At 44.0% G+C, this 127,169-nt stretch overlaps 2 protein-coding genes across 4 annotated transcripts; both read left to right on the top strand.

Annotated features, from left to right (window-relative positions):
- The first annotated feature begins 12,655 nt into the window (after window positions 1-12,655).
- On the top strand, window positions 12,656-91,117 carry CORO1C (coronin 1C). Of its 3 annotated transcripts, none has more exons than XM_083145848.1 (11): window positions 13,891-14,092; window positions 59,452-59,651; window positions 77,188-77,310; window positions 78,703-78,832; window positions 81,900-82,081; window positions 82,795-82,914; window positions 83,531-83,635; window positions 85,256-85,401; window positions 88,489-88,546; window positions 89,621-89,866; window positions 90,308-91,117. In XM_083145848.1, exons 2-11 carry the CDS (start codon window positions 59,457-59,459, stop codon window positions 90,443-90,445), a joined length of 1,443 nt encoding a protein of 480 aa, XP_083001974.1. In that variant the 5' UTR covers window positions 13,891-14,092; window positions 59,452-59,456; the 3' UTR covers window positions 90,446-91,117. The 3 variants fall into 3 exon arrangements, with proteins under 3 accessions (XP_083001992.1, XP_083001974.1, XP_083001983.1); XM_083145857.1 differs by lacking the exon at window positions 13,891-14,092 and adding an exon at window positions 40,327-40,594; XM_083145866.1 differs by lacking the exons at window positions 59,452-59,651; window positions 77,188-77,310; window positions 78,703-78,832; ... (5 more) ...; window positions 89,621-89,866; window positions 90,308-91,117 and adding an exon at window positions 37,213-37,369 and having other exon boundaries at window positions 12,656-14,092.
- A 14,935-nt stretch (window positions 91,118-106,052) lies between these two features.
- Window positions 106,053-117,138, top strand: SELPLG (selectin P ligand). The gene is made up of 2 exons (XM_083158385.1): window positions 106,053-106,159; window positions 114,315-117,138. The coding sequence occupies exon 2, from the start codon at window positions 114,320-114,322 to the stop codon at window positions 115,385-115,387; it is 1,068 nt and encodes a 355-aa protein (XP_083014511.1). The 5' UTR covers window positions 106,053-106,159; window positions 114,315-114,319; the 3' UTR covers window positions 115,388-117,138.
- The last annotated feature ends 10,031 nt before the right edge of the window (window positions 117,139-127,169 follow it).

The raw sequence follows: 127,169 nt of genomic DNA, 5'->3' as shown, positions 1-127,169 counted from the left end.
TTTAGCATGTGCTCTACGATTCATACACATGCACAGTCATTTGGTAATTGAATGGATTAGAAATTCACATAGCAGCGATCAACTCTGAATCAGGCCCAGTGTGCACTTGTGGCAGCAGTGAGGTGACTGCAGTCTGACCTTTCATAAATAAATCCCATATCACACCAACTGTCATTTTGCTGTCAGTTTAGATATAAGGCGGTATCCAATTAGGAGGGAAAAAAACATCCATCAAGAAAACATATTTTTTCGATACTTTTGTTTTTGTTACTGGCAATAATATTGTCTCCACCCCAAAAAAACTATTTCCGGTCTTGAAATGACATCATCTCCATACGCCGGGAAATCCGCCAGTCTGGACCCTCCGCAACGTCATCGATGCACTGGGGGCAAACTCAGCACTCAGGAATGCTTTTGGGCTGCTCCCAGCCTCTGTGCACCCACAGCCTCCATCCATGTGGTGAATGGATGCTGCACACAGGAATCCATTCACCTCCTCCCTGGCTCCGCTGCTGTCTTCTTAGTACAGAAGACAGCAGCGGAGGCTGTCTGCGCCCACTGCCCAACCTCCAGACTGACCGCAGGATGCTGCGGACGGAAGGTATGGGTTTCCTTATTGGTGGAAACGGGTCCCGGGTTACCATTTACACTGCCCCACCACCCACTTTTCAGTTACCCCCTTTTACACCATGCTGACCCAGGTTCACAAGGCAAAAACTGGGGTTTTTGCCTTGTTGTAAAAGGGGTATAAGCAACACAATTATACTCCATCTTTAGTAGAGTGGTAGCGGCAAGCCTGTTGTTGGCTTTAGGGAATGTTTAGGAAAGTTCACTAACAGAACACATTTGTTTTTATTCTTGCACTGTTGTAAGTTAATAATGTATGTTTAGTACTGCATATGTCAGTGATGGCAAACCTTGACACTCCAGCTGTTGTTGAACTACACATCCCTGCATGCCCTGCATCAGTTTTAGCATGGCCAAATAAAACTGTAGCAGGGCATGCTGGGATGTGTAGTTCAACAATAGCTGGCGTGTCAAGGTTAGCCATCACTGGTATATATTAACTATCTAGAGACACACGCATCCCTTGGATTGTGTGGGGATCTGGACTTTGGGTAATCATAGACAATCGGTCAACACATGACAAGGTCGGCATGAGTTATTAACAATTTTTTAACTTATTCATACTTTACCATTCACGTGGACTATGACTGGGAACCGTAAAGTGCGCCGGGCACAGCTGTACACTAATTGGGGGTCCACGTGTGCAAATGAACAAAGTGAAAAACTCATGTTCGCCTTTTCATGGGCCGACCTTTTTGCTTTTAATGATCTTGTGCATGTGGACCCTGTGATCAACACCCTGTCTCTGGGTATGTCTGTGTAATTATTACATACTGTAAATTATAGTGCAGACTTGTACATTAATGTATGTTTAAATTACTACCTGTAACTCTACTTGCTTATCCGACGTACAGAATGTTGGGACTGACGATATGTGTGTCCTGAAGTCCACTTAGCACAGGCAATGGAAAGACTTAAGTAAGCTGACCATTTAAGGAAAGGGATTTATGCTTCTGAATCTTGCAGTTAACATGCTCCTTATTTTAATGCGAAGGGTGTTTGAGCTACTTTACAGAGCTTCAAAACCAATATTTAGCTGATCCAAAAAGGCTGTAAGAAAGACTCATGCCACACATACTACAGATATTCATTGAAATGTTTAGGGATGATGTCTCCACATTGGACCGTACATGAATGTATCGGACATAATCTTGGGGTCTATTTAGTAAGCACATTTTGACTTAAATCATGCAAAACATTAATTTCCACATGATTTAAATATCCCAGCTACTGTATGTAGCAAAGGGTTACCAGAGAATACTGCAAGCATGTTTTACATGAATGTCTGGCTCTTGCATCATCGCATTGTAGAAACATTAAGAAAATCCTTAAAGACTTTCCTTATACTTTTTAACGCCATCTCTGAATGACTTTATATGAGGAAATCCTGATCTGCTGAAAAACTGAAGGGATAGATGGAGTGTATGTTATTCAATAAAATATTGTGAATATCTGGTGTTGTTCACTCTAATATGTGTAGAACATATTTACCCTCCTACATTTTGACTGTCTGTAAATACCCTGTTTTGTTGTATCACTGTCTGCTATTGTAAAGCGCAACGGAATATGCTGCGCTATACAAGAAACTGTTAATAAATAAAAATAAAATATTTCATATGGTGCACCACATTATGGTCCTCATTCAGACCTGATTGAGGACAAATGTGTTGTCAAAATGGGCAAAGCCATGTTCACTATGGGTGAAGCAGATGTAACAAGTGCAGAGAGAGTTAAGGTCCATACACACTAGGCGATTATGCCCAGCATGTAAGGACAGCGATGATGACTGCTGTCATCAGTGGGGGGGAAAGCCGCTCAGTGCATACACACTGAGCGGCTTTCCCTTTACATAGAGTAGTACTATGCAAAGCTGTCCATCTGCTGGTAATACCAGCAGATGAGCGACTTTCCTGCAGAAGATGCAGGAGCGCGCATCACCGCTCATCGCCGGGCCATACCCACTGGGTGGCTTTGAGCAGAATTCGGTATGGAATCCCATCGGGATTTTGAACGCCGAGATTCCGACCGCCGAAATCCCGACAAGGGGGGGACGTGGAGCACCCCCCTTGCGGGCTCGCTATGCTCGGCACGCTAATTTATTCTCCCTCTATGGGTGTCGTGGACACCGACAGAGGGAGAAAGTTTCGGGATTTTGGCGGTTGGGATTCCAGCATCGGGATTCTGAACGCTGGCAAATTGACTGCATCCCTTTGAGCAGAAACTAACTGTTTTGAGTATCTTTTGGCTCGAAGTCGCCCAGTGTGTATGGACCTTTAGATTTGGGTGAGCTATTTTGTTTCTGTGCAGGATAAAAACTGCCATTTATGTTTCCACTGTTATTTAGATTTAAATAAAAATATAAATTTAAACACCCCACCTGAAGTGCACATGGTTTTGCCCATTTTGAGAACACATTTTTCTTGCAAAATTGCCCCTATGCCATTTGTTTTTTCGGTACTGGTGTATTATCTGGGCGCTCGATTTTTTTCATTGCATGCCACTACTTAAGGCATGCAATGCGATGCAATTTTTCATTTTTAATTGTATAGTCACCCATGGGTGATTTCATACCCCCACTATCCAACTATGCATGGAGTTGATTTTATATAGTGTGGCGAGCCCGATGCGTGGCGAGGGGACGCGGATGACTTTACATGTATTCTGCGTCCCCTCGCGGGGCTTGCTGCGCTCGCCACACTATATAAAATCAACTCCATGTGTAGTTGGATAGTGGGGGTAAAAAAATCACCCATGGGTGACTATACAATTAAAAATCTGGTCTTTACAATGAAAAATCACATTGCATCGCATTGCATGCCTTAAGTAGTGCGATGCAATACAATGAAAAAATTGGGGTGCCCAGATATTACACAAGTACCATTTTTCTTTGATGCCTTGACCATATTATTATCCAGTAGTAGCACACCCCAATCCAATAGTTTATCAAATTGGCACAGGAACAAAATAAGGAGGTTCTCTGTTTTTTTTTCCAATATGTGTTTTATTGAAAACTTTGCACATTAAACACAATGCGTTCAATACAGACTGAAACATTTTTAGGCATCACAGTAAGGGTTGTATTAGTTCGGTTGTACAAATCATTGGGTTGAAAGTTTCAGCTAAAACTCTAGCCATATAAATACAAACATGTCCAATGGTATCTGTAATCCCAAAAATTTAACGTAGCCAAAAGGAGAATGCAATTGGGAGCTTGAACAAGGAAGGAGGGACAGTCAGCATATGCTACATGTATGTTTCCGTCCAGCGGTTGGCTTGTCGGCCGGATGTGTGCAAGGTAGCATACATTGTCTGTTAGCTATACTCCAAATAATCGTGTGTCAAAATGCAACAAAATTAGGGCTTATATCTAACCGTTTTTTCTTATTTTCATTTTAAACTAGTAACAATAACCATCTACTACTACTAAAAACCTATTGCCTACCCGTTTCCAGAAGCCGTCGATCCATCCACAGAGTATCCATCTAGTCAAGGTTAGGTGAAGGTATAGGGAAATTCAGGGTGATCAGTCAAGAGGAATAGGGTTGTGGTTAGCAAGGAGTTGGTGAGAGTACCATGTAGTGTGTTGAAAACAGTTATGTATTGCTGTTTTAGTGTGGGGGGGAAGAGTTTGTATGTATTTTTCCCAGCATTGGAAAAGGGAGGGTGTTAGTTTTTCTTTATGTAAAGTCGTTTCTAGCCAGTCCATAGTAAACAGAAATAAGAGTCTAGTGGTTGCCATGTGTACAGTGGGTGCGGAATCATGTATCCATTGTTGTAGTACAGCCTTCCTGCCCACTGCGGAAAGGATAACTACAAGTTGTTTGCTATATTTTGGGATCTGGGGTTGGTCGGTTAGGCATCCAAAGAGTGCCCAGAAGATAGTGCAGCTAAAAGATATGTTCAGGGTTGTGGCGCTGTATTGACATAGGTCATTACAAAATTTCTGTATGTGGTGGCAGTCCCAGAAGCAGTGTAGAATATCTGCATTTTCCGTAGAGCATTTGGGGCATTTTGTCCCTTCTGCAATACCCATCAAGTGTCTTTTTTTAGGTGAGAGGTATGCTCTATGAAGCATTTTGTATGCCATTTCTTGGTAAGAACTTGCTGGGATAAGTTTTAAGTTAATGCTGAAGGTTTTCATGAGGGTCTCGGGAGAAAGAGAGGGGATTTGGGTTGTCCATTTGGTTATCTCTGGTAGTTCCGTCTCTGGGTCGAGTTCAGTACGTATCCGTGAGTTATATTACAGAGGTGGAATAGGATGTGGTGCTGTGTAAAGAGTCTAGAGGATTTGTAAAGTCTTGGTTCCGCAGCACGGACAAGACAGATCGCAGATAATGGGATGCCTGAAAGTATGCAAATTTGTGTTGGGGTTGTAGGTTATATTTCTATGAGGCCTCCCCGAATGTCAGTGGCTTGTTAGAAGTATTTAGCAAGTCTCGTAGGGTCCTAATGCCCGCGGGTCTCCACTCTGCGAAAGGTGTCACAGCCAGTCCTTTTTGGAAATCTAAGTTGCCTACTAGGGGGAGGAATAATGTATGGCGGTGTTGGAGTTTTAATGTTTTCCTAGACGTCTGCCAAGCCCGCACAGTTGTCGTTAGCAATAGATTGTCTTGCGTTTGGGAGTGTAAGGTAGAGGGTTTGGCGTGTAGTAGGTAGGTGAGGGAAAGAGGAGTACATAGTTGCGACTCTAGCGTAACGTCCGTGTATATGTTGGATGTCGTGATCCAGTCTATCGCGAAGCGCAGAAGGCAGGCCAAATTGTATTGTTTGATATTGGGTAGGTTAGTTCCACCCCTATTAACTGTTTGTGTCATTTTCTTGTAGCTAATTCTCGGCCGTTTTTTGTTCCAGATGAAATGGGAGATGGCTGCGTTTAGTGTTGTGAGGTCCGATTTGGTTATCAGAAGGGGGGTCATTTGTAGGACATAGAGGAGTTTGGGGAAGCTAGCCATCTTGACCAGATTACAACGACCCAACAAGTTCAATGGCAATTCTTGCCAGAGGTTAAGTTCAGTTTGTATTTTGCGTATGATAGGGGTGATATTATGGGAATATAGGTCCCGGGTATGCGGTGTGAGGGCTATGCCTAGAAAGGTGATGTGATTTGTAGCCCATTTGAAGGAAAAGGGGGTGGTCTGGCAGAACCTTGCTCGCCCGAACATGGCTAGTGCTTCCGATTTTTCAAAGTTGATCGAGAAGCCAGCAAAGATTGAGAACCTGTTAATGGCTGAGACTAGCTGGGGAACGTCTCGGTTTGGATTAGACATAAAAATCAGTAAATCATCTGCAAAAGCTATAATTCGTAGCTCTCTGTTGCCTATAGTTATCCCAGAGTAGCCTCACAGCTGTGTGATGTATCTAATGAACGGGTCTAGTGCTAGGTTAAAAAGTAGTGGGGATAGGGGGCATCCTTGACGTGTTCCTCTCTTCAGACAGAAGGGTGAGGATAGCATGTTGTTAACCAACACTTGTGCTGTGGGGCTGTTGTAAAGGGCAGAGATGAGCTTGCAAAAAGTTTCCCCAAAGCCTTGATGCCGGAGTACTCTAGTTAGGTGGGGCCATGCAATTTTGTCAAAGGCTTTTTCGGCGTCTAGATTGATTAAGATGTTAATTTGCATCTGTTGGGAATAAGTATGTGTAATCGCAGCTATGGCTGCGCGGATTCCTTGTACTGACTGCCTGCCTTTAAGAAATCCTAGCTGAGCTGGTGAGATCAGGCGAGCCAGGGGATCTTGTAGTCTATTGGCCATAAGTTTAGTCAGAATTTTAAGGTCTTGGTTCAGGAGTGATATTGGGCGATAGGGGTCTTTTCCTGGTTTAGCTATCACTATGATTCTTGCTTCATTGAACCTAATTGGGGCGGCTCCAGAGGATAGGATGTGATTGTATAATTTAGTCAATGTGGGGGCTATTTCACTATTGAGCATTTTGTAAAATTCTGGGCCAAAGCCTTCTGGGCCAGGGCTCTTGCCATTGGGTAATGATTTAATAGTTGCCTTAATTTCTGCTTCAGTGATGGGACTATCCAGAAGATCTCTTTCCTCCGGTGTTAGTGTTGGTAGATTGGCTTCATTTAAGAAAGAGGATCCCTCCGCTTCGTTGTCTGGGTCAGCTGTATATAAGGTTTTGTAGTAATGCATAAATTCTTCACATATATCAGTAGGGTTGGTAATAATTCTATCTGAGCTATTGATGGCGCTAACCCAGGTCTTGGGCTGTGAGCCTTTGGCGAGGTTCGCCAACAGTCTACCAGATTTGTTACCCCAGCGGTGATATTTGTTTCTTTGATAATTGTGTTGGGTTTGAGCCTGCTCCGTGAGATAGGTGTCATAGATTTTTTTTTGCAGTGAGGTAAGCCTCTCTGTGGGTGGGGTCATCGTGTAGTTTGTAGGCCCTATAGGCTGATGTGAGCTCGGAGCTTAGACTATGGAGTTGGGCTGAGAATTTTTTTGCGTTTGGAGTGAATATATGACATTATGTGTCCTCTAAGGACCGCTTTCGAGGCCCCCCAGAACAACGAAGGGTCATCTTCGTGCACTGCGTTATCTGTTGCATAATTGCGCCAGTGCTGTTTTAAATGTAGAAGGAAGTCTTCGGAGTGTATGAGATAGGCAGGGAATCCCCAGTTCTTCGAGAATTGTTGTGGCATCGTGAGGTGAAGGGTTAAGGATATGGGTGCGTGATCAGAGATAATGATATCTTTGATAGAAGTGTGGGTGACCTTGGGGAGCATATGCTGGGAGGTAAATATGTAGTCTATTCGTGAGTGAGTTGAGTGCGGGTGTGAAAAGAAGGAATATTCTCTATGTAGTGGGTGGTGTATTCTCCAGGGGTCTACAAGATTTAGTTGGGAGCAGAAGGGGAGAAGAGTGTTGCTGTCTGTGCCAGTGGCATGTGAGCTTACCTTGGATCTGTCTATGGATGGATCGACGACTGAGTTGAAGTCTCCTTCCAGGATCAGATTCTTGTTTTCCCAGGATAGGATCTTCTGTAGAAGTGCTGCATAGAAAATTTTGTTAGAAGTGTTCGGGGCATATATGTTAACCAGGAGGTTCTCTGTTAATAACTGATACCTGTGCGATTGATAAACCTGTCTGTACACAGATGGATCTTTTGTCAATTAGCTCTTGCAGTGTGTGTGTGTGTGTGTGTGTGTGTGAGAATTCATACAGCTCTACCATCCACGCTCTTCTGTGGCAGAAACTCCAGCTGGGAATACACTGTGCATAGACCATCTTTAAGACAACCTACAGGTACAGTGTGATGAAGGGGAGACTATTGGATGCATTCCTCATAACAGATGGTTATGCAGTGTGATTTAATGGAGACGCACCAGTAGATCATGGAAGCAGTCATGAAGATTCCATTTACACCAGACATCATCTGCTGCATTAGAATATAGCTGTACGGAATTGTGCATAGCCACTTCCCTGTGGCTGACAAATATTGTACAACTCTTAAGCCCTGTACACACACACACATACACAATAAAGTAGATAACCACACGGAAACCCCCAACCCATAAAAGGGAGAAAGTAGAAGACCAAAAGGTAAAATAATACCTCCTTCCTTGTTCACCCTAGGGGAAAAAATATGTTGCCGGTCAAAGATACGTTAAATATATGTTGAAGGAAACCCAACAGGGAAAAATGGAATATGTATGTTATATGTAAATGCAGAATATGCATGTTTGTATTATGTTATGTGATTATAATGTGAAAACAAAAATAAAAAGTAAAAAAAAAAAAAAAAATCCTTCACACACAATGACGACCCGGCTTTTTGTGCTGAGTATTCGTGCTGACTGGGGATTTGACTATGTTTATAATAGGCAATGCCCCGCGATCTGGGAAAGCCAGTACAAGCACTAGCTTACCCAACCGGCTATACTGGCGTGCGGGACTGCGCATCAGCATCGCTGCAGGTCATACACACAGAGCGATCCCTACTCCTTTTCTAAGCGATCTAATCAGATCACTAAGAAAATGGGGCTAAAATCGCCCCGTGTGTACGCCCTTTTAATCAGGCCCTTCATGGAAAATGAAAATGCCACTAGTTCTTTTTACCTTATTAAAAATAAAAGATTCACTGAAATCAAAAGTAACATTGGGAAACTGCTGCTATAATATTGTCAATTCAGTCATAAAATGGTATATTATTTGAGATATTGGTACTTGTTTCCTAGCACGGCCACACCGATTTGCATCGGGGTGGTTGTGTCGGAAAAATTGCGTCGGTCGCATCGCATGCGACGCGACCGACACGATCGACCCGATTTTTACATTGAATCAAATGTGAATAGGGTCCCTGGGACCCTATTTTACATTGGATTTAATGTAAAATATTCCCCAGACCCCCAATTTTACCCCCTCAACACCGCCACCCCACGATTGACGCCAACCCGAAGCGTGGCGAGCGGCGGCGGTGCGCGTCCTCCGACCTTTTCATACCCCTACTATCCACGTCGGCGTGGAGTTGAGAATATAAAGTGTGGCGAGCGAGGGGACGCGTATAACTTCACAGGTATGCGGGGCTCGGTGGCGCGCTGCGCTCGCCACACTTTATATTCTCATCTACCGTGCTGCAGACACAGCCCACCGCACACTGTCTGTGAACATTCACGGTGGCAAACCACCTAATTTACAGCCCACCAGCCACTGGGTGAGAGAGGCGGCGTCATCACCTTCCCATCATCACTACAATCCTTACTTAGTAGGTGTGGGTGCAGATGCGTGCAAGGGGTATACAGAAGTGTGGGCCCCTGGGTAAAGCAATGCACTGGGGCCCTTACCCATTCCCCCCTACTAGGGGTGGGGGGTGCTATTAGCAGCAGCTTTGATGTCCCACGGGTGGCAGGGGGTGCTCTATCTTCCATTCACCATGTAGGACCTGGAGCAGTAACTTCTGCTAATTACTCCTTTACTGCACAGGTGGTGGGAGGGTGAACACTAACGTGTGGAAGGTGGCACTGAGCTGAATGAAGGGTGCCTTGTAAATGACATCCAGGGAGGTAGGGGGTGATTTATACGCAGGGGAGGGTTGGATAAGGGAGTGGGCTTAATATTCGTCATTTTCCAGGGGAAGGGCAGCTTGTTTGACTGCAGATATCGCCATTATCTGGAAATAGATTTCTTAGCCCTCAATAGTATAAAAACCTAGAGTCCCAACTTTCAGGTATCCCTGGAAAAAGGAGACCCTCAGCTATCAGCATAGTGATTCCACTGGCCTAGGGGGGGCGACCGCCCCGTTCGCCCCCCCCCCCCCCCCTTAAATCTGCCACTGGGTCGAGGTGCGGTGTGAAAGCACCAAACCTTATAACCCAAGTCAACTAACCTGGCTATTTGACTCAGGATGTAAGAAGGGTTAAACCTGGGTCACCCTGTGTATAAAGGCCAACCTGGGTTTAATATGAAAGTGCTGCTCCTGGGATGGAGATCCCGGGTCTGACTCTTCAATGCGATGTGAAAGCGGTATCAGTATACAGTACAATATTTTGCAGGGAAGCTTGGAGAATGTGCTTCAAACTGCATAAAGTGAACAGAAAGATAAAGTTTATCTGTGCTATTAACTGGTGTTTACATAAGATATAATAAACAAGTGCTGAACTGTGCGGGAATGAGTAAATGAAAACATAATTATTTATTTAGCAACATGTTGTTATTTGCAACAAAAGCAATAATTCATCCAGGTTATATGCTTAGATTGCTAAGGTTAATTCTGTTGCTCATTAATTGCCCATAGCTAAAGGTGTCTTATAAACAGCTCTATACTCCAAACAGGACACACCCCTATTGTAAAATTGTGATCTCTTTGGTATATAACCCATTCATTGGTATTCGATCTTGGTACATACAGCAAAATCTAATTTTATTGCTGTACTACTTCATTTGCAAAGAAAAGTAAATCTAAAAAGCTCAACGATGAGGGTGGTGTACAGTGGAAGACACATTCGACATAACCAAATGGCCCCATCCAGAAGGAACAAATTGCTCTCTCTCTGGACTTCCCTCTTAATATATGATTGGCGTCACCTGAATTTAACTATTTTGTTTATAATAAAGGAATTTTACTAAGAGAAAAGTCCAAGTATAGAGGATTCTGTCCCTCCTGGATGGGTCATTTTGGGAGCTATGAATTGTATATATTAAATTTAAACCACTGGAGTATAATAGTTTAATGATGTCTGGTACTGGTTATAGCTCCAGACTCTGGTGTGGTCAGGATAACACCAGAGACTGGTGCCCATGCAACATTTTTCATTTTATTTAATAAACCCTACTTTATTTTACCCATCTCTTCCGCTATCCTCTAAATTCTTTTCACACCAACACGACTCACAATTTCAACACAAACAGGACAGTGCTTTCCCACCCGAAACTTTTAGTATTACAGCCAACAAGGGACTGGGATACCCTTAAGGGACAAGCAGCACCTGTGACTAGCTTAGATTAACATACAGGCTGAGCGCAGTTGTGAAATTCTCGCCATAACTGGTTATAGCTCCACCAAACTGACAGAAAACTATTTTATAAAGTTATCTAGTAGTCGAACAAACACAATTTACCTTTAAAGTACACAAGAAAAATAAACTCTACTGTATCGTCTATCTTGCCACATGCAAGACTTGCATCAACCGCTGTACAACTTACACAAAAGACAGGAATCAGATGGGCTAGTGATGTCTTTGCACGCTGATTGGGGGAGGGGGGCTCACAGAGGGGAGCATGGCGTATAGAATGCCCTGCATCTCCCCCCTTAATCTGTCTATGGGCATCTCTGTGACTGGCAGTGGCTTCCTGTTGGAAGCCCCATCTGTCAGTCACAGACACGCAAGGCAGTCCCTTCAGTTGGTGCAGTCCAGAGAAGCCGGGTGTTTGTGCATATACACTCAAGCTGCTGCTTGTGCGCATGCGTTGGTACCAATGCTGCTATTGCCATTGCCCAGTTGCTGGGACCTGACACGTGGGACTCTCCTCTCTGGTACGGGTAGTGGCAGTCACCCTGTCCAATTCCCTATAAAGAAATTCATCCCATTGTTTCCCTAGTTTTCTTTTCTTAAGAGGACTATCCAATTTGATCACCTGTAAAATAAAATACAGGTTCATTGAAACCTGTGTGTATTCGACAGTCGCCACATGGTTTTCAAGCTAAAACGGGGCTGCGACTGGTAAAAACACACGTTTCCCTGAACTGGGTTTTTTTGCAGTTTATTGGGGTTAAATGGATAACCACCTGCAAAGCAATTACTAGGTTAGGTCAACGATCACATCGTATAGCACCCTAAAGCTGGTACACATCTATACAATTGTCTAGCAGTTCTTTGGACCTTGGACGACCGGCCATTGAATTGTATAGGTGTGTACGCTATCCCGGCTCAATCGATATCACTCTGCCTCAGTCGGTCAAATCTTATGAGCAGTTTAATATTCAACCAACCGAAGGGACCCATATATCGGAATAAAAGTGCAGTGTGTACGCACGTTTGATCGATACGCTGACCGCTCTTGCAATAATACTTACAATCATTTTCTTGCAATCATTTTGACGGAAGGAGATCGAACATCGCAAGTAAAATTGTATAGGTGTGTACACACATATCGGCTATAGTTTGGGGACGTTCAACCAGGAGTAGGATCGATAGAACACGAAGCTGAAAACTAGAGTGAAAACTCATTCCTTTGGTCTAACTGCTGTCACTAGAACATGTTTGACAAAAGATCTGGATCGTGCAGTCTTTGCTACATCCTTTGTTTACATCTGAAATATTTGAATGGTTTGTAATTCGATGGAGCAGAGTGTCTAATAAGGTGAGGCTGTTCAACCTCTGCTATATTTGTTGGAAACCTAAAGCTCTTCATTACTGATTAATGTTTTCATCAGAGTCTCTTGTGCTACTTTCTTATCTTGTGCTATATACTGACTTATTTTCTTCAGTGTCTTCAAAGAAGTTTGAAGAATGAAATACGATTAAAACAAAGATTTGTTAGAAAGAAATAACATGTAACATCCTGGGAGAACATCTAAGCAGGCTACTTCTTTTGCTTGGTTACCCAGTCCAGGCATGAATAAGTAACAAGGAGTACAGAGTAACGTCTTGATGGAAAAGAACAGATAGGAGTTCCCTGTAACTGGAGAAGAGAGAAGAGCGGTATACTGGTGCAGTGGGGAGGTGGTACTCTCTGTATACAGAGTATGAGTCCGATGCACCCATCCTCCGCTGAGAAGGTGAGCATGCAAATGCAGGAGGTGGAGATTGCCAAAGGTATCCGTGTGCCAGCAGCCAGGAGGGGCATCACAGAGGTACCGGGTGCCCATTCCCTTCTACCTGAGCACTCACACCCAGGAATTAAGCCTGGGGGGCACCCTGAACTTGATGAACATTTCCCTTGCCATCTAATAGCCTCCGGCAATTCAGCAAGCTTGTGTTGTGCAGAGGGTGCAGACGAGGGCAAGGGTGGTGGCACTAGTGCTGTGCAGTGTGACCCTCTCGCTGCTGAGACTGGGGTGGCTATGTCCAGCAAGGAGTGCATCCAAAGACGAAAATGGAAAGAGGAAGACAGGAACTGGGATGTGCTGGATGGTGGGGGTCCCCCGGGTGAGCAGGTGACCGGGCAGGAGAGTGGGCCGATGGATGTGAGGCTGGGGAAGAAGGCAATGACCCCGCACAGGTACACCAACCTGCTTCTCTATAAGATGAAGGAAGATGAGTCCAGAGTGTGGAGTGCTGGCTACGAGCTCCCCAGGTGCATGCAGCACCCTCACCCTACTCACCTGAGTGCCGGCGGGGCAGAGCACGGGGACACTGCGCTGTGCAGGAGAGCAGACAGCGAGAGCCTCATCTCCTACCTGCAGGGCAGCATCCGGAGGCTGACCCGCTCCGTCTCTGAGACCGGCGAGGGCAGCAGGCGAGTCACCAGGCTGTCCGTGCAGAGAGAGCTGGCAAAGTCGCTCAGCACTGACCACTTGCTCATAGACACCGGGAAGGAAACGCAGAGAAACGCCCGCCTGCCCGCACCGCTGTGCCCCCGGCAGTGGCACAGCACCGACAGCCCCCGGGCGCCCCCTAAGCGCATCTACCAGCTGGACAGGGACAGCGTGCGCACCATCCTCAGCCAGGGCGCAGGCGGCTGGGCACCGGAGTACAGCAGTCGTGACGAGGACAGGGCTGGGGGCGCTGGAGAGGAGGCACCAGTATGGGCCACTGTAATAACAGCATCTGACAATGCAAAGCCCCCGCAAGACACACCTCCCTGCCACAGCCGCTATGCAGAGGGCGACACAGGGGGCTTCCCAGACAGCCCGGACCTCCAGGCAGGTTACTCTTCTTCCCGGGGGAATAGCTGCAGGTCCAGGCAGGGAGACTCGGAGGAAGAGGACACCTTCCTGTCAGTGGCAGATGCCAGGCGAGCCTTTGAGATTGCAAGCTCTTCTAGACGCACAGCCGCAGCCTGCCCGCCTAGGACGGGTAAGTGCTTTCCACATCCCACAAACCTAGTGCTTCCCAAACTTTTTTGCATTCTTTTATGATACCATAGACGAGCACTCCTAGGCCAAAAGTTTCTAACTGAGAATTTTAGAAACAAAATATTATCATATATAATATATATCATCTTAGCTTTAATTTGGCGGTGGACATTTTATGATTTGCTGCCATAAGCAATGGCTTTGCCTGGTAAATTGACCATAAATAATTTTAATATGTCCTGGATCAGAATTCAAGGCACCCATGCAAGTGTTCTGAGGCACCCAAAGGTGCCTTGGCACACACTTTGGGAATCAGTGCTGATTAGCTTAACATGCTGCTGCTGATCTCTTCCCTTGGTTATGATGCTTAGTGGCTCTGCCCCAGTCCCTGCATGCAGCAATGAGAAGCAGGGTCTACATTTCCCATATGTATATTAATATAGCAGGCTGGTGCCAGATATGAGATTCCAATCCTACGGTGAATATACCAACTAAGCCTTGATTTAGGGCTTTTAGGAAACAATACATATTCTATTACCCTACATTACAGGGAGAAGTAGCATGCACGGAATGTGCCTGTAGTCTCACACAGTTTAATAGTAATACCTCTCACTGTAATGCTATGGAGCCTACCATTATAACAGCACTGAAGAGTACTATGGTGGCTCTGTAAGGGATTACAATAATGCATTCATTGTCTAGAATAAACTGAAGTCTGCTAACCTATAAGTAAGAATACCTAGCAAAAATAGTAATAATAGTTTATTTTTAATAATTATGTAAGATATTGTATATACATTTATGTTTAACTGCATTTAAGCAGTATAGCTAGAAGGAAGTATATTAGTGACCATATAAAGGCAAAAAGTATAAACCATGGTACAGCTGAAGATGGCTGACTCTACCTTACATTTCAGGACTATTTGTTATTTCTCATGTCTTCCCTTTGTGTTTTGGGTTGGGTATCGGACAGTGTGGCTATATACTATTGTTCTATTTACAGTGATTCCTAAAATGCAAGTTTTCTATAGCTTTCCATCACACATACTGTGTTATTTTTATTCCTGTTCTTTGGATATATGAACAACTTATTGTAGGGATGGAAAGGTCATTTCTAGCCATTGGAGATTTTGGAAAGGGGCCTGGCAATGCTAATCCTGTCTCACTAGCAGTGTAGAGGCCTTTACGGAACATTTTGCAGAGGGTCTCGGGAAAGTGGGACAAAGTACACATCCTGCATCCCCTCTAGTACCACCTCTTCACCCACCCTACGGGGCCCATTTATTAAGGACTGCGAACTGGGTGGAATATTAGCGCCCAGAGTCGCATTGTAATATGTGATCCTATCACGGGGATGTATTATACTGCACACGCAGGGACAGAAAGGAGGCCGTACCTACCATGGGCTCGGCCGGGTTCCTGGGGTCTGCACATGCACCGTCAGCACTGACCCCCACTGACCGAACTGCCCAGTGGCAGTGCGGTCTGTAGGCCATTGGCTACATTGGGCTACCACCATCTCAGAATGGCAGTAGCTCAGGGATGCAATGCACTGCTGCCTGAGTTTTATACATCAGGCAGCTCTGCATCCCCCATAGTGACCTATAGGGGATGTGGCTGGCGGCGGTGCAGGAGGGTTGCAGCAGCAGTCGGAGTTTCCTTCTGCGGTCTCCTGATACATTCAGGTGATACTTAATATTTGCAGGTAACCTTTTTCAGGGATTTAGCAGCAAATATTAAATTATAAATGGGCCCTTATATCATTTATCAGGGCCTTATTATGCGGCTGACCATATACATTTTGTATTTATCCAGTCTTTCCCGGTGTGCATTTGTGTGAATTTATTGTGAATCCTGCATTTTCATTATACTTACAGTGGATCCAGTTTTTACAATATACTTTGTTTGGATACAGATTTTACCCACACCCAGGGACTGACTGAAACTATAGAGCAATCCTAGCATGCGTGTAGCAGCTCCTGCTCACATGGGTGTGGTATAACCCCCCGACAGTCGGGATTTAGACAGTTATTAGTCCGACATCGGAATCCGGACTGCGGGGACTCAGACAGCGGGGGAGTGCAACAAAGCACCTTGCGAACTCGCTGCACTTGCCACGCTGCAGGCACAGTGGTTTGCTATGCTTGCCACCTATTTTATTCTTTCTCTATGGGGGTCGTGGACCCCCACGAGGGAGAATAGCCGCTGCCCGTGTGTCAGGCTTTTAGCAGTCGGGATTCTGATATTGGGGTAATGACTGTCGGAATTCCAACTGCCGGTGAGTCCTCCCGCTCACATTCAATACAGAATTGAATCTAGCATTTACACATTTAGTTGACACCGCAAATGATGCAATGTCATCAACGTTCACCCTTGAACTGACTGGAACTCCCTGAAACATGATATAGAGCCTGATTCAGAGTTAATAGCAAATGCAAAATCTTTCTCAAATGGTCAAAACCATGCTGGTGGGGCAGATGTAACATGTGCAGACAGAGTCCAGGCCCATTCACACTGGGTGACTTTCATGTGCAAGCCGCTCAGTTTTTGTGTACAGGGCAGTGATGAGCAGTGAGCGCTGCTGCGTGCTCCCGCATCATCGCTGCCGGCCACCGCTCATCTGCTGGCATTACCAGCAGATGAGCGGCTTTGAAGATGTATTTGCATAGCACTGCGCTATGCAAAGCCGCCTGCCCCCCGCTGATGGCGCCTGGCAGAGGGAATGCCACTCAGTGTGTATGCACTGAGCGGCTTTCCCCCCAGCGATGACCGCGGTCATCGCTGTCCATACACGCTGGGCATAATCGCCCAGTGTATGGACTTTTAGATTTGGCTGAGTTAGTTTATTTCTGTGCAGGGTAAATACTGGCTGCTTTATTGACTGCAATCTAGATTTCAGTTTGAACATAACCCACCCAAACCTAACTCTCTCTCTGCACATGTTACATCTGCCCCACCTGCAGTGCGTATTCACTAGACAATGTGCACAAAAATATCGTTAATTATATCATTATCGTGCATATTGTTGAAAAGTAAAGATTTATGATATTGCCATGGGAGGAATTAAGTGCAAGGGGTTGACCACTTTTGCTCAATTTAAGCAGTTACTCATATTGTAATATCCATATTACACTGCCCACAAGTCCTGGGTTATTGCAGGATGAAGCCTGGTCACCCCTCAGTGTAAAAGGGTCAACCTTAGTGAGAGCACCAGCAATCCAACTTGCGTAGTGAGCATGGATGTGTAACCCTGGTCATCCAACCCAGTACACTCTATGGATAGGTGGAGATGATGTTATCTACAAGCACTATCAGAGCGAATCCCCAGCAATAACCTGGGTCCAGCCTGGTCCAATGGGGTTCAAGCAGCTGTGACATGGATTGAAATCTGTGTTTGCACTGTAAAAGGAGCATAACAGGAACCCAGGATGCAGAACTTCTATTCAAATACAGTAGCTAAGCTTATTTCCTTGCAGTAATGTTGGAGTATATACCTTTAATAGCAAGCTGTCCATATGTATTCAGTAGTGCTCTACCAAAAACTTTCTAATGGATTAGAATAGGTCATGTATTGCTGTAATAACTTAACAATATGTAATCACAGTTTAGGTAACAATCAGGATTGGAGTGTGGGTGCTCTTCTCTATTTGTTACCTATACTGGGGCAGGTCAGTGCCGTCTTTCCCATTGGGCACAATGGGCAGTTGCCCAGGGTGCCTAGGACCTAGGGGCCCAGCCCAATGGGAAAGACGGTGGCTGGGGTCCGGGGATCCGATCACCCTCGCTGATTGGCTGAAAGTGCTCTATCTCAGCCAATGAAAAGCTGGAGAGTCATTTGACACATTATTTTAAAGATATAATAGCCGCCACTGCCCGCCCGCTGCGGCATTGGACAGTGGACACTGATGATCTGGTCACCGCCGCCAGCTCCAGCACTGATCTGATTACGGCTGCGGCCGCACTGCTTCCTCCCCAGCCGGCCACTCATTTGAGAGATGCCGCCGCCTGCCCCCACTGCTCCTCACCGCACTGCAGCTCCCCATTATTGTTTTTCTATGTGATAAATCGCATGCGATTTATCACATGGAAAAAATGACAAGTCCTAAATTGTATCAAGTCCTAAATTGTATGTGAGCCTCCCGGGGAGCTGCCGGGCGGCTCAGAGGAGAATTGGGTCCGACTTGTCCTTAGGACAAGTCGGCCTAATGTATGGGGGCCTTAAGTGTCTATGGACTGGATAATATCAGTTTAAACAGAGAAAAACTTAACAGTTAGGGCCCCCATACATTAGGCCGACTTGTCCTTAGGACAAGTCGGACCCAATTCTCCTGTGAGCCGCCCGGGAGCTCCCCGGGAGGCTCACATACAATTTGGCACTTGATGAGCCAAATTTGACATGTGATAAATCGCTTGCGATTTATCACATGTCGGGGAGCAGGGGGCGGGTGGTGATCCTCATGTCGGGGAGCAGTGGGGCGGGCAGCGGGTCCCTGAGCGCTTAGCTGGCGGCGCCAGTGAGTGCTGACCTGGCCGGGTGGTGTGATCACAGATATCAGCAGCGCCGGGACGTGCAGTGGCGGGTATTAGATTTTTAAAATACCTGTCAAATGACTGGCCGTTCTCTGATTGGCTGAGCTCTCAGCGCTGCTGATATCTGTGATCATACCGCCCGGCCAGGTCAGCACTCGCCGGCGCCGCCAGCTAAGCGCTCAGGGACCCGCTGCCCGCCCCACTACTCCCCTGGTTAGTCTGCATGCATATGCCTGTCAGGTGGGCAGGCATATGCATACAGGGAGGTATGACGTGATCTTATGTGCTGACCGTCCGACCTCCCTGATCCGGTCCGATGCGCACGGGACCGTGCATCGGATCGGATCAGATATCACACACCTGCAATTTTGGGCCGATTTCACCCGTTTATCGGCCCAAAGTGCCGAAATCGGATGAAATCGTCCCTTTAAAGGTGTCACAAATTTTCCCATTGGTCGTTGTAAATTGATTGCATTATATTATTTGATTGTCAACGTCTATTTGTTTTTCTAAGTGCATTTTTATGAGATCTCATTAACAGAGGCTTTAATTGTTATATACTCTTTTGTATTTAAAATAAATACATTTTGGACTAACTATTGAATAACTGAGGAAACAGCACCTCGGTTCCTTGGAGCTGCTGCCCACATATAAGCAAAGGGTTTTGGGGACAATTTATGCAGTGTTTATTAGAAGCGGACTAGTGCCTCCTTTTACTTCCTCCTTTTTTGCTGATGGATCTATTTGTGAAAAGTTTAACAGTTCTGCAGACAACTACATACATATGTTGTACTGCTCATGTGCTGAGATGGTATTGCAACTTTGGTCTTAGTGAGTATTTATTTGCAAAGTGAGTGACAGAGGACATTTGTGGGAAATAAAGGGGGAGCAGTGTCGCAAATCCATTTAAAGGGCGTGCTACAGCTTTTAACTATGATCCCATTTCCATGGGGTTACTCAGGACAAGTATTGATGGATGATTGCAATTTCAAACACAAACGGTGGAACTGAGTGGACGTCTAAATACAGATTCCAGTGGCTGTGACATTTGCATAGTTTTGCACAAACGCTGCTGCAAAAGCATTTGTGTGCATCTCTGAATCAGGCTCATTATGAACTACCTCATGGCACCCATACTTATGGAGCAATCCAGGAGGCCTGGTGCCATATGTCCTGTGTTAAGAACAGTGCGTGGCTTTCCAGTAATCGGCTCATTCTGAAAAGGGGGATTCTTGAACTTGCAACACACTACAGCGACATATCTATAGTTGATGTTGCAGGTGATTTCCTTTAAACGGGCCAGCAGCCGCCCGGGAGTCTTGTACTTATGATTTTGTAAACAATTGCTTCTTTTCACTTAGGATTTACTCACAATATATCATCTATATATATATATATATATATATATATATATATATATATATCTAGTGTCCGTGAGTCTCCGTGAGTGAGTGAAACTACATCTCTTTCTCACAAATGCACAAACACTGAAGGTAGCAGACTAGCTTTCAAAGCTTTTGCAGTACTTGTTTCCTAGCACGGCGCCCATCGCATCGCATACCATAAGGCATACGATGGTATGCGATGCGATGTTACGCGATGGCAGCCGATGTTATACAATTTTAAATTGTATACCATCGCATTGTATGCCATTGTATGGCATATACAATGGTATACGATTTAAAATTATAAGCACCCTAATGGTTGTTTCCAATGTTAAATGTGCCCCCTATAAGATAAATAATTGTATAAGTACCGTAATGGGTGTTTACAATGTTAAACGCACCCCCACGCCACCCCCACTATCAACGCCAACCCGAAGCATGGCGAGCCCACGAGGAGGCGGTGGTACGCGTCCTCCGACCTTTTCATACCCCCCACTATCCACGTCCGCGTGGAGTTGATTTTATATAGTGTGGCGAGCGCAGCTCGCCACCGAGCCCGAAGCGTGGTGAGGGGACGCGGAATACATGTGAAGTGATGCGCGGCCCCTTGCGGGGCTCGCTGCACTCGCCACGCTTCGGGCTCGGTGGCTCGCTGTGCTCGCCACACTATATTAAATCAACTCCACGCCGACGTGGATAGTGGGGGTATGAAAAGGTCAGAGGACGCGTACAGCCGCCCCGCGCGGGCTCGCTCCGCTCGCCACGCTTCGGGTTGGCGTTGAAAGTGGGGGTGGCGTGGGGGTGCATTTAACATTGTAAGCACCCATTAGGGTGCTTATACAATTAAAAATCGTATTGGGGCTTATACAATTTGAAATCGCATTGCATGCAATGTAATACAACTTAATATCGTGGGCGCCGTGCTAGGAAACAAGTACCGCTTTTGCTTCAAGCAGGCTTACTAGTCTTAAAATATATCTTATGCGACAGATCGCATAAGATATATCTACAGCACACACATTATACTCATGATTTATCTTAGGCCTTTGAGTGCCGACATCTCTGTTAGAGATGTTTAAAATATCTGCTAAAAATGCCAGCCTCGCTCACGTTTGTTACATAAATGCAAATAAAAAATGTGTACAAAAAGATTATGGGGGAAATTTACTAAGATGTGTATTCTACTTCACATGTGATGTTGCCATTGGCAACCAATCAGATCCTGTCTACTATCTTCCAGAGGGTGCTAATTAAATAAGAAGTAGATTCTGATTGGTTGCCCATAGCAACATCACATGTGAAGTAGAATACACATCTTATAAAATTTCCCCAAATATAAATGTTTTCTTGGAAATTTTCACACCTATTTTGACAAATTCACTTGACACTCAAAGAGTTTAGGTTCTTTCTAAATAATGGGCTGGACATGCGACTCAACTTTAGATGTATCTTGCGATACATTGCAGGTAGGAAAAATACTCAAGATGTGTACAGTTTTGACTGTGATTATGATAAATATCTGTGGATACGCGCATCAGTTTGGCATTTTAAGCAAATATTATACGATTTATCACTTTTCATGCCTAATGCATCTAAATTGCACTAGTGTATGGGCACCTTAAAGGACTGTTCCATCACTGACAGAGGAAGAAGAAAACTAATCCCCTCTCCTCATCTATTGTGTCTGTGTTCAAATAAATCTGTGGGCCTGTTATACCACTTTCACACTGCCTAAATGTTAAAAAAAATGGTATTTTTAAACAGTATTTAAAACGGGTCTGAGCCTTCACATTGCAGTAGATTACCGTTTTAAATACCGTTTAACCCCTTCCCGACAATTGACGTACATTTACGTCATGGTCGGGAAGTACTTCCCGACACATGGCGTAAATGTACGTCATGGCATTTAACTGTCACCGCGTCTATAGACGCGGTGACAGTTTCAACATGTCTGCTGTCCCTGACAGCAGACATGTCCGTGCATGCCCAGGGGGGGCTGCGATGCCGCCCCCCCGTCGGCGATCGCTGTGATTGGCTGTTCAGTGTGAACAGCCAATTACAGCGTTTTCTGTGTCACCGGCGAATAACGTTCGCCGGTGACACGCGATCGGAGGTGATTGGTGCTGTAAAGTACAGCACCAATTACCGCGGGGTGTAAGGGTGACACTGGTGTCACCCCACCTCACCCCGCCCGCCCCCAAAGGCCGTGATTGGTCCGTCGGACCGACGGACCAATCACAGCCATGGAGGGGGTTTAAACTAACGGTGACTGCACTGCAGACGCCATTCCGGTCTGGAATTGCGTGCAGTGCGGTCACCGTGCCTAGCTGCCGCGATATACTGACCAGAACCTTGCAAAATACTTACCTGATCCTTGCAAATATCTTGCCTGCTTCATCACTGCTTGTAGTGTGCTGGATGCTTCCTGGATCCTGTTACTTGTGACTTCCTGTGTTGTGAACTTGTGCTGCTGCAGTGTAATAGCGTTAGTTAGATAGAGAGAGATAGAGAGAGATAGTGTCAGAGAGTGCTATATTTTGTGCTGCTGCAGTGTGATATAGTTATAGAGAGAGAGATAGAGAGAGATAGAGAGAGATAGAGAGAGATAGAGAGAGAGAGATAGAGAGGCCTAGTGACAGAGAGTGCTATATTTTGTGCTGCTGCAGTGTGATAGTTATAGATAGAGAGATAGAGAGAGATAGAGAGAGATAGAGAGAGAGAGATAGAGATAGTGACAGATTGTGCTATATATTTTTTATATAACTGACTGCTGCCCCCCCTTTTGTGCTGATCAGTATAAATTAACTGATCAGCAACTTTTTGGGGGCGCAGGTTTTTTTTTATATATATATATACCTGTCACTGCTGCTGCTGCAGTGTCATAGAGTGTTAGATAGTGAGAGATAGAGAGATAGAGAGAGATAGTGACAGAGAGTGATAGAGAGTGCTAAATTTTGTGTCTGCTGCCCCCGCCTTTTGTGCTGATCACTATATCTGAGGTGATCAGCAACTTTTTGGGGGTGCAGAGGTTTTTTTTTTTTTATATATATACCTGCCAGTTGCACTGTCAGTTGCACCAAAGGTTGTGCACCTGCTGCCCCTCACTGGTAATCAGTGTCGCATCACTGATCACCTTTTTTTTTTTTGTGTGTGCTGTGGGGTCTTTTTTTAATTTTTTTTTTACACACACTGTGATTTTGTGGGTGTCCTGTGGCCGCTGTGCGCTGATCAGTGACGTACATCACTGATCATCTTTTTGGGCACAGGGTTGATCTATTTTTTTTTTTTTTTTTGATCAAATTCCTGTTGCCTTTGAGCGCTGTTCAGTGACGGACGTTACTGACCAACATCTGTGCTCAATTTTTGGCGCAGGACCTTTTTTTTTTTTTTTTTAACCCCTTCAATTTTTTTTTAACCCCTTCAATTTTTTTTTTTTTAACCCCTTCAATTTTTTTTTTTTGTATAAAGTATTTTTTTTTTTCTGCACTACATACACACTACACACTACATACCCCCCTGGTTGAAATAAAGTTTGTACCCCCCCCTACACTATACACGTGTTGAAACATTTCACTACCAGTAACACAAAAATAAAAATGGCATCCCAAATGTCATCCCAAATGTCATCCCAGTCATCCAGAAGAATGTATTCAGTGGAGGAGGCATATGCCATGCTTGCTTCTGACTCTGACACAGCCAGTGATGCAAGCGGGGAATTTGAAGGATTCGCCTTAAGCTCCTCTTCCTCCTCTGGTGATGAGGGACCCCCTCAAAGACGCCCCCGTAGAGCAGCTGAGACCCCCCCCCCAATAATTGATCTCGTATGGACCCCACCACCAGACAATTTTGAGCCCCAGGTTCCTGAGTTTTTGGCCATGCCAGGAATCCAATTTGATTCCACAGGTCTCAGAGAAATTGACTTTTTCAAATTATTTTTCTCTGATGATTTTATAAATTTAATGGTGGACCAAACTAATTTATATGCCCAGCAGTTTATTGCTCAAAACCCCACGTCATCATTTGCTAGGTGGACCCCTGTAGATGCAGTAGAGATGATGACGTTTTGGGGTCTGGTGTTTCATATGGGCATAGTAAAAAAGCCAGAAATTAGGCAATATTGGAGTACAGATGTTCTGTACAGCACCCCATTTTACCGTATGGCCATGCCCCGGGCTCGATTTGAGACGATCCTTAAATTTTTGCATTACAACGATAATGCACAGTGCCCACCCAGAGATGATCCCACCTTTGACCGGCTATTCAAAGTCAGGCCGGTCATTGATCATTTCAGTGCCAAATTTGAAGACATGTACATCCCAGATAAATTCATTTGCATAGACGAGTCCCTTATACATTTTAAAGGAAGGGTTAAATTCCGCCAGTACCTTCCCAGTAAGAGGGCAAGGTATGGCATAAAAATGTATAAGCTGTGTGAAAGCACCTCAGGGTACACTCACAGGTTTAGGGTATATGAAGGGAAGGATTCAAGAATTGAACCGCCAGAATGCCCCCCCTCCCTCGTAGGTGTTAGTGGAAAAATTGTCTGGGATTTAGTGCACCCCTTCCTGGATAAAGGTTATCACCTCTATGTGGATAACTTTTACACCAGCATCCCCCTGTTTAAGGCCCTTGGTTCAAGAGGTACAGCAGCTTGCGGTACTGTGCGCAAGAACCAAAGAGGCCTCCCAAAAACGCACATTGCCCAAGTAATGAGAAGGGGTGAAAGCAGGGGAATATGCACCGAAAATATGTTGTTGGTCAAATATAAGGACAAGAGGGATGTCCTTATACTGACAACAATTCACGGAGACAGTACCACCTCCGTCCCTGTACGAGGTACCAGTACCCACACCTCAAAACCTAATTGTATCCTGGATTACAATAGGTACATGGGCGGAGTGGATCTTTCAGATCAGGTACTGAAGCCGTACAGTGCCCTGCGGAAAACAAAAATCTGGTACAAGAAGCTGGCCGTGTATATCATCCAGATGGCACTGTATAACGCTTACGTGCTATTCCGTTCTACCGGCCAGAGGGGGACATTTATGCACTTTCAAGAGGAAGTCATAAAGGGCCTAGTATTTGGGAACCAGCAGGCAGAGGGCCCCAGTACTTCTAGTACTGGCCCCCGTATTGTACCAGGGCAGCATTTTCCTGATGAAATCCCCTCCACTGGAAAAAAGGGCAGGACACAAAAAAGGTGCAAAGTTTGCTATAAAAAGGGAATAAGAAAGCAAACTATTTTCCAGTGTGACACTTGCCCCGACAAACCCGGCCTATGTATAAAGGAGTGTTTTAAAATATACCACACATCTATGGATTATTAGGTTCATCATTTCACCGTGCTTCGGGGGTCTTGCTAATGCCACATAGCACCCACCAACATTCCACCAGAATCTGAGCTGCAAAATCCAAAAATCACTCCTTCCCTTCTGAGTCCTGCCATGCACCCAACTGGTATTTTTTGGTCACATATGAGGCATTGCCATACTCGGGAGAAATTGGGGCACAGATTTTGGGGTGCTTTTTCTCCTTCATACCTTATGAAAATGAAAAATTTTGAGCCAGAACTGCATTTTTGTGTAAAAAAATGTAATTTTTCATTTTCACTGCCCAGTTGTATCAAAATTGGTGAAATGTACACTATACCCCTAGATGAATTCCCTGAGGGGTGTAGTTTGCAAAATGGGGTCACTTGTGGGGGGTTCCACTGTATTGGTGCTTTGGGGGTCTTGCTAATGCGACATAGCACCCACCATCATTCCACCAGAATTTGTGCTGCAAAATCCAAATATCACTCCTTCCCTTCTGAGTCCTGCCACTTTTTGGTCACACATGAGGCATTGCCGTACTCGGGAGAAATTGGGGCACATTTTGGGGTGCTTTGTCTCCTTCATTCCTTCTGAAAATGAAAAATTTTGAGCCAGAACTGCATTTTTGTGTAAAAAAATGTAATTTTTCATTTTCACTGCCCACTTGTATCAAAATTGGTGAAACCCCTGGGGGTTTGAAATGTACACTATACCCCTAGATCAATTCCCTGAGGGGTGTAGTTTGCAAAATGGGGTGACTTGTGGGGGGGTTCCACTGTATTGGTGCAACATAGCACCCACCATTTATTCCACCAAAATCTGTGCTGCAAAATCCAAAAATCACTCCTTCCCTTCTGAGTCCTGCCATGCACCCAACTGGTATTTTTTGGTCACATGTGAGGCATTGCCGTACTCGGGAGAAATTGGGGCACAGATTTTGGGGTGCTTTTTCTCCTTCATACCTTCTGAAAATGAAAAATTTTGAGCCAGAACTGCATTTTTGTGTAAAAAAATGTAATTTTTCATGTTCACTGCCCACTTGTATCAAAATTGGTGAAACCCCTGGGGGTTTGAAATGTACACTATACCCCTAGATGAATTCCCTGAGGGGTGTAGTTTGCAAAATGGGGTCACTTGTGGGGGGGTTCCACTGTATTGGTGCTTTGGGGGTCTTGCTAATGCGACATAGCACCCACCAAAATTCCACCAGAATCTGAGCTGCAAAATCCAAAAATCACTCCTTCCCTTCTGAGTCCTGCCATGCACCCAACTGGTATTTTTTGGTCACATGTGAGGCATTGCCGTACTCGGGAGAAATTGGGGCACAGATTTTGGGGTGCTTTTTCTCCTTCATACCTTCTGAAAATGAAAAATTTTGAGCCAGAACTGCATTTTTGTGTAAAAAAATGTAATTTTTCATGTTCACTGCCCACTTGTATCAAAATTGGTGAAACCCCTGGGGGTTTGAAATGTACACTATACCCCTAGATGAATTCCCTGAGGGGTGTAGTTTGCAAAATGGGGTCACTTGTGGGGGGGTTCCACTGTATTGGTGCTTTGGGGGTCTTGCTAATGCGACATAGCACCCACCAAAATTCCACCAGAATCTGAGCTGCAAAATCCAAAAATCACTCCTTCCCTTCTGAGTCCTGCCATGCACCCAACTGGTATTTTTTGGTCACATGTGAGGCATTGCCGTACTCGGGAGAAATTGGGGCACAGATTTTGGGGTGCTTTTTCTCCTTCATACCTTCTGAAAATGAAAAATTTTGAGCCAGAACTGCATTTTTGTGTAAAAAAATGTAATTTTTCATGTTCACTGCCCACTTGTATCAAAATTGGTGAAACCCCTGGGGGTTTGAAATGTACACTATACCCCTAGATGAATTCCCTGAGGGGTGTAGTTTGCAAAATGGGGTCACTTGTGGGGGGGTTCCACTGTATTGGTGCTTTGGGGGTCTTGCTAATGCGACATAGCACCCACCAAAATTCCACCAGAATCTGAGCTGCAAAATCCAAAAATCACTCCTTCCCTTCTGAGTCCTGCCATGCACCCAACTGGTATTTTTTGGTCACATGTGAGGCATTGCCGTACTCGGGAGAAATTGGGGCACAGATTTTGGGGTGCTTTTTCTCCTTCATACCTTCTGAAAATGAAAAATTTTGAGCCAGAACTGCATTTTTGTGTAAAAAAATGTAATTTTTCATTTTCACTGCCCACTTGTATCAAAATTGGTGAAACCCCTGGGGGTTTGAAATGTACACTATACCCCTAGATGAATTCCCTGAGGGGTGTACTTTGCAAAATGGGGTGACTTGTGGGGGGGTTCCACTGTATTGGTGCAACATAGCACCCACCATTCATTCCACCAAAATCTGTGCTGCAAAATCCAAAAATCACTCCTTCCCTTCTGAGTCCTGCCATGCACCCAACTGGTATTTTTTGTTCACATGTGAGGCATTGCCGTACTCGGGAGAAATTGGGGCACAGATTTTGGGGTGCTTTTTCTCCTTCATACCTTCTGAAAATGAAAAATTTTGAGCCAGAACTGCATTTTTGTGTAAAAAAATGTAATTTTTCATTTTCACTGCCCACTTGTATCAAAATTGGTGAAACCCCTGGGGGTTTGAAATGTACACTATACCCCTAGATGAATTCCCTGAGGGGTGTAGTTTGCAAAATGGGGTCACTTGTGGGGGGGTTCCACTGTATTGGTGCTTGGGGGGTCTTGCTAATGCGACATAGCACCCACCAAAATTCCACCAGAATCTGAGCTGCAAAATCCAAAAATCACTCCTTCCCTTCTGAGTCCTGCCATGCACCCAACTGGTATTTTTTGGTCACATGTGAGGCATTGCGGTACTCGGGAGAAATTGGGGCACAGATTTTGGGGTGCTTTGTCTCCTTCATTCCTTGTGAAAATGAAAAATTTTGAGCCAGAACTGCATTTTTGTGTAAAAAATGTAATTTTTCATTTTCACTGCCCAGTTGTACCACAATTGGTGAAACCCCTGGGGGTTTGAAATGTACACTATACCCCTAGATGAATTCCCTGAGGGGTGTAGTTTGCAAAATGGGGTAACTTGTGGGGGGGTTCCTAAATTTTAGCATCTTATGGTGCCTAGAAACCTACATGGTGCCTAAAAAATAATCTCATAAAAAGGAGGCTCCAAAATCAAGTAGGTGCTCCTTCTATTATGAAGCCTGTGGTTTGGTCAACGTGCACACTAGGGCCACATATAGGATATTTTTGAAAACAAAAGAATTGGGGGAATCAATTTTTAGTCACATTTCTGTAGTAAAATGTACTGTGTTCCTTAGAAAAATGTATTAAAATTGCAAATCTGCAAAAAAAATGAAATTTTGAAATTTCACCTACACTTTGTTTTAATTCCTGTGAAACACCTAAAGGGTTAACAAACTTCCAAAATGCTGTTTTGAATACTGTGAGGGGTGCAGTTTTTGAAATGGCATCATTTATGGGGGTGTCTCACATACAAGTCCCTCAAAGTCATATCAGAACTGAACTGGTCCCTAAAAAAATCAGTGTTTGAAATTTTCTTGAAAATTTGAGAATTTGCTATTCATATTGTAAGCCTCCTAGTGTCCAAAAAAATTAAAAGGAAGTTGAAATAATGATGGAAACATAAAGTAGACATATGGTCTATGTTAGTTATTAACTATTTTGAGTGGTATGATTATTTGTCTCACAAGCAGAAAATTTAACATTTTGCAAATCGCTAAATTTTCCATTTTTTCACGACATTTTGGTATTTTTCACAAAAAAACACAGACTGTATCGACCCAAATTTACCACTAATTTGAAGTACAATGTGTCACGAAAAAACAATCTCAAAATCACTGGGATAAGTAAAAGCAAAAAAAAGTTATCCCCACTTAAGTGAGACATGTCAGATTTGAAAAAAATGGCTCTGTCAGGAATGCAAAAACTAGCTCTGTCAGGAAGGGGTTAAATAACGGTTATCTTTAACCGGTAAATGAACTCTGGCACTTTCCCACTGCAGCCTTAAACGTGTTGAAATGGAAAAAAAAACAGCAATATACCATTTAACAAGTGCAGTGTGAAAGGGGTATTACTAACTTCCATCACTCTTTCTCGCCTCATCACACCGCTTGGTGTTTTTGTTGACATGTCTGATACATTGTCTTATTTCTGCAAACACCCCATATACAGTATTAATTTACATAGCCTTGGGCTCTCATTTTACCCCATCATGCTAATTATTCTCTGTTGAATGTTGCATTGTTTATGTCATGAATAAATAGTACAGTACATAATGTATAGTGTATTTCATATCAGAATTGCCTACCTTCTGGGAATGGCTGGGAGGCTCTGAAAAGTGGGTCTTCCGCTTGCTATCCAGAGTCCCCCCCCCCCCGCATCCCCAAAATCCCACTGAAATTGGGGGAAGGGGTGGGGCTAAAATTACGTGATTGGTGTCATTTTGCATCATTTTGCATCATTAAATCCCACCCCCTATTTGCGGACCAACGAATCACAGCATTTGTGCGGCAGGAGGGGGGGGGGCTTAATGACATCAGCCTCATCCCCGCCCCCCCAAAGTGTTGCCTCTCTGGTCTTCTCCCAGAGAGACAACTTTAAAAGTAGGCAAGTACGTTATGTATAAATCGCATCACAGAAATGCAATGCATTCACATTTATATAATAACTCCCTGCCTGCGCAGCCTGGCTGGTGCAAAGGCAGGTGCAGGGCTGCCATTGCCCTTCTTGCATCAGCTGCATGTTATATACCCGAGCAAACTGCCCCAAAATCTGTCCAGACATGCCTGTGTTATTTAGGCTGTAACCTCGACCAACCCCTTGCATCCATCTCATCACCATTATGGGGTGTGAAGAGGGATGCACAAGCCCTAGTCATTCATTCTAAGCATTGACAGGAGGAATGTGTTTAGTCCCCATGTCAGTCGCTGCTCTGATTAGCTGGTAATAGATGTAGAATGCTGGGCATGCCCCCATAAAGACAAAAATGGGGCGTACAACTTCGCCATGAACGGGATGGTCACTAGGTATGATAAAGTGTTACTGAATGTATATATAGATTAGGAACAGTGGTTTATGTCTCCTAGTCCATAGCAACCAATCAGCTATCTCCCATTTTATAGAATGTAGTTAAAAAATGCTATGTAAAAGTTGATTGGTTGCTATGGGCAACATTTCCACTTGTCCACTTACATATTCTTTAGAAGGCTTAATACATTTCCCCTCAAGTCTGATGTTTAATTTTTGTGCTATGTGACCTCTGCACAACGAAGGGAGGTCACCCAGCACAACTTATCAAAGGAGGAGGAGGAGGGAGTGCAGTGTGCTCCTTCCACTGTGCTGCAGAGAAAAGAGCTGCTGCCTCTGTAGCTGCTGCCTCCAGAACGGGGCAGCCACGTGCTGGCAAAGTGATGGCGTGGCATGGCATAGGTTGGTGGTACAGGGAGTGCGACTGTGCAATAACATCATGGCCCCGCTCCGACTTTACAATGCCAATGTTACTGGGTACAGAGCTATGATGACACAGTTCAATGCAAATCACATTATGTACTGCCCAGAATGTAGACTTCACTTGAGGAAATGGGCAACGCCAGATGGACACAGGTAACAGCAGTTTTAGCACGGAAGTGACTACTCCTCCAACTGGCCACCCAAAATTTGGAAACCTCCCAGCTGTTCCGGAAGAGCACTCAAGTGTCCTTGAGCTGTATTGCCTCTGCCTGGCACCGTTTACTCATCGTGTAGTGTAGTAGTGTTGGCAGCCGATGCTGTAGCGTAGCGATCTACCACTCGCTTTACAATGCTGGTTATTTTGTCAGAATGATGATGTGATCGCAATGTCACATTCCCTGCACCACCTAACCATGCCACAACCCCCACTTTGTATGTAGAGTGACTGACAGTCAAGGAGTGTTTATGGGAGGTAACAGGGTGGTAACAAGGTGGTCTTGTCAAACAAAAGCTTGTTGCAAGCATTTTGTTGGCATGTCACAGCCAGTGACTACGTTTTTGGCTGCAGTTTCACTGGTGATGGCATCTTAGTCCTAAGGTACAGTCTGAGCAGCCAAAGAGTTCCTCAAATGTTCAGTGGTGCGACCAATGTGCCTTTGATGCTGTGTCTTTGCACACAAGTGGTGGATTAGAGACACAGCGCTATTATCATAAATTCTCAGTTCTACTGTATACAAAGATTCATTTGTGACAAGATTTGCATCCACTGCCTAATCAGGAGCATATACTGTACACTACCGTTCAAAAGTTTTGGGTCACCCATACAATTTTGTGTTTTACGTGAAAACTGACTGTTATTTATCATATGAGTTGCAAAATGAATAGAACATATAGTAAAGACATTTGCAAGGTTAGAAATTATAAATAAATAAATAGATTTGTTTTAAAATATTAATTTTGTCCTTCAAACTGTACTTTTGTCAAAGATTGCTCCTTTTGCAACAATTACAGCATTGCAGACCTCTGGCATTCTAGCTGTTAATTTGTTGCGGTAATCTGAAGACATTTCACCCTGCACTTCCTAAAGCACCTCCCACAAGTCAGATTGGCTTGATGGGCACTTCTTGTGTAATATACGGTGAAGCTGCTCCCGCAACAGCTCAATGGGATTGAGATCTGGTGACTGCACTGGCCACTCCATTACAGACAGAATACCAGCTGCCTGATTCTTCCCTAAATAGTTCTCGCATAATTTGGTGGCGTGCTTTGGGTCATTGTCCTGTTGGAGGAGGAATTTTGTCCCAATCAAGCGCTGTCCGCAGGGTATGGCATGACATGCACAATGAAATGGTAGGCTTCCTTATTCAAAAATCCCTTTTACATTGTACAAATCTCCCAATTTACCAGCACCGAAGGAACCCAGACCATCACATGACCTCCAACATGCTTCCAGCATCTTTTCACTTATTCTGGGTCTCGCAAATGTTCTTCTGTGTGATCCAAACACCTCAAACTTCGATTTGTCTGTCCATAACACTTTTTTCCAAACTTCCTCTGTCCAATGTCTGTGTTCTTTTGCCCATATTAATCTTTTTATTTTATTGGCCAGTCTCAGATATGGCTTTTTCTTTGCCACTCTGCCTAGAACCTCCTCCTACTAACCTCTTTCGCTCCTCCTATCCTGCCTCCCCTAACCCTCCATCTGTTCCCATCCATTCCTACTTATCCTATTGTCTTTAGTTCATCCACCCATCTCCTTTTAGTCTGTTAACTCTTATAAGTAGGGCTCTCCTTCCTCACGTACTCACCCTACCTCTTTACCTCACCAGTGCTCCTGCCCTGTTCTTCCCTTCCTCTACTTCATCTTCAGTCTCCTCGACAATTTCGACACTTACTTCAGAACTGATGCTGATTTTAGTTCTACCAGCTATACCCCTATTTATGCTGTATTTTATCAACACACCCTGTACGTTACCTTGTAATTTGTTTTTTGGGTACTCTTTACTTAGAACGGCGTTCACGATTTTGATCGTGGGCATCGTTAGTAAAAAATTGCAGGCATCGCGGGCATTGAATGCACTAAAAAATTGGGTGCGATGCGACCGACGCGATGCCCGCGATTTCCCATAGGGAAAAATGTTAAATGTCTCAATTGACCCGATTTTCCTGTTCAATGCCTCAATTGACCCGATTTTTCCATAGGAAACAATGTTAAATGGCCCACAGAGGCCAAATAGGCACCCTGAAGTGTAAAATGGCCCCCACAATTGTTAACGCCACCCCACGATCAACGTGAACCCGAAGCGTGGCGAGCGCAGCGAGCCCGCGAGGGGCGGCGGTACGCGTCCTACGACCTTTTCATACCCCCACTATCCAGGTCGGCGTGGAGTTGAGAATAGAAAGTGTGGCGAGCGCAGCGAGCCACCGAGCCCGAAGCGTGGCGAGGGGACGCGGACAGCTGTGAAGCCCGCGAGGGGACGCGTATACCTGTGAAGGTATCCTCGTCCCCTTGCGGGGCTCACTGCGCTCGCCACGCTTCGGGCTCGGTGGCTCGGCGACGTGGATAGTGGGGGTATGAAAAGGTCGTAGGATGCGTACCGCCGCCCCTCGCGGGCTCGCTGCGCTCGCCACGCTTCGGGTTGACGTTGATCGTGGGGTGGCGTTAACAATTGGGGTGGCCATTTCACACTTCAGGGTGCCTATTTGGCCTCTGTGGCCCATTTAACATTGTTTCCTATGGAAAAATCGGGTCAATTGAGGCATTGAACAGGAAAATCGGGTCAATTGAGACATTTAACATTGTTCCCTAGGGGAAATCGCGGGCATCGCGTCGGTCGCATCGCACCCGATTTTTTAGTGCATTCAATGCCCGCGATGGGCGCGCTTCTAGGTAAAGAGTACCGGTTTTTGTTTGCTATGTACGGCGCTGTGGACACTTTGTGGCGCCTTATAAATAAACAAACTACTACTACCCGGAATCGCCTCTTGACTGTAGACATTGACACAGGCGTTTTATGGTTACCATTTAATGAAGCTGTCAGGTGAGGACCTGGGAGGCATCCATTTCTCAAACTAGAGACTGTAATGTACTTGTCTTCTTACTTAGTTGTGCACCGGGGCCTCCCACTCTTATTTCTACTCTGGTTAGAGCCTGTTTGTTCTCTGAAGGGAGTAGTAAACACTGTTGTAGGAAATGTTCAGTTACTTGACAATTTCTTGCATGGAATAGCCTTAATTTCGAATAGACTGTTGAGTTTCACATAAAAGTTCTCTTTTTCTGGCCATTTTGAGAGTATAATCGAACCCACAAATATGATGTTCCAGATACTCAACTAGTTCAAAGTAATAGTGTGTACACACGGTTCGATATGGCTTCCGATGTTGACGATATCGTCAACATCGGAAGCCATATCGCATACATATCGCATACTGATTGTATGCATTGTAAGGGTTTCCTAGCCCGATGCGCGCTCCCGTTTAAGGAGAGATCGGAGGGGAGATAGAGTGGGCAGCACACTCTATCTAGCACAAATCGCAAGCATATCGCATGCATCGTATGTGCCTTGCGATATGCTTAAGATGCGATGTGCTATACGATTTCCAGGGCCCTGTCAGTTATTCTGTTGTTAAGTCAAAATCGCTTAGTCAAAATCTTAAGCAAATCTTAAGGCACATAGGAAATCGCATAGTAAATCAAATAGGAAATCGCATAGCAAATTGTATGGTAAAAAGTCAAAATCTTAAGCATATCTTAAGGCATATCTTAAGGAGTAGAGAAAAAAAAAAAAGGGAAAAGTAAAAATCGGACAAAACATCGAATCGTACATCGGATCGCACAGAACATCGAACCGTGTGTACACACTCTTAGACCAGTTTTCCAGCTTCTCTAATGAGCATACCCATTTTCAACTGTGCTAACATTATTGCAAAAGGGTTTTCAAGGGTTTCCTAATCATCCATTAGTCTTCTAACGCGATTGGCAAACACAATGTACCATTAGAACACTGGAGTGATTGTTGCTGGAAATGGGCCTCTATACATCTATGTAAATATTCCTTTCAAAATCAGATGTTTGTAGCAAGTATAGTCATTTACATATTAACAATGTATAGAGTGTATTTCTGATTAATTTAATGTTATCTTCATAAAATAAGGATATTTTTTAAGTGACACCAAACCTTTCAACGGTAGTGTATATTCTGGGAGAAATAATTGCTAAATGTTAATAGAATAATTTATACTGTTCTGAGATATTTTAGAAGTATTATTATTAATTTTAGGTTTATGTTTTGAAAATTATTTTTATTATTGAGGTACAATGGGGGGGGGGGGTAGTCAATTCTTGGCAAAGTCATTTCGCTAGAGGGTATAAGCACACGAGCAGCCAAGCTTTATGGCACCCTGATACACAACAGTGTTCGCAGCACCATGGGGCCAGCACTTTTGAGCTAATTTTGAATCCGCCTGGATCTTTCTGTAATGAGCAAAACCATGTGCATGCATGTGGCAAATGTAATATGTGTAAAAAGAGTTATGCCCTGTGCACACGGGGCAACTGAGCCTTTGTGCTGAGTGATCTAGTTAAACCCACATCACTCAGCACACAGCGATACACCAGTGATGTCTGCTGAGCAATCTGTCATGGCCAGTGTTCTCTGGTGAAAGAACACTGACAATGACTAGATTTATACTGCATTCAATATAAATCTAGTCAGACGATAGCAATACGTGGGATCGCATATCGCCGATGTGTGGCCCACCGCGTCCCTCAGGGCCAGATTTGTCACTAGGTGAGGCATGGGCCTAGGGGCGGCATGGCCTATTACGGGCAGCAGCTGACAGTCTCAGTCACTGGCAGCTGCCGACGGGCAGAACTGGAGTCAATTGCTGTAGGTCTAAGCCAGAAGGAGGCAACTTCTCTATGGTTTCCTTTCCCTCTAGCTGCTGGAACTAAGGGCTTTAGGACTGCTGCTGACCACTAGTCATCGGCAGCAGCACCTGCCTGGGTGTTCAGCCCCAGGGACACAGTGTACTGTGAGGGAACAGGGTGTGGGAATGGACAGGAAGGGAGGACTGTGTGCACAATGACAAATAAAGTTTCATCAGGCATGTCTGCCCCTACTGTGACCTATGCTCCTCCTTTGCTGCAACTCAGAGTCTGACCCACGCTGCCAGCTACCACCACACAAATTATGGTCCTGCTACTGACAGAGCATAGTCCTGGGCAAGGGTTTCCTGGCTACCCTGGAGCCATGAAGCACCTGAGCGCTGAGTAGCCAGCTGGACCACAAGGCACCCACCCAGGAGCTGTACTTGCAATGCCTGCTGGCTGCTGTAGAACAGTAAGGATTCTGCTCACCCTGGCAATGCCTGATTAATTGTAAGTCACACTAACATGTGTGGAAGCAAATCCTTGCAGCATTCATCTCTTTTCCACAAGAGGTCTTGCCTAACTTTCCATACATTTATGTAGCTCCAGGGCTGGCGCCGCCACTAGGCAGCTTTAAGCATTTCCCTATGAGCGCAGCACCGCCCAGTGCCAATTGGGTTGAAGCGAGAAGCAGGAGCCAGGAACAATGCAGCCACCCACTTGTGAACAGCCTGAGCCCAGCTTCCGACACTCTCCTGTGGGACAAAGTTTACTGTATAAGGGGACTGATGGAGGGGCGCCGCGGCAATCACACCAGCCCCTAGCCAGTGCTGGCTGTGGAGGAGGCTGAGAGGTAAGGCGGAGAATGGGATAGTGGGGACTGGTGCAGGGGAGGCATGCCATGGCGTGGATATTACCGCTATCCTCCCTCTCGTCTGCTTCATTTTGCCACTCCCCCCCCCCTAGATTTCTTCCTTCAGACTAATGGGGGAAGGGGAGGGGGGGATACAGCTTTGCCTAGAGCGTCAAAATGCCTTGTAACGGCCCTGTGTAGCCCAGCATATTGTTGGCTTTAGCCCAGGGTTGCCTACCCTCCCGGATTGGCCGGGAGAGTCCCGGAAATCGGTCCCATTCCCAAAGGTGGGCAATCCTCCCTGATTCTGCCTTACCCTCCCGGCCGCATTGTTAAATTACCGCGATTTGCGGCTATTCATCGATATGGGCGAGGCTAAATATGCAAATAGCATCATTTAGCCCCGTCCCTCCCTGAGGCCCCACAAATCGATGAGATTTACAGTGCTGGGGGCGGGGCTTGATGACGTCTACATCAGGCCCCTGCCCCCACACGTGATGGGGACAGGCTCCTCTCCAGGCTTCTCCCGGAGAGGAGAATTTTAAAGTAGGCAAGTATGCTTTAGCCTTGTTCCCATTCATATGTATTTATTTCTTTTTTATATTGCCCATTTGTTTCTATTCTGTTATAGCAATTTACTTATAGCAAAACCCTGACTACTATGTGACTGAATTTGGACCCTATTATGTTGTTCCAGGGGCAAACGCAGGATTTTCAGAAGGGGGTTTCCAGAGAGGGGCGGAGCAAAGCACGGAGATGGACACTTAGGTGACCCAGTATATGCCGAGTCAGTTAAAGTATTATAGATAGACCAAATGTATATAAATAATAATAAATATATATATATTTATATATTTAACAGCAGTGTAGACCCCTGGGCATAGCAATGTATTGGGGCCCCTACCGATCCTCCAGCAGTAGGGGTAGGGGGTGCTATGAGCGGAAGCTTTGATGTCCAGCAGGTGGTAGGGGGTATTATATCAACTGCTCAGCATGTAGGGCCTGGATCAGTAATTACCACTAATTACCCCTTTACTGCACAGATGGTGGGAGATGGGGTGGGAGAAAGGGGCATTGGGCTGAATGAAGGGGCCCTGATGCATAACTTCCAGGGCGGTAGAGGATGTTTAATACGCAGAGGAGGGGTGTATAGTGGAGTGAGCTTATTATTCAGAATTTTCTGGTGGGAGGACAGCTTGCTTGACTGCAGATATCTCCAGTTCCTGGAACTAGATTTCTTAGCTAATGGAATTAAAAACTAGAGAATCCCACCTACCAAATGGTACTGGGGACTAGGGGATCAGAGTTCAGGAGGCAGAGCAATCCGCCAACAAGAATATAAAACTACATACCAGGGGCGAGATTCTCTTATCACAGAAATGCGGTAAAAACCCCGTTATTGGGGTTTTTACCGCATTTCTGTATTCTCTAACCTCCCTCCGCAGTGTCACCGCTGCGGAGATAATCGCCAGCAAAAGCTGGCGGTTCCCTGCAGAAGCCTATGGGCTTCTTACCGCAGCGGTGCGTGAGGGATCTGTCACGGATCCCTCCCAGCATGCCCTGCGGCCAGCGCGCCAGTCTGCGCATGCGCAGACGGACTCCCGGGTCATAGACCCGGAAGTCCAGCAACGGCGCCGCATCGCAAGGGACAGCTCTTATCGCAAGAGCTGTCCCTTGCGTTAATGACCGCATATTTTAGAGAATATGCGGTCATTAGAAATGCGATGCCGGGCGAAGAGGGCTGCGGATTTTAGAGAATCCCGCCCCAGGTGTGTGGAGCTGGAGCAGTAACCAGCTGCTGAAAGGCTGATATCTCTGGTTTTGGGAACAGTAGAGACAAGCTACTAGTGTCCCTCAAAGGGGGAGAGTCACAGCTTTTGGAATATACCCTCAGAAAAACTCTAAAGGCCCCCATACATTAGGCCGACTTGTCCTTAGGACAAGTCGGACCCAATTCTCCTGAGAGCCGCCCGGCAGCTCCCCGGGAGGCTCACATACAATTTGGCACTTGATGAGCCAGTTTTTACATGTGATAAATCGCAAGCGATTTATCACATGTAAAACAAATGGGGAGCTGCAGGGCGGTGAGGAGCAGTGGGGCGGGCAGCGGCAGTAGTGGGGGCGGGCGGCGGCAGTAGTGGGGGGGGCGGCGGCTCTCAAATGAGTTCCCGGCGGGTGCCGGGTGCGGCGAGTGATGCTAACCTGGCCGGGCATGCTGTGATCACAAATAGCAGCGCTGCCGCTACGGGACGGGACGCACAGTGGCGGCTATTAGATTTTCAAAATACCTGTCAAATGACCGGCCGTTCTGTGATTGGCTGCGAGAGCTCTCAGCCAATCACAGAACGGCCGGTCATTTGACAGGTATTTTAAAAATCGAATAGCCGCCACTGTGCGTCCCGTCCCGTAGCGGCAGCGCTGCTATTTGTGATCACAGCATGCCCGGCCAGGTCAGTGTGTCTGCCCGCCGTGCTCCCCCGGTGTCTGCATGCATATGCCTGTCAGGTGGGCAGGCATATGCATAGCATACAGGGAGGTCGGATGATCTTATGTGCTGACCGTCCGACCTCCCTGATCCGGTCCGATGCGCACGGGACCGCGCATGGGATCATATATCACACACCTGCGATTTTGGGGCGATTTCAACCGGTTATCGGCCCAAAGTGCCGAAATCGGATGAAATCGCCCCAAAATCGCATAGTGTATGGGGGCCTTAAGTCAGACAGAACCTGAAATATCTGACTGGGATGGATGGGGACCATTCCTTTGAAGTCAGATATCTCTGGTTTCCCAGGGCGGATTTTTAAAATTCTCGTACCCATGGAAAGAGGGGACCCTTATCTTTCAGACTAGGACTCATAGATTCCTGGGGGGGGGGGGTTTCTGGGTACTCAGAAACCCCCATTGCGTGCGCTACTGTGTTCCTCCCTCTCATTCCACTCCAGACTAATGCATGCAACATCATCATGCCACACGCCTAATTGGGGGGGGGGGGGGGGGGGGAGTGACTAAAAACTTTGTGCCTAGGGTTGGCCTGTTCCCTAAATCATGCCCTGGCATCCCTTTCGCTCGGCAATTAATATCCAGCCTATTGGATATTAATCTTTTAATTGCTGGGCAGAAACAAAACAACTCACCTAAATCTAATGGGGCATACACACACACAGCAATATGCTGAGCATTCTGAGCGATGTGCACTGTGCACTGAGCAATCTGTAAGGGACAGTGTTCTCAGCTCTTGCTGTGTGTGTGTATGCCCCATTAGATTTGGGTGAGTTGTTTTGTTTCTATGCAGGGTAAATACTGGCTGCTTTATTTTTAGGCTGCAATTTAGATTTGAAGCTTGAACACACCCCACCCAAATCTAACTCTCTCTGCATGTTACATTTGCACCACCTGCAGTGCACATGGTTTTGTGGCACATAAACATGACAATAAGTATTTCACCTGTGTAATAGCGGAGTTGGTTCTTATTTACTGTATGCCAGGCTGGAGTGTGTGACACTGGGCTTGGATGCCTCATGCTATTAGAATTTGGGACTCGAGCTCGACTAATTTAGTGTGTGTGGATTACACTAGAGTAGTGACACTTACTGACACCGCCCCCTGCTGCCCATTTTATATGAAATATCATTGTGGACTTAAAGTGACGTTGAGCTAGATACACACAGCACGCGTATCCTGCCGCCGTGTGCAATTCAGCAATCTCGGGAGAGTCACCAAATAACTGAGAGCTACTTTACGTTACCTCCCTAGTGGACTTCTCACCGTGCGGAGGCATTTTGCTAATGTAGGTCCGGCTAGGGTAGCACCCGCCCGACGCTTCCCTGCCTGCGATTGGCGGCCTGGGGTGTCTGTTAGGAGCGGCGGGAGGGGGGCGGTGTGTGAGCTGCGCTTCCGGTCGCGAGGAAAAGTCGGTGCGATTGAACAGCAGCAGGAGGAGCGGCAGCAGCGGGGAGAGATCGCAGCGTGAGCCACTGAGCTCGGACATCAAGCGGCTATTCAGCCCCTCACCGACCCAGCTCCAGGATCCAGGCCGCGCCTCTTAGGAGGGCTCCAAGGAAGCATCATTGATTCAGGTGACTGATCTCTGCTGGAGGAGCGGCAAGTGCGGGGCTGTGTGCGGCAGCGGCGCGCCGGCTGCACAGGGCTTCATCTGCTGCAGAGGTAGCGCTGCTGCTGCTGGGGGTAACATCTGTGCGCAGCTGCCCCGTGCTCCCTGCGCTGCCGCCCCTGTAATGTCATCTCAGCAGCGTCCTTGTCTCCCTTAAGGCCCCGGTTGCTGCCTATTCCTGCGGTGTTGGCGGAGGGGATGGGCTGCCCTAGGCAGTATTGTCCGTATGGGTAGTGTATGAGCGGTATGTGGTGCATGCTTGCTGCTGCTACGTGTACAAGGGGGGGACATGCCTGCAGGATTCACACCAGTCACTCCTTTCCTGTGTGAGAGCATCAGGCTTATGGGTGGCTAGCTACCTGAGCATTTGGCTCTGTATGCAATGTCTTTTCATATGTATACCACATCAGTGCCATGGCTACAGCATTGTATGACAATGGCCACTCATCTTCATATGGTACATTACAAAAAGACTGCATAATAAATTGCCTTGTTGTGTCTGTGTATCCTGTAGGGAAAATGCTAATTTCCATTCTTTCTGTTCTTTGCTTGCCCTTGTTTCCTACATGCATCCTAATGAAGGAGGAGCTTTGGTATGTAACATGGCTGTATGAATATTGTTTTGGCACTAATTCTTTCTGTCCCCATATTGTGTACATGGAGTGCAAGGTGTCGGGTGCAGCATAATGGGGAGAGTGAGTTGGAGTGACTAACACCATCTGTACTATGTGCCACACTGTTGGTATGCATGTTCTGGCTGCTCCATTCTAATTCTTTTCACATTATTATTTTTTTATTTTAAATCGGTTGATTAAGTATATTAAAATCGTAAATAAAGGGTCTCTGATTCCCAGTGCCAGTAATTGGGAAGGCAAGTGTTGTCATTATATTAGGGCTATACTGTGCAACTGCATCATTATTCTACAAATTCCTATTAGGACTTTGAACCGGATCTGTTGCTTAGAACATGTTGAGGTTGGATGCATACTGATATCTTTTTAATATGAGTCTTTACAAGGTTTGCCTTAAGACTACACACCATAAGTTGTACCTTGTAATGAGAATTGTTTATGGCCTGGTGGTGTATTAATCTTATGAGCCATGCTGATAAGTGAAAGGGTGTGTGGAGACATGAGTTAAGTTAGCTTTTTGGTATTCTGTATAGTAATAGTATTCGGATCACCTATTGACCAAAACTAATGTGTGGTTTGATATGGTTTCCAATTTTCTAAGGTGGTTGGTAGTTTTGAATTGCTGTGTTTTTTTTTTTTTTTTACATGCAGCCAGTTGTTGCTGCCAGATGTGAGTAGCCTCCCCAATAGCTTTGGTCAATGTTATTTCATGTAATTCAGAGGTAGTTGTATGAAGCAGTGATAAGGGGGAAGTGATAAAGTGCCTGGTACTTTATCGCCATCCAATCAGCTCCTGACTTTCCCTTTTTAAACCCAGTCTGTAACTTAACAGTCAGGAGCTGATTGGATGGCGATAAAGTACCAGGCACTTTATCACTTCTCCTCCCTTATCACTGCTTCATATATCTACCCCTGTGTGTTTACTATTTACAGCTTGTACTACAGAGAGAGGGGGTGTTATAATTCATATGAATTCCCATTAGGGAAGAGAATAAAAATGGCACACTGGAGATTGTCAGTAGGCTGCTATATTTTTAATAAAAATGGTCAAGCTTTCAGAACGCAAATATGTGAACTGCATTGCCCACTTTCTATTTTTAATATTCATTGAATGCATTGAGTAACACAAAAGAATGAATGAGCCATAAACATAATTTCATATGTTCTTCATCCTGTGTTACTCTTTATTCACTACTTACATTGCTGCTTCATTTTGTGTCTTATTTTCTTTCCTTTCATTCTTTTTACCTGACATATGGTAAAGATAATATTTAAGGGGAAACCCCATTCTGTCTATTTCTTCCACAGGATTAATGACTGTTAGGGGTATCCAATCCTTGTAGAATTATTTGACAGTCGTACAATCGGCACGTTTCGGCAATTACCCCCCATGAAAGTCAACAAGTGCTTTTTTTCCCCTGCAAGGGTATGATAGTGCTGTCTATATTTCTCCTAAAGAAGATCGGCAAAGCTGATCAGTTTAATTCATGTCGTTTTATATACTCTGAGGTTGGCTCAATTAATTTAGCTCCTATATTAAGTGTGTGCGACCTATTCAAGTACTTTCTGTGGCTAGCCTAGAGGCTGCACTTTTGGCGTATTACTGCTCACACACCCCCTTTTGGTGCAAGCAGAAATGTGCATTAATACTACTTTCACGCAGAAAACCAAATTACCGGGCAAAGTATTTGTTCCGGGGAGGTTTGCCGTTCAACACAAATCGAAGACTGGTTGACTCTTTCACACAGAAGAAACACCCGGTTAATCAGCAAATTACGAGGTAGAAATGCTTATATTGGTAATTTTGCTTTTCTGTGTTAAAGGGGGGTCAAGCTGGGACCTACTAAATAACCCAGCACACAAATGCAGAGTAAAAGCTTGGATTTTGGGGCTACTCTGTCTGAAAGTGGTATAAGTGGGGCTATTCTTGACCTAACGGAGGTATTGTGTCCAGTAGTGGGCATTATAACAAGAAATGTGTCAATTCTAGGAAGTGATTGAACAGCTTTCAGCACTGAAACCGGAGTCTGGAATTCCCATGAACCGGTTGAGTTGCATTCACAGAAGGTGTTACTTCCATGCTCCTCTCACTGAGCCTTATTTAAGGTACACACCAGAATGACCATGATCATGCAATGATTTCCTTAAAATCGTACGATGGTCGCACGATCTGTACCCAATCCAATGTAGCCCATGAATCTTTAGTGCAGCAGGTGAAATCTCCAAAGCGTCCAAACAACCAGTGGAGATGCGCATCAGAACTGAATCTCATTGAAAACATGCCCAATTCTGCTTTTTTACATACAATCGGTTGAAAATTGGGGGAATTAAGCCCAAATCTTTCTGGTGTGTACCCAACATTAGTTTGTCTATTATGTGGAAGAATATGAAGAGAAAGAAAGCTTTGTGCTGGTTCCTTAGGGAATTTGTTAAAAAAAAAAGCATAAACCACAGATCTTAACCTACCAATGGGGGCTGCGAACGGAGATGTCTCCCTGCTGATCATTACATCCACACTAAGCAACAATTGACTGCTCGATTGGGCTCTTTTTAGTTGGGGCCTTGGGTAGGTGCAATTGAAATATCTGTAATCTTTGATAGGAAATAGCCAATGACACGGAGGTCATTTTAACCGCAAGTTGCCGTTGTAACAGCAGCCAACAGCATGTATGTATTCTTTTTTTCTACTCTATTGTGAAATGAAAATCTAGTCCATGGGTACCAGACGTGCGGCATAGTGTCTGACCCTGTGGTTAGGGTACCACTAGGTTTCATCACCATACCCATTTACATGCTTTCACTAGTGTTCCAAGGAAAAAAATTAAAGCACAAAAGCAATAGTTTTGGGATGCCAGTGGGTATGGTGCCTCCTTAATGTTAAAATTGTAAAAAAGTTGCTTGTGCGTGTTAACAGAGCTGTGACTGGGTGGTAACCAGAAACTGATGCAAATCGGAGGTGACTGCCGGGCTTGAAAATCTCTGCTGGGCATATCCTACCCAGAGCTGAGTACATCTGTTCCTGTAATTCTTCTCTTGTAGTGTATACTGGGCATCTTTTGTTCTGTCAATGCCTACAAAACTGGAAGGAGGCAGGAAGAGAAATGATTGCTACAGTTTCTTTTTTTTTTTTTGTGGTATTTATTCTGCCAAAATCCCTGTAGTCACAATGTTTAAGCGCAAATGCTGAGTATCAGGTCTGTACATCAAAACTGCACCTCTCTGAAATTAGCCATAATGAATAAAAAGTAGAAATGAAGCAGATCTATATGGGGCCATATTTACTATCTGATTGTTTGTAAAATTGTCAACCAAGATGGCTTTGGCATAGCAATAGGAATCAATGCTAAACAATCCTGATTTAACAATCATTCTAATTGCCGTTTTAAAACTGACAGCTGGATTTGGGCTTCTTTATTTCAGAAGATTGAGGAGCCATTGCCCTCCAGTTAAGGAAGCAAAATTGCTTCATTGAATAAGGCACAGCAGTAAGCTATTACTTGTCTGTCTGTATCTAGATGGCATATATGCTTAGGGAGGTATTCAATTGCTTTTCACCATCGGCAGCCACTAGTTGGTGCCAACCTAAAATGGCAAAAGTCATGAGTCACGCCCTCACTTGCCTCACTTTGCACTGTGGCACAATGGTACGGGTTTAAATGCTACTTTGCTCCTTTGTTTTAAGATGGTGGGTAGTGTGCATAAGATGTACCGTCATTATTGCATAGAAATGATTCTGTAGTGTACACTCATTTGGAACAATTAAACTGTCCAGTGGAATTTCAACCATGGAAATTACTGGTCATCTGGTTTCAATCCTCTTTTGCTGCCCAAGCAAATTCAGGATGGGTGGGATTCTCCTGCCTGTATGTTAGCAAGCAATTCCACTGCTCTAGGAATACAAAGCTGCTGTTCTGCAGTGGGAGGATAGAGCACATACTATATATCAGTGTTTTTCAACCACTGTGCCATGGCACACTAGTGTGCCTTGAGCTGTTCTCAAGTGTGCCCCCAGATCTACAGATGCCCAAACCAGTTTACAGCCACCACCAGTTCAACTGTTATTTACTGGACTCTTCTTTTCATGTGAGTGCCAATGTATGTTATTTATGTTACCTGTGGGGACCAGTGTGATTTATTTTATATGGGGGTCAATAGGTTTGTTTTTTTCCCTATGGGGGCCAATGTATTTTGCCCTGTGGGATCTCATGGTGTGCCTTGGCAATTTTAAAATCTTATTTAGTGTGCCGCAAGGTAAAAAGGTTGAAAATCACTGCTATATATTATGGTGTCATCCCTGTTTGGGCTTGTTTGTCCCACCAAGATCAAAGTGTCTTAATGGTTCTGGCATGTAGTCTCTGTCCCACCACCTAGGGCTAATATTGACATTTATCAGGAAGACCATCACTATTTTATACACTCATGCTATACTTTTACATTTTTGTTTTACATTAATTTAGATATTGACTTAAGTTTATATAGCGACTACATGTTATGAAGCACTTTGAGAATAGTTCATAGTCCCTCACATTTGTCCCTGCCCCAATGAAGCTTATACCCCTTTCACGCCAGAAATGCAGAGACCAATCTGAGAATTAAATTCCGGGGACATTCTTGGGTTGGAACCTGTTTACACATGCTTTTGAAGCAGGGACATCCCGGATTGTGGCCTTTCACACTGAACCCGGGATGACCCTGTATTTCTATGAGAAGTGGGAGCTATGTGTGTGTGATGCACGTTGTTCCACAGCTATATGTCCCTATAGGTGAGGCAGTATTCATGTTGCCTGCAGTCTTCTCTCCCTCCCCTTTTTATGGCAGAGCAGTCATTGAAAACTCCTGAGATTTCACCTTTTTACTCTTACTATTTTATAACAGCCAGATTGCATTATAATAGCTGCTATACATGGCTGCTTTCCCGATTATTGCTGAGACAGTCTCATCCTTTGGCCAAGATATTCTTGGCTTGCTGGGGTTAAATAGCACTGCTAGGGTCTGTTGTGCCACAGAGCATGCACAGTGTCTTCCTGCATTCTGTGTGATGCCTTTGGGCGTGTCTGAACATCCACAACAGGAAGTTGCCCTGCTAGCCTACCAGCATAAGCAGAGGCAACACGGGAAGAAGGTACATGTCCCTGCACCTTTCACACCAGCCCGTAGTCCAGAAAAGTCCCGGGAGCAACCCTGCTAGCTATCCGGGTTGAAATCCTGGGAATTTGGCCCGGACTCTTTCACACCAGCGCTAGTCCCGGGTTGTTCCCGGGGCCAACCCGGGAATCTTGGCTGGTGTGAAAGGGGTATTGGACTAGGTATTACCTACCACATGGACACACGCTAGGGCTAATTTAGTCTGAAGCCACCTGTACGTCTTTGAGGCAGCTGCAAAACAAACCATGTTGTGAATACATAAATCCCACATAGATAAAACCCTGGCTGGAGTTCAGCTTGTGACCTCAGGGGTTGTGAGGAAGCAGTACACAGAGTAGAAAATGTAGTGGAACTACATTAATGGAGATCTGGTCACAGCATTTTAACAAGTTAGCTTACAATGCCTTTATTATGTCATTACTTCTACTTCAGGAAAGTACTTCCTGTAAAACAGAATCTCTTGGGTTTTAGTGTGCATTGAAGGGTGGGCACTGCAGTGAAAACTGTTCCATTCTAACATTAAAACACAACAAAGGCATGCCTAAAGGTCCATACACACTGGGCGATAATGCCCAGCGTGTATGGACAGCGATGACTGCTGTCTTCGCTGGGGGGGAAAGCTGCTCATGCATACACTTTGAGCATCTTTCCCACTGACAGTGCCGGGAATATTGATATGCAGGAAAACCTGCATGCCGGGTCTTTACTGGCGATACCCCGTAGACTCCTATGGACTTCTTAACCCAACCCCCCCTCACCTTTGTCATTGGCCGATTGAGGGAAGGGGAGCTGCCAGGGATCTGCTGCACATTGCCGGTTCAACGCAAAGGGCAGCTCTTAACGCAAGAGCTGTCCTTTGCAATAATTATGACATATGTTAGAGCAGGGGTAGTCAACTGCAGTCCTAGAGAGCTACCACAGTTAACGTTTTCCATGTCTCCTCAAAGAACCACAAGTGAAGTATTTAGCTCCACCTGTGGATCTATTAAAATCTGGTAAGGTGCATACACGCTGTACAGTTGTTTGGGTTTTTTTTGACCAATTTCGTTAATCTCTGCCATTCTGAACGAAATTGTTCAATTTCTTTCAGTGCGTTTGCGACGAATGATGATGCGCATACCCGCCAGTTGTTCATCATCTGTACACGCAGCTCAATTTAGAGATCTTTCAAAGAGCCTATAAACTGTAGCTAGATCTTTCATCTGTCGTCAATATCTTTCGCGAACATCTGTCGTCCAGGACAATAGGTTTAACAAAATTGGTCAAAAAAATTGTACAGTGTGTATGCACCTGTAGACTGTAATGAGTGCACCTGTGAGGTGAGCTGGAAAATGTGAACTGTTGGTAGCTCTCGAGGACTGGAGTTGGCTACCCCTGTGTTAGAGCATATGCGGTAATTATCTATGCGGTAGCCGGCGATGTGGGGCAGCTGACGTTGGTGCATCCTGCCCATGGACTGTTTACCTTGTGCAACCTTATTTTGTGCAAGGATGGCGTTCCAATATTTAGTTTTGTATTAATTTTAAACATACCCTTGAAGTCGACCTTGTGGGAGTAATTGGAAATTCAGCGACATTCCTCATTGCACAGATCATTGGGGAGCACTTAACCAGTTTGCAGTCTTTCCAATCTTCACACTGACATATATGACCTGAGGGAAGGGGGAGGGGTTGTGTGGGTTTTCCTTTTATTTAAATATATATATATATATATATATATATATATATATATATATATATATATATATATATATATATATATATATATATATTTTCCATTCAGTCACATATGTAATGAACATAAGCTGAATGAGGCTTAACGCTCTGTATATTGTGATTAGTAATTAAGGATCTACCAACTTCATGCAATAAGTGGTGACATCCAACAAATGGAAGGTGCATCAATTATTAACATTTATGTATTGCACATATTATGCAGTGCTTTGCAGAAAACATTTTAGTCGCCACATTTAAGATGATTTTAAGCCGATGGTGTATTCATTATATTTTGGCACCGCAAAAGATCTGTAGCGCCATAATATAGAGTAAATAAACAAGCAAAACCAGAGACAGTGACTTATAGTTGAATACAACTGATGGACAAATACAGGGTCCATAAACATAGCTGTATTAGTAGATGACACTGACATAAGTATCAGGGTGGCAGAAAACCGCAGGGTTTTGTGCCAACGAAGCTGCTTCAAGTAAGGGAAGGAAATCGCATGAGGGAATAGGGCCCTGCTTGTGAGGGCTTACATTTTAAATGACACCCCCATGTCAACCATACTATTAAGTAGGAGGTTCTGATTTGTTGGATGTGTGTTTGCATAGTAGGGATTATGGGAGTGTAGATTTTATTTTCTTGTAATCAGTTGGGATATGACACCAGTGGTCACTGAACGTACTTCCAAGCAGATAGTACTGTAGTGACAGCAGTACATTTATAAGGGGAATGGAGAGCACTAAGAACAAAGATAAATGGCATGAGTGGGGGAATTAGAGCCTGCAGGTTTGGTTTTATTGATGAATGAAACCTTTGGAGGATCCATTCTAGGTTTTTGTATAGTAGAGCTACTTTGTTTTACCGCTGATGTTAAGCGGAATGTGCACCGTACTTTATATTATAATTTTCCTCTGTGCTATGAATATGCGCGCAGCTATACCTACAGGTTCACCTTCATATACTTGGTTAGACCTGTAATACTTATTTTAAGGTTTCACACTATTGTATGTATGTATCTGTTCTCAAAGTGATGGGAGATCAGGGGGCACTAATCACTTTATTTGATTTCTATTTTTAACACTCTGATCATCCCCATGGAATCTATATGAATGGACACCATAAATTGGCTGGACAATAATCTGCCCTCCAGCTGCTGTAGTACTACACATTCCTTTATGACAGTTTTGTCATTTGGCTAAACAGTTTCAGGGCATTCTGGGATGTGCAGTTTAACAGCATCTTGGGGGTTGGTTATGACCCTCCCCGATCATAAATACATATACTTTACCCTCTGACATAATGAAATCAGAGGAAGGAAGCAATCCGTATTGCAGGAGGAATCCCACTAATATTGTCACATGCACCCTCTGTGCATAAGTACACAATGACATAAATTGCTGATCTGTGTCACAGCTAGATATGTGGTATCCTAATTTATTTATTACGCTATTTATATAGCGCACACATATTCCGCAGCGCTTTTACAGAGAATACTTACATTCACATCAGTCAATGCCCCAGAGGAGCTTACAATCTATATTCCCTACTACATATACATGCACACACATTCGCTCTTTGGTTAATTGGCTCCCAACAAAAATTAACCCACCAGTATATTTTTGGATTGTGCGAGGAAACCTGAGTAAACCCACGCAAGCAGGGGGAGAATATCCAAACTCCGCTAATGATCACATAACACCTTTTTTATTATGAAATATCAATTGGTCTAAACATATATATGCAGTAGTAACATCATCTAACCCACAAGTATGTGAATTAAATAAAATGGTACTTGTGTAGTATCATAGCGCAGTGTGTCTGAGTCCCCTTGCGGGGCTCGTTTCGCTCGCCCACGCTGCGGGCTCGGTAGCTCGCCACGCTATCTAAAATCAACTCCATGCCAACATGGATAGTGGGGGTATGAACTATCCATGTTGGCATGGAGTTAAGTTAGTTTATTTTAGATACTTGTGGCGAGCGTAGAACTGTGCAGATTGCTTAGAAATTAAGCACAAATTGCTCCGTGTGTACACCCCATAGTGCTGACTCAGATGCAGGCACAACATAGTTAGATTCTTTAGCAGTGTTTTTTTTATTGTGTGTGTGTGTGCTTAGAACAAAAGGCGGTACTTATGTAATATCTGGGCTCCCGTTTTTCTTATGAGATCGCGTCCCCTCGCGGGGCTCGCTGCGCTCACCACGCTTCGGGCACGGTGGCTCGCTGCGCTCGCCACACTATATAAAATCAACTCCATGCGTAGTTGGATAGTAGGGGTATGAAAAAATGGGGTGCATTTAACATGGGAGCCCAGATAATACATAAGTACCCAAAAGGCTTTTTTGTGCATCGATGTGTGCACGGGCAACCTAGACACTGCCTACCCCAAATCCTGACTGCAGCTGTTAGAATCTGCAAAATGACCAGCGGGGACTCGGATTGGAATTGGATCCAAAACATGCCCAATTTACATACAATCAGTTGAGATTGTATCGAAATTAAGGGAATTGAGGCCATATCATTCTGGTATGTGCCAGGCATAAATGCTTTGGGGGCAGTTCAGTTGTTTATAGGTATGGTATAGGTAAAGTAATAGGTATGATGCAAAAAAAAAGGCTTTTTGGGTGCCCGAGCATCAGTCTTCTAGCATATTTCGGCCTGCCACTACTGAGGGTTGCGAGCTACAATTTGTCACCCGGTGGCTAATTGGGGAAACAATCAAATTGTTAGTGGCAGAAACACACCCCATAAACTCCAGATTACGTTCCTGGCTGTGTGTTGCCACGGCACCTGAAGACTACAGCTACTTGTCAGGGTTTCTTTTCGAGCCTGTTCCTGTTCAAACAATATTCTCTGTTAGCTACAGACTGCCTACGGGGATTATTGAATAGCCCTGTTGCTTCAAGTAGGCTGTGGTAAATTACCAAAACCAATTGAATGCCTCCCACTATGTGTGGTGATGATCACAAAATACCCAATAACTATGATTTATGAGTCTAGCAGGTAATTTGTAACTTTTGAGAAACCCACAAAAATTACGCAGCAGCCAAATGTCACAGAGTTTCCATGGCAGTTCAAACCCTGCTCTGGTAGGTGTGGCAGATTGTGCAAGACTGATATATATCACATTTTAGAACTGATGTCTCAGCATTATTAATCAATTCTTGAGCAATTAAAAAAAAAAAAAAACCATAAAGGACAAATCTTTTAAGAATCCTGCTCAGGTATGCATGCAACATTTTTCTGACCTATTCACAGCAAATGTTACATTACTCTGCTTTTATTTTATGTCTGTGTTGTACCAAACTGTCCTGACTTGTCCAAGTATGCAGCCAAGATTCATGTAATCTGTTTTCCTATAGCTGAGAACAACTAATGATCTCATTTGTAAGGCAGGTCAGATATGTTCATGGTAGTTTTAGGAGTTGCATATACAGGTTGAGTATCCGAATATCCGTTATCCGAATTATTCCGAAAACCATACATTTCAGAAAGTGAACAAAAAATTATTTTTTTTTGCTAAAAACTTACTGGGGACATCTGTAACAGCACTACTGAGGGAATGATATGTAACTGGCACTATATATGTGCAAGACAATGATTGCTTGGCATTTAAATTCAGTGCCTGAGATTGTACACAAACTTTGTTTCATATTTTGAAACCATGTTTTATGCACAAATAAAATATATTTGTGTTTATTTCATGTGTTTGATGTATATGTACAACATAAATGCAAGATACATCATTGAAATATTAAAATATTCCGAAATACGGAATAATCCGTTATCCAAAATTCTCCTGGTCCCGAGCATTTTGGATAAGGGATACTCAACCTGTAATTGTTCATTACCATGCACACAAGTGTTTCGCTATTATTTTATTAATAAGGCACCACAAGTGTTTCGTGGAACAGTACGGGGAGACAAAACTTAGAATTACATTGAATAAATATCAAAAATAGAGTGCAGGTAAAGAGTGCCACAGTTCAATACACATTACAGCTTTAAATATAAGTAGTGAGCACTCGATCAACATACTATGAGGTTTGTAAATGATTGGACACTGCTTTAAGTTTGTGACACATGCTTTGGTATTGTCCAGCTGGCCTGATGAATCCAAAAGAAGCACTATGCCATTGATAACCCATTCAAGTTTCATAGGTTTATTGTCCTGCATTGAGGAGGTTTCAACTGCACTCTCTCCTGTAGGTGTCTCACTTAAGTCTGTCCTATACCATAATCCATGACCATTTAGCATTTATCCACTATTGAAATAGAGGATTTTATGTTGTACTGTGGTGTGTTCTCCTCAAAGGGACAAGTATATGCTTCGGAACCCTCTTAAGATCATGACTGCTGTGGTTTAAAGATGATTGCTATGGAACCTGCTTGTGCTGTAGTCCTCTTCCCACACTAGCAAGTTTATGGGCTCAAAATTATATTGCCTAGAAAATAGAAATCAGCATTCATTAAAGTTAAAGGTCACAGTGATAAACTAGGCGGATGGTTGGACAGATAATCTATGGCCAGCTTTTAGGTGCAATATAAAAACGTTGTCTAGATCATGTGCAGAAGCAGCCAATATTTACCATGCATGCAAATTAATTAAAGTACTGCATTATTGCAAACTGATTTATTAATAAAAGTTCCTCTTTAGTTTGTCTATAGAGAAAAAACTATATGCAGTCCACAAGCTTGGTGTACGGCATATATTACATTGCAAGTAGTCTAATAATCATGGGACGTCTTTCTTAGATGTATGGCATAGCTCTACCTTATATGGCCCTCAATGCTGACCTACATTTCATACAGCAAACTTCCTTTTCTAGATATAAATGGAAAATGACCGTTCATTCATTGCATGCCGTTTTGTGATTGTGTTTTTCTAACACAGGATTTTGCTAATGCACACGCTTGTCTAAATTGGGATGTCCAATAGCAGGTATTCATTCCTATTCCTATGACTGGATGGTATATTCAGCCCAGATAGTAAGATCTAGGTCACTGTCTCCATTGCAGAAGAATAACCAGTGAGAGAAGTCCTCTGTCTAATAGATTTACATATTTCTTTATGGGGAAATACTGTATTACAAGCAAAACAAAGATTCATTGGCCTTTGAGAATACCTATTGTATTGAGTTGCTAAAATGAATGAAGCTTCCTAATGCATAACCTCAATTGTCTGTAGTTATTGCTGGATCAAAAAGTCACTACTTTGCTTTCCAAGATGGAATTCTGTAGTGACTAGTAAAACCTTCACATGCTGTAACTTGTACGTCCTCCTATGCTGGTCAGGTCCTAATCCTCTGAAATGGCAATGCTCTCACATATTGGGGGAAATTTACCAATATGAAAAACCTAGTTTTTCGTATTGGTATTTCCCCTCCGACTGCATACGACTGTTTTAGTCGTATGCAAAGTCGTGTTCCGGAGGGGAAATTACAAAGCAGTCAGATACGACTGCTTTGTAACCCTCCGATGGTGTAACAATTCGTATTAGCGGCCGTATATACGGCTGCTAATACGAATTATTTCTAGCAGTCTGCACGGATCAGTCAGATCCGTGCAGGCTGCAGAGTGTAAATTTTTTAAAAATAAATAAATAAATGGAAAAACGGCGTGGGGTCCCCCCCACAGCCGAAACCAGCACCAGGCTGACACAGCCTGGAGCCGGTAATTAAAAATCAGGGAACCCGACAAATAGGGGTTCCCTGATTTTTAACAACCAGCTCCAGGCTCCTGCTCTGGGGCTGGTTCCCAAAATACGGGGGACAAAATGACTAGGGGTCCCCCGTATTTTAAGAACCAGCCCCAGGCAAAACCAGCCAGCAGGGTAATGCCACAGCCGGGGGGAGACTTTTTATGCAAGTCCCCCCGGCCAAAGCATTCATCCCTACCGACCAGTCAGCCTGGCCAGGGGCCCTGGGGGAGTGGGGACCCCCCCAATGAAGGGGTCCCCCCCCCTCCAGGACTTACCTGACCAGGCTGAAGCCTGGTACTGTCCCCGATGCCCCTGGGCGGTGGGCATCGGGCTGATTATGGTGTAAAAAAAAAGATAAAACTATTGTTTTTTACTGTGGCACTAGCAAGCCTCCCCAGCAAGCTGGGACTTGGAGAACCACAAGTCCCAGCCTGCTAGGCATTAAAGGGCCCGCTGGCACTTGTAGTTCCACAGTTAAAAAAATAGTGCACAAAACACACTGACACACATTTGAAATAAAAGTTTAATACACACATCACAAACACACTGATACTTACCTATCTTGATCCCGTCGGTAGGTCGCTGGCTCCGGTGTCGGCGGCTCCGAGGTCGGCGTCCTGTCTGAAGAAAATCCATGTTGGACCTGTGGAAGTAAATCCTACTCACCAGGTCCTCCATGGATGGTCTTCTGTCTTATCTCCTTTTCCAGGACTTTATTCTTTCTCTTCTGTCTTCTTCTTTGTTTACGCTGCCGGCTGTCGGGACTTTCAGAGCTGGAGAGATGTTGCCTCCTCGACGTCTGGACTAAGAATGAATTCTAGCCAATCAGGAGCCGACTTTACTGGCTCCTGATTGGCCACTAGGCGGCTCCTGATTGGCTAGAATTCATTCTTAGTCCAGACGTCGAGGAGGCAACATCTCTCCAGCTCTGAAAGTCCCGACAGCCGGCAGCGTAAACAAAGAAGAAGACAGAAGAGAAAGAATAAAGTCCTGGAAAAGAAGAGATAAGACAGAAGACCATCCATGGAGGACCTGGTGAGTAGGATTTACTTCCACAGGTCCAACATGGATTTTCTTCAGACAGGACGCCGACCTCGGAGCCGCCGACCTACCGACGGGATCAAGATAGGTAAGTATCAGTGTGTTTGTGATGTGTGTATTTAACTTTTATTTCAAATGTGTCAGTGTGTTTTGTGCACTATTTTTTTTACTGTGGAACTACAAGTGCCAGCGGGCCCTTTAATGCCCAGCAGGCTGGGACTTGTGGTTCTCCAAGTCCCAGCTTGCTGGGGAGGCTTGCTGGCACTTGTAGTGCCACAGTAAAAAACAATAGTTTTATCTTTTTTTTTTTACACCATAATCAGCCCGATGCCCACCGCCCAGGGGCATCGGGGACAGTACCAGGCTTCAGCCTGGTCAGGTAAGTCCTGGAGGGGGGGGACCCCTTCATTGGGGGGGTCCCCACTCCCCCAGGGCCCCTGGCCAGGCTGACTGGTCGGTAGGGATGAATGCTTTGGCCGGGGGGACTTGCATAAAAAGTCTCCCCCCGGCTGTGGCATTACCCTGCTGGCTGGTTTTGCCTGGGGCTGGTTCTTAAAATACGGGGGACCCCTAGTCATTTTGTCCCCCGTATTTTGGGAACCAGCCCCAGAGCAGGAGCCTGGGGCTGGTTGTTAAAAATCGGGGAACCCCTATTTGTCGTGTTCCCTGATTTTTAATTACCGGCCCCGGCTCCGTCACTGGTGCTGGTTATGGCTGTGGGGGGGACCCCACGCCGTTTTTTTTTTCGTTTTCTATTTTTTTTACACTAAAGCCTGCACGGATCTGACTGATCCGTGCAGGCTTAAAGCAAATACGACAGGGAAAGCAGGGTGTATTTTCCTGTCGTATTTGCGTGGGTGTTTTACACCACTTAGCAGCCGTATTATCCATACGGCTGCTTAGTAAATCAGGAATCACCATTCTTTTGAATGGTGATTTCTGTCGTATCCTATCGATGGTGTAGGACATTCGTATTTGTAAATACAAATACGAATGTTCCATCTTTAGGAATACGAATTGTTGTATTTTTGGGATTGTAAATCCCGAAAATACAAATTCGTAAAAAAAAAGGTGTATTTCTGCCTACGAATCCATTTTGGTAAATGTCCCCCATTATGTCAACCAACTCGTATAGCCACGTTACTTGTTAATTCACGGAGGTGTTTATGCTTAGACTGTGTATACATACAGTTGACCATGAGTGTTTAAGCGCAGCGAGTTTGAAAACAATTTGTTCGGTTTGCCATAAGGTAAAATAGGCCTTAGGGCAGTGTTTCTACTCACACCTGTGTATAGAAGTTTATTGTGTAAGATAATTTTTCTTATTGCTGGTTGATGACTTTCAGAAATAGAAAATGGTCACTGCATGATACATCTACAAGATAATATACACTGATTTTAGGGTGCATACACACTGGACGATGTATGCAGTGAAAGACATTGGTGACCAATTTCCCTTGAACTTCACCGGTGTCCTGGATGAAAGATTTGATGATACACACTGAACAATATGACGAAAGACAAAAGGAGAGTTTTTTGGGGGGAAAGTTAAATTGAGCTGCCAGTCGACGGAACAACCTTGCATAGTCTGTTTGTAGCATACACACTGAACGATATTTTGACAAATCTTTCACAAAGGCCAAAATGACCGATTTTGGTTGAAAAATCATAGTGTGCACGCACCATTAAGGTGTGGACATGGTGCGAGTCACATTTGGTTTTATTAGGATCGCACCGCAAGCAAAACGCATTAGATTTTGATCTATAGTGAGATTTGTGCTGTATAGTCTTTCCTGCACAGACTATTTTTCTACTCGATTTACACTAAACCATATTGCTCATTGAATCGAGATTGAATGTGGCTGAAAACTGATTGAATTTGATTAGGCAAAAGCACAAAATCTTAGCAGTGAGAGACAGTGCAAGTGCTGTCTTTCCCCGCGGGTGATGGCAATGCGCAGGACCACACATTGCAATCGCTGGGGGGCATACACACTGAGCCATCCGTGCTCCATTTCTAGTCGGATCGCTTAGAAATGGTATGCCCCTTATTTCTCTACAGTGCATGAGAAAATCTAGCAAATTAGCAATATTGTTCCCACTTTCCCCACTGTGGTAGGCCTGGGAGGAGTAATGTGGATTACAGGAGAGTGCTGAAGTCTGGCATTGCTGTCTGTTGGTTGCACAATGGGTAGCTTATTTATGCGCATCCACCTCCAAAATCTTCAAAAGAGAAGAGACTCTGGCACTCCCATTGTAGCTTCAAAGTTTTACATGTAGGAAAAGTGAGCTTTGAGCTGTTGATATTTTAATGCTATTTAAATACCTGAATTTCTCATTGTTAAGCTTTTTAAAAATATATGTACTGCGTTTAAAAAAGTGTTGTAGCTCAGATTAATGTAATTGAGCAGTTGAGTTCTGGTGGATCCCATACTGAAAGCTTAGAGCCTTTGAAATGTTTTATTTAGGTAGAACTATTATAACTATAGAGTCTATTCTCACACCCTGGCCCTTATTCAGATATGATTGCAGTACAAATTTGTTTAGAAAATGGGCAAAACCATGTGCGCTGCAGGTTGGGCAAATGTAACATGTGCAGAGTTATATTTGGGTGGGTGTGTTGAAACGGAAATCTAAATTGCAGTGTAAAAATAACACAGCCAGTATTTACCCTGCACAGAAACAAAAAACTCCCACAAATCGAACTCTCTGCACATGTTACATCTGCCCCACCTGCAGTACACATGGTTTTGCCCATTTTCCAAAGAAAATTGTACTGCTGTCAGATCTGAATAAAGGCCCCTGAGTGAAAACTTCTATCTGCAAGAATGTGATTGCATTTTAAACCCTAGATGAAAGTAGAGCTGAACTGTCCACAGAAAGCACAAGCTTGTTTAGGTCTTGTTTTAGGCATAACTATTCCACAGAATGTTTTGCCTTAATGACAGCTACTATAATGTGATTTGTTCTTTCATTGTGATAGTCACGGCTTCCTATGAATTATCCCCCTTGATAGCAAATAGTGGTTGCTACGCAGGAGTTTTTCCTTCTGGCAAATACAAGGTTAAGCTTTTCAATTGCATGCATGCTGTTGATCTGATCCCAGCCCTAATTGGCTGCACACCAGCGGCAGACACTTCCTTTATCATTTTTCTCTTTTGTTTTTTCTTCAAGTCTCTGCAGAACTGATGTCACTGAGTCAGGAGGAGGAGCTAGGTTGTGCGTTGTACAGATATTTTGACTTCCATTTGATCCTCCTTTAGTTGCCTTAAAGCATGGCAATATAGTCTGAAAGCAATAATTATATGTAACTTACACAACCAAAGCTCATTGCTTCCATTCAGGAATTGTGAAATGTTGCCAGAGCTTTCATTTATCCTTGAATTGTGTTTTTTTTGGGAAGCGACAGAACATGATTGTTCTCTTTATTAGAGTTAAATGAGGGCTTCCTAATGCATTACTATGCTGTCTATGGTTTCTAGATAGCCTGTGGATCTTTTAAATGTTTGTAATGAGTACAACTGTGCACCAGCTAGTTGATCTGGAAAACATGAACTTTTATCAGTTGATAAGAATTAAGTTTGTCACCCCAGTTATATTGCTATTTAAACCTACTGGTTACTACAGGATTCTTCAGCATACGTGATTAAATTGTTTTTGCTTTTACACAGCGCCTTGTGTGCGTGTTTGCATGTTAAGCTCAGCAAGCTCTTTATTCCCTTGTGTTTTCTGAATCCAAATTGATGGTGAAATTCAGATGTTGCTCTGTTTCATGCAGTAAAGGTGTCCACACACTAGAACGATTTTTTGGCCTATTTTTTTTATTTTTGATAAATCATCCGATGTTTACTGATAATCGGTCCAAAATCGGCCGATATTGGTCCGATGCGCGCTCCCGTGGATCTTTTGATCTTTCATGCAGCATGTAAGATCAGAAGATTTAACAAAAGATCCATAGGAACGCACATGGGATCTTAAGAAAAATCTTTGGTAAAGATGTGCGCTTGCCTGAAATCTTTTGTCCATGACAGGCAAAAGATTTGAAGGCTAATTTTGCGCACATCTTAAGATCACAGATCTTTCTAGTGTGTGGGCACCTTAAGTTGTTACTTTGGGCATCCTAATAGCAGTTTGGAGCAGTAGATAGAGGGGTTTATCTACTTGTGCAGCTAAATTGAGGGCTGATGGTGTGCAAACACGAGGGATCAATTGAATTGGTTTGATGGCTGCCTACAAAACACTACATACATGCAATGGTTGCATTTGATTTTACTCTGCATATTGTACTTACAGTAGAACGGGGGGGCGGTCTATTGAATTTTATTTTTCTGTGGGGGTTCTCGCCGAAATGGTGACGTCTGTATTTTCTTACCTGCTGAGATGAGATCATACATCTTGGTCTTCACTTTATATGGAAAATTAAACTGAGCAAGACAAATGTATATGTCAGTACTGTTTTTCACGATGACCCATGCTCACCATCTCTTAACATAATCCATGTTTTATTGAGTTGCATTGACCTTAAAGTGTGTCCTTAGGCTTGTCTATACTGACCAATGTATTTCTTTGTTTTTTGTCTTCAGAAACCATGAGGCGTGTGGTGCGACAAAGCAAGTTCCGGCATGTCTTCGGACAGGCCTTGAAGAATGATCAGTGCTATGATGACATCAGGGTTTCCCGCGTTACTTGGGACAGTTCGTTCTGTGCGGTGAACCCCCAATTTGTTGCCCTAATAATTGAAGCAAGTGGCGGGGGAGCCTTTTTGGTGCTGCCATTACTGAAGGTAAGTTGAATAACAATTGCAATGAATTTAGTTTTTCATCCATAATTTTACATATTGCTTTTTTAACTTCTAAACATATTCATCTAGATGTAGAATTATGCATCAGTCCAAATAGGTCTCTGTTTCCTGGCTCCTCTTGATTATGTTCTCGTACGTGCCTACTGTGCAACGGGCACTGCAAGATATGTTTACACCAGCCTGAATCTCAAACTTATATGTATAAATGTCATTCATGTAAAGAAAACTCTGAATCGAAGGATCTGTCTATTTATGCTTTAATTGAGTCCGATCTCCGGTGAATCAGTATTGGTGCCAATGGGTGCCCACTTTTCTAATCACACCCCCCTGAGATGGCGAGCAGTAATTGGTGAAAAGTCCATATTTGGTGTGCGCAAATTGTAGTTTGTGTGTCCTAACCTGTGCTTAAAGGGGTGTACACATGCTTCGATTTTGATTTTTTTTTTTTTTTTCAGGTTTTCGAAATGGAATGGTTTTTAAGATGCTTTAGGTCTGCATTTGTTTCGATGCATTCCCTCCATTTTCTCTATATCAAAGAAAAATAAACTGCAGGCATGGAAATATCGACTTCCATCCAGTAAATGAAATGTGTACAATGTGCCTTGAATGCAAATCTAATTTGATATCAAATGTTAAAGTGCAGACCAAATGTGAAATCGAATGGAAAGCAAAATCCAAATCGAAAGGGGGTGGAATTGGGGAAAATGAAAGTAAAATTGATGCGTGTGTACATACCTTTTTAAGATAAGTTGACATAACTCGGGCATGTCCAAACTATGGCCCTCCATCTGTTGTAAAACTACTTCTGTCTGCTCAGTCCTGCTCATTCCGCATTATTTGTCCTCCATGTGTGGTCACGCTAGGATGCAACTTCTGCTCAACCTGCGTGTTATCAGCTTTAATCTTTGTTATATTTGGCTGTCCATGGCATAGGTAGCCAACTTCAGTCCTCGAGAGCTACCAACAGTTCACGTTTTCCAACTCACCTCACAGGTGCACTCATTACTGACTGACACATTTTAAAAGATCCACAGGTGGATCTAATTACCTCACTTGTGATTCTGTGAGGAGACCTGGAAAACGTTAATTGGAGTTGGCTATCCCTGGTCCAGGGTATGCACTGCAATTCACAAATACCTATGTAAGTATGTATACAACATACCCCCTCTCATTATTGGCCGGCTCTCGCCAGACCGTCCCCGCTGGCGTGAGCTAGACTAGACAGGCTACATCTGTACATAATGCTAAAAACTCCTCACCTCTTAGTTGAGATACTGCCAGTGACCACTAGAGGCCAAACGACGGACCAATTTACTGAGTTCCTGAAGTGGGCAGGCCTCACCTCATTGCTTATAATTTGCTAGATTTTAGAAGTGCTCAAAATTAGCCATTTATTAAGTGCAGTTTATAAGTACTTAGAGCCATTGCACTGCTGAAATTGAAGCTGACTAGTTATAGTTAAGAAAGCAAGGTAAAATGCATGTATGAACTTGCATACCTGCTGTACAAACATTCACTACATTCCCTGAAGGTTTGAGGCCTGCAAATGAAGCAAACTTTGTTGGTGTACTGTCTTCGGGCTGTTATATTTTCTAACTTTGCAGTAGATCTGTTCCTACTGGTTCAAATCTCGTCAGAATGACAGCTTCTGCAGTGTACTTTCACTTTAAGCTGTGACTGTCCCTGTCTTCACAGCTTCCTCTCGCCATATCCAGCAAGTTTAAAACAGATCAGTGCCCTTGCAAAAATTCCTTTCACTTTGACATCTTTTAGTAGACAAAGGAGTAATGTGGTCGGTCGAGTGGCCTCTGATGGTCGTTGGCGGTACTTCATCTCATAGGGGTATAGTCCATGCTAAAGGACAAGCTATGACGGCGAGCAGTGCCTATTGCTCGCTGTCATAGCTCACGGGTCCGTATTCAACTGATCCTCCCTGCACTTGCTGTTTCCAACTCAGTATTTCTAAAAAGTGAGGTAGAAATGGCGTGTATGCCTGCCAAAACGGCTGGTGGGTTTCCCATCGCTTTGAGATGTCCTCTTCAAGCACCGTCTCAGGGCCTGCATTCACCGGCATAGCCCGCCCAGCATAATTCCAGGGGACGCCAGTGTAAAAGGGGACAACTGCCTGGTTCTCATCCAGGTTGCAGCAGAGTCCAAAAACCTGAGTGAGGCCCAGCAGATTTACATCAGATCTACCATTATCAATAAGGCAAGATGAAATCCTTTTTTTTTTTTAAATGGAGTCAAGTCACTAATCAATAATGTGCGCACAGAGCTTTTAGTCCTTGCAATATAGTAGGTACCAAAGTCTTATAGTGCTTTTGTTTCATGGTCTTGTTGATTCAGCCCTGCCCTATTTATTATTATACCATAGCTTTGAGAACATACTTGTTTGCACCTCTGATATTGCTCCCTGCATTTATGTGCTTCCAGTGTATAAATATTTCAGATTCTGAATTGAAGAATATATATATATTTTTTATTCAGTTATGTGTATCCAGGTCTATTGTACGTACTATATTGTGTACAAGAATAGCTTGCCTTTTAAAACAATAAATTTCTACCAGGGCCCCTAAGCAATGTCTGTCTGTGGGCTGCTTGGTTATGCTAACTAGTCACATGGCAGTTGCGTGTCTTCAAAATCTATAGGACATGTGATTTGAAGCTTTAGGATTTCTGTGACTGCGTTTTATCTGTTTAGATCTGCCAGCAACTTTATCCTCGTCTTATAAATTATCTGTAACTCCAGTGGCTGCTGATTTGTTCAGTAAGGTGTTTATGAAGAGTAATATGTTTTTTTCTGATCATTACAACCTAAGCAGGGAGGCATTAGGTACTTCAGCACTTGAAAAGGATTTAGGAGTCCATATAGATAACAAGCTGGGGTGCAGTGTTCAATGTCACATTGCAACAAAAAAGGCCAACATAATTCTAACATGTATTAAAAGGGGCATGGAAACTAGGGACTCAAAAGTAATTATGCCTCTGTACAAAGCATTGGTTAGACCTCACCTCTAATACGGAGTTCAATTCTGTGCCCCACACTATAAAAAGGACATCATAGAATTGGAAAAATAAGGAATTTGGTACTTACCGGTAATTCCCTTTCTCCGAGGCAGCAGGGGACACTGCAGTCTACACGTGTAGGGATAGTGTGGGTGCATTGGAGGAGTCGGCACTTTAAGAAATTTGAATACAGCTGGCTCCTCCCCCCGCTATCCCCCAGCAGACTCCAGTCTTAGAAACTGTGACCGAGAGAGGATAGGGGCCAGGGCTCGATCCCTGGAACAGAGGAGACACTTCGCAGAAGAGAAAAGATTAGCAAGAATAACTTATAACAAGAACTTGCAATCGGCAAACATTCAATGTTAAAGTAAAACAACTTGTAAGATGGCAGGAATAAAGCGCTGGGAGGGCGTGCAGTGTCCCCTGCTGCCTCGGAGAAAGGGAATTACCGGTAAGTACCAAATTCCTTATTTCTCCTCCCAGCAGCAGGGGACACTGCAGTCTACACGTGTGGGATAGTACCAAAGCACTAAACCCGGGAGGGAGAGCGCTGAGAATCCTGCAAAACAGCTCTGCCGAATGATGCCTCCTCACTGGCAAAGCTGTCAAACTTATAGAACTTGGCAAAGGTGCTAGCACCCACCCAAGTGGCCGCCCTACAAACCTGTGTGAGCGAAACACCTCTGGCCGCAGCCCACGAAGTGCTTACGGCCCTTGTTGAATGGGCGGAAATCCCTAAAGGAAGGACTTGGTTAGCCCTAGCGTAGGCCTCCTTGATTGTGAGGCACAACCACCTAGCCAGCGTCTGCTTGGACGCCGGCCAACCCTTCTTTCCTGCTCCATACAACACGAAAAGACTATCCGTCTTTCTCCACGATGCCGTTCTGGAAACGTAGATACGCAGAGCGCGCACCACGTCCAAGGACTTCATATCTCGTGAAAGGGCTGGAACCACAATAGGCTGGTTCACGTGGAACGCCGAAACCACCTTCGGAAGGAAACCCTGGCGAGTTCTGAGTTCCGCCCTGTCCTTGTGGAAAACCAGAAACGGGGAACGACAGGAAAGAGCCCCAAGCTCCGACACCCTGCGGGCCGAAGCCAGCGCCATCAACATGACCGTCTTCCACGTCAAGAACCTTAGATCCACCGAATCTAAGGACTCAAAAGTATCAGATCTTAGGAATTTCAGAACCAACTCCAAATCCCATGGCTCTGAAGGCGGAACGAAGGGAGACTGTATACGAACAACCCCTTTTAAGAAGGTCTGTACCTCCGGAATTAGAGCCAGCCTTCTGTGAAAAAACACTGATAGGGCAGACACCTGGACCTTCAAAGACGCCAGTCTGAGACCCTTCTCTAAACCCGATTGTAAGAACTCCAACAAACGGGAAAGATGAAACACTGCCCTTGGTACCGATCTAGCTTCGCACCAGGCTATGTAGGATTTCCAAATCCTGTGATAATGAGAAGCGGTCACCTCCTTCCTAGCCTTCAGCATAGTTGGAACTACAGACTGCGGTATTCCACGTCTTCTTAACAAGTCGGCTTCAACAGCCACGCCGTTAAACGTAGAGACTCTAAGCCGGGGTAGATGAATGGTCCTTGTTGTAGAAGATCCTGTCTGAGTGGGAGACGCCACTGCACATCCGCTTGAAGAAGCTTGAGGTCCGAATACCAGGCCCGTCTCGGCCAGTCCGGGGCAATCAGAATTACTGAAGCGGACCCTCTTTTTATGCGCTTGAGCACTCTTGCTATGAGTGGAATCGGCGGAAACGCATATATCAGCTGGAAATCCCATGGGATGGAGAATGCATCCCCCGCCAGAGCTTCCGGATCCCGAGACCTGGCACAATACCGAGGTACCTTCCGATTCAACCTGGAGGCCATCAAATCCATCTGAGGCATGCCCCACCGGACCGTCAACTGATGAAAAACCTCCGGATGAAGGGCCCACTCTCCCGGGTGGAAGTCCTGTCTGCTCAGATAATCCGCCTGCCAATTCTCCACGCCCGGCAGAAACACCACAGAGAATCGGGGGACAAACGCCTCGGCCCATTCCAAGATAGGACGCACCTCGCGCATGGCCGCACGACTTTTGGTTCCTCCCTGTCGATTTATGTATGCGACCGCAGTCGCATTGTCCGACTGGACTCTTACCGGACGTCCCCTGAGCAAGTTGTGTGCTTGACCCAAAGCCAACCTGATTGCTCTTAATTCCAGGACATTTATCGGAAGACTTGCCTCCTGGGCCGACCACCGCCCCTGAAAAGTCTGGTTGAGAACAAAAGCTCCCCAGCCCCTGAGGCTGGCGTCGGTGGTCAGTATCGTCCAACTGCATGGACTGAAACTCCGGCCCTGGAGTAAATTGGGAGTGTGAAGCCACCATTGAAGTGACTGACGAGCTGCTCTTGACAGGGTAATCTTCCCGTGTATCTGTAGATGCGACCCTGACCACTGTGACAGTAGGTTCCATTGGAACGTTCTGGTATGAAATCTGCCGTACGAGATGGCTGGATCTTGAACTTCGCCAAAAAAAAAAAAGCGGCTACCATCATCCCCAGCATCTTGGTGCACAACAGGATCGAAACCCTGCCGGGAGCTAGGACCTGTCGTACCTTTGACTGCAGCGCCGCGATCTTGTCCATTGGAAGAAATACCGCCTCCTGCGCCGTATCCAGAATAAGGCCCAGAAATTGAAGCCTCTGTGTTGGATTGAGCTGAGATTTGCCGAAGTTCAAGATCCAACCATTTTGGACCAGAAAAGAACATGTGGCCAGAGCGTCTGCTATCAATTTGTCCTGAGAAGAAGCCTTTATCAAGAGATCGTCCAGGTACGGGATGATCGTTATCCCCTGTAACCTGAGTACCGCCACCATGCAGGCCATGATCTTGGTAAAGACCCTGGGAGCGGACGACAGGCCGAAGGGCAGAGCCCTGAACTGGAAATGAGAAGCCTGCATTGCGAACCTTAGAAACCTCTGGTGAGGTTCCCAAATAGGGACGTGCAAATAGGCGTCCTTTATGTCTAGCGACATAAGATATTCTCCCGGTTCCAGTGATGCAATCACGGACCGTATGGACTCCATCTTGAACCTGTTGTAACAGATGTATTGATTTAAATCCTTGAGGTTTAGGATAGGCCTTACGGAGCCGTCCGGTTTGGGGACTACGAACACATTGGAGTAAAACCCCTGTCCCCTCTGATGTTCTGGCACCGGTATTATTACAGAAGCGTCCAAAAGCTTTTGAACTGAATCCTGTAAGGCCTTTCTTGTCTGATCCAGCTTTGGAAGGCCCATTGGAAAGAATCTTACTGGAGGTGGCGCTGAAAATTGAAGTCTGTATCCCTGTGTAATAATTTGCAAGACCCACTCGTCCCTGCAGTGAGTCTCCCAAACCTGAGGGAACAACAACAGACGAGCGCCCACCCTGGACTCTCCCACTAGAGCCGGAAGACCGTCATGCCACCGTCTTGTCGGAAGCCTTGGGCTCCTGGCGACGTGCTGGGGCAGCAGCGGCCGCTGCTGTTCCCGCCCCTCTACCTCTGCGACCTCTAAAGGCCGTAAAACCTCCTCTGGGCCTGCCTCTAAAGGCCGAGGAGCCTCGAAAGGACCGAAAGGACTGAGTGAGGGACCGCCTCTTAGGTGGAGGAGCGGCTGTAGGTAAGAATGTAGACTTACCCCCCGTGGCCTGGGAGATAAGTTTATCGAGCTCTGGCCCGAAAAGCATATCCCCTGTGAACGGCAAGGCTTCAACGGCTTTTTTAATTTCAGCCTCAGCCTGCCATGACCTCAACCAGACCGACCGTCTGGCCACCACAGCTGACGCAGAAATTCTGGCTCCTAGAGTCGAAATGTCTGCCGCTGCCTCACCTATGTAAGTTGAAGCATCCCTGATGCCTTCCGCCATAGGCAACAAATCTGCCACAGGCATATTTTGCTCCAGACCAGCCACAAGCTCAGCAGCCCATTGCTCCATAGCCCTGGCCACCCAAGCAGAGGCCAAAGCAGGACGCAAAAGGACCCCTGCCGTGGAATAAATGGTCTTTAGTGAGCAATCTAAACGCCTATCCTGCGCCTCTTTCAAAGAGGCCACCCCGGGGACAGGCAGAGTGGTTTGCTTAGATAGCCTGGATAGCGAGATACCTGGAGTGGGAGGAGTCTCCCACTTGGCCCTGGATTCAGGAGAGAAAGGATATAGTGTCCTTAGGCGAGCTGACACCTGGAATTTCCTATCCGGACATTTCCATATAGAGAGGAGAGGAGAGTCTAATTCCTCCGAATCCGGAAAACACAACTCCTGTCTTTGAGAAAAATGGACACCTGGGGAGTAACCTCAGGCTGCTCTTATTTCAGAGTGGACCTAACAGCTCTAATAAGCCCCTCCACACCCTGTGATTCATCCTCCCCTACATCCAAGGGTTGGATATCCTCCACAGGGGGAAGAACCTCTCCTTCCTCTATAATATAATCCTCATGGTCTGAATCATCAGCCAAAAACAGAGAGGGCATAGCCTTTCTTTTAATTACAGCAGCAGCCGAAGGTCTCTTAGCAGGACCTGCCATAGACTGAGTTAAAGAGTCCACTGACTGAATTAAGGATTGAGCCCAAGCAGGCTCTGCAGAGGTCAATCTAGAAAGCTGAGTCTGAAACACCTCTCTATCCTTCCTAGAGGCAGCCATTTCAGCATTCAGATTAGACAGCAATGATTGCAGCACCTCTGAGGAAACAGCGGCTGCCTGCACAGGTGCTGCAGGAGCGTGAGTAATTTGAGAAGCCTTATAGCAAATCTCACAGAGGGAACACCCTCTAACATGTTGTGTGTATTGCTGCTTACAGCTCTTGCAGGAATAAACCTTCAAAGCCGCCTTAGATGAAGTTGCTTTTCCTGCCATCCTGCCCAGTAAATGTAACAATACTGACAGACCCACAACACCAGTCACACAAGAAACAACCCCAAAATACAGCCCAACAGCAGGGAAATACCCAGTAAAGTAGCCCTGAAGTCTGGCAAGTTACAGGGGAAGAGGAGCCAATTAATAACCCCCGATTCTTGTGTGTGTAATGTACCCCTTAAGACTTACAGTGTCCCTGTAGTCCGCTGGGGAGCGCTGAGCTGCACAGATAACAGAGGTCCCGTTTTGTACAGCAAACTGCAGAGAGAGAGAGCACCACAAAAGCCACCTCACAGCTCAAAAGCTCAGAGAGAAGAGAGAAGCAAGCTCCGCCGTCCTCTTATGCTGAGGCACGAAATCCAAGCCCTGCCCCAAACAGCCGGCATACTGGAGGGTGCGCTGACGTCACCACCGCGACTCAGCTCTCTCTCTGCCACCGACCATCGCGCTTAATGGCCGCCCCCTGTCTGGCGCACAGCGCCCTTACTTGTCACCGGCGTCCCTGGAGTTCGGGGGAGATAGCCCAGGACCCGCGACGCACACCGCATGCAGCTGCGGGCGGGTCCCCGGAACGGAGGCTCCGGTGGCTGGACAGTGGAGGGAGGCTGCATGCAGACCCGACCATGTCCCTCCAGGGTCCCACGTCGCAGACAGGCATTCCCAGCCTGTCTGTGTCCAAGTATAAATAAAAAATAAATAAAAAGGAAACAAAATCCTAGTCTCCTTAGGAGACATAGCCCGGGAGTCCGACTTCTCCGGGCACTTTTTCTAAGACTGGAGTCTGCTGGGGGATAGCGGGGTAGGAGCCAGCTGTATTCAAATTTCTTAAAGTGCCGACTCCTCCAATGCACCCACACTATCCCTACACGTGTAGACTGCAGTGTCCCCTGCTGCTGGGAGGAGAAAACCCAAAGAAGAGCAACAAAGCTTATTAGCGGAATGGAGAATTTAAGCTACAAGGAAAGATTAAGCAAGCTGGGACTATTTATACTAGAGAAGATATGATTAAGGGGGGACATGCTCAACATGTACAAATATATCAGGGGCCAATATAAGGAACTCTCAAGCACCCTTTTTACTGCAAGAAAGGAATCTAGGATGTGAGGGCACGAATTTAGATTAGAAGAAAGAAAATTTTGTTCCCTCAAAAGAAAACATTTCTTTACGGTCAGAGCAGTCAAACTGTGAAACTCTCTTCCTGGAGAAGTGGTGTCGGCAGATACAATAAATATGTTCAAAATAAGGTTGTACAATCATTTATTGGATAAAAACATCCAAGGGTACTAATAAGAATCATATTCTGTCTTTTACAAGGGATAAGCTATTAAAACGTAGGTTGATCTCGATGGACGCAAGTCTTCAGCCTTATCTACTATGTAACTATTGAATTGTGTACTGGTAGTACAAATGTGTTGCCAAATTCTAAGCATGGAATTAATATTATTTTAACTGCATAAGAATCTCTTTACCATATCATAATGTTTTGAGGAATGTATTGGTGGCTTAAAGTGCATAAGGATAGATGTAGACCCTGATTGTTGGTTATACAGGAATTATAGAAGTATGTGTTAGTGTATAGCACTTCCTGCCTAATCTTTATATATAGAAAGCGGAAACTTGCAAGCACAGGAAAAATGCACAGTATATGTGGATTTGCTTGCACAGCATTCTATTCTGCTATGGGCTTTTAGAGAACACATCCAACTTCAAGGGGAAAAGGAGAATTAAAGTTAGTTGTGCTTCTGCATACAGTACATAATTCAGCTTTTCCGTACTGTGGAGGTAGGTTTCAAATGTAATGCTCATAGATTTAGTGCTTGGTACCTGTTCCGCAAAACATTGCTGTGTGGAGAAATCTACAGAAACACTGTATGGTTTCTCATACATTAAAGGAAATTTGCCTGTGTCCTCCTTTGTGTTTGTGCTTGTGATGCTGCAGTGCTACATTGAGTTCCCCTATGAATCGGGGAAATGCCTTTTTGTGCACACACCTTATGCCTGTCTAAAGTGCGAATAAAAGCCCATGGTTCTTGGTGGTATAGTAAAAGAATGGTAGAACTCCAGGCGAGCGCTCCCTGAATATCCTTGGAAATACCAACTTGCAGCAGCTGTACACATGGTTTTGTTGGTTAGGAGCTGCCAGGCATTTCTATAGATGCTTGTGCCTGAGAGCAACCCTATTCATTTCATTTGGGTTTTTGTTGTGAATATTCATATTCATTCCATGTTCTTTCAGTAGGCCTGCTTTGTGGAATGACTTGTTAGAAATGAATGTATACTATTGTGATTTGGGAGCCTCGGAGGATCCTAATGACCAATGCTTTGCTGCTGGATTGTTCTGACAGTCTATATACATTGAAATATTTAATTACTATCCTCAAAACATTAAGGCAGCACAAACCCATATATTTTATTTTCAGATGCAATATTTTCCTGCCCTGTTGTGACGGAATAAAAATAAAACTTTTCCTGCTTTAAAGGGAAGCTTCAGCTTCACACGTATACTCGCCTCTGTGATAAAAAGGCATGATCATTACCATGTTTCCCTGGTCTGACGGGAGATAAAGGGTTACCTGGCCACGCTGCACACACCCGTATTTGTCATGACAGCAAAGAGACCATGCAGCCAATGAGAACGCAGTACAGGAACAGTGACTGTGCCTGTCAGGGTTCAAATCATCCATGGCCTTATATGGTAACATTCACTGTCTGGCTCAGGGAGTGCTTGAGCTGTGGGCAGGAGCAGAGGGAGGCAGTGTGAATACTCATAGGATAGAGCCCTGAATGATTTCATGCATGCGTACATGGATATAGTCACTGATGTTTTAACTACACTGCTGTTGCTGCATTGAAAGCTAACCAGTGCAGCCCTGTGTAATACAGCCATAGAACTACTGGTATTTTGCCAGCGAATACTGGCCTAACGCTTCCTGACACCAAGGAGATTTTTTTTTTTTATTACTATTGATCTTTCTGCTGAAATGGTTTTCACTCCTAGCTAAGTTCCCATTCACAGTGGAGAATGTATTTCCCATTCACAGTGGAGAATGTATTTAAGGATGTGCCAAAGGAAGACTACAATAAAGAAGGGATTTTTGTTTTTGGTTTAGCAACTTCCTCACAATATATCTCTGCTGCTAATCTCATAAATGGTATCCGAATACTGTAGGTCATTTCAGAGAGGGCGGGACACATGCTATTGGAGGGAATATATATACAGCCACTATACTGTCTTGCACGGTATCTCCTGGTTTTCCCTCACTTTGTATTACATGTTTGCTATTACTGATAAATATTTGTTGGGCTGAAATCTCTTCTGTAGGCAGTGTCCTATTTCCCCACTCTTTTTTTGGTGAAAACTGATATTTCTTGCTCCCTATAGAACTGCTTATGAAACCCTGGATCCAGAAATAAAGGTCAAAAGTTTGCATAGCACCCAACATATTCTATATGTTTTATTTACTGGCAGACGCTCAATCAATTTAGTGATATCGCTCAGGTGCGTTTAAGGGAGGTGTAATGGGGCGTACACATGGGGTGATTTCATAAAAGTACCCTACATCGCTCTGTGTAGGGACCATAGTGATACGTGGCCCCATGCGTCGCTATCGCCAGGTGACTTAAGATCTTGCATGCAGGATAAATCTAGTCTGATCGACATTCAGGGTCACTGTTTTCACTGGAAAACACTGGCCCTGACAGATTGCTGTGCAGCACATACTTTGTGTACTGTGCAATGAGATGCCGTGGGAGCGCGCGTCTCATAGCCTACATCGCACCGGGAAAATCTGTGCGTGTATGGGCACCTTTACTCTTACTTTTGTTCTAGGCTGTATACGCCATGACCCCTCACGAAAGCACTGGTTTGGGAGTGGTTAGAAGTAGCATAAAGTGGAAAGGTACTTCTTTAGTTCACACTCAGGTGTGTATGTACCTGAACACATTTATAAACGCCATTATAAATGTATTTATTTTTAAACTAGATTTATTTATTTTTTTCCTTTTTCAAGAGTACACAAACAAAAAAAATAGAGGGTAAGCACAGATCTTGGCTATCAAATATTTGGCATGGTTACAAATATGGACCACCAGTTTAAGATACTTATCAGTATGTGGCACTGGTGCGCTTAGGAGTTCTATTGGCGCATCACAGGGCACTGGTATGCCTAATATATTTATATTTTGGGAGAGGGATGTAAAATTTGTATAAACTACTTGTATTGTAGGACAGACTCCTATATTGCAATAGTACATGACTGTTGCCACACTTCCTCCCAGTTTACCTCCCCAGCTGCAGTTAATGATGCTCTGTGGTGATGATTCTGCATTGATGATGTTGCTGGATACAGGCTGTGCAGCACATGTTACATGCCAGGCAAGTCTCCAAGCTACAGAGGCTGTCGCCAAACCAAGAACTTAAAAAATGCAAGTGCTGATATCTTATAAACAGCCTTTCTGCCAGGAAAGTCCTGTGCTTGAAGGAACCTTTCTTGGCTCATCTTTTTTGCTTTATGGTGTTAACTACTTTTAGCAGTAGTGAGTGACTGGATAAAATTGTTTACTCACTTATAGGGTGGAAAAAAAATCATTCTGTCCTGAATACTGCATCATTCTAGCTTTATGGTTCTCCCTGTTCTTTGCTCTATTTGGCAAATTAAGTATTTGTTTTCAGTATTTAGCAATGCTGAAAAGACATCTAGCTTCTAAGTAGAAACTGACATTAACCCATTCCTGGTGTCATCCTATACATAAGAATGAGAGGGGGCGTGCTGCTGATTTTCTCCCCATATGTCAACATTTAACGGTTACATTTCAGATGTCGATAATTTGAACCTTTCACCTTTTTTGAGTATGTCCACCATGTACCTGACGGTTAGAACAATGTCATCATGAACGTTGAAATCCTGGTTGATTTTGAAAGGTTATTGCTGAGACACAGTTCACCTCTTAGCTCCTCTGCAATGTTCCCATAATCCAAACCATGCCCTGTCTGTACGTTGGGGATCATGGTTTCTGTGCCCATCACTGTAGTGGAAGCTCAGCATGAATGATTTTGGCTGCTGCAACATCCTGCCCAGGTGTATAAGCCAAAATCATTCATGCTGAGCTTACACTACAGTGATAGGTACAGAAATAGTGATCCCTTCCCTATTTTCCGTTTTTTATATATATATATATATATATATATATATGCTACCCTTGAAAAATTGATCCTGGGGAGAACACTGCAATGCTCGGGTACAGTGCCAACACATTACTGCTCCGAAGTTCTGGTATTTTTCCCAGCACTTCCCATCACATCCATCCTCACCAGAGGATATCCGTAACAGGCTGGGTTATCTGCAATGCTGTGATTAACCTCATAGGCCTCATCTAATTTGTTCCTGGTCTTTTGTAATCACTTGTTGTTCTGTTTATATAGTGAGGACATAAATGTTTAACATGTTCCCCTCATAGAGTATCTTCTGTGAGATTATGCTGTCTTTTATCTTCCTTTCCTCCTTGCAGAAATGCTTTGGCGTGTGTTTTCCAGTGTGATGCATGTCCATAAATGCTAAGTAAGGCCACTTTTGAGGTGAATAGTGTATGTGTGTGTCATCATCTCCATTTATCATTCTCTCCAGGTAGGAGGGATCTTGTAGTGCTCATTCTAGCACCCTGCATCTTTCAAAATCGGTGCAATTTTGCCTGGCATGTCGGTACTTGTTTCCTATCTGGGCGCCCAGGTTTTCAACGTACGGCACCGTAATGAAATCGCATCGGATTCGGTACGCGATGATGTACGATGGCATACGATGCTATCCGATCCGATTTCATTTTAAATCGCATCGCATGCGGTGACGCGATCAACCCCGATTTTTACATTGGAATCAATGTTAAATGGTCCCTGAGACCCGATTTTACATTGATTTCAATGTAATAACCCCGCAAACCCACGATTTGTATAGGAAAACCCCCCCCCCTGATGGTTTAAAATGCGCCTCCATTGTTAACGCCACCCCAGTATTGACGTCAACCCGAAGCGTGGCGAGCGCAGCGGTACGCGTCCTCCGACCTTTTCATACCCCCACTATCCACGTCGGCGTGGAGTTGAGAATAGAATAGTGTGGCGAGCGCAGCGTGCCCCGCGAGGGGACGCGGATACCTGTGAAGCCCGCGAGGGGACACGGATACCTGTGAAGTATCCGCGTCCCCTCGCGGGGCTCGCCACGCTACGGGCTCGCTGCGCTCGCCACACTATTCTATCCTCAACTCCACGCCGACGTGGATAGTGGGGGTATGAAAAAGTCGAAGGACGCGTACCGCCGCCCCTCGCGGGGCTCGCTGCGCTCGCCACGCTTCGGGTTGACGTCAATACTGGGGTGGCGTTAACAATGGAGGCGTATTTTAAACCATCAGGGGGGGGTTTCCTATATATCCTATGGGCCAACCATAAAAGCGGGAACGAAATCGCATCGCATCGTTCAATATCGTGTATGTGCATTTGTGGTATGCGATGCGATCTGATTTTTATACGGAGAATAGCATGGTGCGCAATTAACGTAGTGGGCGCCCAGATAGGAAACAAGTACCGGCATGTCTCTATGCTTGTGCTGTATCTAGCACAGCACAGGCCTGGTCTGCATATCAGCACTGAAATACAGGCTAGTAAAAATGGTACTGTATCTGCCAAAAGGTACAGTTGGATGGTATGCTGTCACAGTAAACGTGCAGTGATTTTTATATGCTGTTCTAAATATATGAGATAATTTTACCCCCTTCCACTTCTACTTCCAATGCATGACTCCTATGTAAAAGCTACTGTTACCATTACTGTAACAAAGATACACCATTTTCCATTGTGAACAAACTCCCTACTTTTGAAAGTGCATTCTTTTATAGCTTGCTGACGACAGGCTTCGGATTCCTGTTCAGGGCAGTGGTTGAGATAAGCAAACTGTTGTATATTCTTTATCTGTATTCTATACAAAAATGTTACTGAGGCCCTGGTTAGTGCAGTTCATTTCCTGCCACTGCCTTCTGGTACTTGTACTGCTCACTTATGCTGCTCTAGTCTGTTCTGGAATTTAATATCTATTCACAACAGGCAAGAGCTTCTTCCTGCTTGCCACTGGTGGTTTTTTTTTTACTATTCTTGAACACTGACATTGTGTAACCTGTAAATCATTTTTGCAAGTTTACGTATAAATACTGTATTAGTGCTTTTTTCAGAAATATTTATTGGAAATACAATTATTTTTTTTAACACCGTGAAAAAAGTCTGGGTTGATTTATTTTTTTTATATGGCTGGAATTTGTTTAGAGCATTAAACTGGGTACACATTAGATGATCTCATCAGATAAATCAGTCAGTCTTAAGGGACCTACACATGGGGAGATGTTGCTGAGTGGTCTGAGATCAATTGCTCAACATAGACATGTATTCAATGCCAGTGCGAGCGGCCGGCGAGGGGGTTAAACTGCGAGGATCACAGAAAACCAGTGATCCTCGCAGTTTAACCCCCGCGCCGGCCGCTCGCACTATGCAACGTTCCGGGGGAATCCTCGCTTTCACAGAATGCGAGGATTCCCCTAAACTGCGAGAGCCGCGGCTAGTGCAGCAAACTCGCTGTAATTCGCCTCGATTCTCGCAGCTTTTGGAGGCACATACGCCAATTCTCCCTTGCTCAAAAAACGGAGCGAGGGGGAATTTGCGTATGAGGGGGGTCAGTTTAATACTGACAGGGTGAGCGGTGACTGCGAGCAAAAAGTCCTGCTCGCAGTCACCGCTCGCCCACGGCATTGAATATATGCTATAGTGTTATGTATTGGGCGATCTGTCAGTGCCAGTTTTCTCCGGTGAGAACACTAGCCCTGACCGGCGATTAACTAGATTTATCCAGCATGCTGGATCTTAATCGCTGGGAAATAGCGACATTCGGGGCTGCACATCGCTATCACTATGGCCCCTACACACTGAGCGATGCAGGGGCATTTTCTAAGCAATCTAGTGAGATCGCTTAGAAAAATGCCCTGAAATTGCCCCGTGTGTAGGCCCTATTACTGTCGGCTATTGCACAAATGATCTAATGTGGGTCCAGTAAGCCTGGAAATTCTCCTCATGCAGCTAGTATGATTTTACTGGCAAGAACCCATGTGAGCTGCAGTGGAAACTGGTAACCGAGGTATATTGTTGCCTTCAGACCCCTGCCAGATGGAAGTGTGTGGTGTCTGGCACCAGGGAAGAGGTACTGGCTGCTGCAGGCAGAATCTCAAGGCCCTGCTGACAGAGGGCTCTTTAGTGCTGGGAGAGCTTCTCTCTCACTACAGGGCAATAGGTTGGAGTGTACCTGAGGCGTTGTTGGCCACTGTCAACTCAATCTTTGTATACTGTGGGGGAGTTATAGTTGGCCACACACAGGGAGGAGTAAGGGATTGGAATGATTTGTCATTTCAGTGGCATTGACCTCCTGCATCTATGGCATTTAAGGTGCTCTGGAAAAGAAAGGGCATGCCACAATTTAAGTAAAAAATAAAAAAAGCAAAAACCAAAGAAAATGAGCAGAGGTTACTTACTAGACAAAGGCTATTGTTTTTTATTTTTGTTATGTTCCCCATTGCACCTGTTTGATCTATGCTGTAGCAACATACATTTCTGTGTATTCCTCTGTATTCAGCTGTCTATAGTAAAAGCAGATCCACTTTTATACTGGATTGTATAGAATTGCTTATCAGTTTTGGCCAGCTGCTGCAAAACTGGTTACTTTCCGGTGTCAAAGCATGTGTTAGACGTTAGCCTTGTTCTTCCATTTTTGGATACGCTTTCAGAAAACCTAATGGTATCTTGGATACCCACAAAATATTATCATGAAACAGTCATCCAACTGCATAAGAGGCAGCTCATGTTTTCAGTCCTCCTTCTCCCACACTGCTTCTAACTATGGCTCTGTTACTGAAGCTTGCTTTATTGCCACTTTACTCAGCCGTGATTGGTGGGACACCTATGATTTAGTGTTAATAAAAATGCAATGTTGGCTGTGCTACTTGACAACTTTTTATTTCTCCCAGATACTATGACATATACTGTGTTTAGAATCGGTTATGGTATAAAATGTCGGCAGTGTTTTGGTCAACATGCACCAGGTTAACACAAAAGGTTTACAGTACATGAGTGTCATGATCTGTTACAATTTGTAGCTTTCGTCACATGGACCATATATTTTAATGTACCCCGTCGCCTCGCTATACTTCCCATGCTTCCGACACAACTTTACTGTTCAATATTGGATTCCATGTGGATGTAAAGTATGAGAATATTTCAAAAATCTCATGTCGACAGCTATTATGTCAACACTTTGCTAGTGTGGACATGTCCATGTCGACCAAATGGTGTCGACCTATTGATAATTAAACGCCTACCATAGGCATTACTTTGGATATACAGTAGAAGAGGTACACAGACACACCATTCTAATCATTTAGATTTTCTTTCTAATATGGCTTTTTTTAAAAATGTGTAATCCATTTTTCCTGTGTGTGGTTTTAACGATTACCCTTTCATAATTAGGATTGACGGCATTACATATTGTTACCAACTGCTCTGTGCACTAACTTCTCCATTCTTCCACCTTTTCTAGACTGGAAGGATTGATAAGTCCTACCCTACCGTGTGTGGTCACACAGGACCAGTGCTGGACATTGACTGGTGCCCACATAATGACAATGTTATTGCCAGCGGCTCTGAGGACTGCACGGTCATGGTAAGAAAAGGACTAAACACTCTTTGCAGGCACTAAATATCAGACTGTTGGTGCCACCAGCTTATCATCCACTCACTGGTCATCTCACGGCTCGACTACTGCAATGTTCTCCTCACTGGCCTCGCTCGATCCCAACTGGCTCCTCTCCAATCTGACCTCAACTCGGCAGCCAGGCTTATCTATCTTTCCCACTGCTCTAATTCTGCCACTCCCCTTCAACAAAATCTTCACTGGCTCCCATTCCCCTACAGAATCCTCTTCAAACACCTCACACTCACATACAGGGCCATCTCTAATTCCATTGCTCCATATATATCTCTAACCTCTCCATTCATACACCTGCCTGCCCCCTACGGTCTGCGGACGACTGTCGTCTCTCCTCCACCCTGGTCACTGCTTCCCACGCTAGAGTATAGGACTTTGCCTGTGCTGCACCCCTTCAGTGGAAAGCACTCCCTCGCTCCATTAGACTCTCCCCGACCTTGCAAAGCTTCAAACGGGCACTGAAAACTCACCTATTCATCAAAGCGTACCCTTCCACTGCATAAACCAGATGGTTCTCCGACCCCTTGCCTGTTTACATCCTGCTATCTAACCACCACCCACTTGCTTGCACCTCTTGTAATCTGTCTGTCTCCCCTTCCTACTAGATTGTAAGCTCCTCCAAGCAGGGCCCTCTTCCCTCCTGTTGTCAAAGCCCTCTTCTCTTCACATTTCACTCACAGCTCTCCTATACTCACACTGTGACCATCTTCGTCTGCATACTCATCTCCATCATTGGCCTCTAGTTGTATGTTGATTGAGTCCTCACTACTTATATTTAAGCTGTAATGTGTATTGATCTGTGGCGCTCTTTATTTGTACTCTATTTTTGTTATTTATTCAATGTTAAGCCAAGTTTTGTCTCCCTGTATTGTTCCTTTGTACGGCGCTGCGAAACACTTGTGGCGCCTTATAAATAAAATTATAATAATAACCTACACATGTCGCATGCTCTTGTCTATAAAATTGAAGTTTCAGTAGTTTATTTCCTAACTTGCATTTTTATTCTTTCTCTGGTTGTGGTACACCTGCCACCAGCAATTTGGGGATTCTGCATATTCTCACTCCCACTCACCATTTCTGGTCACAATAGTATTTTCTGAATAGTTAAAATTAATTTAGTATAATATAAACTACATATTTATCATTAAGGGTTTTAAATGCAAAATTAGGCCAAATTTTATTTTATTTATTTATTTCATTTTTTTCCCGAAATTTGTTTTGTTTAGCAAAGGGTTGAAGTTATGTTATGCTTTCTCTAATTTGTAGCTTTTTTTTATTTATCTCATTTGAAAACGTTTTCTCTCCTTTGTGCACAATGTATTCATTCTTATTTTGTGTATTAACCAGGTATGGCAGATTCCTGAGAATGGCCTAACCCTGCCACTCACAGAACCTGTGGTAGTGTTGGAGGGACATTCCAAGAGGGTAGGCATTGTGACGTGGCATCCGACAGCCCGGAACGTTCTGCTTAGTGCAGGTATTTTGAAATATTTGTATTCAGTGTTGTGTAACAGAAATTAACTGCATCCGGTGGGGACTGGGGGTGGCCACACAGATGCAGAACAATTGCCCTGTCTACGTTCCTCTGTTGAAGCCACCACTCCAAGGACCAGACCGAACACCCCTTCATCTTCCTGTGTTTTTGCTTGCTCAGCCACTTTCCAAATTACATTACAGCCGCATTGTCTATTCTTCAACTTTCCACTATGTTTCATCTGTGGATTGCCCATCCGGGCCATTTTAGCCCATGCAGTAATCCCTAGTTTGCGGCTACATTAAGAGCAGGGGGACAGATCCATATCATTATTTAGGCAGGGGTATCCAACTCACTATTCATTTTATCCTTTTAGGTCTTGTCTTCCATGCAATGTTTACTCACAAAATGCATGGTTCTGATGTACTTACAAGGATCTCATGGAGTAGTTTGTTTTCCGCTTTAAGGTATATTCCATTGCTGTCAGCCTTTACGGCAGTTTCGGAGCCGCCTCCTGCTGCTGGTGCTCACCTGTTCCGGCGTGGACGGGCGGCCCTCCCAATAGCAGGCTGCCAGTGCGTCTCCCTCCAGCAGCTCCCTATGATTTTATACACCGGGAACTGTTGACAGCGCAGGACACAAGAACTGCCAAATCCGTCCAACAGTCGAATTTGGCCTCTCAGACGAATAAGGGGTTGTCTGATACATTCCGACAAAATAACATTTGGAGTGGATCTGACTTTAATTGAATATACTCCTATGTGTCATCCGTTCTGGACATTCCCTTATCTGCCCAATATAATCCTACGTAGTGCAACTGAAATGGCTGCCTCTTCTGGAACTTTCATGGAAATAAGGAATTATCCTGCAATCGACCCTAAATGGCTTCCACACCCATTGCAGTATCTCCATGCTCTCTGTATTTCATGAAAAGCAAAACCATTTTTGTTTTAATTGTTTATGTACTCTTCAAGTCATTCTGGGGCCTGGTGAAGTGATAATGTAGCTTGTAGTATAGCACCAGCCAATAATCGCCTAACAGTCAAGTTACAGACTGGGGAGCAGATATATTAAACCTGTTAAAGTGGTGATAAAGTGAAGGGTTATAATGCACCAGACAATCTGCTGTCATTTAAAAATGACAGTTTAGGAGTTGATTGATCGCATTATCACCTTCCACTTTATCACTGCTTTATAACTTTACCAGACTTATTACATCTTTCCCTCTGTTTGAAAACTGGCAGTTAGGAGCCAATTGGTGTGTTATCATTGGATATTTTTTTACTTCACCAGGCAATATCTATATTGAGAATTAGACCTTGCGCTTTTATCCACAAGATATAGTACTGTAAATAGCATACCAAGCGCCTTGAGTCCTGTTGGAGAAAGTGCGCTATATAAATTATACTTACTTAAAATCGTATAGTTACTCTGATCCTATATCAGAATTCCTCGATCCATTTGAAAAACCCACATTTTCATAAAATTGTCACATAAAACCTTTATCCAGTGGTCTCTTCAATTGTTCATCAATATATAGAATACAGTACAATAGAATAACAAAACAATACAGGGTGGAGTAAAGTGTATGGGGGGGGGGGGGGGGGGGAGGGAGGAGTAAGGTGTAGAACTACTCAATATGGCTAGTAAAAGGAAGCCATAATTAGAGAATGGATGGAGCAGCATTAACAAGCTGTGGATGAGAGACTGGAACTAAAGTGCGCGGAGAAGGCGGGCCCTACCTTCATAGGTTACAATATTAGGGAACGGTCTGATCCAGGAGGATGATGCTGGAGGGGGGGGGGTGCAGTAAGTAAGTTATGAAGAGGGCTGCTGGATATTTTTTTTTGGTACTCTTTACCTAGCACGGCGCCCATCGTGGTCATCACAGGCATTGAATGCACTAAAAAATCGGGTGCGACGCGACCGACGCGATGCTCGCGATTTCCCATAGGGAACAATGTTAAATTTCTCAATTGACCCGATTTTACTGTTCAATGCCTCAATTGACACGATTTTTCCATAGGAAACAATGTTAAATGGCCCACAGAGGCCAAATACCCACCCTGAAGTTTGAAATGGCCCCCACAATTGTTAACGCCACCCCACGATCAACGTGAACCCGAAGCGTGGCGAGCGCAGCGGTACGCGTCCTACGACCTTTTCATACCCCCACTATCCACGTCGGCGTGGAGTTGAGAATAGAATAGTGTGGCGAGCCACCGAGCCCGAAGCGTGGCGAGCGCAGCGAGGATACCTGTGAAGCCCGCGAAGGGACGCGTTTACCTGTGAAGGTATCCGCGGGGCGCGCTGCGCTCGCCACGCTTCGGGCTCGGTGGCTCGCTACGCTCGCCACACTATTCCATTCTCAACTCCACGCCGACGTGGATAGTGGGGCTATGAAAAGGTCGTAGGCCGTGTACCGCCGCCCCTCGCGGGCTCGCTGTGCTCGCCACGCTTCGGGTTGACGTTGATCGTGGGGTGGCGTTACCAATTGTGGGGGCCATTTCACACTTCAGGGTGGCTATTTGGCCTCTGTGGGCCATTTAACATTGTTTCCTATGGAAAAATCGTGTCAATTGAGGCATTGAACAGTGAAATCGGGTCAATTGAGAAATTTAACATTGTTCCCTATGGGAAATCGCGTCGCACCCGATTTTTAGTGCATTCAATGGCCGCGATGCCCACGATTTTTTTACCTGCGATGCCCACGATCAAAATCGTGGGCGCCGTGCTAGGTAAAGAGTACCTTTTTTTTTTTTTTTGGGAACTTGAGTCTTTTAATGCTTATTTCAGGGTTTGAGTCTGTGGTTTACACTGCACCGCGATTCAGATTGAATCCATGTTCAACCCAGAACATTTGGTTGAACTCTCAAGTCACTGCCTGCAAGTCTAGGTTTTTTCACGCTCCCATGCAAAAACCGGGGTTATTAGGGCTGGCGTAAAAGGGGTTTTCTTTGGAATGTATGGTGAACTGCTCTTATCACAATTGTTGTACAGATTAGTCCTAAAGATGGGTGACTTGCTCTCTTATGCAATGGCAGCAAAGGAAGTTTCATCTTGTTCACAGGCTGTGATAATGTGGTCATCATCTGGAATGTGGGCACAGGCGAGGCTCTTATCAATTTAGAAGATATGCACAATGATATGATATACAGTGCCAGCTGGAACCGTAATGGCAGCCTCATCTGTACTACCTCCAAAGACAAGAGGCTGCGTGTAATTGACCCACGCAAGATGGAATTAGTAGCGGTATGTTTTTTTTTATTATTTTTCATTTTATTAACTCCCATTTGTGAAAGTACAGTACATCTAGTGGCAAATTGTGTTGGGATGGTGTTTTGATTCTTTCCTACTTTTAAATCTTTCAAAGCACAATGCTAATATGTGGTCTGTAGTCTTAGATATTTATTCAGTATAGCATTGGCTGGAAATTAAGGGGGTTATTCTAGTTCGCTCGCAAAGGCACAATCACTCTTATGGACAAAACCATGTGGACTGCAGGTGGGGCTGATGTAACATGTTCAGAGTTCAAACTAATTTCTATATTGCAGTGTAAAAATAAAGCAGCCAGTATTTACCCTGCACAGAAACAATAAAACACCCAAATGTAACATGCAGAGAGTTACATCAGCCCGTGCTGCAGTGCACATGGTTTTGTCCATAAGCGGGATTGTGCCTTTGCGAGTGAACTAGAATAACCCCCTTAGTGAAGAGATAAAGCACAGCTCCTCTGATTTGGTAGTTGTGAGAAGCTGCCAAATGAAACTATTCTGCATGAATATATCTTACATTATTTCCTATATAATCATACAATTACGGCCAAGAAGTAGGAGGAAGCAGAAGTCCAAGTTAAACAAAAATAGTAAAAGCAACATACTGTGTTTGTAGTGCGATCTGTAGAATGCTCGCATGTTTTGTCATGGGATTGGCAGTGTTATGTTTTTTTGTTTTTCTTTATTCAGGAGAAGGATAAAGCTCATGAAGGTGCCCGACCAATGAGAGCAATCTTTTTGTCTGATGGAAGCATCTTCACAACCGGGTTCAGTCGTATGAGTGAGCGCCAGTTAGCTCTGTGGAACCCGGTATGTTATGAACAATGACTTTACTATTGTACAATCCCATTTATATATATTTTGATTTGCAGAGGGGGGGAATCTACATAGTATCATTCTCAAGCTTATGCTGGGCATACACTCTACAATTCTTGCCCATCCGCCCTATATCAGCAAATGTGAGCGGGGCACCGGTCCAGTAACATCGATCATTCTGCCTGTCCCCCAGATCAATATTCTGTGTAATTTGTGCCACATAGTATATGTTCCCGTTTCTTTACATGTTTGGCTTCGCTAATGAGGATTAGGTCTAGGGACTAGTGGGAGGTTTAGGGTTAAGCACAAGAAGTGGATTAGGACTAGTGATACCACGGATAGAACTCACTGGAGCAGCAGTACAAGTTATGTCACCCGTAGACCACTGGACTTTTTTGTCAACATTTCATCTAATTTGAACATGTACAGATTCTGTTTGCAATTTTTCGCTGACTGATTACAGGTGAAATAAGGAAGGGTTACACTGTTACAAGATGTGAATTGGTCACCTGTGTGTTGAAATGTGTATTTCTAGTATAATGAACATTTAATGTAATGACAAAACCTTTTTTTTATGCGTGTATTTATAATTTGTTTTCCCTCCTGCCAGAAAAGTATGGATGAGCCTATTGCACTACATGAAATGGATACTAGCAATGGAGTCTTGCTACCTTTTTATGACCCAGACACTAATATCATTTACTTATGTGGAAAGGTGAGGTTTTCTGCATTTAACAGTGTAATGCTATAACTGCCCACAATAAACAATCACATATTCCCAACTTTACCATTTCATTATGGTAAGGTTTCTGCTTCCAGATAATATGGGTTGTAGCCGTGATAAACAAAAAAATGTCTGTTATGAGGAACATACAGTATGAGGTACACTCTATATAAATAACTCACCCGCTGCCTGTGTCTATGCAGCTAGCTCTGGGGAAAGATGCTCCTGATAAACTGCTGCTTTATTGTGGCCCACAGGGCACCTGCCTTTTTTTAGCACTATTAAGCAAGCTGCTTGTACACTGTAAGCTAGTGACCTAGTCTTTTTCCTCTACAATTTGAGTCCTTTGTACCAGTAATGTATATGAGCTTATTACTGAAACTTAGATGATGGTGTTTTCTCTTTACAGAGTATATGGTTATTAGGCTGGATACACACCTAAAGCTTTCTGTCCAATCTGGTGGGGATCAAAAATGTGGTAATGTATGGGAGCACGTGACAGTCAGCCATTTGCTACCAAACACTGAAAATGGACAAAAATGATCGTATGCATACATTTGTTAAATCAATTTGATTTACGCAAATTGTGTGAATGACTATTGTCTGTTTTCAAGTGTTCGGGAGCAAATGGTTGATGTAATTTGCTCCCATACAATACCAGGTTTTTTAGATTGGACCGATAAATCTTTTTGAGTGTAATTCACTTTAAGCCCCATACATGATAGACAAGATGGTAAGATATCTCTCAGAAGGGCCTTTCTAAGCAATATCTACTAGCTCACCTAGTGTGTACAGGCAATATTGTTAACCATTTACGTTTATTAATAGATGTGTGTAATTCTATGCTTCAAGTGTAATCAGAATTTCCAGCTATGCCAATGAGGCGTTTGCATCTAGTGATAAGCTCCAGTAAACAAGGGCGTTGGTTAAAATCTTGCCTGTTTTTGACCACAGTATCTTCACACACTGATTACCCATAGTTTGACTAAAGTGCACTATGTGAAACTGCCTCACAGCCCCCTCCTTGTCTGCACAGGTTTAAAGATTTTATCTATCTATATGTTGCTGTCTAGTAAAACATTACATTGTGTATGTTTATCAGATGACCGGTTTCCTGCATTTCTTTGTCATACATCTGCTCTCTCCTATCTACAGGGTTATGACACTGTTTCTGTGCTCAGTAGCTTTTCACCTAGAACAGGAATGTCCAAACTATGGCGCTCCAGCTGTTGTGAAACTACAAGTCCCATCATGTCTTGCCACAGTTTTGCTATGACAGAATTCTATGGCACGGCCATGCTAGGACGTGCAGTTTCACAACAGCTCGAGGGCCATAGTTTGGACAAGCCTGACCTAGAGGTTCTCCTTTCTCAATCCTTGGACTGTGTGCGTTGCCCCATGATAGACTCTCTCTCTCCCCCCTCACCACCACTACCCAGTAGCACTTCATTTTCGTGTTTTGATACCAACCGGAAAGTTGACTTTTTAAACTCCTAGGCTTTTTATGTCGAAGCTTTTCTGTGTTACAGTAGTTTTAATAACAAATGACTGTAACATGTGCAGACTGGCAGTCAGATGCTGGATGTAACGTTGGCTGTTCTTCCTCCTCAGGGTGACAGCAGTATTCGGTATTTTGAGATCACAGAAGAGTCCCCTTATGTGCACTACCTCAGTACATTCAGCAGCAAGGAACCGCAGAGAGGGATGGGTTACATGCCAAAGCGGGGACTGGATGTCAACAAGTGTGAGATTGCCAGGTATTGCAGAATTCTCTGATGTATATGTTATTGGTAGTATTTATGAAAGCACGTAGAGATAAGTCACTAATCAGCTAATCTTACCGGCGCTGCGAAAAATTATAACTGATATCGCTCCACGTTTTCATTCTCCCAATGCATTGATAAATACCCGGTTTATATTATAAAAAAAATGTATAGATCTTTAACCATAGTCAGCAATGTGTGGGGGTAATCCAATTATCCCCTATAAGCCACCAGTAGAGAAAAACATTGGTCACTGTTCCAGCTGTTTCAACAATGTTTCTTGGGCTATCCAGCTAGATTGCCCATTTTTCTCCCAAAGATTCACTTTTTCAGTGAACCCTTTGTCTCTTAGCAACAAACCAGGCTGCTTTCTGGGCAAATGCATCTTATTGGGGCTAATTGGATCGCCCGGGCAAGACTATTACCTGTGATCAATTGGAAGATGGGATGAGCACACCCTCCTATATGATTAGATTCAGTGGCAGGGGGCACCTGGAATAGCTGACTTGCTGCTCTAAGCAGAGGAGGTGAGCGGCATGTCAGCATGGTGGGGGGCTGGAAGAGCTGACACGCTGCTCACCACCTCTGCTGAGAGCCGCTGTCAGCTCTTCCAGCCACATACAGTTGCCCGATGCTATCATCGGTGGGGTGTGTGTGGTGGTGGTGGTGGGGGGGGGGGGGGTTAGAAGGGTGCACATTAAATCAATTTAAAGGTCAGAGCGGAGCTTTAAAAAAAAATGGGCGCGGAACCCTGATAAAAAAAATCTAGGGTTAATATTAAGGGTGTATCCAATCTCCCGCCGCTATTCTCGATTGGGGGAATAGCGGCAGGGCCCTATTCAATGCAGCCTTCCCCGACAGCATTGAACAGGGATCTAGGCAGAAAGTGCCTGAGTTTGCAAGCAAGTCAGGCACATTCTGCAGAGAACTGGGAATTGACAAGCTCCCGGCCGCAGCTCCACGATATATGTCCGCATCTCGCGGCCATGCCCCCTTTTCGGCACTTGGCAGATGGGACATTAAATCCCACCTGGCGAGTTGATGTAGAGCTGGCCGAGAACAGGACCAGGTCCGGCCAGTCATGATGCCAGATTATATACCCCTATAAGTGTTCATAAAATCTACGAGCCAGACTTAATGCTATTTGCATTAATAAATCTACTTCATCTTATATAGTAGTCTGGCAAGCTCCTAACGGGTAGTCCCTGATTTTGCAAATGTACTTGTGGCTCCTCTATAGATAGCATAGATAAATATTATATCTATATATTATGTTTCACAACATTATCTCCATAGAGCACTGTATAACAAATAAAAACATTTATTTATAGATCCATACAGTGTGTAAGAAAAATTAGTATTAAGTGATAAAGAAATAATCTTTAGTCGACAGGGCTTAGGTTGACATGAGCTTGCCATGCTTCGGGTATGGTGCCTCGCTGCACTCGGCACAATATTTTATTCACCTACTACGCTGCATGAAATACCGCCTGTTGGCTCAAAAACATGAAAAACTCATGCCAACCCTGTTGACTTTAGCCGTGTTGACATCCAGTGGTCAACCCAATGCATGTTGGGCTAAATAGGGTTCGCCTAGTGACCATATCCCAGAAAAGCAGGCCATGAAAGGCACAAGGCAACAGCTGCAGCAGGTAATGGACAGCAGGGCACTTAGCTTGCTTGTACTAATAAAACCGCAACCACATTATCTACGGTTCGGATTGTAATCCGTCCTCAGGATACATGAAGAATCATTTCTCTTCAGCCCAACTGCCAAAAGCAAGCGTTCATGAGTGTTTCATGTATGTAGATAATTTGAGGTTTAGAAACTGATAATGTTTCAGTGTCCATAACTAAATCAGTAAAAGGTATGAGAGAACAGCCGTGCATGTAATGGATGGTTTAGCGATCTCCGGTGAGGAATCAATGTGTGGAATTATTTATTAGGGGAGAGCCTGTTCTTGCCGCAGGAGCACTTACAGCTCTAATCTCTGTCCCAAAGGGAAGTGCCCTCAGATCACCTTTGGACAAACCCATTAATGTGCATGTCTGGTTCTTCTGACTTTCTGTAGATTGTAACAGTCTGGTACATGACCCCATAGCGTCCTAAGAAAGGTTTCCATTCTGAAGCCAACCTGTGTAATGCTGGGTGAATTTTATACTTCTAGTCACCTACCCCTAACATGCACTGTAATGACATTACCAATTTAGAGTATGTTCTGTGTTTCAGTTGTACTTCTGCCAGCCGTTCTGAGACCTTTTGTGGGATGTTACAGATTGCTACAGTCTGAAACTGATACTTGACCGCTCTGCAAATTCTCCACTCCTGTAAATCCTGCTTGTACTCTATTAGCGGTGTTAATTTTGTGCTTTTTATTATGTCATTCTGTTACAGATTTCCTTTCATTCAATCTGTATTATAGATTATTTAATTATTTATATCCTGTTATAGGATAGCATGCGACAGCACAGGTGCTTCATTAACATTCAGTGGATATCTATCGCCTGCCAGCATTATACAGAGGCTTGTCTTACATGGTTTTGTTCATGAATATCCCCCCAAAAAGTAATTACCTCTTCCCTCCCCCCATTTTTTTCCCACCTTTTGGAAGAGAACACCAATACTAAAATTTGATTTCATGCTTCAGTGGTAGGGCAGCTGTAATATGCCTAGACTCCTATAAATAATTGCTGATTTATGTTTACACTTCTAATATGATCACTTGAGTTTTTGTTTAAGAAATGCATATATAAAAGAGCGGGTTCCCTGTTGCTGAGGGTAAGGTTATATCTGGTTGATGTAGATTTTGGCTACCTGTGATTTGCAATATACCTGTAACTTTCTGTTGCCGAATGCATACTGTCTGATAGAAGCAGCTGTCTACTGGCAATTTTTTTTTATTTTTTGTAGTTTTAATATGGTCATGAAACCAACCACCTTGGTAACTTCTTATGTACCCATGCTTTTTATAAATAAGACTATCCGATCTTGTTTAAATAAGACTATCTGATCTTGTTTAATGTCTTTAAGCAGAAGTTCATTAGCATGGACTAATTTACAATTATTTTCTCTTTCCTTAGGTTCTACAAACTACATGAGAGGAAATGTGAGCCAATTATCATGACTGTGCCCAGGAAGGTGAGTAAAGGAGACCCATGCAGTTCTTCATACAGTTGCCAAGAAAGTAGCAATGCGTTAAAATGTGTGCACCCTGAGGGACCTAATCCCAGTATGCATTAGGACCCTGGGGTCTCCCTGCAGATGTTACCACCAATAATCCAGTTCATTGCTGGAACCAACGATACTGTGTAATCGGTGTTCAACCTGCAATAAGAAACTAATTGCACTTTTTGGTATTCCCCTAATAACCTATGTAGCAGACCAATACAGTCTAATAAGGCATTAAGTTATCCACACTATACACTGCTGGTGTTTGCATTTGTCCTCTCATGCTTGTAGAGTTGCAACATTTCCATAATGCCAATAATGTTCCACTTAGGTTTTGAAAACTCTGCTTAGGGGGGTATTCAGTGCTATTTTTTTCTTAAGATTTTCAGAATCAATACAAAAAGATGAGGTTCTGCGAATTTACGTCTTTTTCCACAGAAACGGCTGCTAATTTGAAAATTTAGCAGCCACTTTCATGAATACAGATCTGGCAGCCTCAAATCCCGCCAGTTTCCTTGGCAAAATGTCCGGGCTTGAGTAGTCAAATCCCCCTCATTTCCAAATCTATTTATTACGGAGTTTATGTACCGGACTGTGCATTATTATGCAAAACAGTTTATTCAACGTTAACTAAATCTAAGCACCATATTCAGTGCTTTGGATATTTTAAATTAAAATAAAAACATCCCATTGTATACAAATGATACCACACAACCCTTCCCAATAGCGGACCTCCTGCATCCATGTTATAGACCAGTAGATCTAGTATATTTAAATTGTTAAAAGCTGAATAGTTATGGGCTGCACTTTTTTATTTAAAATCTTTGTTTTATTCCTTAATGTATTAAGCTCTTGTTGAATATTTACCTCTGCATTTTATTGATAATGCTTTGGTGTAGGTCTTGATCAAAACTCTAGTTAGTACAATTCTATGTTTTAGGTTATGTTTCACATCCTCTCCTCTAAAGCAGCAGCTCTACAACCCCGGTAGGTGTGTGCTGGTTAAAGTCTTCTAAACTTTCTCATTTCATGGTCTTGTTTCAGTCTGATCTTTTCCAAGATGACCTGTATCCAGACACTTCTGGCCCAGATGCCCCTATTGAAGCTGAAGATTGGTTTGATGGCAAAAATGCAGACCCTATTTTGATATCATTGAAGCATGGGTACATGCCAAGTAAGAACCGGGACCTGAATGTGGTGAAGAAGAATATTTTGGGAAGTAAGCCAGCTGCACAAAAGAAGACTGATCAAGCCAGCACCCCTAAAAAGCCAACAGAGGCTTCTAATCCTGTGAGTAAATAGTGTGTTTGTTAAGGTAGCATAATATAAGTACAGGTTTGACTGGGTCTAATATTTAGGTGTACAACACATTGGGACACTGTCAGGAGGCTTTATTCAACTAGCGTTTGGGATTTTGTAATCAAAATCTAGCTAATATGGTGACCTCTTGGGATTTTGGGGGTCTTTGTTTTATACTACAGTATGGACCCAGACGTATCAAGTTTCAAAAAGTGATCAAATGGAGAGTGATAATAGCCAGCCAATCACTCCTTACTGCCATGTTACAGGCTGGGTTTGAAAAATGACAAGTGGGAGCTGATTGGCTGGTTGTTTATCACTATTCACTTTATCACATTTTGAAGCATGCTACATTTGGCCAAAAGAGCGTACTCTGCAGAATGTGGAGTAGTTTTTTCCCATCCTTGACTTCTTTTTATTGGCCGTTTACAGCCCAGTGATGGCAAGCTGGATGAGGTGATGAAGGAACTTCGTTCAATGAAATCCACCATCCAATCCCAGGGTGACCGAATCTCCAAATTAGAGGAACTAATCGCCAATCTCACCAACAATGATGAGTCTGAAGACTGAGCAAAGCAAAATCTTATCCGAGCTGGAGGTGCCCACTGCCAGATCACATTCCACCCGTCTCTATCCTCCGGGCCCAAGCATTGATCAGCATTCCAGCACAGACTGTAACCACCATTCCCTGTATAACACAGAGACATTCCACCTACCCCTTCCACCTGGTGCCTCCATTCAAGACCCACTTATCATTTCAGGAGTTTAGTTAGCTGCCAGTAACTTTAACTTCTGAAGTGTTACATGTTGATACCTAACCCTTCACGTGGACTTCATTCCAAAGGGGAAAGGATTTAAATGAAGCCTCTGATTAAAACAGACAAACTTCTTAATTAAAAAGCCAAGAATTTTACCCTCACCTTTCAAGTGTTACATGACAATATTTTTCTGTTTCGAAGATCAGTATAATTATCATTTTTTTTTTTTTTTTTTAATTTCTGGTTCTGATCGGATTTCTCTGGGCGTAGGGGGGGGGGGGTATATGGATGGACCAATGCCACTCTTATATTTTTTATTTTATTTTTTGCCAAAAAGACCTTGTTAAGATATTGGGACCATGCATCGTATAGTAATTTTTTTTTTTTTTTTAATGTAACGGAGGAAGCACTGTGTTACTGTCTGGAATCGCAAGAAATTTCCCATAAAAGCTTCATGAATTTTATATAAATCTTTTTGCTATTGTGTGCAGTAAAGTTTATTTTGCCCTCAGCGACTGAGTAAGCAGCTGGAAAAAAAAAAAAGTTTTAAAAAGGGTTCCTTTAAATTTTGTGGCGGAGGGCGGAAATCATATTTAATGCATTTTCATATTCCAGCCCAAACCTGAAATTTTGGAGTTTATTTGCTTTAAAATATATTGTGTATCGAACCCTGTCTTTACTATTTTCAGGGGGAATCTAAAATAGTACTAAAGAAGGCCCTAATATTCAACCCACGCTGTCTGAAAGACCTTTCACAAATTTGCTACTTCTTTAAATTGGGTCCCACACTTTGAAACAGCTGATGTGATTTGGATTCTGGCCACCTATCATTTCACATAAAGAAGATGTGAGAAAGCACCATGTATCTGCAGGCTAGAGCAGTAATGGCACAACATAGGATACAGACCTGCACAGCTCCATCTTCCCGTCCACTGTGCCTCCTTTATAATTAACCAGCTCTATGCATTCTTACACTGTAACAAACTCAATTGTCTTCAGAATCCAGATATAATACGCCACACTGGCCATATCTAAAGTAGAATTTGGGTAGATGTATAATGCTTTATCAGGTTAGTGTGTCTGTATATATAGTTTAACCCTTTCAGTGCCATCATTGCTGTGCGATGCTTAAAATATCCACTATAAATGCCAGCTTCTCAGAGACTTCTTTTTTTGGGGGTGCAATATTTAACTAAACTTCAATTAGCTTGGCTGTATTTGTATTTATGTATACAAAAGACAGACGCTGGCATTTTTAGGGGATGTTTTGAGCTATTTCACAGTAATTTTTTTACTCAGCTGGTTAAAGTTACACAAATGGACAGCATTTTGGTTTCAGAACCCTTTGCACTATTTTTGAGATCCAGTGTTGACTTCTCTCAATGGCCTAACAAATGCTGGAAAACACTAGAGAGAAAAAAACCTGTGACAAACTTCAGACAAATGAAATGTTGCAGAAGACCATGTACAGAACAATTCATTATCGTTCAAGGTGGCTAACTCCCAAGCGGTACTCTTATGGTGTCTTATTTTACAGCTCTTACATTTGCCTTTTTTATTATGCTTTTTTTGCTTCAAAAACTGATTCTCTTTAAATAGAAGTTGGATAATGCAGATTCTATTAAATTCACCTTAGATACCCTGAGCTTCTAATGTAGTTATGGATATGAAAGTGCTGCAACCATTTAGTTCTGAAGCATGTTAAGGCCAAATGCTTTTAGCTTGACTAGAATTATACTGTAACATAATTGGACATGGAAGGCATTGCAGCCTAATTATGAGATGATAGAGCTTGGAATAATTAAATAGTTTTTGTAGATAACATGGGATAAATGTGTGTGTTCGATCACCTGTAACTGCCCAATACGTGAGGTAGGTTTGACCTTTCTTGCAAGCCGAAGAAACTTCCAGATGTTAATACTACCCTTCTTAAAGCACAGTTGTCTCCCTTTACATTGATGTATGTAGAAGGCTTTTCTAAGCCTCCTTGGTTACCTTATTTTCAGAACTAATGGTAGGTACACAATGCCCAATTTTGTTCATCTTAATGGGGCAATCTACACTACGCGATTTGGGCCTGATTTCACCCGATTCTGGAGGATTGGGCCGAGAAATCCCGTGAAATTGCCCAAATCGCGTAGGGTATGACATCCGATCTGATCCGATGCGCAGTCACATGTGCATTGGATCAGATCTGGATGTTGGACGGTCTGCACAGAAGATAAATCTTATGTACAGCCGGTAGGGTCCGGTCCATGGAGCTGCAGGAGATGTGACGGGGTCCGGTCCAGCTGCAGGAAGGGTAGTGGGCTAGCGGCAGGACTGGAGAGGTAGCGGCAGCTGGGGACCCCAGAACAGAGTCCGGGTAGCGGCGAGTGGGAGAATAGGAAACATCCTATTCAAAAGACTGGGAGGCCGTTGATTGGTTGAGAACTCTGCCAATCAGCGGCGGCCCAGTCTTTTGAATAGGATGTTTCCTATTATCCCGCTCGCCGCTACCCGGACTATGTTCTGGGGTCCCCGCTGGCCCACTACCCCCTCCTGCGGCTGGACCGGACTTCGCTCCCGTCAACTCTCCTGCCGCTAGCTCACTACCCCTTCTGCAGCTCCCATGGACCAGACCGAACCCTGGTCTCTGGTCCCCGCTCCCCCAGACCTGCTCCCAAGGACCTGCCACAACCCTGACTCCACCCTGCCTGCAAGCTCCCCCAAGACCCTGCTCTTTACAGCTAGCCCGGATTTACATGTGATAAATCTATCACATGTAAAAATTGGCACATCAAGTGCCAAATCATATCAGGAGCTGCTGGGGGAGCTCAGTGGAAGTCGGGCCAACATTAGGCCGACTTGTCCTTAGGACAAGTCGGCCTAATGTATAGGGCCTTAAGGTTTTTTTTGGTTTCCGGTTTCCTGGCACACCTGAATTTGCATATTCCCTACCATATGGAGGATAACTTGGTAAAGGAAAAATGTGGCAAATATGCTGCTTATCAAGAAAACCCACACCCGCATTGAATTGCGAGATTTGCTACCTTAGCCAAATTATCCAATAATCAAAGAAGCAGTTTCGTGATTTATCTAGTTCATCTACACAATCTACAAATCAGTGGTCGACAGGCCGTCCCATCGGGAGTTGTTTTCTCCTTCTGGGACTGCCAGTCTGCTGTGATAAGTAGAGAGCACACACAGTGGGTGCACACTAGTAGATAGATATAGCTGCAGATTAATCTTCAGATATATCTACAGATGAGTAGTGTGTTCTCCATACATGCTTCCCGATCAGTTGGGACTGACATCATAAATGGGAGGGTGCATTTGTATGTGAACATCAACAGAGATGTCAATCACAGGTAGTTCCTGATGCAGCAGTATGGGTGGTCAGCTGATTGCCTGGCCACACAGCATGAAGTGCCAATATATCTTGAGATATGTCTGGCACACACGGTGTTGCACAGACAATGTGATTTATCTTTGAATGTTGTTCATATATATCAATGCTACATCTATATATCGGTGGTTTGATCGAATGGCTGATATATCGACCAGTGTGTATGCACCTTTAGGAACACCCCATTGCTGTCATTTGTCTAATTGTCCATAAGAGCATTGCAACAATCCCCTTTATTCCATGAGGTGGTTTATCTGGTTACTGATTTTTGTGGTTTTCAATGTACAGTATCTAACTTTGGTAACTACTGTAAGTTTGCCCTAGAATGAAAGATCCGAGAATACAAACTATAGATGTAAGGAGCAGCTCTGTAACTTTATAATATACAAATTACTTCAGTGCCGATATGTTGTCATAGGCAGCTTCTCCACTGGCTCACTACTTCTCCATTGTCAGTGTTACATACATCTTCCCCAGAGTGCCTCATCATGTCACAACGCAATAACTTAGGGAAATGGCCTGGTCCTAATGAATCCTACTAATTACAGATGTAACACCTATGGCCTTTCCTGAACACAGCAGTGAGGGGGTCAGTGGAGGCAGGTATGGTCTGATGTGGTTTCCCACAGAGAGAAAACTGAGCAGCAGTCCAGACTACATTGATTAAGGCACAACTTATTGGAGACCACATAAAATTGTTTAGCTTGAGCATATTACCAGATACATTATAAACCGAACTCTTGAAGGTAGGTATTTATCATCAAGTGGCTATCTGTGATGGAAAAAAGGTTTTGTAAGGCCATGTAACATTTTGTTGAAACTGACATTCGATGTAGGTTGACTACCTGGTACACAAAGATTCAAACGGTACCAGGAACAGATTTTGATTTGAGCATTCTTTAATATATGCAAATAAGTATGAAAGGGATGGAAATAAGACGTCTGATACTAAGGTTATGTTAGTGTTTATCTTAATCATGGGTTTAAGTAGCGAAATTTGGTAAATACGTAGGGATAGAACCGCAAGCAAAATCGCACAGTGTGTAGCCACTAATAGGAATCTGAAATAAAGGAAATGGTGAAGTGCTACAAGGTGGGAACTGGTATAAATGAGTTTGAACATAAACCTGAAATTTTGTGAAGGTGCCATTTGTAAATGTGCGTTTGAAGTTGTTTTCCCTCACTATTACAAATAATCTCATAGGATAAATAAAATGACCACTAGCGAAAAGTTCAAGACTGAAGACAGAATGGGTGGAGGCACTGCCAGGAAGAGGAATCACCCCTCCACATCAATAGTTTATACTGTTGTAACCTTAGTGAAAGAAGATACCAGGTGTCACACAATTGCAAAGCTTCAGCTTACATTGTTCTCCTGATTAAACTGTAGTTGTTACTCACCCATCCAGGTCTCATACTGCACAAATATGTGCCAACATACCCGTTAGAAACGTGTATTATTGTAGTCCACTAACTCTAAAGTAACTGGATTAAGTGCTTTTAAAAGTGTATCCATGACAGGCAGTTTCAGAAAATTCTCTGAAAATGTTAATTCAGCAGTGGAAGATTACCTGTTTTTTTTTTGGGGGGGGGGGGGGGGGGAAGACTACTTGTGTTTGCACTCCTGTATTGTATTTTATGAGCTCTGTGTGGCCAGCTTGTCACAGACTGGGGCAAGGAAGTGTCCCCTGACTGTGTTATATTACTCAGAGGGAATGCTGTGGTCAGAATTTTAACAACTTTTATGTAAGTATGCTAACCCTCCGAAATGGACACAGAGCTATGATCACCTAGGCCATTTCCTAAGCTTGCTATCTTATGTCTTGGCAATCCTTGCCATGCTCATATCTTGACATAAGGGCTTCTTGCCTGCACCTCATGTCACCTGTCTGTACCCTCTTCTCTAAATTGTAAACTCTTTGGAGCAGGCCCTGCTTCAATCCTGTTCTCTCATCCCTCTTACGTTGCACTTCAACGAGATGTGATCTAGTACCAAAAGTACTGCCTGCACATGCTTATTTTGACATCTGATGCACAGGTGTGTGCATCACAAGCCAAAAGAAACTATGCAATGTGATCTACTTGCGGTGCGTTTGGAACTAAGGAGGTCAAAACGCATCTGGCCATCGTACCATAAGAATTGTGCTAATAGTTTTTTTTTGTGTTCTGTTTTTAGGTTTTCCAGTTACTGTAATGTTTAGTTGTGTAGCTTGTTATGTTTTAATGGGTGCCATATGTGAACTACTTGTGGCTCCTTATAAATAAAATGTGATAATTATTTGGAGACCAGTACAGAGCAATGGGCAACAAAATAGCTTGGTTGATAGAAGGGATTGGGGTATACACAGGGCTATTTTTGTGCAGGCTCTAGCAGGAACTGTGGCCCTTATTCTAGTTCACTCTTTCTGACAAAATATTTCTTAGATGGACAAAACCATGTGCACTGCAGGTGAGGCAGGTGTTACTTGTGCAGAGATAATTAGATTTGGGTGGGGTTTTACATCTGCCTCACCTGCAGTGCACATGGTTTTGTCCATCTAAGAAATATTTTGTCAGAAAGAGTGAACTAGAATAAGGGCCACAGTTCCTGCTAGAGCCTGCACAAAAATAGCCCTGGGTATACAGTTGTGGGGGGGGGAAGAAATACATGACACACACCTTCACACAAAGCGATAAAACAAGGAGGCACACCATAATGTAGTTATTTCAAAGTATAATGATTTTCTCAAAGGAATAAAAATAAAAAATAAACTCGCATAGGTGTATGAGATCTAGTATAAAATATCACAAGCGTTTATTAACACCCGACCTGGTCCACAGGATCTGCCCAAGCCCCAGGAATATCAAAATGAAACAGATGGTTGTAATTGTATCCACCCCACTGTATATATTGCATTGTAACATAGTAGTTAAGGCTGAATGAAGACTTGCGTCTACTAGGTGAATTACAGATAAAATAAAAAAAATGTTGTGAGGGCATCTAACAACTTCCGCCCTCACTGAACATCACATCCTGTAATCAAAACTGAAGCGGATCTGGTCTCTACCATACCAGTATTGTGTTATTATCTCTGGTGTGTGAGTCGGGCACCGGAAGTATGTCAAAACTGCATCACTTCCGCCCTGTGTAACGCATTACCTGGAAGTATGCGTTCCACTGCCGTCAAAAGGAGTTTTCCTATGTAAAACCGGACACTTCCTTTAAGTAAGCTGCATTAATAATGTCACACGGAGGTGCCTGTGCTCTCCCGATGTGCACAGTCTCAAATGATATTTAGTTTACTGCTATTATTGTCTATTGGCTGTCTATTGCGTATTGCGCCCACATTACAACTAGCGCCACCTAGTGAAAAATTTCTATTAAAAAAATGATATACACAAAAAGAACAATGATACACAAAAAAATATATAATCTATACAAAATAATAAATCATACAAGGACACTGTTACTAAGCTTGCTCAGAGCATCCCATTACTAATCAAAATTAGAGAAAGGCAAATAATTGTTCTCATTAAGGCCCCTAGGGGCCACTGTGTCCAGTTTATGGATCCACTTTACCTCCTTCCTTAATAATATTAAACCCCGATCTCTTCCTCTCACCAACCGGGGAACCCAATCGATGATCATGCGACGTAGTGAAGAAATCTGATGTTTACATTTCAGAAAGTGCGCAGCAACAGGTTAGTCCGTGGTTTGCTGTACATATGCAAGCTGGGTAGAAGAACAATGCTGATTCATCCTTTCTCAAAAGGTACGAACGGTCTTGCCCATGTAGAATAAGCCGCAGGGGCACCGCAAGAAGTATACCACGTGGTCTAACATACATGTCAGATGATGTTGAATGACAACCTTCTTGCCTGTGTGAGGGTGATGGAATGATGGACCACTAATCAGGCTTCGACATGTGGTGCAGCTTGGGCATTTAAAACAGCCAGTCTTGGCCACAAGCCACCTCTTATCTGTCGTGGGGCTGGGGGTGACATCTGGTCTGGTAGGAGAAGTGTAGATCTGTCTTGCTCTCTTTAAACTTTTCTGTATATCACTCTCACGGTATCCCCAGTAAGGATCTTACAACCCCTGCCTTTTGCTAAACACCCCCCAACCCCGTAACCTCCCTCAAACAGTATGTAACTGTCAATGTACCTGCATAATAAACATCTCTGCGGGTGACATTGCAGATGTGTTGGCTCGCATGCGCAGTAATAGCTTTAAAAATCAGAATAGAATCTCACTGCTAACCAATAGGAATGAGTTTAAAAGTTGGAACACAAACATAGGGCCTGATTCAGACCTGTTTGATAAGCTGCGTGTAATCCCCCCCTCCCCCGGTGCCTGAATCTAGGGATGCGTACATGAACACATCACCTTGTATGTGGCCGAAAGGGAGAAAATTCATTCGATGGTCAGCAACCAATAAATGATTCTTCGCCCCTTTGGTAATAAGTCAGTCTAAACTGACTTTTATTCCAGCCGCTATCTGCCGAATTTGCCACACCTTTGTTCTCAGGGGAATGCCCAGCGTTTTCATGACTCCCATAAAACACTGGGCGTTACCCTGCCCGCCCCTGGTCCTCCCTTCCCAGAGTAAACGGCATGGCAAGTGTGAAACTCATCAAAGCCATTTGCTGTTGGGGAATGCACAGGCCCAGGGCCGAATTCAGATCCAAACAAACAGATCTGAATGGGCCCCATAGTTCACTTAGGAGAGAGATCCTGCAACTGAGTGGAAGCTATCTAAGTCTCCTTAAGGGGACATTTATCAAAAACTATTTGCAGCTTATTCATGAATAATCAGTATCCCTTAGATGTATGAAGGAGGAATTAGAGCAGATATCTCTATCCCATCACTCCAAGCTGCAGCCACAAGCTCCAAGGGTTTCTATGGGGTTACACTGTTCCGGAATGGTGTTCGCGCATGTAGGCTACACGTCACAAACACCAGGAGTGGGTACCCCAGAACCCACCCTGGCCGCAGTACACCTACATGCTCAGCAGGACCGTGCATATACAGGACTGAAGCATGCACATTGTAGGAACGGTTTCCTTTCGGAGCCCCTGTCCCTGCCATTACTGCTTTGCACATCTGGCTGATGAATGCACATCCTGTAATGCAATATTGTGTACTAACATTGCGCCAGATTGCACATGCAGTGGTTATTTGCCACGGAAAGACTGAGTTTAAAGGACATCCTTGGAAACATCTACTCAGAAACAGTTAATGTTATAAACTTCCTGTAAAACAACAACAGAAAAAAGTGGGATTGCAGCTGTGACCACATCATATGCTGCAATACCAAAAACAAACACCCTCATTTCACCATAATGTAGCTACAGTACCTTTTGTGCTTAAGATGAGTCTTCGGCCTCAGAAAGGATGTGTGCCACACATTTGGCAAGCTGTGATTTAGAGTACATAAGTAAGCAAAAAAAGAAAACATATTTTTCCTTCAATATGCAACAAAGTAAAGAAAAACATAATAACAAGCTGAAGCAGCATTTCCCAACCCCAGTCCTCAGGGACCCTTAACATGGCATGTGTTCTAGATCTCCTTGCATGTGTATTTATTAATGGCTGACGCATATTAAAAGCTCTGCAGATGGTACTAATTATTTTACTTGTTGTTTTTCAGGCCTCAAAAATTTACAACTGTTAGCATGCTTGGTTAACAATGGGGTGGGTGAAGCTGCTACTCCAGGCCCCCTATGAAAATAGGCCCACACCGCTAAGGAGAATTTGCTCGAGACATCAAAAACATTCAATGGCTCCGCATCCACCTCCTGCGGCAAGCTGTATGGCTCCTGTGCAGCCACACGGCTTGTCGACCTCTAGAATCAACCCTGGCTGTGCACACAGTCTATTTACTACTGCTCTGCTAGGGGGGGGGGGGGAGAGCTCTGATGTTGAGTGAGAAGATAAGAAGTACCACAGAGAAAATGGGTGTGGTATAAGCTGCCAACAGGTGGGATTCTGATGTTCATTGGACCGATGAATGTCTGACTGTTGGGAGTCCGACAGGGTGGCGAGGGATACAAAGCACCTTGCGGGCTCGCTGCACTCACCACAGAAATATCCCCTGTAAGTTGGGATCCCGACTGTCGGGCTTTTAACAGTTGGGGTTCCGACGTCGGTCTACTGACCATTGGAATCCCGACTGTCGAGTGGCTATCTGGCACCCAGCAAATTTATAGTTGCAAACAAATCCCATGTTGCATATCACAATGTCGGTAGCAATACCTGCAAAACGTTCTAAAATCTATTATTAGTAATGTAGGTATGGGTTGTTAGATCGACAGTCAGAAGGTCAACACTTCAAAAATATCGACATGCATTAGGTTGACACAAGCAAAAGGTTGACATGGTAAAAGGTTGAAATGAGTTTTTCATGGTTTTTAAGTGTCTATGTTGATATGGACACTGTATAAGTGTACTGCGTCCCCTCGTATGGCTCATTGCGCTCAGTACACTATGGGCCTGATTCTGTACTATTACACAACACTATATTGCAGTGTAAAAATGAATTCCATGGCAAACTGGCTTCCAGACCAGGCATTAAATAATGCACAGATATAGGGGCACATAGATATACAAGTGCGCTTGTATGAGTCAACATGTATATTATGCCACACAGGGCATAATATACATGAGCTAACATTCACATGATATAAACGAGTAATAAAAATAAAATACTAGTGCTGAAACCATCAATATCATGCTGTTATCAATTATATTTGCAGCTCTCTCTCTCCCTCCCTGGGCATAGATACAAGTTCCCCTCCCTCCTATTTCCCCTGGTCCCAGATAGCAGATTCTACTACCCTTCCCCCCTCCCTCCCTCCTCTCCCCTGGACCTAGATAGAAGCTTCTGCCCTCCTCTCCCCTGAACACAGCAGCTTCTACCACCCCACCACCCCTTGTCCCCCCTGGCACACATTGCAGCTTTTCCTTCCTCCTCCGTCACAGTTTTATATTTATACAACCTTCAGGCGAGGGACCCAACAGGGTATATATGGTATACTGTATATAATATATAATAATTAATCTCAGTTACCTAAAGTCCCTCTTTTACAGACAGTAGGGATGAGTATGCAGCAGCTGAGATGCACGATGACAGCAGGAGGCAGTATAAACATGGTCAATGGGTAACTGCAGGCGGATATATAAATATATATATAATCCTTCCAACAGAAAAGGCACTCCAGTCCGACTGGAGTGCCTTTTCTATTGGAAGGATTGTATGGATCATTTAAAGTGCACCTAGGCTAATTGATTTGTGACCATCGAGTGCCAGCAAATAGTGAGTTGTGTGTATATATATATATATATATATATATATATATATATATATATATATATATATATATTACTCTGGAGGAGACCTCACAGGCTCAGTGCTGCCTCTGATTAAAAACCTCCCATGACTAGGCTACTGCTGCTGCTGCTGCTCTCCTCTGTGGGCTTGAGAAGCATGTAATTAGCGCCACCAATCAGAGCTCAGCACAAACCTCTCAGCCTCTGCCCTCTTGTGCAAAGTGTCATGGGACTTAGTCAGTTCCCAGTAATGCACTGCGCACAGTCAGTGTGCCTTGGCACCTGATGCTCAGCGCCATTAATCATTGGCAGATAGGTGAAGCTACCCCACTCCCATGCACAAAACCTTTAGCTAAAAATTTTTTTTTTTTAATTAAAATACATGACAACCACAGGGGGTCCCTAGCTAGAAGTGGGCCCAGGGGTACGGAACCCCTTTGCCCCCCTTTAATCCGTCCCTGACCATTACTTGAAAATATCAGAGGCACTGTAACTTTAAAAGAGAGCTGCACAGATATATTTTCCCATTTACTGTAAGTGCTTGTGGGGGCCTCGATGAGGCAGGTGAAACATTATTCCCGATAAGCTGTGGCACTGCCAGTCTGTTCGGGCAAATTTAATAGCTTGGGGTGAGCCTATTAACTGCGATCAGAAACAATAGAAGTGATAGAAACAAATCAAGCATCCAAGTTCCTACATAATCCTCAGGCCAGGCTTGCGTACCCTCCCGGAATTGCCTGGAGGCTCCCAGAAAATCAGGTCCTCCTCCCGGCCCCCCGGAAGGTCGGCAATTCTCCCACAGTTGCCAGGCATCTCCCGCACCCCCTTTCCGTGCCGCACTAATTACCAGGTTTTTCCGGGTCCGCGGCAAGGGGTGTGACTAAAATGACACAAATCACATCATTTTAGCCCCGCCCCCTACTCGCGGACCCACGAATCGCGGCGTTTGCATGGATTGGATGCAGGGCTTTCAGTCATCAGCCCCGTCCCTGCCCCCCGAACTGGAGATCCGGCTGTCCTCTCCGGGCTTCTCTCGGAGAGGCTATTTGAAAAGTCGGCAAGTATACCTCAGGCAGTGTGGCACACTGGGGATTTCCCCTCTACATCTGTAGGCCAATCTGACCCAGATCATGTCCCCATTTTCCCCATATTATCATATACACCTTCAATCCTCCAACTGTTACTTCAGTCAATTACATATGACTTGATATGCCACACACTAGTGCCCTTTATTAATATTATGGCAAACAGAAATTGATGCTGAATTTTATATAGTAGTGCATGTAGAATTGACTGCACTGCTTTGTTCTCAGCTACTCCAGGACTGGGGATAAATAAGATGTAAAGTGAAAGCCACCACTGCACTGGTATACAGTATTTTATAAGACAATGAGTATTGCTGTAGTTGATGCATAAGGGGCTATTGCTATGGGGTGATGAATTGTTCTTTTCCTTCATTAGTTTTTTTTCAAAGCCATAAAGTTGCAGAGCATGTTCTCATGAGACAGCAGCAGCAGCACACTGACCACAGGCTCATAGGGCGGCTTTAGAGGATGGGACAGAATTTATTTAAGGTGCAGAATACCTCACTGCTGCTGGCAGGGGAAGGGGAAGTTTTCATTCACCCTCTTCAGTAGGACGATTCTTGGTAAATAGGTAAATATTGTTTTAGCCTCCTACTGCTTCGCAACAATAACAGGAGCAGCAGGAGCAGCTTAAACTCCATGTTAAATGGAATGTTAGTACATGGAGATCCTACTCACTGTCAGTTCAGCAAAGGTACCATGTACCATTACCTTTATTCCTAGGCTGCTTTTTCAAATTAGCGCCACTGAGGAAACCTAGTTCGTGACACTAGGGGCCTTATTTTGGTTCATTCTTTCTGCCAAAATCCTTCTTAGATGGACAAAACCATGTGCACTGCAGGGGGGGGCAGATGTAACATGTGCAGAAAGAATTAGATTTGGGTGAGTAATTTTGTTTCTGTGCAGGGAAAATACTGACTGCTTTATTTTTACACTGCAATATAGATCTCACTTTGAAGTAAAACCCCACCCAAATCTAATTCTCTCTCCACAAGTAAAATCTGCCCCACCTGCAGTGCACATGGTTTTGCCCATCTAAGAAGGATTTTGTCAGAAAGAATGAACCAAAATAAGGCCCTAGGGGAGATGGCTGGAAATTCCTTTCTGACTTCAGACACTGGGCTGCATGGGGGCGGAGCCAAAGCACGAAATTGAAGTTTAACTGGTGTACGCCGCTATGATCCACTCTCGCGCTGTGGCTCCGCCACCCAACGCCGCTCAGCATCTGTCACAAAGAAAATCCCAGCGGCGCCGCATGCTGTAGCGCAAAGAGTGGCTGTTTGTCATTGCTACATGGCAAGGGGCAGCGGGCCAGGCAGGATCGGTTCACATGCCGCATCCGGCCTGCGGGCCATATTTTGCCCAACCCTGTCCTAGACTAATCTTTGTTAAAGTGTTTCAAATTGTTTCGTGTGTACACACAATGAACGATTTGATACCATTTGTTACGATATCGGATAGTTTCCAAATTTTGGGGGTATAAAGACAAAATGAAAAAAAAAACACACAGGGTCTTATTCTAGTTCACTCTTTCGGACAAATCCTTCTTAGATGGACAAAACCATGTGCACTGCAGGTGGGGCAGATGTAACTTGTGCAGAGAGAATTAGATTTGGGTGGGGTTTTACTTCAAAGTGAGATCTATATTGCAGTGTAAAAATAAAGTAGTCAGTATTTTCCCTGCACAGAAACAAAATAACTCACCCAAATCTAATTCTCTCTGCACATTTTACATCTGCCCCCCTGCAGTGCACATGGTTTTGTCCATCTAAGAAGGATTTTGTCAGAAAGAGTGAACTAGAATAAGGCCCATAGCCTTAGAAAATACATATCTCACGCCACATGATGTATTGAAGCTAGTTGCATGAGAAAACATCTGTATATTCATCAGACCCCTGAGGGAGCCAATAGTGGCTGAAGCAACACATTAAACATGTTTGTGCACAGCCAATTTATTATTTTCATTTATTTTTTTTGAGCCAAGGGCCGCCACCTTGGTCATTTCAAATATGTTTAGATAGATAGATAGATAGATAGATAGATAGATAGATAAATTCATTCATTCACCAGACTTAAAGCAGATGGAAGCAAAATGTAATCACAAGTTTTCATTCTCATAGCAGCTATAGCTAAGGGAATTAAATATTTCCACCTAGAAACACTATGTAGTCAAGCTGTACTATGTTAAACGCACTCATCGTAACAATCATAATAATTATCAGTCTGTGACAGCGTGTGTAGTGTATCATAGAGGAACATATCACAAAGACAGAGGTACACAGGTTCAGAGAGTGCTGGCCATGCCCCACCATAATGATGAATGGGGGAGGTGTGGTTCACGGATCTGTCATCCCAGCGAAGTCATGCCCCTTTTGGCTAGGCTAGGCCAGGACAAAAGGGGCATTTCTTTGCTGGAATGCCAGACCCGCTAGCCACACCTAACCCACTCATCACTATGAGGGGACATGGCCAGCGCTCTGAGATGGCCATGCCCCTTGCACTAGGGATAGACATCGAATCGTGATGGTTCACTACCATCAATGTTTTGTTATTCAATGGTAGTATTTTTACCATTCGATGGTGGCATGACGATGTTTGCCGCCACTGTAAATATCCCCCAGCCAGCCACGCTGTAGTGCTTCTGCACATGTGTAGCAGGGATATAGAAAAAAATCATGATTGGCGCATGTGCAAAAGAAACCTTTTTTTCACATGCGCCAATCATATGAATTTTTTTTCTATCAAATTCTTTTGATTCGATGGTCAGTGACCATTGCCGGTAAAAAGTGCTTTCCAGAGCTCAGGGTTGGGACAACAGGATAGTCACAAAAAATGGACTGTACAGGCAAAATCGCGACAGTTGAGAGGTATGCTTGTCTAGATTTCAACCAAGGATCAAAATCTTAATCTGAAATCATGTACACTAATACATTTACTAAATGCAGCCAGTGTGTTTCCATTGTTTCCAGTGCCCCTGCTTGTACCTGCTTGTACCTGCTTGTACCTGCAGTGCCCCTTCGATGTATTCAATTATCGCATTGCGTTTTGGGGAGACTTTTATCACATCCTATATTTTGGACACAGGCTCCACTACTTTTGTATTCTAAATTCTAAATTCTATAATTGTGTGTATTTGGAAATAATCTAAATGTAGATACAGCAGCGAATTTATTTAGCAAATAAGCTTTCCTTCTATTGACGAGATTCAGCTTACCCATTCTGAGAAGTGTTGTTACAATTAGTCTTCCTGAGAAACAAAAGGTCTTTTTAGGGTTAAGCAGACTTTGCCTGTGAGCAGTAGATTGTTACATGTAATGTCATGTCTGCATAGTTGTGTCCCCATACTCAGTCATATTTCCAAATATCCACCCTGCTTGTACTAATTATGGGTCACATAGTAAGGGTGACAACACATTTTCATTCTATACTTACCATAAGATTGCTTCTGTCTTGTTTATCTATTTATCTGTGCAACTCTTCTCTTTTTTTATTTTAAACTGTAATCTTTCTGTCTCTCTTTGACACCGTCTATCTTTCTCTACCCCGCCTCTCTGGAAACCACAGCCTGCGGTCCTGTCCTTCCTTATTTATTAAAGACTCCACACCCTCCCCTAGGTTTCCTGTCTTGCTCAGGTACGTTGTTCAAAGGCTGCAGCTCTGAAATGCTTTTGGATGAGAAAGGACCGGATCATCCTCATAATTAAGGCGTCCACTTGGCAGAGAGCAAGATTATTTGTATGGTGGTAAGGAGCAAGTGTGTTATGCTGTTAATATTTAATGTTGCTGAAAAAAGTATCTATAACGCCATAAAGTGCCTAAAACATCAATGTTAAGGAAGGTAGTTTCCACTTGGGGAGCTACTTAAACTCAATAAGGCAAGGCCCATGCTTTATAATCTGGCCTCAGTTGTAGGAAGTACATTCCTATAACACCTCCTTGGATTATTAGGAATCATTGTAATTATTAAATGCTATTATCTGTTTCTTTATGCATTGTATACTGAAAATGCAATCATCTACGTAAAATAAAATTTGACCATTTTTAGTTGCTATGCTGACTATGTATTGATCGGGGCTTATTTTGGTCCAGTATTATATTAGTATTGTAGTTACTAATAATGTTTAATGATAATTTCTTAAAGTCCTTGCAGTATATCTATTCAGTTTTGAGTTCCACTTCCTAGCGGAGTTCATGTTCTTTTTTTAACTAGCAAAAAAAGTCCTCTTTGCTTTGGTATTGTAAACTTTTTTGACATGACATTTAGATTGAAGTTTTACCTGGAACAATGTTATTTTTTATTTATTAATGTTGCTACGGTAACCAATGGCAGTGAGTAGCACTTCTCACTCTGCATTGCGGTGTTACTGTTTTTGTGTGTTTTGACCAGTTTCACAAGCAACAGTGACAATTTCAAAAGCATCAGAAGTGACAGGCATCATTTCCTGAAATAGTGTAGGACAATTGATGAGTAGCGTGGGTGTCAGTGAGAGTCTGTCTGAGAGAGAGAGGGAGAGAGAGAGAGAGAGAGAGAGACATCATAGAGTGCAGTGACAGAGAGACCACCTAAAATTGGAAACCAATCTGGCAAAATATAACTATTTGGAAATGTTAGTAATAATAATAATAATAATAATAATAATAATAATAACAATAAAAAAGCAGTCCAAATTAAAGTAAATGTTTTTTTTTAATTACAATGTTTACAAATATAAAACAAGTCCATATACAAGATCACTTTCTTCATAATACATCCAATGTTAAAAATTATTTCACAATGACAAATTAAATTCAGGCTTATGACATATGTTCAGGCAGAGATGGTTAATCTGCCTGATAACCAATGTGTTTCCTCCTAAGACTTCCTCAGGGGTAAGTTCAATTATGATAATTAAATCAGATCTTCTCAGTCATAAAGCTTAAAAGGTGTATAAAACGGAGTATAGCGTCAGTGCCCTCCACAATAATGGATCACATATGCGGGAATAAGTTAACTTTTTCCAACCAACTTCCAATGTATATGCGATCCTGTTGCCTGGCAACTGCGGGGTTAGTTGATGGGGTACTGCATGTGAGGTACCGCATGCGATACCTCGCCCTAGTGGATGGGGAGCCTTTATTTTATTTAGTTGCAGAAGTAACATTTCTCATCAAGTGTAATCCTTTTTCAAACTATATTTGTACGTATGTATGTATGTATGTATATATATATATATATATATATATATATATATATATATATATATATATATATGGATAGCAGTTGTAAGTTGGCGCCCCTTCAGTGATTAGGTCAATGTAGCCTTTTAACAAATTAAGTAAAGTCCAAAATTTATAAACATTTATTAAAAAAGTCTCTTATTCCACACAATAGTAGTGGCTGTTCCAGACCATGAAAAGGTTCATTGGTAAGTTTCAGAAATTTCAGAATAGCAAACAGATGTTCCCAACGAGTTTCGTCCCTACATGGGACTTCATTAGGGGTTCGCAGATAGCAAAAACATAATTTCCACGATTTTCATAGGCAGGGTATGTCCACAACCAGATGTTTATAATAGGTCCTTTAAAATTCAGAGGTGCACTCTTACTATAAAACTTTTTCATTCAATAGTTGAATCAGTGTTAGGAGCTTTTATTTCTTGTAATAGGTCATATCCGCATGTAAACGAATTAAATGGATTGCTTTATACAATTGAAAAATGATTGACTACTCCATGTCCTTAGTCTATCCAATAATGGGATATTCTCAATTAAGAGGGTACGTCTGTTTGGTGACACCTGTCAATATATACTTAAGAGCAGGTGCACTCAATATAGAGTCACAAATTTTTCAGAATGTAGTTTTCACTGTCAATATATACTTAAGAACAGGTACACTCAATACAGAGTCTCGATTTGATCAGAATATGGTTCTCACTGTCCTTTTTAGAGGTGTGTACCAGTGAAAGGTTGAATATATATATATATATATATATATATATATATATACACACACATTCATGTGTAGTTTGAAAAAGGATTACACTAGATGAGAAATGTTGCTTCTGCAATTAAATAAAGTAAAGGTTCCGCATCCACGGGTGTGGATCATATTGTCTACAACAACTAGGTCAACAAGCATTGGGTCGACACCACTAGGTCGACATGCAGCAAGGTCGACATGGGACAAGGTCGACATTGGGTCTAGGTCGACATGGGTTAGGTCCACAGTGTCATTAGGTCGACACAAGCATTAGGTCGAAATGGGCAAGGTCGACAGTCAAAAGGTCAACATGGGGGTTTTCACTGTTTTTGTCCCGAATGTCGACACTGTCGACATGGACACATTTTAAAGTGCACCACATCCCCTCTCATTGCTCGCTGCACTCGCCATGCTTCGGGCACGGTGCCTTGCTACGCTCGGCACACTATTTTATTCTCCCCCCATGCCATAGTGGATGGCAGGGCATGAAATACCGCCTGTTGGCACATGTCGGCTCAGAAAAACCCCATGTCGAGAACATTGACCTTCAGCTATATCAAGATGGTTTTGCAAATTTCACCCCTTGTACATAGATAGTTTGCTGTCACACAAGAAATGTGTTTTTTTCTCGTGCCATACAAATGCTTAGGCCAAAAGTAGAGTAACGTGTTAACTTACAATTATTGCTTTAATTGAACAAAAATGGCCACCAAATCTTTCCGTATGCTAACCAAAGCTTACGGGACAGATTGTCTGTCATGTGCACGTGTGTTTGAGTGGCACAAAAGATTTAGTGATAGTCATCACAAGCTGGTGTCACCCTCGGTCAGGGTCGACAACAGAAATTTTGGAGCCCCATGCACTGACATATCTCTAGGAACTAGCTCCCACTCTAGAATACTTCAAAAACAGACTGAAGACTTTCCTGTTTACTCAAGCATTTCCATAATTCCCTTACGTATCGTTTATGAAAAGCTTTTCTGTAGTTCCTGCATTGTTTTACATTCATTCTATCTGTTACTGAGTCCTATTGGAGAAAGAGCTCTATATAAATCAAATTATTGTTATTACTATATCTGGGGGCCCCGCCTTGACCCCACCCTAACACACACTTCGACCACCGAGAGAAAGAGAGAGAGAAGGAAAGGAAGAGAGAGGAGAGAGAGACACACACAGAGAAGGTTTTCATGAGAATGGAAATAATATAATAAAAATGCACTTAACACACTGTCTCAGTGTCAGCTGCCGTATGGGTGGGGAGGGTGCATGTAGTCAGTGCCTACAGCTGCTGTGTGAGCCGGCAGCACTGCACATGGTACCTGGTTCCCTTTGCCTCTTCCTGCCACTATCCATGCTTTAGTTCCAGTCACAATTGTTCCCGCCAGCCAGTCATGATTCTTCCTGCTCCTCATGGATCTACTCCAGAGCAGAGATAGAACAGGGGAAGGTGGATGGGCATGCCAGCGCAGTGATCCATGACATTCATTTATACAGTATGGTGACCAGACAGGTGTGATATTCTCCTGCGGCACCCAGCTCCTGTTATAGATGAAGTGCTGGCACTACAGGTAGCCATATCTCTGAGGGGCATCTACGGGCAGGGGTTAAAGTGAGGGGGAACTGGGTGGAACTGAGTTCCACCACCTCTAATGGTGAGGTGGAACATTTTAACCTCCACATTGGCCCTGCACAGAAACGCATTCTAGTTTACAAGGGGATGCCAAAAACCCTACCACTGGCCCTGTCTCTGCCTAATGGGGGGAGGGGGTTTAAATAGGTTGCATAGAGAAATTAGTTCCCCCACCTCTGCATGACCATTTTATGCCGTGCCTACGGGGATGCGGCCCCCCCCCCCCCCCCCCCAGAGTGACAGAACGGAGATGCTCCATTTTCAGTAAAGTGGAGGGAGGATCTTGACAGCGTGTGTTGCTAACGTGGAGTGTGCACCAGGTCTCAGCACCCCCGTTGATGCCTCTGGTAGGTTTCATGCTGTTCATTGCTGCTAGTTTTTACCTAGAAAGCACAAGATTTACCACTCTGTAGTTTGGAGGGTAGGGAGGGTAGGGACTCCTGACAGCTTGATTGTGAAGTATCACTGACACTTTTGAAGAAAAAATTTAATGAAAAATTTGTGATCACCAGGCAAACCTACATGCGCTTCAAAAATATCATGGAGTCAAATGATGGGTCCCCTTAGTACTCATTGATCACCTATGATCACAGTATAATAAGGTGTATGTATGGGAAGAAAGGCACTATGGGGGTGATTCAACACTGCTTGCTAAGCATGTGGTTGTTCGCTGCTTAGGGAATGGTTTAACGTTGCCCAATCCGCAACTAGATCCCCTTGGTAATGTACGCGAACACATCCCCTCGCATGCGGTCAACCAACGAATGATTTCTCTCCCAGTCTCAGTCTAAACTGACTTTTATTTTCTAATGTGTCCGTCGAAGAGGAGGTGAAAGCTGACGTCATGTGATGTCAGCCGCCTTTTCCCGGCAGGATCGGGCTGCTTTAGTTCCCAGGGAAATGACTAGTGTTTTCATGGGGACACCCATAAAATGCTGGGCGTTCCCCTCCAGATGCCCCCTGCCTGTCCCCCTCCCTCCCTTACCCGTAGGAATGCTTTGGCGACTGTGATGGTCACCAAAGGCGTTTGTTTAGCAACCCTGAACATGTGCAAATATGTTTATTTATTTATTTATTTATTTACAGGTTCTTATATAGCGCAGCAGATTCCGTTGCGCTTTACAATAGTAGACAGTGATAAAACAAACTGGGTAACAACAGACAGACTTGGAGGTAGGAGGGCCCTGCTGCAAGCTTACAATCTATAGGGATATAGGGGGAAACACAAGGACAGGCAAATATGTGCATGCATAGAGCCGCACCATCAGTCCCCGGCGCAAATATGCCAGGGACCGACCACTATTGAATCGGGCCCTATGTGCACTGTCACCTCCATAATAACACTGCATAATAACACTGAGGGCAGGATGTACTAAGCCAAAAATGCGGTAAAACCCCCATTTTACTGCATTTTCATATATACTAAAACCCGGCCGCCAGGACACCGCAGGGCAGGATATCACCACCTTTGGGTGGCAATACCCTTTAGAAGCCTATGTCACAGCCAGCCGGGGATGTCCTTCCGGTTGTAGGGGGAGGAGGAGATACCGAGGGCGCCGCATAGCCCAGGAGGTGACGGAGACCCCCCGCACACCACATCACAGGTATCGCGGGGGGCCTCCATCACCATAACGCGATGCTAGCCTCATATGTTAGTATCGCCGCGGGGGGCATGGCGAAGGGCAGCAATGTATGTTAATACTTCCCGCCCTGACTGTTGACACTCATATTTTACAGAGGGAATTTCATTCTTTCATTTTATGTAGCCCACTAGTACTTTTTAGGTAATCAACAGAAAATATTATCCTGTGCTATAGAAAATAGACATTTTCCATATATGTGTGGAAGGACTATTACCCCATAATTACAATTGTCAATATGGAGTCACTTCCATATGGGGAGTCCTCTTTTTTAAATAATATAGCCCTCTTAGAAGCTCGGCTAAACCTGTGAGAACCCTACTATATTCTTCCTCCTCATAGCAAATGTTTAAAATACATTCATTTCAAGTGCAGATTTTTTATTTTTTTCTGTCAAATTCTTGACATAGCATCCTGTTCTTCATTATTCTGGAATCGTGGACTATGCTTGTTTTTGAGTTTTCTCTAAATTAAAATAAAAACACTTTTTTGGTCATTTGGGTTAAGAGAAATTGACATGTTTAAATAAGTAAATAGAAAATGACTTTTTTTTTTTTTTAAACAAAGCAAGGTATAACTTGTGTGGGTACCGCGTACAAAACTCATTTAGTTAAGACAGTAATTTATTTATTAATTACTGTATATTAAATAGGCATTCTTAATTATCTGTTATTAGTGTGTCATACACATATAGCACCTACCACAAAATTGAAGCTTTGTTTTCACTGTCTAAGCTTCTATTTTCACTTCCGTTCCAATTCATGTTTTTCCGTTCATTTAGGTTAGATGTTGTGTAGTACGGTATGTCACATTTAAGTAAACTTACTATAACTGGTCATTTATCTTTAAACAAAAAGCTAAAGCTAACAAAAGTTATGTTCGGCCAGTCTTGAGGTGGTTGAAACTCAATATAAGCTACTGACCAGGTGGTATCGATGTCCAAATACTCTGCATAAATTTCATAAGGGTGTGTCTCCGCTGTGTTGGAGATGTGGACGGGAACAGGGAACCCTAATCCACCTATGGTGGGACTGCCATTTGATAGCACCATTTTGGGATAATATAAAGAAACTGTCTGTTGAGATACTAGGCCGTCTGGTCCTTACTGGCCCTAACTTTTGGCTGTTATCGCATTCCAACATGCCCATTTCTAAATACAAAAAGTCTTTATTGAGGCACATAAATAACGCTGCTAGGGAGGTGCTTCCGGTCCATTGGCGCTCACCAACGCCTCCCACAGTGTGCGAATGGTGTAGCCGGATGGACTTCTACATGTCAATGGATGATATTTACTACTCCACACCTGAGAAATTTCCCGCATGTGTGGAATGCGTGGCTTGATTTAAAAAATACTTCCTCATACAAAAGCCTAACTCCCCAGAATCATTAAAACTATTGTCATGACATGAGAATCTTGGACCTGAATGGGCCCTAAGCCAAGTTAATTCATGTCATACGAGGTCTTGACTCAGCTGATAGCAGGATGGATTCTGTGACCAAACCTCTACAAGCAGACCTCCCATCCCCCCCTCTATCTCTCTCTCTTCCCCCTCTGTCTTCTTTTTCTCTTTCTTCAGGCTTTACTTTGCGATATACATGCTTTATTCTTTAAATGTTTTCTTTTTTTTTTTTATGCATAGATTTGGATGACACAGTTAACACGACTAATTGCATGTTAGATTAGGGACGATTGTCACCTTTATGCTTCGTGGCAATGCTATGCTTCTAAAATGTTTTTATACAACATCCATGTTATGTTATATTTCTGTTACTGGATAGCGGATAACTTGTCGCATTGTATCTTTTTCTCATTTGTGAAAACTTTTGAAAATAAAGAATTTATAAAAAAAAAAAAAAAGCATCTTCTTACATACCAAGTGATAAACTAAACAATAAAAAGGCATTTCATTGTATATATAAATTGTGTATCTCTTACCCAGACTTCCATTATCAGAATTATTCTGAAAAACGTAGTTTCCTTAATCTATTTATTATTATTATTATTATTATTTTGGTGCTGTCTGCCTGGGTAAATGTGCATTATATAAAAATAATCCGTTATCCAACAATTTTTTAGTCCCGAGCATTTTGGATACTCAACCTGTATACATTTTATAAATACTTGTAAATAACCGTTTTTTTTACAGGAAGTAAGAATCACATAGGAATATAGCTTTTCAATATCAATTACATCACATTTAGGATATCTTGAGTTAAAATATGTATTTCTTATTGTATTACATTTATTCTAATTAACTTTTACTTAAACTTTATCTAATGCTCTACTAGAGATAAATTCTGCTTGTTTATTGTCATTTTCTTATGGTGCATCAAATAAATAGTTTAATTGTGTGATAATGACATATATCTGGGCACCTTAACTTCTACTAATACAACCACTACTACTACTAGTTGTTGTTGTAGTAGTAGTAGTACTAGTAGTAGTAGTAGTAGTAGTAGTAGTAGCAGCAGCAGCAGCAGCAGCAGCAGCAGCAGCAGTAGTAATAGATAGTAGTAGTAGTAGTAGTAGTAATAGTAATAGTAGTAGTAGTAGTAGTAGTAGTAGTAGTAGTAGTACTAGTAGTAGTAGTAGTGTACTTCTTATCCTCCTCTGTCTTGTTCCCTACATATTACAATTTTTTTTATTTATATTTTTATTTACTTTACAGGCAGGATGTTTTCCCTGTCAGCAACACTTCTACTGATGTATACATCATTTTTAGCTGCAATTGCTTACAAGCTACCACTTATGGATGAATTCCCTTTGGCTAGTCAGATGGATACATTATTAGAACAAGCAAACAGTTCTCCCCTTGGCATACGCTACCCGATAGACTGGGAAACACCAGACAGAGTGGATGATGCATCCCCCATATTGTTACGCATGAAAAGAGAAACTAATGATGACACGTCAACTATCCCGTCTGAAATGACCTCAGAATCACCACTGAAGGAATCCTCTGATAGCACCCCACATATTATGGAGGCTAGCAGTACACTGCATGATGAAACTCAGACCATGGCTCTCCTTAGTAGAGATGACACCACACCTTTTACTGATCTTGAGCAGACAACGAAAGAAGCTAGAGAGACGCTTGGGGAAGCAGGAACAACACACCTAGATAAATTGGTAACAGAGTTAATCAAACCATCAACCACTGACTCTACATTGATTCCCACCAAGTCTGAAGAGTTATCTATTTTCACAAGTAGAAAACCTACTAAATCCACCACAATTATCCAAGTCCAGTCAACAGATAAGGAACACACAAGCAGCATACAGACTAGCACCAATCAGCAACTGTCAGATGATGCTACATCTACACCAGTTGTGACCTTAAGTGACATAACAACAGGACATGAAAGTACCGGGGGACGGGCTCTAGTGTCCTCTGGCTCCTCACAGGCAACGGTAACACAACCACGCATAAATACACCCACTCAAGACAAGCTACATACGGAATCTCTAATGAAGCAATGCATGCTAACTATTCTAATTCTTGCTGTTGTCTGCACTGTCTTCATTGTAACTACAATCGCACTTGCTGCCAAAATTTCTTCTCTGAAGCAAAAGCAGAAGCGCTACACAGCTTCATACACAGAAATGAGATGTATCTCATCTTTGCTGCCAGACAGTGACCAGCAGGGCAAAGCAAAGCCCAAAAGACTGAAGACATTTGCTGCGAATGGAGACGATAATGATGGGGATAACACCACCCTCAATAGCTTTCTTCCTGATTAGTAGAGTAACAAGAGGCTAGCTATAAGACGTTTCTTTACATCTTCTAGGATGAGTACTAGATCATGACTATTACACAACAGAGAGACTGTCTATTAGAAGTAGGGTATTTAAATGGACAGTAAAGCCGCTGTTGTAAATTAGCACATGCCATATGCATTACACAGCAGGTTGATACAAATAAACAGGGTTCATTAGACTTACCTAAATAAATTCATCATGGTCTCTTTAACTCCTGTTTGGGTGGAGGTGCAATCTTAGTCGTTTTTGTTTGTGTACACCCAATCTATCATTTCCACATGTAGTCCCTCACATCATTAGATCTGATGTGCCACGCTATGCAATGTGGTGCGCATAGTTCAGTAAGTAAGTAGGACCACACACCTAGGAGACATGTTAGCCTCTGACAACTGCATACAGGAGCAACAATTAAGTGGATATAATCCCTGCAAGCAACTAATTCGGTTTCATTTTAATAAGAAAATCTTCTGTGATACAATGGGTATGATCAGCGGAGGATTTACCTATGGGCTGAACCCCTCCCCCCTATTGGGAGGTGTTTCCTCCCTCTAGGATGTGATTAGCTGAGAGCTGGCTTCCTGTCCGAATGTTAGCTTCTATTGGCTGCAACCAATGCAGTCCATACAAGACTGGAGTTTGCACATGTTCATTCAAGCCACAGGGGGCCTATCAGCTCCATTCTGCAAATGTCAGGAACTAGCAGGGGGTAACGGTGGTTCTTCTCTAGAGCACCAGCCAGCAGGGCCGGATTAAGGTCTGTGGGGGTCCTGGATAACCAAACTGTAGTGCCCCCCCCCCTGGATGGAGGCAGCCCCCCCCCCTGGTGCATGGGAAGCGTGGGGTCCAGGCAGCGCTAGGGAGACAGCGGGGTCCCTGCGACGGATGGGCAGTCAGCGGCAGGGTCCCAGCGGCAGATGGTCCCTGCGCCCCTCACTGCCCGACCCTGCTGCCTGCCACAGCAGTGCCGGTGTGGGGGCCTCAGATGTGTGGGGGCCCCGGCGCGACCGCCCCTGTTGTCCCATGGATAATCCAGCACTGCCGGCCAGCATGTTCACCAGCAGCCCCCATCTTCTGAAAGGTGGGAGCTGCAGCTGGTTATGATGTTCTTCTCATGTACTATTAAAAGTCACAAATAAATATTAGCAAGATACCCCCACTAAATTCTATAAAGTAAGTACGAACACTGAGGGATACCCAAAGCAGCATCACAGGATAATCTGCAATCAGATGAATAGAGGCATCCATAGCAAATCCACCTATGGATATAGGCTTACAGTTTGGCACAAATCTGTGAATTATGATAAGTAAACAGGCATACACCTATCTCGTGATGAGCCCCTTGGTATGCAGACATGTTGATTGGTTGATGCATACAAAGTGGCAGGACCAGTGATGTCACACTATAGTTTTTGCTTTTTTGAACTAGTATGTATATACTAGGTTGCAATTAACTATTCTATGTAGTATAACCCAGGGCCAGATTGATAATAGGGCAAATGTGACAACAGCTCCAGCCCACGACAAGGCCTATTATCATTATAGAATGACGATGACTCGCCACCCAGCTGATCACATGGTTTAGCCAAAACTAAATATTGCATTTGTATTTCTATTTTAGCTAATGGTAAATGATGGTCTATTATTCATTAGGTTTACATTATTCCTTACAATGAATGGATTTCTGCTTACAATTATACATTATTTTATTTGTTTGATTATTATTTTTATGTGTACTGTGCTTTTTAATAAAATGAAGTTTATGACAACTGTTCACAGTTTTCGTAATTGGGATCAATCAAACCATAAAACAGGGATGGGGAACCTTCGGCCCTCCAGCTGTTGTTGCACTATGCATCCCAGCATGCCCTGCTACAGTTTTGCTCTTTGGCCATTCTAAAAGTGCTGCAGGGCATGCTGGGATGTATGCCCTGGAGGGCCGAAGATAATTAACTAGCTACAAAAATACAATTTGTTTTTGTAGGTATCTATTCTGCTAATCTGACATAATATTACCTCTGATTGTGACATGTGACCCGGCAAATTCTGGCAACACAAATTTCCAGGTCTCAGCTCTATGAATTTGGTTGGGAGCAGGGACATGGACCCCAGACTTAAGGCCCCATGCACTACTCTGAGGTATCGCATGCAAACTCACATGTGATACATTGGCACCTGCCCTCCCCGGCGGCTGGTCCGCATATGATACAATGTATGCAGTCCTGTAGCATATGATGTATTGTATGCGACCCCCAGTAAGTGCTGCTGGATCCTGACAGATCCCATAAATCTTATGTACAGCACTTGCGATCCTCTGATGTGACGGGACTGTTAGGCACACATGATTTGGGAACTTTTCGCTTGATTTCCCGTCCCTATCCATTGTAATCAGATGAATAGGGCCCAAATTGTATAAGTGCATGGCCAGCTTTAGTCCCAGTTTGTTTCCTTTTATACCCCTTTCATATCGTTCTTATAACCCGGGTTATTGGCGAGTTGCTGCCTGGTCGACCCGGGTCTAGGTGTGGTGTAAAAGGACCAAACCTAATAACCAACCAGGCAAATCATCCCAGGATATAAGAAGGGTTAAACCCGGTTCATCCTGTGTATAATGGGCGGCCTGAGTTTAGTGTGAAAATGCAGAGTCAGACCTGGGATCAATACTCGGGTCGGACTCAGTATTGCAATGTGAAAGTGGTATTAGACATGCAGAAATCCCAGGGTGAAGAGCGTTCATGTGCAATAACATGGGATATAGCTGCATATGTGAAAGGGGTTTCACAAGCCATATTGTGATGACTCCCTAGGGACATATCAGTAAGAAATCACTTGAAAGCATTAGTGTGTGTTGATGTAATATTTATGAATAAATGAACACCAGCTGCTCCGCGGTTTCTAGTACTGCACATAAATCTTTGGTGGAGGGCAGCTTATTTTGAAACAGTACAGCAGCAGGTGACATCAGCATGACTGTATATTACTGTCATTGACAAAGGAAGAACAGGGCTCTCTGCAAACCTCTAGGCCCCATACTCACAGCTCACACAACAAACAATTTGCTGTATCTGAGGTGCTTGGCACTTGCTTATTGCAGGTCACGTTGATATAGTGCTTCCCAAATGCGTTCCTTAAGTCTAGGTTTTAAGGATTTTCATGGCTGATGTTTAAACCAAAAAAACTGAGTTACTAATTAATTCACCTGTGCTCAATCATGGATCCTGAACCACTGAGTTAATAGATTGGTGTGAGTAGGGGGCCACATTCCAGTTTGATACACTCTGGCGCAGTGGCATATTAAGCACGGGGCGACAGGGGCGGTTATCCCGGGGCCCCCACACATAAGGAGCCCCCACACCGGCACTGCTCCTGGTGTGGGGCTCCTGTCGCCCCGTGCTTGGGCAGCGGGGTCAGGCAGCGCAGGGGGGCAGGGAGTCCCTGCAGCGGTCTGGGCAGTCAGAGCCAGGGTCCCTGCCGCGGATGAGAAGTCAGTGGCAGGGTCCCTGCTGCGGATGGGAACTAGTAGCCAATACCGCTACTAGTTCCAATCTGCTGCAGGGACCCCGTCGCTGACTTCCCATATGCTGCAGGGACCCTGCCGCTGACTTCCCATATGCTGCAGGGACCATGGCGCTGACTGCTCAGACCGCTGCAGGGACCCGCTGCCCCCCTGCGCTACCCAGGTACCAACCTCCCCTTGGGGGAATGTGTCTGTGGGGGGCGCCACAATTTTGTTGTCCAGGGCCCCCACAGACCTTAATCCGCCCCTGCTCTGGCGCCTCTTACAAAATCTACTTTTTTGGAAATTTGGGAAAAAATTTGTCTAAAGCATACTTCTAACTTTTTCTCGCTTGTCAAACAAGACCTTCCGCAGGTGCTTCTGAAAAGGGGTGGGGCTTCGAGTTGAGAGTGGGGTCTTGTGCAGAGAGGGCAGGGCCAAGTGCCCGAGTTGGGGGAGCCACTGATCATATGCTCCCCCATCGACTCCCCCTTTCTGCACGCGGGTGGCACAATGGTGCTTCAATTATTGGGACTTTCCCACTGTAATCACGACAGTTGGGGAATGTATAAGGTATTATGTTCTGGACTGTGCTGTGGCCTGCTTAACCTTTATTCCCCAACATTGGTCCTCAAGGCACATTAACAGTACATGTTTTAAGGGTTGCTATGCTTGTGCACAGGTAATTCAATTATTACCTCAGTCAATGTGCTTTAAAGATCTGTGCTCAAGCATGGTTATCATAACCGGCACTGTAAGTGTGCCTTGAAGACCAAAGTTTCGAAACACTGCTTTAAACTGATATGACAGAGACAGCTAACTAGCATCCAGCATTTATTGATATCCATGTGTGGTACCCTGCTCCAGGGGGTACCCCTTGTATGCCCACAGGAGATCTCCCAATTGCAGCCAATGCTGCCAGAACAGATTCTTTCCCCTGTCAGCAGGGCTGTGAGGGGTTAACAGACTCAGCTAGTGTCCCAGCTCCCCTGCACGTGTGACAGGAAGCTGAGAGGTCAGAGGTGATCCCAGCAGAAGTGTGCAGAGTAGGGATGGCCATCGTTGCCATTGCCATCGATGGTTGTTATCGATGGCAATTCTGCAACAGGCCATCGATAGTGCTAAACTATGCAATGGATGACCATCGATATTTTTATATATCGATGGTCATCCATTGTATTTGATTGATTGGCCTGTGGGCCAATCAAAACACAGGGGTGGGGATTCGCGGGTGCCGGGGGCGGAGCTATGCTCCGTGTCCCGGCACTTTGTAAAAAAAAAAAAAAGACGCAAAACATCGTTTTGCTGTTCTATCGATGGAGGGAAACCATCTGGTTCTCCCCCATCGATGGCAAAAGTATTCAACATCGGCCATGAACCATCGATGATTTCGAATCATCGATGGTCGATGGCCATCCCTAGTGCAGAGAGGGGAGAGGAGAAAATCCCTGGGAAGGAGAGCAGCAGTGTAGAGATGCAGAGCCCAGTGTGAACCCAGTGTCAGAGAGAAAAGGAGTGTGAGAGAAAGATGAAGAAGGCTGCTGTCCCAAGTGAGGAGAAACAGGAAGAGTGAAAGGGAGCACACTGGAGCACCCAGCAGAGGAGCCAGCAACACCCAAGGTACTGATTCAGTCCCCCTGTGACACCATCTGCAGTGCACCCTTGTAGTACCCAGGAGGGTCATCCCATACCAACTGTTTACAACCCACATACAGAGAGTTGTTGTTGCTTCAGCCACAGCATTAGCTGCTTGTCAAGAATAGGGGAACCCTAGAGCCAGAGCGGGGACAGCACCTGTGAGACTCTCACTGTCAAAGCCAGCCACGTACTTAGGCTACATCTGCAGCCTGTCGTGCAGCTACCAACAGGAGGTTACCCCAAGACAGGTAATCTGCCTGCCCCTCTGTTCAGAGGACCGTTTTACATTAGTGTGCACAATATTATAGGGACTGTATACATGTGAGGACCTGTCGACGAGGGACCATTGTTTTGAGCAGTGACTGGTTATCCATGACAGTGTATATTGTTTGTTGCTAATAATTTGCATTAAGTTCTGTAAAGTGTTGAAATTGATTGCTGATTAGAGAGTGAAGATAGATAGAAATAAGTAGCGTCACCTGGTGGATGTCAGTTAGAACCGCCATAGTCTATTTGAGGTTAGCATACTGGACTGATTATTGTTTTATTTGATGCTTTATGGTGAATGTATTTCTTATTGTCATTTGCTATTGAAACTTTACAGTGACCAATCAGTGTTTTTTTTAGTAAAATAAATGACTGTCGCTGCTAACTGTTAGTCTCCTTGGGTTGTGCCATTCCCTGCCACAAATTCTTCCAGAGAAGAGGTCCGAAACTGCCGAAGCCATCAAGTGCAGAATCAGGTACGCCATCTTGCACCACACTGTTACAGGGGCACTGTCACACATGCTTATGCACAGATGACATAATCAAACTGACTGAGGTACTGTGTAATTAAGACTGGCTATACTCCTAAATATTTATTGCCCAAACTGGCTGATTGGAATGAAAATCTGGTAATATATGGGTGCAAAGGATAATTGAAAAACAGACAAAAATGGTCAACAGGACAAATTGGTTAAATCCGTTTGATTTAACCAATTTGTCTGATTTACCATTTTGTACATTTTCATAATGAATGTTAGCCAGCCAAATCAGATGGACAATAAATGTATAGTAATATAACCATAGAAATGATGACCAGTAGAGCGCAGTAGTGGCCGTAGTGACCAGTTTTATGACAGTAGAAATGATGACCGGTGTAATGTAGTGTGCAGTAGTAGTAGTAGTAGTAGTGACCAGTTATATGACAGTAGAAATCATGACCAGTGTAATGTAGTGTGTGCTTGTAGTAGTAGTGACCAGTTATATGACAGTAGTAAAAGAGATGAACTCTGTCCTTGTGGCTGTTGTTTTTTAATACATATGGACAATTATTATTTTATTTATTGCAGCGAATTGTAGTGTAGGACACCATGAATAAAACATTTCTCCCTATGCCTCTCTCATGTCTTTAGCCCCCTTCAATTGTGTTTTTATAATCAGAAACATAAATACTATTATAACACAATGACTGGAGTGCTCAAAAACTATTTTTGAGAACAGGAAAATGGTGTTTCCCTTAGGCTGACATGTGTCAGAGTTGGTGTCTCTGTAAGGGATGCAGTAAAGTTCCAGACAAAAGAGGTCCCAGCAGCAAGAATAACAGCACCGGCATCCCGACTTGCAGCTAGAAGACCGGCACCAGACTTCCAACATCTATTATTAGGATGCCCAATGCCGGCATCCCAAATGCTGGCCTCCCGAATGTAAGTATGTAGAGCAGGTTATTGTTAAGCCTGCTGGTGGGGGTGAAGGGTTAGGCTTAGGTACTAGCGGGGGGATTTAGGGTTAGGCTGAGAGAAGGGGATGTTAGTGTTAGGCTGCAGGACAGGGGGATTAGGCCTAGGCAGCGGGGTAGGAATGTTATGGTGCTCATACACTTTTGCGATCAGATGCGATGGGACATCACAATGCGATGTTCCATCGCATCTGATCGCATCTTTGGGTGCCCTTTCATCACCCGATGACGCATGCCATCTTGCGATGGCACATTGGGTGCTGGAAGAGGGCGGGCAGGGGGAGGCGGAGTATAGTGTAGTGCTAGCATAACACTAGTGGGCAACGGGGGCCCGCGGTGGTAGGAGAATCATTTAAAACACTGGGCTACCCTCTGATTGGCTGAGAGAGCTCAGCCAATCAGAGGGCAGCCCAGTGTTTTAACAAATTCTGCTGCCGCAGCTGACCCTCGCCGCCCGCTGATCCAGGACCTGACCTGGACGCAGTGTACGGAGTCTGAGGCCGAGACGGCTCCCAGTGCAGGGGGATACGAGCACGCACTCAACACATGTAAGTATCTGCTGGATGATGCACGGAGCTGTGTCCTCCCGCTCACCCGCTGTGTCCTCTTCCATGCCGCCAGCGGTCCCTCAGGCCCCCTCTCCCTAAACCCCATGCCGCTGAATGCGTCCCCTCTGCCCCCCGCCCGCTGATTGCATTTGAGCGATCGCATGTAATTAAAAAACCCACGCAACCGCTCCTGCAATTCGATAGTTATTATGTGCAGCCCATACTATCTATCGACACAACATTATTTATCCTGACCCTGGGTCGACAATCACTAGGCCGACCACTGTTAGTCGACAGTGACAGAAGGTTGACACAATCTTAATGTCAACATGACATGGTCAACACTAAAAAGGTTGACACAAGTTTATCATGTTTTTTGTTTAGACCAACTTGGTTCACACTTTACTATCCCAGTGGACATAGAGTTAGATTATAATAACACACAGAGTGCAGCGAGGCACCGTGCCATTAACACCGTGAGTGCAGCAGGTTATGCGAGGGGATGCAGTACACTTATACCGTGTCCATGTTGACATAGACAAAAAATCATGGCAAATTCCTGTCGATCTTTTGAGTGTTGAAAATGTCCATGCCGACTTAAAGCTTGTGTCGACCTCGTGTCACAGTCAACCTATGGTATGTTGACCATTGTTAGGTGTGGACTTAGTCTCTGTTGCCCAGTAGTGGTGGACCTATTGACTGTCGACCCGTTACCCCAGAACATTTACTACAGAGTCTAGGAATAAGAGCAGAATTGTTCCTACAATATGTGTTATGTAAGCAACAGCAGGCAGCTGCCTGACATAATCATATGCCCACTTCCTTAATTATAAGTCCAGCTGTGTTGTGTCAGCCATGCAGCCGTGCCAATCATGGGTTCTAGCCTTGTTATTAAGCATCCACTTGATGTAAAACTATTTCCAGTGACTAAAGCAACAACAATACCATTGCTGACTAATGTGTTAAGGCATGTGTACGGCATGCTTTATTTTATAGTGTGTAGGTGTCACTGTTTTCCACTACTTTATATGGAAAGATCTAGCTGCTGGCATGCTTTTTATTATGAATTCAAAAGTGACATCTATTCAATCGAATGTATAAGCAGGGCCGTTCCAAGCCTAATTTTTTTGATAAACATAAATTTTAGTGCTCCACATGTGGATACTATGGGTGGAGCATTAATTGATACTTAATTGGTACTTAAAAATAGGACCAGTGTGCACCTGAGGAGTGTGGCAAAATTTTAGGGTGTGGCCACATGATAGTACCAATTCACATTATACCACACAGTAGTGCCATCTATACACACCGCGGCAGGTAGAGCACCTTAGACACACTGCACCAGAATTTGTGCATACCGTAATGCCCATTAGACATTATGCCACACACCATGATGCCCATTACACATTATGCCACACACCATAATGCCCATTAAATATTATGCCACATAAGTGCCTCTTACCTACATGCTCATTGCTAGGGTTTTTTACTCAATGCCAGGGGTTACATGCTCAATGTCAAGGGCTTCATGCTCGATGCCAGGGGCTTCCTGCTTGATGTCAAGGGGGTTTCATGCTCTATGCCAAGGGGGTTTTATACCAAGGGGAATTACATGCTCGATGCCATGGGGGAATACATGCTTGTTGCTATGGGGGACTGCATGCTCATTGCCAAGGGGAATTACATGCTTGTTGCCAAGGGGAATTACATGCTCATTGCCAAGGAAGATAGCATGCTCATTGCCATGAGGGATTACATACTCATTGCCAAGGGGGATTACATGCTCACTACCACAAGGGCGTTAAATACGTGTTGCCAAGGGAGAGTGAAATGCTCCTTGCCACCGACCAGGCAGAGAGCGGTGATAGCCGAGGCAAAGTGGGCAGCCTGGAGGAGTTGAAATCTTGTGCCTGCCCGCAAAGCTTGCGGTGCAGCAGCCAATCAGGAGGCACCACTGAGGCATATTGATGCTATAGCTCAGCCTCACCCCCATGACCATCCTGAGACTGATTCCAATACGGTCCAAATACCAAATAGGATACTATCTATGTAAAGTGTGTATGTCCTCCTGAAATCAGTTTCTTGATTGCTAGCTCCACTGCGGTAGGAACTGATGTGAAAAACTAGATGTTCTCTGTAAAGCATTGTGGAATGCGTGCGTGATATATATATATATATATCAGTTTAACCCAATGGTATAGGATTATCCCACATGGGCCCGCTGCCTTGTCTAGGGGATAGGAAATATGACATAAGGGCATTTCTCTTCTGCTGTCCAAATAGATAAATGTAATCCGTTGATATCACAGGATTATCACATATAAATCGCATAATTATACTATTATGCACAGTATTGGATCCAAAAGGAAGGGCATCACTATAGTGGATATGTGGATAGGATATTCTGTACCAACGAACCACACACATTTTTGTCACGTTGGGGGTGTGGCCTATATACAATAAACATAGACAACTTATATCTTTCCTGCACTAGCAGCATTGACTACTTGCTGCAGCTGCCTGCTGGTGTTCTAAGCATCACTGGTTCTAAACCTTGTAAAGGTTTGGTCCTCTCTGGAAAAGAGGTAGGAGAAAACTAAGTGCCTTATTCTGGTCGATGCGTAAATTTCCGAATTCTTTCGGATGACGTTTTTTAGCCGTCTGCGCATGCATGGGCAACGCTATGCGCATGTGCCACGCACGGTCTCCGTACTTGTTCTCACTAATACCGTACAGAAATGTGCACCGCATTCACTCTGGAAATATGGACGTAATATGGGCGTCATTCGGAACTACACAGGGGCGTAGTTTCAAAGTGGGCTAAACTGGGCGTAAACATGGGCGTACACGAGGGAGTGCACTAATTCTGTTAGGTGTGCATTCGGACAGAACACCGACTGCAAACGAACCAACAGGCAGGAAATATGCTGTCTTCATAAGCCAGTTTCACTTTGCGGACACCACTCGGTCATGCGCTAGGCATTCGGATCGCCCAATTAGTACGGCCGCACCTGAACCACTGTCAGCTGAACACAATACAATCCACTCCTCTACTCATTACTCATTAATTACACTCTTTTCATTGCTTCAATTGGAACCATTGCAGCCTAAATGGACCATTACTAAACACACAAATATATGCTGAAAGCACGGCTGCATTTTTTACACACATTTACACTGCAATTGATGACCAATAAAAACAATCCCTTTTTAATGAGGTAGCCTAATTGCATAAGCGTGTCATGTGTGTGATGTATGAGTTCCGATGATAGTAGTATGTTTTGCGGAAATACACCGCATCGGTGCGTACGGGCAGCTTCCCGTCCGTTCTGACGCTGTCAGACCGTGCAGAATATGTGTGTGTCCACCGCACACGCAAGGTTTGGATGTAGTCCATAAACATGCCCTCTTCTTAAAGTGTAAGTCCGTCCGAATGCGGAGGACCTGTGGGTGTTTCTTCTTACAATGTCCGCACAGCGTGGCGTGCGGTCCGCTCCGAAAGAATTCGGAAATTTACGCACCAACCAGAATAACCTCCTAAGTAACTGTCAGTCATTATATACCCCTTTCACACCGAAATGCCGGGTCTGGTGCTCTCACATTAAACCCAGGTTGCCCATTTATTTTGAGGGTGACATGGGTTTAACCCTTCCCATATCCAAAGTCAAACTGCCGTTTGGAAAGCTTTGGTGCTTTCCCAGCGGGGTGTGGATCATATTGTCTACAGCAACTAGGTCGACAAGCATTCGGTCAACACCACTAGGATGACATGCAGCAAGGTCGACATGAGTCTAGGTAGACTTGGGACAAGGTCGACATGGGTCAAGGTCGACATGGGTCAAGGTCGACAGGGTCACTAGGTCGACACAAACATTAGGTCGACATTCAAAAGGTCGACATGGGGTTTTTCATTGGTTTTTGACCCGAATGGTGACACTGTCGACATTGACACATTTTAAAGTGCACCGCATCCCCTAGCATACCGAACCTGGCATCCCAACTTGCAACCTCAAGTCCGATGCCAGAGAATTCCGACATTGAAGCAGGAATTCTGACTATTGGCATCCTAAACATAAGCAGGCTGGGAGGATGGGGGGCGGGGGGTTAGAATAAGGCTGGGAGATGGGATTAGGTTTAGTCACCAATGAGGAAGTAAGGGTTAGGCGTTAGGCAGCATGGGTGGGGGGTAGGTTTAGACACTTAGAAGGAAGGGTTAGGATTAATTTGCAGTGCGGGAGGTTTAGGCAGAGGACTATGAGAGTGGGGGTTAGTAACTATAGGGATTAGTGTTAGGTTGCAGGGAAGGGTTAGGGGAGCTATACTAACCCTGTTGGGATTTCCACCATCAGGATGCCGACATTAGCA

The sequence above is a fragment of the Crinia signifera genome, chromosome 1, assembly GCF_055691185.1.
Source record: "Crinia signifera chromosome 1, ASM5569118v1, whole genome shotgun sequence".
Classification (NCBI taxonomy): domain Eukaryota; kingdom Metazoa; phylum Chordata; class Amphibia; order Anura; family Myobatrachidae; genus Crinia; species Crinia signifera.
This window is presented reverse-complemented; position numbering and strand designations above follow the sequence as displayed.

Coding starts and splice junctions, on each gene's coding strand:
- CORO1C (XM_083145848.1), top strand. CDS start 59,457: ATGAGGCGTGTGGTGCGACAAAGCAAGTTCCGGCATGTCTTCGGACAG. Junction 82,915..83,530: donor AGTTAGCTCTGTGGAACCCG/GTATGTTATGAA, acceptor CCCTCCTGCCAG/AAAAGTATGGATGAGCCTAT. Junction 83,636..85,255: donor TCATTTACTTATGTGGAAAG/GTGAGGTTTTCT, acceptor CTTCCTCCTCAG/GGTGACAGCAGTATTCGGTA.
- SELPLG (XM_083158385.1), top strand. CDS start 114,320: ATGTTTTCCCTGTCAGCAACACTTCTACTGATGTATACATCATTTTTA.